This window comes from Silene latifolia, chromosome 7 (genome assembly GCF_048544455.1).
Source record: "Silene latifolia isolate original U9 population chromosome 7, ASM4854445v1, whole genome shotgun sequence".
In the NCBI taxonomy this organism is placed as follows: domain Eukaryota; kingdom Viridiplantae; phylum Streptophyta; class Magnoliopsida; order Caryophyllales; family Caryophyllaceae; genus Silene; species Silene latifolia.
The window spans coordinates 125,218,911-125,362,202 of NC_133532.1; the positions used below are offsets into that span (position 1 = coordinate 125,218,911).

Here is a 143,292-nt window from a genome sequence, read left to right on the forward strand (position 1 = left end):
TCAATTTCAGCCGTTCGGGAGGTCGTACCGAACCCTGTTTCTTTTTCTCCCGATTTTTCTATCACGCATTCGAGGCTATTTCAGGAGTTAGCCCATTCAATTTCAGCCTCGGATAACAAGTGTTAATACATTTTTCACGATTATCCGAGGTTCGGCGAATGCTGGTTTATGGCATACCAGCACCCCCAAATGTCGTCCGTTGCTACTAAAATTTTGCGTGGCCGCTTTATCTGACCTGAGGAACTTTCTGTGTGATTTCCGGAGAATTTTGTTCCGGAAACTTGAAATCCCGAAAAACCGTGTATTATACACTTCAATTTCAGCCGTTCGGGAGGTCGTACCGGACCCTGTTTCTTTTTCTCCCGGTTTTTCTATCACGTGTCCGAGGTCATTTCAAGAGTTAACCAATTCGATTTCAGCCTCCAATAACGATTATAAATACATTTTTCACGATTAACCAAGTTTCGACGAATGTTGGTTTATGGCATACCGGCACCCCCAAATGTCTTCCGTTGCTACTCAAATTTTGACGTGGCCGCTTTATCTGACCCGAGGAACTTTCTGCGTGATTTTCGAGATTTTTGTTCCGGGACCCTGGAATCCCGAAAAACCGTGTATTACACTTCACTTTTAGCCGTTCGGGAGGTCGTACCGGACCCTGTTTCTTTTTCTCTCGGTTTTTTTATCACGTGTCCGAGGTCATTTCAGGAGTTAACGTATTCGGTTTTCGGCCTCGGATAACGAGTATTAATACATTTTTCACGATTATCCGAGATTCGGCGAATCTTTGGTTTATGGCATACCGGCACCCCCAAATGTCGTCCGTTGCTACTCAAATTTTGCGTGGCCGCTTTGTATCGACCCAAGGAACATTCCGTCTCGATTTAGGAGAATTTTGATCCGGGACCCCGGAATCCCAAAACCCGTGTATTATACACTTCAATTTGCCGTTCGGGAGGTCGATCTTGGACCCTGTTTCTTTTTCTCCCGGTTTTTCTATCACGCGTCCGAGGTCATTTCAGGAGTTAACCTATTCGATTTCACCTCGGATAACGATTATAAATACATTTTTCACGATTATCCGATGTACGACGAATCTTTGGTTTATGGCATACCGCACCCCAAATGTCTTCTGTTTTTGCTCAAATTTTGCGTGGTCGCTTTATCTAACCCAAGGAACTTTCTGTCGATTTCCGGAGAATTTTGTTCCGGAACCCTGGAATCCCGAAAAACTGTGTATTATACACTTCAATTTCAGCCGTTCGGGAGGTCGTACCGAACCCTCTTTCTTTTTCTCCCGATTTTTTTATCACGCGTCCGAGGTCATTTCAGGAGTTAGCCCATTCAATTTCAGCCTCGGATAACAAGTGTTAGTACATTTTTCACGATTATCCGAGTTTCGGCGAATGCTGGTTTATGGCATACCGGCACCCCCAAATGTCGTCCGTTGCTACTAAAATTTTGCGTGCCCGCTTTATCTGACCCGAGAAACATTTTGTGTGATTTCCAGAGAATTTTGATCCGGGACCCTGGAATCCCGAAAAACCGTGTATTATACACTTCAATTTCAGCCGTTCGGGAGGTCGTACCGGACCCTGTATCTTTTTCTCCTGGTTTTTCTATCAGACGTCCGAGGTCATTTCAGGAGTTAACCTATTCGATTTCAGCCTCGAATAACGGGTATTAATACATTTTTCACGATTATCCGAGGGTTGGCGAATGCTGGTTTATGGCATACCGGCACCCCCAAATGTCTTCCGTTGCTACTCAAATTTTCCGTGGCCGCTCTGTCTGATCCAAGGAACATTCCGTCTGATTTCCGGAGAATTTTGATCCGGGACCCTGGAATCCCAAAAACCCCTGTATTATACACTTCAATTTGTAGTTCGGGAGGTAAATCTTTGGACCCTGTTTCTTTTTCTCCCGGTTTTTCTATCACGCGTCTGAGGTCATTTCAGGAGTTAACCTATTCGATTTCAGCCTCGGATAACGATTATAAATACATTTTTCACGATTATCCGATGTACGACGAATGCTGGTTTATGGCATACCGATTTTTTTTTTTCGGGAGGTCGTATTGGACCACGTTTCTTTTTCTCCCGATTTTTAAACCACGTGTCCGAGGTCATTTGTGGAGTTACCTAATTCGATTTCAGGTCCAAACAACGAGAATTATTCCATTTTTCACGATTATCCAAGGTTCGACGAATGCTGGTTTATCGCATACCAGCACCCCCAAATTTCCACCGTTTCTCCTCAAATTTTGTGTGGTCGCTTTATCTGATATGAGGATCCTTCTGTGTGATATTCGAAGACTTTTGTTCCGGGACTCTGAAATCCCGAAAACCGTGTATTATACACTTTAGTTTGAGCCGTTCGGGAGGTCGTACTGGACCACGTTTCTTTTTCTCACGAATTTTTAACCACGTGTCCGAGGTCATTTCACGAGTTACCTTATTCGATTTCAGGTCCAAATAACGAGTATTAATCTATTTTTCAATATTGTCCATGGTTCGAAAAATGTTGGTTTATGGTATATATCGGCACCCCCTAATGTCCTCCACTGCTCCTTAAATTTAGTGTGGCCACTTTATTTGATCCGAGGAACGTTCTGTGTGATTTCCGGAGAATTTTTTTTCCGGGACTCTGGAATCCCGAAAATCGTGTCTTATACACTTCAATTTGAGCCGTTTGGAAGGTCGTAACGGACCACGTTTTTTTTCTCCCGGATTTTCAATCACCTATTCGAGGTTATTTCTGGGGTTACCCAATTCGATTTCAGGTCCAAATAACGAGTATTAATCCATTTTTCACGATTATCCGATGTTCATTGAATGCTGGTTAATTGCATATCGGCACCCCCAAATATCTTTCGTTGCTCCTCAAAATTTGTGTGGCCGGTTTACCTTATCTAGGGATCATTCTGTGTGATTTTCGGAGAATTTTGTTCTGTGACTCTGAAATCCCGAAAACCGTGTATTTATATACACTTCAATTTGATCCGTTCGAGAGGTCGTGTCTGGGGTAGCTTCAGGAGTTACATTATTCATTTTCATCTCCAAATAAATAAGATTAAATGATTTTTAACGAGTATCTGATTTCCGTCTCTCACTTAATTATCAGACACCGACAACCTCAAATGTCATCCGTTATTTCTTAAAATTTGGGAGACCGCTTTAACTAACCCTATAAACCGTCTGTGCGATTTACAGAAATAAATAAGATTAAATGATTTTTAACGAGGCCATATCAGGCATGTTAATTGTAATAACGGGTATTTCTAATAATTTTATGATTATCCGACAATTTCATTAATGTAATAATAGTTCATGAAACATTATCACGTTTTTATTTTGTTTATTGTAAAGCGATGTAAATTTATTATTTAGATGAATAATTAATTGTATATAAATTAATAAAGTTGAAATTAGTAGTTTTCATGTATTATTAGTAGTATAATAGTAATAAATGAATTTTTGTCGAGATTTTAGTGAAAAATAAAAATCGGGATTAAATTTCACTTTTTGTTTAAGTTAATTGAGGGGCTTCATTGCAACTGTTGAAATTTAAGGGGGCTACTCGATTCCGGTCTAGTTTCTAGTCCAACACTTTTAGTGATTCCGGTTCCGGTCTGATCCTAATCGGTGTGCAGCCCTATTTGGTAGGACTTCACCTTAGACGAATATCTCTAGCGAATCCCAAAATACATTAGGGTAAATTTTATCTAGGATATATATTCTATGGTGTAACCTCGAGTTTATTTACCCTAATTTGCAAACAAGTAGCATGCATCTTCCAGAGGATCTTATTATAGAGATCTTATCATGGCTGCCTGACAAAATTAAAAATTAATGTCGTCTCGATTTAATAAATAATACATTATATACCATGCGCGGATCTATACTAGTTCATAATTAAACCCTAATTTGACAGGTTTCCTTTAGAATTATAGTTTTGCAAGTATGAAGCAAACAAGAAGTAATCGGTCTCTTCCAGAGGAGATTATCATGGAGATCCTATCATGGCTGCCGGTTAAGACTCTTCTACGCTTTAAGTCCGCTTCCAAGTCATTGCTCAACCTGATTATCAGTTCCAGGTTTGTCAAACTCCATCTACGTCGATCCCGTAACCGAAACTCCAACATAATTCTCCTCCGTTTGGGTAAGTCCTTCCTCGCTTCTTTTGATGTTGACCACCCTGAACGTCCCATTGTTCAACTTGATATACATCTAGACGCCATCAAGCTTCTTGAGCCATTACATAGCTGTAACGAACTTCGTATCCCGAGAATTATAGGTATATGCAATGGAGTGATCTGTTTTAGGACAACAGAAAATATTACTCTGTACAACCCTGCCACCCGGGTCTATAGACAAGTACCAAGACGGCTATCTCACGCATGGCGCCGTGATGAGCTAATTGTGTACGATTGCGTTAGTGACGATTTTAAGATTTTCAGTATTATACAGTACGCTAAGGAAACAGAGCTGAAGGATTCCGAAATTTATTTGCACAAACTGAAAAATAATTCATGGTCGAAGATTGAGTGTCCACCTCGCCTTTTTCATAGTGAACTATCTAGCAGTAATATTGCTAATAACTCTTTATATTGGATTACTTTTAATTACGACTCAAAAAACGAAATGCTTATGCGTTTTGATGTATCGAGTCACAGGTTTGAAGAGATACCATTACCTATACAAATTATACGTTTTCGGAGTTGGATTATAGGAATGGGGGTTTTAAAGGGACGTCTACATATGATGATGTTTGAAAACGGTTTTAATATATGGATACTAAAGGACGACAATTGTTGGACTCGAGTGTTCTACTGCTCCGATTGGGAATATAAGCTATCTTCTCATTCGTTGAAAGGGTTTTCCCCCTCGCTTTACGGTTATTCAAAAGATGGACGCAAAATTATCATAGGGCCTGAGCGCCTGCAAAAGTTTAAGAAAGTCATTTGCTGTGATCTCGAGTCTCAAACTATCAGCGTGGTTCAAGTACTTGGTTTGCCGGAAGGCGGTACCTTCACAGCAGTACCATGGGCGGAATCCCTTGTTCCGCTTTCATAGTAACTTAATTACTCGAGCGCTCTTCCATTTTTTTTTTTTTTTTGAGTCTTAACAGACCTACCTTTACTTGATATTATCGGTTAGACCTATCTATGGTCTTTACTAAACCGTCACAGCAATACCTTGGGCGGAATCCCTTGTTTCGCTTGCTTAGTAACTTAATTACTCGAGCTCTCTTCTTTTTTCTTTGAGTCTTAAGAGACCTACCTTTACTTGATATTATCGGTTAGACATATCTGTAGGCACTGAAAATTTATTAAAGTGCCGAATTTTGCGATACAAAATTTGCTGTTGTTGTCAAGCGGGATAAGTTCAATTAGTCGTGCTGCTCTCCTTCGCCTTAAACTGGGACGTTTTTGTTTCCTGATCGACATAGTAAAATACTCCCTCTGTCCCGGTCAATTGTTGTCCTTTCGTTTTGGCACAAAGACCAAAGAATGAGGAAAAGGCCAATAACTAAATGACAAGTGGAACAAATTGAATGAGAATGATCAAATTGCTCATCAAGTTCATTCTTAAAATAGAAAGGACAACAAATGACTGAGACACCCAAATATGGAAAAGGACAACAAATGACCGGGACAGAGGGAGTATAAGCCTGTGTTTATTTTTACGATAATGCAAAGGCCTGACTCCCAAACCCCTCCCAAACCCATACCTCACTTGTTCGTGCCACATTGAAGCCGATTTGTCTCGCTAGATAGTCTTAATTTGATCGTTCTACATATGCTCTCTGTGGACATTCGGTTCAGGTAGCATCAGATATAAAACAAGAAAAACGAAGTTCTAAAATAAATCGATAATAAGCCTGAAAATCCGAAACATAAATTGTTCTATAGCAGCATTTTTAGTAAAAGACTAGCCCAATAGTACAAAGCCCAACTAAATAAGATTAAAGCCCAATAGTACAACCCAATACTAGACTCAAAATATTAAAGCCCATATGGAGACATACCATTGCTGATCAAGCCTAAATGGAGGCGATTTTATAAGGAGTAACCAATTAGCTAGCGCGTCCCGATGACTCGATGAGCCGTAAGATCACCCTGGCGAGGGTGTGAGTGCTCCGGCGTGAGCACGGGAAAGGAGCCCCAACGGGGGCGTTATGCCTCAACGTACGCATTAGACTCCGACGTGTCTCATTGTTTGAGCTGGACTGGTATCGGCAATCATAGTGTGACTATGGTGGATCATGGATGGCTCAGTTGACTGGAAGTTGCTCGAATGCTCGTAGATCCGATTGTCCAAGTCAAGGTGAAAATTGTTAAAATATAACTCGTTCGAAGTGTTTTCAGTTTAGATATGTGAGAGTGAGATTTATAGATGGAGCAAAAAATAAACTAAGCGAAAGACAAAGAAGAACTCTAGGAGACGGACAATGCATGCGTGGCGAGTCTCCTTATTCACAAACAGTAGTGCCAACATGGATTTGGAATCGTTGTATTTCCTAATTAGTTTAGGTATCTAGTTTTAGGTGGAATAATATTATATAATGGTCCGATTATATTCTAGATTAATTAAGAGAGAAAGACAAATTTGAAATATTTGTAATTTGTAATTCTCTCCCTACTTCCCTTGAATAGCTATCATATTGATTATTGAACCACCTAAATTCTTGTACAGTGTCCTTTATTTTGCTATTGTTTTTGTAATAATTGACTGGGACGGAGGAGTAATTCATAATTAAACAATAATTTAACAGGTTTCCTTTACAATTATTATAAAGATGAAGCAAACAAGAAGTAATATGTCTTTTCCAGAGGAGATTATAGAGGAGATCTTATCATGGCTTCCTGTTAAGACTCTTCTACGCTTTAAGTCCGCTTCCAAGTCATTCCTCAACCTGATTATCCATCCCGAGTTTGTCAAACTCCATCTACGTCGATCCCCACTAGTCCAAAACTCTAGCAAACTTCTACTCTATTCCGGTAAGCCCTTCTTCGCTTGTTTTGATGTCGACCACCCTCAACGTCCCCTTGTTAAACTTGATATACATCCCGACGTCATCAACCTTCTTGAGCCATTTTTCTATGATAACCGTAGTAAACTTCGTATCCTCGAGATTATAGGTATATCCAATGGAGTTGTCTGTTTTAGGACAGAAAAAGAGTTCTTGCTGTACAACCCTGCCACCCGGGGCTATAAACTAGTACCAAGACTTCTACTGTCTCACGCAATACGCTATGACGATTTAATTGCGTATGATTGCGTTAGTGACGATTTTAGGATTAGTTTGGAACTTTTAGAATTATTTATCATGTCTCACGCAATACTGTCTCACGCAATACGTTGTCACTCTCTGGTTGGTTGTTCAATTTTTTTTTTTTTTTTTGCTTTTCTTTTTATTATGTAGAATTAGTTTGGAACTTTTAGAATTATTTATTTTCATGTTTTTTTTATCTTATGTATGCGCTTTTTTTTTTAATTATATTTGCGGGTTTTTTTGTTGTCAATAAAATCGCCTTTTCAATTTTTAAATTTTAACAATGTTATTTAATAATTTTTTTCCAGTAGTGTATCCCATTAAATTAATATTTAACATATTGGACTACTTTTATTTTATGAAAAATACAAAAATAACTTGTATATATTTAGTTAGTAAATAATGATGGAAAAAGTAAGAGAGAGGTTTTAGTGAGGTAGAGAATGTGGGAAATGATAAAAGTGAAAAATAATTGAATTAATTGACCCAGGTCGTGACCTTCTGCTTGGGAGGGTGAAATGAGTCAAGTTAATAAGGGGTGATTAAGAGTAAAAATTCTGATTGACCCGATTAAGTCGATCTTTTGCTTGGGATGGTCTCAGTATTATCCAATACTTTGGGGAAAGAGGCAGAGGGGGGACTGATTCCGAATTTTATTTGTACAAACTGAAAGATAATTCATGGTCGAGGATTGAGACCCCAACTCGCAGTTTTCATGGTGAACTATATTACAGTAATATTAGTAAGAACTCTTTGTATTGGATTACTTTTAATTATAACTTAAAAAACGTAATGCTTATGCAATTTGATGTATCGAGTCACAGGTTTGAAGAGATGTCATTACCTATACAAGTTAACCTTCGGAATTGCTTCGTGAAATTGGTGGTTTTAAAGGGACGTCTACATACGATGACGTTTAAAAATGGTTTTGAAATATGGATGCTAAAGGAGGAGGATAATTGTTGGACTCGAGTGTTCAAAAGACGGACGCAAAATAATCATAGGGGACCTGCAAAAGTTTACGAAAGTCATATGTTTTGATCTCGAGTCTCTAACTATCAGCGTGGTTCAAGTACTTGGTTTGCCGGAAGGTGGTACCAGCTTTAAAGCAATACCTTGGGCAGAATCCCTTGTTTCGCTTGCATAGTAACTTAATTACTCGAGCGCTCCTCTTTACTCTGATAGGCAATGTTGCCATTTTATCTTTTAATCCATTGTTAATGTTGTTCTGCTCTCTTTTATCTATTGTCGACATAGTTCTTCGTTTTATTGTTGCCATTCCTTTCGAGCCTTGTAAAACAACTAAACCAATTCTTAATGTCAAGCCAAAGTTTTCGCTTGAAGTTGTTGTTGGAAAGCAGGATAGTTCAATTGGTCGTTCCTTCAGAATGAATTGCCTGTTATTGATGATGTTCACAGGTAAATGGGTCAATCGGAACGGTTAGGGTCAGTCTAGTTATGGCCGGGTTAGTTCAAGTCTCTCGAGCTAATTTGGGTCGGGTCATTTCGAGTAGGGGTTGCTTCGGGTTGGTTGGTTAGGTCCATTTCGACTCAAGCGGGTCGAGTTATTTCGGGTTACATCATTTTCGGGTCAATGGAAAAGAGAGGCCATTTCAAGTCTTTTCAGTTCAATAAAAGTTATGTTTTGTTGGGACATTTTCGGGTTAGGTGTTTTCTGGTCGGGTCAGTTACGGGTCAAGAAAACTCGGGTCATATTCGAGACAGGTCGGGTCAATTCGGGTTTTGGGTCACATTCAGGTGATGTAGCTCGTGTGAATTTCAGTTCTCGCGTCAGCCTTTTGGGGTTGGATGAATCGGGTCCGATTGCTTTTGTCAGGTCTAATGACTCTAATTACAAGAGAGTTAGTCACTTAAGTCAACAAATGGGGTATCATTAATAGTTGAAGGATCTTCTACCTTATGGATTTCGTAGTCAAAAGGCCGAACTATTGGGCTTTGTTCATCAGCAGGTGCCTCTAATTAACAACCCAAAGTTTAGCCTTGTAGCGGAAACGTGCACATTAAGTAACTAAGGTTCTTCATTTTCCATACCGTATTTCAACTAATATTCAGTCGTTGCTGCCCTCCTTCCTTAAACATAGTAAACCAAGCCTATATATATATATATATATGTACGATAATACAAAGACCCGACTCACAAACACGTCCCTCACTTGTTCGCTGCCACATTGAAGCCGATTCACCTCACTAGTATGAATTTGATCATTTTACACATCATATACGCTGTATATGGACACCGTCATTCCTAGAGATCATTATGCCATTCTAGGCCGAGTAGTTAAAAACAATTTCTCTTTCGGAAACAATGATCATACTTTTCTTTCAGAATCAATCATAAAGTTCCAAAGGATTCTCCGTCTAAAATAGCGCAGAGTGGCTAGTGTAGACCATGTAGGCATTGTACTCCAAGTAGACGATTCAACTCATTACTCATCTAGCAAAGCATATTAGTTCCAGTAATGCAACAAATAGATTCCCATTTTCAGAAAGAAGAGCAATTACTGAAACACTTGATACCTGTTAAGGGCCAAAACACAACTAATACGAAAGAAAGAAAGAAAGCAGAAATCAAGCAAACCAGGTATAAATCATCAAAATGAAGTTCTAATAAGTCGGCAAAAGACTGATAATCCGAAAACATCAAGAGTTATTGGGACAACCCAATACTAGACTCAAAATATTAAAACCCAAATAAAGACGTCCCATCGTCGATCAAGCACCCAATTCTGAGAACAGATGCCTGAAGACGGTGAAGACAAGAGTACGATAACAACCAAAACAACAAAACAGCATAACGAAGCCCTACTGATAAAAACCATGCCAGGTGATGAGACGGACAGACAGAATCATTTCTTCTTAAGAGCAGCCTTGGTGACCTTGGCTCCAGTGGGGTCTTTCTTCTCAACACTCTTGATGACTCCAACAGCAACGGTCTGCCTCATGTCCCTCACGGCGAAACGGCCAAGGGGTGGGTACGCAGAGAAGGTCTCGACAACCATGGGCTTGGTGGGAATCATCTTAACCATACCAGCATCTCCGTTCTTCAAGAACTTGGGTTCCTTCTCAAGCTCCTTACCTGATCGCCTGTCGATCTTGGTGACAAGCTCAGCAAACTTAACAGCAATGTGGGAGGTGTGGCAATCGAGAACTGGGGCATAACCGTTACCGATCTGACCAGGGTGGTTCATGATAATGACCTGGGAAGTGAAGTTAGCAGCTTCCTTGGCAGGGTCATTCTTTGAGTCAGAAGCAACGTACCCACGCTTGATATCCTTGACAGCAACATTCTTCACATTGAATCCAACATTGTCACCTGGAAGAGCCTCGGGCATCGACTCGTGGTGCATCTCAACTGACTTAACCTCAGTGGTCAACCCAGTTGGGCCAAAAGTCACTAGCATACCAGGTCTGATGATACCAGTCTCAACACGACCGACAGGCACCGTTCCAATACCACCAATCTTGTACACATCCTGGAGTGGAAGACGGAGGGGCTTGTCTGAGGGCCTCTTGGGCTCTGACACCTGGTCAAGAGCCTCAAGAAGAGTTGGTCCCTTGTACCAGTCAAGGTTGGTGGACCTCTCAATCATATTGTCACCCTCGAATCCGGAGATGGGAACGAATGGGACCTTGTCGGGGTTGTAACCAACCTTCTTCAAGTAAGAACTGACTTCCTTCACGATTTCTTCATAACGGGACTTTGAGTACTTGGGAGTGGTGGCATCCATCTGTCACAAGAAAACCCGAGTGTCAGAATCAAGTAAACAAAAAAAACGAAAATGCGGAAAAATTAACATTACGAGGAAAGAAAGAAAATAGACCTTGTTAAGACAACAGATCATTTGCTTGACACCAAGGGTGAAAGCAAGAAGAGCATGCTCACGGGTCTGACCATCCTTAGAGATACCAGCTTCAAAACCACCAGTGGTGGAGTCGATAATGAGGACAGCACAATCAGCCTGGGAAGTACCGGTGATCATATTCTTGATGAAATCACGATGACCAGGGGCATCAATGACTGTGCAGTAGTACTTGGTGGTCTCAAACTTCCACAAGGCAATATCGATGGTGATACCACGTTCACGTTCAGCCTTAAGCTTGTCAAGAACCCAGGCATACTTGAAAGACCTCTTGTTCATCTCAGCAGCTTCCTTCTCGAACCTCTCAATAACACGCTTGTCAATACCTCCTAGCTTGTAGATCAAATGACCAGTAGTGGTGGACTTGCCAGAGTCGACATGTCCAATGACGACGATACTGATATGAATCTTTTCCTTACCCATGGTAAATTCTTACAAAAGCTGAACAACAAAAACAAAAAAAAATCAGTCAATAACAATACTAAGGTATTAACTACATATCAACACATGGAGGACAAAGTAAAATACAACATCAGACCATTGTCAATGTTTCAAGGTTACGAATTGAAGGGAACATTCCAGATACCAAAACAAAAAGATGGATAAGCAACTATAACATGAATCAGAGCTATAACATGAATCAGAAACAAAAAAGATGCAAAGAAACGGAAATATAATTAGTCGTTTTTGATTATTCTGTGCAGGTATACCAAGCAAAAAAACACAGAAAAATAATTTCACAATATAGAAGCTGAACAGACCTGAACCGACAAACGGAAGTTTGAGAAATTTAGCACAAACAACACACAAGATAGAACAAACAAAGAAACACCAATGTCAAAGTATCGAGGTTAGGGACTGAATGAATAACATGAATCAACTATCATTCGAGATAACAAACACAGCATTCATTGAAATTACTAACTTCGTAGCTAAGATGCATAGAAACAGAGACATTATTAATTGTTCTTGATTATTCAGTGCAAGAATATCAAACAAAAATCATACAGAAACAACTTTACAAGACACATATAGGAACTGGTCGGATTTGAACCAACAAATGGAAGTTTTGTAAACTCCTGCCTTCGAAATTTGGCTACAGTTCCCAATTCATTGAATTTTTTCCGTCATGTCCTAAAAACACATGCAGCAGCTCACTTAATAGTGAGAACAACGCATGTATTTCAGTACATCAGGTTAACAAAACTTTTAATGAGTCATGAAGTTTTGGAAATATGCGAATATTTACTGAAGAGCTTCAAATTACAACACTCACAACGATTCTACATTTCTCAACAATACGAAACGAAACATGCAACAGCGCACTTAATGATGAAAGCATGTACTCAAGAATATCAATCAACTAAACAAACAACACACGATTTTACTTGAGCTACCAATCGACGAAAAACATTACATCTTTATGTAAAGAATTTGGACTAAAAGTTTTCTTAGTGTGAAATCATCTTAAATATTATCAATAGTTCGAAATTCATTTCTATGAACGAAAAATATTAAATAAAAAGTAAAAGATCTGGAAAATAAATCGATTGAAAACAACAAACATCGTAAGGTTACAAATCAACGAAAACTAAACATTAAATTAAATCAAATTAATCAACTAAATCGAAAGTATACGATTATTTGACTAAAATATTACACAATCTATAATAATCTTAAAAGTATAATAAACAAATTAAAAATAAATTCTGTCAATGAAAAGTATGAATCAAAAGTAACAGATCTGGAATAATCGATTGAAAACAGCAGAAATCGTAAGATTACAGATCAGAACAAGGCGATTAAACATTCAAACATGCGATTGAAAACACATATATGAGACGAACATCACATAATCGATTGAAAACAGAAGAAATCGTAAATAAACAAATCAACAAACAATAAATCTCGAAATGAAATCAATTGAATCAACAATCGGAAGGATAAATCAAGATTTAACAAGCAATGAATCGCAAGATGAATCAAAATAAGGCGATTAAACATTCAAAGTAAACGATTAAAGAAAAGTAATTAAGAAATGAATTGAATTGAGAGGATTAAAGAGATAGACCTGAAGAAGAATAGACGGAAACCCTAGAAATTGATGAGAGAGAAGTATGTGAAATGGAGGCAGCGAAGAGTAGGGTTTTTCGCATATGAGGATGCTCGCATTTTATAGGGAGAGTGTGAGACTCTTGGTGATATTTTGGGGTTGGGGCTTTGGGCCATGGACTTTGAGTTAGTGGGTTTAGGGTTTTCAATACGATACATCCCTCTTTACGGATATATGGGTACGCTTAAGACAAAATGGGTCAAATAGCATATTATTTGTGTAGTTAAGACAAGTTTATTGTTTTTCAATTCAATGTGCTACTCTCTTTTTTTTTTAAGGGTTTTGATATATACAACTCATTGGATTGTATTTAAAGAATTAAATATGGAAGATATTAAATAATTAAATACGATCCAATCGGTTGTATATATCAAAAAACCCTAAAATGGGGAATTAGTATTGATCCGCGTGTTACATGTCTAGTATATAAAATTTTTATTTTTAGGGTATTCCTCATAAATTTTAATGAATATATTTCCTTTACCATAATTAAGACTAAGGATTTGTGGAATCGAGACCGGTCACCATGTTTTTGTGGGTCGGGAAATCAGGCCTGATTGTATTATTTGGTTCAGACCAGACCGGTTATAAACAACCCTAGCTGTAACGTTGAAGTTCGGATCCAACCGGCCGGTCCGGGTCAGTCCGGTCTTATACAGTTCAATGTGAGCTCTTCGAGAAGCCGTAACATGTTGTTTCTATCTCTCCCGGTTTTTCTACCACGTGTCTAGAGTCGTTTCGGGAGTTACTCTATTCAATTTCAGCACAAAAATAACAACTACTAGTTTTCTTGCCCGTGCGTTGCACGGATATTAAAATAATGTGCGATAAATTTCACAATAAAATGGAATATAGACATATAGTCCATCTAACTAACAGAAAACTAACCGCTACTTTCTGACTTCATCATTTTTACATCCTGTAAAGATTAAGTTGAACATGACAAAAAAAAATGCAGAAACTTAGGTTTTGTTTGATAACGGCAGATTGAACATTTTTTTTAGCATTTTGAGAGTTTTTTACACTATTTAAATAACTAATGTGCTATTTTGAGTGTTGATCATCGACATATTGAAATAGTAGATTGTGGTGTAATTTCCTGTTTTACATTATTACCTTTAATTAGTATATTATAAGAAAATAAAAATTGAGTTTTTTTTATCTCTGAGAAAATTAAAGATCAAACTTTATCTTTATCATATTTATAATTAATATTCTTCACTTAAAATATATTAATTTAAGCAAGTTCAAATAAGTTAGCTAAAAGTTATAAATCACAAATTGTATGAAGCAGTATAATCATTTTTTTTATTAGTATGAAATAAATGTCATAAACTTCATGAGAATATTAATGCGGTGGAGAACTATAGAAGATTTGGCAAGTACGTGGCCCCCTTTTAGGTTAAATTATTTTCTTTTTTTTTTACCTAAAGGTGGTTAAAACATCGTATTATGCATGACGAATATGTCTTATCCTTCCCTAATTCGTATCTCTACCTAAATTATAGTGATTATGTGCTCAATTTACACACACAAAAAAAAAATATATAGCATCAACAATAATTAGTTTGCTCCATATAATTGAATAGTACCGTTTTTTACGCATGTAAATTTGTCAGAAGAAAAGCTTGAGAGAGACGGTCTTCATTATGTTAGGAAAAGACTACTCTTACCCTTTTATGTGTTTTTCATGACTTTTTTTTAATGTTGATCGTTGCTTGAAATGAATCTTAACCTTATACATATTTCTATAATAAGTGTATCTAATTTACCTTCAAGCCTCATTCATATCTATTTTATTACTCGTGGTACCATTTTTACTTTAAATTGTAAAACAATCGCACAATAAAGTTTTTCAAAACATTTACTCATTTGTCGTAATATTATATTTCGATTCGCAAAATAGCAGCAACTTTCTTTATTTTTTAATACTCCTTCAAAAATAGATATCAAACTTTATACTTATCAATAATTTGTAAATATCTTATTTAAATTTTGGTTAATATACTTTTATATAATGACAAATGAATGTAAATAATATAATAATAAATTATCAATAGAAGTTGAAGTGTATTGTGAGGGAAGTAACTTTAAAATTAGTAGGAGAAATACATATGACATTTGAAAAATAAACTTCATATTATGTATAATTAAATATGACATTAGCAATAACAAAAGACGTAGGGGCATATTTCAGCGTCCATTTTACTCTTTACATGTGTAAATTCCATGTAGTACGTATTATGCATGCACATTTGTCACAACCAGTTCGGCGTAGGGCCTTTTAGCCTCATAATACCTCATTTTTTAATCGGAAGTGAACAAATACTGATGAATAATTTTTTAATATTAATAACTTGTACATAATTAATTTATTAATTATCATTTCTAATTATAATAAAATTGTAAAATAATTAATTAATTCTCATTTATAATAGGAAAATCATATTCCTAATTGTAATAGAAAAATTTTAAATAACTATTTAATCCTAATTCTAATAGTAAAATTAGGAAAAAAAAAGCCTTAATAAATTGTTAATTTATTTCCTATTTCTAATAGGAAAATTGTAAAATAATTAATTAATTCTCATTTCTAATAGGAAAATTATATTTCTAATTATAATAGAAAAATTATAAATAATTAATTATCTCCTAATTCTAATGCTAATAGTATAATTAGAAAAAAAAACCTCCTTTAGTTATATATATTGATTAAATCAATTTCAACGAGTATCCGATTTTCGCACGGAATTGGTTTATCCCACACTAGGAGTCTTAAATGTCTTCTGTTGCTCCTCAAATTATGTAAGCTCATTTATCTGACGCGAAAAACCATTCGTGTGATTTATGAATATTTTTGTTCCTAAACCTTAGAATCCGAAAAACGTGTATTATACACTTCAATTTGACCTATTCGAGAGGTCGTTCTGAGAAGTGTTTCTTTTTTACCTGGTTTTTTTACCATGTTCCCGGGATCGATTCACGAGCTACATTATTCATTTTCATCTCAAAAAAAATAGTATATAAACATTACTAACGAGTATCTGATTTACGTCTCATTTAATTAATTAGTGCACACTGGCAACATTAAAGGTCAACTGTTATTCCTCAAAATTTGTGAGGCTGGTTTATCTAACCGGGTCATGTTTCTTCCTCTCCTGGTTCAATGTGAGTCGCTCGATAGGTCGTACCAAGTCTTGTTTCTACTTCTTCCGGTCCTTCTATCACGTGTTTAGGGTCGCTTCATGAGTTACCCTAAATCCTAATCAATTCCAACATCAAATAACAAGTATTAAACAAATTTCAACGAATATCTGCTTTTCGCACGAGACTAGTTTATCGCACAACGGCAACTTCAATTCAAATGTGTTATGTTGGTTTTCAAATTTTGTGAGGCTCCTTTGACTAACTCAAATAATCATCTGTGTGAAACAAACACTTTTGTTCCGGAACAGTTATCTTGTGAACTTACAATCCATTAAGTTGCATAGACTTGATGTATCTCTTGTGAACTTACATTCCATTAAGTTTCTCAAGTTAGTATTGAATAGTTTTTTCTTGTGTTAATTTCTAACCAAGTAACGGAGAAAATTTTTAAAGGTACAACTAATTCACCTCTCCCCCTTTTAAGTGTTTATTGTTCTTAACTCTTCAACCAAGCTACCAACAACAATTCAATTCACCAAATTACTCAAAAAATCAACTCAATAACTCAAAAATACACCTGTTTGACCATATAGAATGATGATCATATACGAAACGAAACACTCGTTTCGGATTTGAGAAGAGAGAGAATTAAATTATGATCTTCGCTTAGGATTGCCGATTATCAACAGTAAATTCTGAGTTGAAAGAGTGTTCTTGATTGAAATTTGGTGAAGATTTGGGGGGAAATGAGGGTTTTGAAGAGGGTTTATGATTTCTGACTTGTTACGTGATCACAACAAAACACATGACAAGTTTTACCTAGCAAATGCCAAAAGTTTGTTTTAAGGGTAGGTCTCTTAAGAGTCGGGTCTCTCAATAAGCTTATTGAGAGATTATTTTACAATTTTAAGAAAACTAGGTTTGGTGTCCGGCTTCGCCCAGGCTACCTCTATTTACCGTTAAATTTTATTTTCAATGAAATAAACTATGTTGGAGTTGTTTAACTCACACGTTTACTATTAGTAATATATTTTTCTATGCGTTTTTTTGTTATTATGATTAAATGTAAAATTTATTTTCAAATTATGAGACACGTTCACTACCCCACTATTAATATTATCAGCTAGTCTTGCTATAGACGGATATATCCGTCTATAGCTAAAGACGGGTCAAATAGCTTGAAAGTGGTGACATTTGTGTCCCCCATCACCCCACTTGTTGTTTGTCCTATTAGGAATGTGGTATTGTATTTGGCTCGTCTTTAGTTATAGACGGATATGTGCCGTCTGTAATGAGATTAAAACATTCTTTGTTAATATCATTACGTTCACTACTCCCGTGGTTACTATTGTTTCTTTTAGTAATTCCTCTATTTTTTTTTTAATTAATTATTCTAGTTAATTTTATCCGGCTTATATTTAAATAAATAAAATATTTTATTGAGTCGATTGGTTATTTAATTGTTCATACTTTTTCTCATTGTTACCACCGTTACTTTCACTACATTCGTTGTTACCTTCACTACTCCCGCTGTCATTATTATAACTATCACTACTCCCACATTAATACCGTTAATTTTATTAATCTCGTTACTGCTACTATTACTTTTACTACATTTAATTTAATTTATAATTCTATAATGATACTAATTAATTCCATAAGTGGGGCATGTTAATTTTAAGGAAAATCACTATATTATTGTGTTTTCTAAATTTAATTACTTTAATTTAATGTAGTTTCCATAAATATTCTTCATCAAGACATCTTTATATTATACTTTTAACCAAAACTATATAATATTTACATTGAGGTCCCTTTATCAGGTTCATCACACGGTGCTATCGATTTAAAACTATATAGTATATTTAATTTGTATTACTTTCTTTAATTACATTGAAGTTTCTTGGTTTCTGAAATTAATATATAGTATTGAAGTGATACTAAAAGTGTTATGCCTCATAACTTACATAATAAGTGAAATTAAACCCATTATCAAAATCTCACGAGAAATTCAATTTACCATATCACAAAAGTAAAAATAGTTATGTTTTTTTATGAAAAAAAAAAGTTTAAAAAAAATAACAAAAGAAAAGGGCATAAATTAGATAAAAAAATTAATTTTTTTTACGAAAATCAAACAGTTTATATTTTTATATAGAGTACACATATTTCAACTTTTTTGTACAATTTTTTAAAAAAAAATTCAATTGCAAAATATTTTGTTAAGTTGTTGTGTTAAAATCAGAAGTCGGAATAAAAGATTTTCATGATAAAAATATAAAAAATATAATAAAAGGGTAAAAAAAAATATTCAAATATTTATATTTTTCAACATTTCAAAATAGTTCACATAATATTTTTAATTGTTTTTTTTTTTTTTCAAAAAATCATACCGAATTACATACGTATGTACAAAAATGGGTTTAGTATGTAATACGTTTGATTTTAGTATGTTATACGTATACGTGTTGTGTGTAGCTGTTGGTATATAACAATATTTTGGTGAGATTTTGTATTCAGTTTGATTGCATCTTATGTAAAACTTATGGGACCAAATTACTCCAAATTAAAGTTCTGGGACTTTCTTTCACAATTGCACAAAGTTATGGGGGTCAATCACCACATCCCCCATAACTTTGTAAGACAAAGAATAAAGATAAGAGAAAGTTTATATTATAAGAAAAGAATATATTTAACGAGAAAGGTTACTATAGCTCTGTTTGGCCATGCATTTCAGGTATCTTATTTGGTCAAAATAGCTTATTTGACCAAAATTTAAGGTTACTTATTTTTTTTGTAAGCGTTTGACAACAAGCTTATTTAACCAAATAAGCAATCTGAAATGAAATGATACCTGGAATAACATTTGATCAAGTGCCTGATTTGCTTTTATTTTACTTTTTGCCTCTTAAATTTATACTATTAAATAATTATCATATATCCTTTTACGTCATTTACCAAAATCAGTTACCTTTGCCAAACAATTTTTTATATAACCAGTTACCTTATTGCCACCTAATTTCCAGCTACCTTATCAGTTCACTTTTTAGGTTTCAGTTAACTTTTCAATTTTTAGTTATCTTTTCAGGTTTAAGCTACATTTTCAGTTAGTTTACCAAACAGAAAGTTTTAAAGCTTTTATTATACACCATTCTTTATTTAGGTTACTATTTAAACTAGTGTAGATCCCCGTGCTACAGCACGGTATTTTTTAGTTCTGTTTTATAAAGAGATAATCTCATTAAATTAATTATATAAATTAATTGTACCTTTAATGTTATAATGTACTAATATAATTTTAGTAAGAGGTAGAAAAAGAAAGTTTATTACCATCAAAATACACTTTAAGTTAAGGTATTCTTGTCTTAAACCATTTTTACTTTACTATAAAAATTAACTCTATAATGTTATATCATTGCATGAAACTAATTTATGACATTAAATTACCATCAAAAGACACTTTAAGTTAAGGTATTAGTAACTAATGAAGAATAATATAAGAAACAGATTTACGTAATTTTAGGGTGTAAGTGATGACAATAATTATGTTAAATACTGCATAAGAAGTATGTTTGCATAATTTTAGAGTGTAATTGATGAAGAATAATATATATGAAAATGGAAATGATTGCATAATAAATTATGGATTTAATGAAAAAGTCATAAATGTGAATTTTAATTAAAAAGATTAGAGTTTAATTATAAGAATATAATAATTGAAAAGATAATAATGAAATGATTTTTTTTTAATTGTTACCTTATTTAGCTAGATGCATTTTGGAGGGAAAACTAAGAGAATTTTTATTCTCTTAGTAATAGGGGGGATTTTACTTCATGTCTCTACGTTTATCTTTTCCCCTTTTATCCAAAGAGAAGGATGTTTCTCCAGGATCATCATCATCACCAGGTCATTACTTAGGATTTCTATTTGCTCGTTAGAACTGATTTTGAATCTTCTTGTTCTATAATGTGTTGTATAGTTTTTTTTATTATCCAAATAATTGTGAAATCGAAAAATACTATGATAGCTAAAAGATTATTTATTTCATAATATACATAATTGTTTTTTACTTAATTTATTCAATTCAGCTCAAATCAGTTCTCTCAATTTCACTTTAATCCCATTCAACTCACTTCAATTCAGTTCAGCTCAATTCAGCTTATTTCAGTTCAGTTCAGCTCACTCTAGTTCCAATAAGTCTATTTAAGCTCTACTCAGCCGAAAAGAACAGAACCTTAGTACGATTTTTCCCCAATTATTATTATGAAATGAGTGATCGTGTTTGAACAATTAGAATTGAAATTGAACTATAAGTTGTAACTGAAAATTTGAAATAAATATGGGAAATCTATTCGGTCTATCTGAGGGAGGAGGTAGTAAAAGCGAGGGAAGTGGAAGCGATGACGATGCTCAAGGCATACACATGAGACGAGAACATTGACCGAGGAATCCTATGTTTTTATTTATATAAATATATAATCCTCTTAAAATTGCATGCGTAAGTAGTAAAAGTAATTTCGTCAGTAAAGAAAAGAATTGTAGTAACATTGGATATAGTTATATGATAGTAATCACTAATTTTAATATTAAAAGTAACAACATTATCAGCGAGATTAGTGAAAGTGGTAGAAACAACAACGGAAGTAGTGAAATAATCAATATTAATGCGGCAATAGTGAAAGTAACAATAAGTACGACGGAAGTAGTGAAATTATCAATATTAATGCGGCAGTTGTGATAGTAACAATAATTACGGTGGGAGTAGTGAAAGTAACAATAATTACGTGCAAGTAGTGAAATGTTATTACTATTGTTTCATTAATAAAAGTAAAATATTAATAGCGGGAGTAGTGAATTTGTCTCAAAATTTATTTCATCGTAATTTTAGGATATATCATTGAAAAATATATTAATGATAAATTTATGGGTTATGCAACTTTAAGTAATTTATTTAATAAAAAAAATTAATGGTAAGTAGAGGTAGCCCGGGCGAAGCCGGGTACCAATACTAGTTAAATTAAATGTAGTAAAAGTAATAGTAACAGCAACTATATTAATAAAAGGGTAAATTAATTATTACAACCTTATAAATTACACTTTTCAAAACTTACTACCTTATAAAAAAAACTTCTAAACTTACTACCTTACTAAACATTTTTACAAAAAACTGCTACCATTTCTAGTCTCCGGCCATTTAAAAAGAAATATTCCGACGATATTTCAAATTTACGTCTAAAACTTGTAATTTCTGTCCAAAATGCCCCTCTTCTTATTTCTATTTCTCTTATCCATATCCCTCCCCTCATGTCCTTATTTGACCTTCTTCTACCTAGTTTCTTCCTCTGGTTGTTCGTTTGTTTCCAAATTCCATCATTACCCAACAACAATTAACTACAGCAACATCAACTACAACAACTGCAACAATAACTTGAAATATCGACAACAAGAATAACAATAAAAAAATGGATTAGGGTTCTAATTTTGAAGGAAATGTCAATGTAGCACGAAAAATTGGGATAACTAATTCATATGCTAAATACAAACGAAATTACAGTCTTCAACATCATTCATATTGAACAAAAAGAGGATTAATTAGCAACAAATTAAGGATTACATAATTTGTCAGGAGCTCAAATGCGAAATCCAATCATCGATTGAATTAATTGGTAAAGATGAACAACTTAAAAGTGTTCAAAGAGGAGAGACAAGTAAAGGAACAATGGAAGGGAGTGTGTTTACTGAAAATTTGAACTTTCTAATCTGTTTTAGTAAGGGGTATTTTCGTCCGTTAACATAGAAACTCACCGGAAAGGGGCAATGGCAGCAATTTTATGCAAAACTGCTCAATAAGGTAGTAAGTTTAAAAGTTTTTTTTATAAGGTAGTAAGTTTTAAAAAGTGTAATTTATAAGGTTGTAATAATTAATTTACCCTTAATAAAATTAACGGTATTAATGTGAGAGTAGTTACAGTTATAATAATGACAGTGGGAGACTGTGAGTAGTGAAAGTAACAACGAATGTAGTGAAAGTAACACTGATAACAATGAGAAAAAGTATGAACAATTAAATACCAATTGACTCAAGGAAATATTTTATTTACTCAAATATACGCCGGATAAAATTAACCCCGAATAATGAATTTAACAAAAAAAAATAGAGGAATTAGTAAAAGAAACAATAGTAACCACGGGAGTAGTGAACGTAATGATATTAACAAAGAATGTCGTGAAAGTAATAATATTGATAGCGGGGTAGTAAACGTGTCTCATAATTTGAAAATAAGTTTTATATTTCATCATAATTATAAGATATGCCGTAGAAAAATATATTACACATAGTAAACATGTGAGTTAGACAACTCCAATATTGTTTATTTCGTTAAAATGGAATTTAACGGTAAATAGAGGTAGCCCGGGCGAAGCCGGGCACCAAACCTAGTTTGTGTAGAAAAAAATAACCACTTACCAAAGGCCAAAACTTGGGCCACGCCCTTGTCCCAAAACTAGCCCTAAAATACTTTGGGCTTTTTTGGGCTGGGCCATGGATTTTTTTGGGCTGAAAAAACTGAAACCCTTCAAAAAAGCGGACCGGGCTTTTGGGCTTGGCCCATTTGATCATCTCTACTTCACGAGTTACCTTATTCAATTTCAGCATCAAATAACAAGTATTAAACCCTTCAAAAAAGCGGGCCGGGCTTTTGAGCTTGGGCTTTTTTCTCTCTTACTTGAGCCGAAAATGACCCGACCCAAAATTACCCGACCCAAAATTACCCGAAACAGACCTGACCAACAAACCCGTAACCCGAAATCACCCGATCCGAACTAATCCAAAAATTTGAGAAACCCGAAATAACCCATCCCGAATCGGTCCGACTCAAACCCGACTCGTTAACCCGAATTGCCAGGTCTAGACTCCGTATATGTTACTCCGTAGAATTAGGGAAAACAGAAGTCCATATAAAAGCTGAAAGGTAATTTTCAATTAAGCCGTAACAAGAATTATAGTTCCACAAGGATGCCGCAAACCACATGGAGTATGCCTCTTCCAGAGGATCTTATCATGGAGATCCTTTCATGGCTGCCGGTTATGACTCTTCTACGCTTTAAGTCCGCTTCTAAGTCATTCCTCAACCTAATTATCAGTCCAGAGTTTGTCAAACTCCATCTACGTCGATCCCTTATCCGAAACGCTAGCGTAACTCTCCTCCAATGGCGTGGGTTCTATCTCGCGCCTTTTGATTTCGACCACCCTCAACGTCCCGTTGTTCAACTTAATGTACATCCCGACGTCATAAAGCTCCTTGAGCCATATCAGTATGAGAACAGTTCCAAGTTGTATCTTCCCACGATTATAGGTATATGCAATGGAGTGGTATGTTTTGGGAAAGCAAAGGAGTTTGTCCTTTACAACCCCGCCACTCGGGATTATAGACAAATTCCGAGACTGAAGATGAGAGAAAATCCCTCATTAATGTTCAAAGACATGTTTGTCTACGATTGTAATGCCGACGATTTAAAGATTTTCAGTTCTGTCAACCACGGTACGACTCGAAATCAAAATGATTTCGAGTTTTATATGTACAGTTTGAAAGATAATTCATGGTTGAAGATCGAGAGTTCACCTCTGGGTCTTCGTGTCAATCCATCTCGTACTCATATTGCTAACAACTCTTTGTATTGGGTCACATTAAAGGATAATGGCTTACAACCCAAAGCCATAATGCGTTTTGATCTTTCGAGTCACAGGTATGAAGAGATGTCGATACCTAAGCAAATTAATCCCGCTCTAATATTATCAGTCAAGGTTCTAAAGGGGCGTCCCCATGTATTGATGGTCGGATCCAATTATGATATATGGATGATAACGGAAGACAATTGCTGGATTAAAGTGTTTCGCAACACAAAGAAATATCACTGGATGTATGAGAATGACTCGCCTTACTGGCAGAAACAGATTCTCTATACGGGTTATGCTTACTCAAGAGACGGACACAAAATCCTCATAGGGCCTCTGAAAAATAGTAAACGCTTCTATTGTTGTGATCTCGAGTCTCAAACCACCAGCATCGTTCAACCTCTTGGTTTGCCGGAAGATGCTATCACATATGGATGGTCATGGGTAGAATCCCTTGTTCCTATTGCATAGTAACACAATTACTTAAGCATTCTTCGTGTTCTTTGAATACTATCGACATTTTGTTTACATGGTAAATTCAATCACTTGTTTAGACATATATATGTTTAGATTATTGATCATTTGTTCTTATATACTCTATCGAGTAGATATAATATAAATCATTTTCGCATTTTGGGAAACCAGGTCGACAAAAAACATCAAATGGAAATGAATTTAAAGAAAGTTGGCTCATTCAAAATGAACCATGGGAAACAGAAACCTATTTCCGTAGCCCTAACCTGTTTTACACACTCTTTTAATTCCCTGCATACCAGTGTCGAGTGGCCGTGTCTGACACTCGACACTGTGACATGGGTATGACTTTGATACGACCAAAACAAAACAATTTGTTGATATCAAATGGTAGATTAAGTTGTTACCAAAGTCTGTCAACTGCGCAAACTCTTCAACGCCAGCTTCTCCGCATTTCAGCAGCAAAGTCTTCAACCATCTAAAAAGCAAACATATAGCAGCAAACACCATAGGACTTGAAGTGCTCACGCCTCTAAGTCCTGCCCAAATTCTGGAATAAAACCGTCTTAATATCCAAGTACTTAGCTTCAACAAAATAGATCCCGAAAAAAAAGCTCTATTTCACAAGTACAAGCAAAAGTTCCATCATATTCCTTTGATAATTCCGGTGCCAGTAGAGTGATCAGTGATAAGAATGCGAATCAAATCAAACAACTTGAGTTTATATTACTCGTTCCGTTCCAATCATTTATTTACCTTTGATTATAATAATCCTCATAAAAAAAAGGTAACCAAATGATTGAGACGGAGGAAATACTTATTAACACTAAATAAATCAGCTTTGAGCTAGCAATTTCTTTAATTTGTTATTGGTGGCTCTATCCATGACTCTGAATGCCATATTTTGGTTTTGGCTCAAAAATAAAATGTCGAAACATTGTATCGTCTTGACATGCATCTTAATTCCAATAAAGTCTTGAACCGAGAATCCAATGCTAAGCTTCATCTGTCTTATAGCCATTTCCCATTTCATACTATTACAAATTACAAAATTTACCATCTTGCTGCATCAAGTTCAAATCTTTACGTGATTTTAGTTTTAGTTACTTCATCTCGACACGGTCATATCTTTCTTGTCATCAATTTCATGAATTTCAGACCTTCTGATTGCAGAAACAATATTAACAACATGATATCACATTGCAACAAATAATTCAATAACCCGATAAATGAACCAAATCACTCACACCACCCACTGAAACGAAATGAAACATAATTTCACTTTACTCGATCAACCATTCTTATTTCTAAAACACTATGAACAGCGCGCTTTCACATTGCTGCCAAATTACTCACACCACCAACTGAATCACTATGACATTTACATTAATCAAACTACCAACAACCACCCGATTAAGCAAAGTACTTTATTAAACCTTTTGCAATCAGTGGCGGAGCCAGGATTTGAGCTTAGGGGGGCAGATAACTAAATAATATAAGGTACACTCGAAAGAAATTCGAAAAATTTAACCAAAAAATTCGAAATCTTAACAACAGGATTTCGCAATGCTAGCTACAATAACCACAACAAAATGCACATTAATCAAACCACCAACAAAAACTTAATTCACCAAACTACTTCATCAATCATTCTGATAAACTATCAATCAAACAATTCACAACGAAATTTCATAAATGAACATTAACCAAGCTATTAAGAACAACCCAATTCACCAAATTACTCAAAAAACTAACTCACTAGTTTAAAAATATACCTGCTTGACCATATAGAATTATCGAATGCGAAACGAAACGCTCGTTGCGGATTTGAGTGAGAGAGTATTAATTTGGGATATTCGCGTAGGATTGAAAATGATCAGTATTAAATTCTGAGTTTTTTTTTTTTGAGGGAAAAAAACAACTCGGAATTTACTGCTGAGCATCTTCAATCCTACAATTGAAAATGTTTGGTGAAGAACGCCATTTTTGGGGAAAAATTGGAGAAAATTAGGGTTTTGTCGGGTTTATGATTTCTGGCTGTGACAATACTTTTGGTCCGAGATAGGGCTGTATTAGACATGGCAAATTGGTTAATCGGGTTAGATTCAGGTCTGGTCAATTTCTTTATTTTGGGTTTGTATTTTGGGCTCGAATCATTTTTCGGGTCGATTATTATCAAGTTATTTATGGATATAATCAGTTTTTAATAAAAAAAACAAAAATATTCGGGTTGGTTCAATTTGGGTTCGGGTCAACTTTGGGCCGGATCAACTTTGCCAGGTCTAGCTGTAAATGATCTGAGCCCTGCTCGTAGAGCTCTCAAAGTCAACTCGGTCAAAACTCGGCTTGAAATTGGTCAAATTGATTGAATGATCTGGTTTGGTAACCTACAATTGAAATTGAATTATAAAGCGGTATTAAAAATTTCAAGCGAAATGCGGGTGGGATATCTAAGGGGGGACGATTTCGAAGGCGTACAAGACGCATGAAAACACGCTTATTAAAGCGTTAAAGCAAAAGAAGCGGAATCTTAGTAATTTATTTCCTTATTATTGATGACTTTTTAGCTAAAATTCTGTTAAAACCATTATTTCGTAAGATATTACATAAAATAAATAAATATTTTATTAATCTTTAATTAAGTTATTTTATGAAAATTAAGTTGGTCATGGTGGAATTTACCTAGGATTCCGTTTTCACTATTATCTCGGCCATAACTTACCACTCACAATTTAGGAAACCGTGCAGTTGACTCTTTGATGACAAAAGTCTATATAAGGGGATCATATTTATTCAGATTAAGAATTTAGGAAACTGTTCAGTTGACTCTTTGATGACAAAAGTCTATATAAGGAGATCATATTTATTCAGATTAAGGTTTACCAAGCCTACTTCATTAAGAAAATACACCCTCTAAATTGTGAGGCTGAGGGTTTGGAAGCCAAGTCAGATTTAGGGCATAAGAATTTATCAATTATTTCAAGCTGACCGGAGGTAATCGATCTCTTTTATCGTTTCCGCATTCAGTTTATACATGTTCATTATGAAACTAGAAGACGTATTTTAGACTATAAGAACTTACATATTTGGTATACGTCTTGATGTAATATACTCCATGTCTAATGAATATGGATTATAGACGGCAGTAAAGTTTATCCCTTCGTATTCAATCCTAATTATTAAACACTAATATTGGATTTGACAAATCTCCAAAGAAGAATAAGAGTAGATCAAGTGGTTAGAGCTCTTTTAAGTTGGTGTACGATTTTCACCCGCTATATATTGCGCTCATCTGAACGAAAGGTAAAAATTAAAAACATCACAGAGCGTATTTTAAAAATATTTTGTACCGGTGCAAAAATCATCAGTCCGTCTCGGGTGTCCAGTTATTACCAGTTATTAAATTCTATTAAATTGCGGTAAGTACATAATATAATTTCCGTAACAAGCCAAGTTTGTTAAAGAATTGTAGATTCACAAGTATGCCGCAGACAACATGGAGTAGGTCTCTTCCAGATGATCTTATCATGGAGATCCTTTCATGGCTGCCGGTTATGACTCTTCTACGCTTCAAGTCGGCTTCTAAGTCATTATTAAACCTAATTATCAGTCCAGAGTTTGTCAAACTCCATCTACAACGATCCCTTATTCGAAACTCTAGCGTAACTCTCCTCCATTGTGGTGAGGCCAGCCTTGCGTATTTTGATTTTGACCACCCTCAACGTCCCGTTGTTCAACTTGATGTACATCCCGATGTCATTAAGCTCCTTGAGTCGTTTCGCTTTGAGAACAGTTCCCAGTTGTATTTTCCCATATTGTACTATCCTATGATTACAGGCATATGCAATGGAGTGGTATGTTTTGGGAAAGCAAAGGAGTTTGTCCTTGTTGGTGTATGAGGGAGTATAAGAAGTAGAGTGGAGATTAGTTGTTTGTTTAGTTGATTAGTTGAAGGTTGATTAGTTGGAGTTTAGTTTAAAGAAATTAGTTTGTGTATTGATTTGTTGTGAATTTGTTGGGATACACTTGGTTACACTTAGGTTCATTGAAATGGGAGGAGAGGTCCTCTTTTTATAGAGCTCCTCCTCCTTCTCCTACATCCTAAGAACACTCTAGAATAGGACATTCTAGAGTGGCCTAGACACGGAACTCTCTAGAGTTCCTTACCACTTATACACATATCTAGAAGGTTCTAGGTTGTTCTAGATAAATCTAGAACATACATGACTCTTTTAGATTCTTCTAGACGCTTCTAGACTATTCTAGATATTTCTACATTATTCTAGCACATTGCGGATAAATCTAGAATACACTAAAAGTCTCATACTTCAACACTCCTCCTTGAGACTTTTGGTGTAACACTTAGTTTGATTATCATTCCTCTTCTTTTTCTTTTTTCTTTTGTAACGCCAAACTCGGAGGTTGCTCGATGTACGTCTCCTCCTCGAGCTGGTAGCATGACGAACAACTAGAGCAAATGTATCTTCATAGTGATTTCCATCTTGTTGGGAATATCCTTTGCCGATCATTCTTACTTTGTGCTTGTTGATAGAGTCATTAGAATTCAACTTAGTTTTATAAACCCATTTTACACCAATTACCTTTCGATCTCTTGGCTTGTCAACCAACTCCTTTATCATATTTATCTCCTTCTCCATAGGTTCTTGCCACTCCTTCTGTTTGGAAGCCTCATCAAAGTCTTTTGACTCCTCAAAAGTGAAGTAGCATCTTTCGCACTCTTCTGTATCTTGAATGGAGAGACATTCTACATAAATTTCAGATATATTTTTCTTACCTTGTGCTCCCGTAGCATTCTCTGAATTGTCATTTGAGGATAGAGAAAGTGTATTAGGAGTTGATGGAGGTGTAAGAGGATCATTGTTGTTGGTTGTGCCAACATCGCCGTCTAAATGTTGTGGATGATCAGGGATTAGGGTCACATTTCTTTCTACCCTCTTTTCTTCCCAATTCCAGATTGCATCTTCGTAAGAAGATTCTCGAGTCTTCATCAATTTCTGATCATCATGGGAAGAAGATGTATCCTCGGAAGAAGATTCTTGAGTCTTGAACTCTGATCATGGGCGTGTAAAGATCCAACTAGCTCTGTCACGGTGAGCTTTGATAGATCTCTTGATTCTTCAATAACATTGACAATCATGTCGAACTTTTTTGGCAAAGTTACGAGAATTTTCTGCACAATCCTCGTATCGGCGACATCTTCACCATATATTTTCATTTGGTTAACTGTCTCCATTACTCTCCAAGTGTAGGTTTTTATGTCTTCATTCTCCCCCATTTTCAAATTTTCGAAATGTTTTCTTAAGGCAATAAGACGTAATGCCCTTATCCTTTCATCACCATAGAATTCTTTTTGGAGTAAATCCCATGCTTCTTTTGCGGTAGAAGCCCACATTATTTTTGGAAAAATGATCTCCGAAACGGTATCAAAGATGAAACACAGGGCTTTGGCGTCATTTATTTCATCCTCTTTTATTTTCTTTAAGGTTGCTTCGGTGGTTGGAACACCTTCTTGTTGTTTTTGGGGACCATTTTCCACTATCTCCCATAATGCATTTGCTCTTAAGAAGAGCTTCATTTTAATGCACCAATGGTCATAATTTTCTCCTCTAAATAAATCTAGAAAATCTAGAGGAGCGGGCAATGGAGTGTTTGATGCGGAAGCCATAGTTTTATTTTGTTGCCCTAAGATCTTTAGAGCTCTGATACCACTTGTTGGTGTATGGGGGAGTATAAGAAGTAGAGTGGAGATTAGTTGTTTGTTTAGTTGATTAGTTGAAGGTTGATTAGTTGGAGTTTAGTTTAAAGGAATTAGTTTGTGTATTGATTTGTTGTGAATTTGTTGGGATACACTTGGTTACACTTAGGTTCATTGAAATGGGAGGAGAGGTCCTCTTTTTATAGAGCTCCTCCTCCTTCTCCTACATCCTAAGAACACTCTAGAATAGGACATTCTAGAGTGGCCTAGACACGGAACTCTCTAGAGTTCCTTACCACTTATACACATATCTAGAAGGTTCTAGGTTGTTCTAGATAAATCTAGAACATACATGACTCTTTTAGATTCTTCTAGACGCTTCTAGACTATTCTAGATATTTCTACATTATTCTAGCACATTGCGGATAAATCTAGAATACACTAAAAGTCTCATACTTCAACAGTCCTTTACAACCCGGCAACCCGGGATTATAGACAAATTCCGAGACTGAAGATGAGAGAAAATCGCACAATGATGTTTAGTGACGTGTTTTTCTATGATTGTATTGGTGACGATTTTAAGATATTCAGTTCTGTCCACCACAGTTCGGCTCCAAATCAAAATGATTTCGAGTTTTATCTGTATAGTTTGAAAGGTAATTCATGGTTGAAGATCGGGAGTCCACCTCAGGGTGTTCATGTTGATCCATCTCGTACTCATATTGCTAACAACTCTTTGTATTGGGTCACATTAAAGGATAATGGCTTACAAACCAAAGTGATTATGCGTTATGATCTTTGGAGTCAGAGGTACGAAGAGATGTCGATACCTAAGCAAATTAATCCCGCTCATATACTATCAGTGCGGGTTCTAAAGGGGCGACCCCATGTACTAATCCACGGATCAATTTTTGATATATGGATGATATCGGAAGACAATTGTTGGACTTCAGTGTTTCGCTGGTCAACAGAGAAATATCGCTGGAATTATGAGTATGACTCGCCTTATTGGCGGGATTATATTAGCCCTTTGGATTATGCTTACTCAAGAGACGGACGCAAAATCCTCATAGGGCCTCTGAGCAACCGTGCACACTTGGTTTGCTGTGATCTCGAGTCTCAAACCACCAGCGTGTTTCACCCTCTTGGATTGCCGGATGATGTTACCTTATTTGGAATGTCATGGGTAGAATCGCTTTTTCCACTTGCATAGTAACGCAATTACTGGTTTAGACATATATAATAAAAGTTTAGATTATTCATGGCTGTTCTTCAATTGTCGTTTTTACTTTATTATTATTATTATTATCAGGACTCGACTCTACATTATTCTCTATCAAGTGGTAATATAAGTCATTTACGTGTTTCAGTAACGCAGGTCCGTATATATGCTTATCATTGTGAAATAATAAGACTAAGTTTTCTGTTTTCTCCAGCTAAATTTCCGCAGAATGCTCCTGAAAGACGGTTTTTTCGAGTTTATGCTGGTACAAAACGACATCATCTAGGAAGAAAACATGATTGTTCATTCTAGTTAAACGAAACAATTGTGGTAAACCAACATATCTCAACAATGGAACACCAGTTTTCTAAAGAAAGTCAGAAGAGCATAAACAAAACTAATGCAGAAATTACGAATTTACATTTAAAGAAGCATACTTTTAAAGCAAAAGAAGCGGGGTCGCAGTGATGCTTTTCGTTATAATCGATGACGTTTTTAGTTAAAGTTCTTTTTAAGATCATTACTTGATACAAGTTTTTTTTTTTTTTTTTTTTTTTTTTTTTTCATAAGGTGACTTACATTATTGTAACCAATACAAAGTAAACTACTCGACTAAATAGCATCAGATACTCGACAATTAAATTTAGCACTACAGAGTCATAATATACATAGAGTTTACATAAACATTATTATTTAAAAGTAAAGTTACAATATTAAGATAAAATATCACATGGGGCCATGGGGGTATTTTAAAAATATTTTGTATTGTTCGTAAGGTTGAAGTCTAGTGATTAAAACTTAATTGGATGAAATTTTGAAGGGACCTAGGTTCAAGACTCCTCAAGAGAAATCTTGTGGAGTATTTATGGGTCAAGTCCATGTGATTTGCAGCGATTGTGGATTTTCTCGTTACCAAAAAAAAAAAAAAAAAATAAATTCCATACAAAAATCCTCAGTCCATCTCTGGTATCCAATTATTAAACCCGTAAGTCCGTAATATAATTTGGGTTTTAGGTAAAAGGTAATTAAGCCGTAGGTTTGGTAAGCAAGAATTATAGTTTCACAAGGATGCCGCAAACAACATGGAGCATACTCAACCCAATCCTTGAACGCCTTGACCGTGTCTGGATTAATCAACCCTGGCTTGACGCCTACCCCAACTCGCACAATAATCACCTTACTCGTCTGTCCTCTGACCACTGTCCCATCATCCTTAAAACGTCCCTCCCCACCCATAATCACACCAAAACCTTTAAATTTGAGACTGTCTGGACTACGGACCCAAACTTCCTCCCCTTTGTTGAATCCGCCTGATTGTCCTCCCCTGGTGATGTCCCCACAAAACTTCTCTCCCTTAGCCGTACTCTCTCTGCCTGGGCCGAAACCGTCTTTGGCAACATTAGCAAAAACAAAAGAATTCTTAATGCTAGACTCCTAGGTACCCAACGTGACCTCTGCCTCTCGCCTGACTCTGAGTATCTTCACAATCTCCATGCCTCTCTTACCCTCGACCTTAATAGAGTCCTTGACCAGGAGCATCACTACTGGCGTGATCGTGCTCGGATCAACTGGCTCATGGATGGTGACCGAAACACCCCCTTCTTTCAGAAATCCGTCGCTATGAGACGTAGTTTCAACCGCATCATTTCTCTCGAAGATGACGTGGGCCAAACCATCTCTGGTCATGATAACCTCTCTAGCCATATCACCAACTACTTCGCCAAACTCTATTCCACTGAGAAGCTCTCGAATACTTGGGTCACTCGCAATCCTTGCCCTCCAATCACCTCTTACATGATCCCACCCGAGGATGAAATTCGCCTTGCTTTGTTCGCTCTTGGATCCAAAAAGGCCCCTGGACCGGATGGTTTCCACGCCGGTTTCTTCAAATCATGCTGGCATGTCATCAAACAAGACATCATTCCTTTCATTCAAAACATTTATCGCACCAAACGAATCCCTGAAAGCACAAACCAAACTGCCATTTCCCTCATCCCAAAGATTCCATCCCCCCAAACCATTAAAAACTTCCGACCCATAAGCCTCTGTAATACCTCCTACAAGATCATCACAAAAATCATTGTCAACCGTCTCAAACCCCATATGCACAACATTATCTCCCCTAACCAAGGCAGCTCGATCCCTGGGCGAGGCCCTGAAAATAACTATATCATAGCTTCTGAAATTCTCCATTCCATGCATACCTCCAAGTGTAAAACCGGGTGGTTCGCTCTCAAGCTTGATTTAGAAAAGGCTTTTGATCGTCTTGAATGGGACTTCATTCACCTTTGTCTCTCCAGAGCAAATATCGACAAGGATACCATCTCTCTTATCATGGAGTGTATTTCCTCTTCCACCACTAGAGTAGCCCTAAATGGAACCCTCCTCCAATGCTTCTCTCCCTCTAGAGGCATCCGGCAAGGCAATCCGCTCTCCCCTTACCTTTTTATCATTTGTATGGAAGCCCTCTCCACCCTCATCCATCAGTCCTGCCTTGACTTTGATTGGGTCCCCTTCCCGTTGGGTAAAGGTGGTGCGTCTTTTTCCCATCTCCTTTTTGCCGATGACATCCTTCTTTTTGGGCGCGCAACCGAACGAAACCTTTGCGCCCTCCAAGACATTCTTTTTAACTTTTGTTCATCCTCGGGACAAAAAATTAACTTCTCTAAAAGCAAGATCTCTTTCTCCAAATACACTTCTTCTGAGAATACCCTTATGTTTGAAAATGCTCTCAGCATTAAAGCTACCCCCAGCCTTGGCACCTACCTTGGTTTCCCCCTTAAAGGAACAAAACCCAAGAAAGCTGACCTCCGTCACATAATAGATGCCCTTCATTCCAAATTGTCCAGCTGGAAATCCAAATTCTTGTCGATGGCAGGAAGACTCTGCCTCATTAAATCCACTCTCAATGCCATCCCTCTCCATTCTATGCAATGCATCCGCCTGCCTTCTTCTATCCTCGACGAAATTGATAAGACTACCAGATCCTTTTTGTGGTCAGGCACCTCTTCAAAAAAACTCCACCTCTCCAACTGGGACCTGGCCACTAAACCGTTGTCCCTCGGTGGCCTGGGCATTAAAGCTGCCCGCCCGCTCAACGATGCCTATTCTACCAAGTTGAGTTGGAATATTACCCTTAACAAGAATACTCCTGCCTCTCGTGCAATCCTAAGCAAGTACCCAACCCCTAGTCCCTCCTCCTTCCGCAAGGGCTCCCACATTTGGAAAAATGTTGGAATAGGCCTTCCTTTGCTTCAACCTCATTTGATCTGGTCCATTGGTGACGGCACCTCCATCCGGCTCTAGACCGACAGTTGGACCACCCTTGGCCCACTCAGGAATCTTATTTGTGGACCTCTCAATGCGATCTCCCACAATGCCAAACTCAGCTCTATTATTTCCAATGGTTGCTGGAATTTTGATAACCTTGATTTTGTTCTCCCTGACGATGTCCTATCCTCTATCCTGACCATTCCGCTCCCTTCTTCCTGTCCCCCTGATATCCTTTCTACCTCCCTTGCCCCCAAAAACAAATTCTCGATTGGCTCAGCCTACTCCTCCCTCCTTGACTCTTCTACCCGGCCCCCGTCCCTCACCCCCTCCCTCGACTGGCTCTGGGATCTCTCTACACCCCCAAAAATCAAAACCTTCCTCTGGCTCACTTGGTGGGACAAGCTACCCCATAACCTTACTCTCTTCAAAAGATCTATCCTCCCCTCCCCCTCCTGCCTCCTTTGCTTAAACCCCTCTCTCCCTGAATCCGCCCTTCACATTCTTCGTGACTGTGGCTTTGCCACTGACGTCTGGAATTTCTTAGGCGTAGATATTTCTTTCTTCAACCTCGAACTCCAACCTTGGATTCATGAGAACTGCTCCTCCCCCACACCTTCTTGGCCCACCCTGTTTACCTTCACTCTGTGGCGTCTGTGGACTCATCGGTGTGATACAATCTTCACCACAGTTGCTCCCATTTCTTGCCCCACTTTCTGCGACTCCTCTTCCTCCCAAGCCTCCTCCTGGGTCTCTGCCAACTCCCCTAACCCCCTGCCTCTTTTCCCGTTGCCCCCGGGTGCTCTCCCTCCCTCTGCCTCTTACTACCTCGGTAGTTGGGCTTTACCCCCGCTTGGTTGGCTCAAAGCCAACGTTGACGCGGCTTTCTCCCCCTCCTCTTCTCTCGCTAGTTCTGGGTGTGTGGTTAGGAATGACATGGGCTCTTGGGTTCGGGGTTGGTCTCGTCGCTTTCTCGCCCCTAATCCCTTTATTAGTGAGGTCATTGCTATAAGGGATTGTCTTTTGAGTTGTAATGAGTCCATGGATTTCTTTATTGTTGCCTCTGATTGTTTACATGCGGTCACCTCTATTTTGAGCACGGCCCCTCCGTGTGGCCAATTTGCTAACCTTTTCCTTGAGTGTAGGCACCTTTTGGAGACCTCCCCCCGGGTGAAGCTTCAATTTGAGAAGAGATCTGCAAATGGAGTAGCCGATGCCCTGGCTAAAGCTGCACTAGCGGATACTACTCATTGTAATGGTTGTTTTAATTGGGACTTTGCTCCTTCTTTTGTAATTCATCTCTGTACTAGTGACTTTGTGACGGCCATTGAGCCGCTCCCCCCCGGCCCCCCCCTTGATGTAATCGAACCTCCTTTTTCTAATTTTATGCACTTCTTTCCAAAAAAAAAAAAAAAACAACATGGAGCATGTCTCTCCCAGAGGATCTTATCGTGGAGATCCTTTCATGGGTGCCGGTTACGACTCTTCTACGGTTTAAGTCCGCTTCTAAGTCATTCCTCAACCTAATTATCTGTCCCGGGTTTGTCAAACTCCATTTACGCCGATCCCTTATCCGAAACGCTAGTGTAACTCTCCTCCGTTGGCGTGGGGTGTTCCTCGCATCTTTTGATTCCGACCACCCTCAACGTCCTGTTGTTCAGCTTGATGTACATCCCGACGTCATAAAGTTTTTTGAGCCGTTTCGGTTTGAGGACAATCCCAAATTGTACTATCCTATGATTACAGGTATATGCAATGGAGTGGTATGTTTTGGGAAAGCAAAGGAGTTTGTCCTTTACAACCCGGCCACTCGGGATTATAGACAAATTCCGAGACTGAAGATGAGAGAAAATCCCACAATGATGTTCAGTGACGTGTTTTTCTATGATTGCATTGGTGACGATTTTAAGATTTTCAGTTTTGTCAACAACAGTACTGCTCCAAATCAAAATGAATTTGAGTTTTATATGTACAGTTTGAAAGATAATTCATGGTTGAAGATCGAGAGTCCGCCTCAGGGTCTTCGTGTTGATCCATCTCGTACTCATATTGCTAACAACTCTCTGTATTGGGTCACTTTAAAAAAACATGTTTTAGTAACAAAAGTGATTTTGCGTTTTGATCTTTCGAGTCACAGGTATGAAGAGATGTCGACACCTAAGCAAATTAATCCAGCTCATATATTAACAGTCAGAGTTCTAAAGGGGCGTCCCCATGTACTAGTCCTCGGATCCGTTTTTGATATATGGATGATAACGGAAGACAATTGTTGGACTCCAGTGTTTCGTTGTTTAACAAAGCAATATCGCTGGCATCATGAGCATGACTCGCCTTACTGGCGGGATTATATTAGCCCTTTGGATTATGCTTACTCAAGAGACGGACGCAAAATCCTCATAGGGCCTCTGATAAAGTTTAGACACTTCATTTGCTGTGATCTCGTGTCTCAAACCATCAGTGAGGTTCAACCCCTTGGTTTGCCGGAAGATGCCAGCTTATTTGCAAGGTCATGGGCAGAATCGCTTGTTCCACTTGCATTGTAACGCAATTAATTACTCTCGACCATTCTTCTTGTTCTTTTAATACTACAGACATTTTATATTCTTCATAAGTTTTAGATTATTGATCATTGTTCTTATATAAGGACACTATAAGTTTTCTGCACTTAAATATCCACAAGTTCAGCAGAATGCTCCTGTAAGAACTACCATGATTATCAGAACAAAATAGAAAGACACAAGAAAGAGTATTTTCATAACAGAGGAAAATTGACAGTAAAGTGGAATCCCGGACAGAACCATTTATATTACTCCTTCCGAGTTCCGTCTCAATCATTTGTTTAACTTAGATTAAAATAGTCCATTAGTCCTCATCAGTGATAACAGAGGAAAATTGACAGTAAAGTGGAATCAATAGAAACTCTGATCATATGGTACAAAATTGACGAGTTACGGCATCAACACGAGCGTTGGCTTAGACGGAGCTAGTTTATTGCAGGATCTATTTTATTCAATTGTGTCTGTCACTCTCAAATAGCTTATCAAGTATACGTGATTTGCAAACGATTACGTTTACGTATACCTAGATTTAATAAAAAAAGACCAGAGTGTAATTTTTGGTATGACTCCTCGTCATTAAAAAAAAAATTATCATGGAGAAAATTTACGAGTGTAATTTTTTGGTAGGACTCCTCGTCATAAAAAAAATTATCATTGGAGAAAAAATATTTAATAAAAAAAGATCACGAGTGTAATTTTTTGGTAGGACTCCTCGTCATAAAAAAAATTATCATGGAGAAAAAAATTTACTTTTCATGGGTCTCCTCGTCATAAAAAATAAATAAATTAATAAATAAATAAGATCAGAGTGTAATTTTTGGTAGGACTCCTCCTCTCTATAAAGTTAGCTTTGTGTTTTGCCAAATCTATTTATTAAACGAATATATGTAGCAAATCAAAAAATAATAGATTTAGGTAAATTTGATTTACTATAATAAACGTGATTAGTTCATAACGAAAGCCGACAGTTTTGCTTTAGAATAATCATGGAGATATTATCATGGCTGCCGGTTAAGACTCTTCCAAATGACATTATCATGGAGATCTTATCACGGCTGCCTGTTAAGACTCTTTTACGCTTTAAATCCGGTTCCAAGTCATTGTTCAACCTGATTATAAGCCCAGAGTTTGTCAAACTCCATCTACGTCGATCCCTCGTCCAAAACTCTAGCGTAACTCTCCTTCATTGGGGTAAGGCCTTCTTCGCTTATTTTGATTTCGACCATCCTCAACGTCCCGTTGTTCCACTTGATGTACATCCCGACGTCATAAAGCTCCTTGAGCTGTTTCGCTTTGAGAACAATCCCAAATTGTACTATCCTATGATTACAGGCATATGCAATGGAGTGGTATGTTTTTGGAAAGCAAAGGAGTTTGTCCTTTACAACCCGGCCACTCGGGCTTACAAACAAATACCGAGACTGAGGATGAGAGAATTGTGCCGCTCAATAATGCCCGATAACGAGTTGTATCGCTCAATAGAGTTCCAAGATGTGTTTGTCTATGATTACAATGCTGACGATTTTAAGATTTTCAGTTCTGTCCACCACATTACGACTCCAAATCAAAATGATTTCGAGTTTTATCTGTACAGTTTGAAAGATAATTCATGGTTGAAGATCGAGAGTCCGCCTCAGGGTCTTCGCTTTCATCCATCTCATACTCATGTTGCTAACAACTCTTTGTATTGGCTCACTTTAAAGGATGGCTTACAACCTAAAGCGATTATGCGTTTTGATCTTTCGAGTCACAGGTATGAAGAGATGTCGATACCTAAGCAAATTAATCCCGCTCATATACTATCAGTGCGGGTTCTAAAGGGGCGACCCCATGTACTGATCCTCGGATCCCCTTTTGATATATGGATGATAACAGAAGACAATTGTTGGACTTTAGTGTTTCGCTGCTCAACAAAGCAATGTAGCTGGAAGTATGCGTATGACTCGCCTTTGTGGCGAAATCATATTAGCCCTACGGGTTATGCTTACTCAATCGACGGACGCAAAATCCTCGTAGGGCCTCTGAAAACACCTAAAAGCTCCTTCATTTGCTGTGATCTCGAGTCTCAAACCCCCAGCATGGTTCAACCTCTTGGTTTGCCAGAAGATGCTACACCATTTGCATTGTCATGGGCAGAATCAATTGTTCCACTTGCATAATAACTCAATTACTCGAGCATTCTTCGTGTTCTTTGAATACTATCGACATTTTTTTTGCATGGTAAGTTCAATCACTCGTTTAATTTAGACATATATAAGGTTTAGATTATTGATCATTTGTTCTTATATACTCTATCGAGTAGATATAATATTAAGTCATTTTCGCATTTTGGGAAACCAGGTCGACAAAAAACATCAAATGGAAACATTAGTTTTCTAAAGAAAGTTGGCTCATTCAAAATGAACCATGGGAAACAGAAACCTATTTCCGTAGCCCTAACCTGTTTTACACACTCTTTTAATTCCCTGCATACCAGTGTCGAGTGGTCGTGTTTGACACTCGACACTGTGACATAGGTATGACTTTGATACGACCAAAACAAAACAATTTGTTGATATCAAATGGTAGATTAAGTTGTTACCAAAGTCTGTCAACTGCGCAAACTCTTCAACGCCAGCTTCTCCGCATTTCAGCAGCAAAGTCTTCAACCATCTAAAAAGCAAACATATAGCAGCAAACACCATAGGACTTGAAGTGCTCACGCCTCTAAGTCCTGCCCAAATTCTGGAATAAAACCGTCTTAATATCAAGTACGTAGCTTCAACAAAATAGATACCCCAAAAAAAGCTCTATTTCACAAGTACCAGCAAAAGTTCCATCATGCTCCTTTGATAATTCCGGTGCCAATAGAGTGATCAGTGATAAGAATGCAAATCAAATCAAACAACTTGAGTTTATATTACTCGTTCCGTTCCAATCATTTATTTACCTTGATTATAATAATCCTTAATTAAAAAAGGTAGCCAAATGATTGAGACGGAGGAAATACTTATTAACACTAAATAAATCAGCTTTGAGCTAGCAATTTCTTTAATTTGTTATTGGTGGCTCTATCCATGACTCTGAATGCCATATTTTGGTTTTGGCTCAAAAATAAAATGTCGAAACATTGTATCGTCTTGACATGCATCTTAATTCCAACATCTTCAAACTTCTCTTCTTCACAAAACCAGCAAATCAGCAATCAAGTTATCAAAAGTTGTTGCATTTGCTTGCACTTCCTACCAATCTCAGCAATGATCGACTACCCTGAGATTGACTCACCAGCTTCGCTTAAAGCCTTGATTCCGGATTCAATGATGAACATTGTAAGTAAATCTCTAAAAAAACAGAGCATTGAATGATTTCACTGTCTTACGAATACCCATTTGATCCATTTACTCAAACGTGGTAATGCCATAGTTGAACATACCTGCAAAATGTATTATCAAACACTTTTCTAGCTAAAGCAAAGCTATCGTATTACCACATTTATAGCGAAACAACCGAGATCAGGCCACAATGACCGATTCTGAAATCAAGTCTTGAACCGAGAGTCCTAATGCTAAGCTTCATCTGTCTTATAGCCATTTCCCATTTCATACTATTACAAATTACAAAATTTACCCTCTTACTGCATCAAGTTCAAATCTTTACGTGATTTTAGTTTTAGTTACTTCATCTCGCCAAGGTCGTATCTTTCTTGTCATCAATTTCATGAATTTCAGACCTTCTGATTGCAGAAACAATATTAACCCGATAATTCAAACCACTCACACCAATAATTCAATAACCCGATAAACCAAACCACTCACACCACCCACTGAATCGAAATGAAACATAATGTCACTTTACTCGATCAACCATTCTTATAACTAAAACACTATGAACAGCGCGCTTTCACATTGCTGCCAAATTACTCATAACTGAATCACTATGACATTTACATTAATCAAACTACCAACAACCACCTGATTAAGCAAAGTACTCCGTACTTTATTTAACCTTTTGCAACCAGTGGCGGAGCCAGGATTTGAGCTTAGGGGTGCGGATAATTAATAACATAAGATACACTCGAAAAAGATTGGAAAAATTTAACCAAAAAATTCGAAAATTTCAAGCGCTCTTGCTAGTCCCCTAGCTCCCTTGCAACTTTATTAACAACAGGATTTCACAACAAAATGCACATTAATCAAACTACCAACAAAAACTTAATTCACCAAAGTACTTCATCAATCATTCTGAAAAAACTATCAATCAAAGAATTCACAATGGAATTTCATAAATGAACATTAACCAAGCTATTAAGAACAACCCAATTCACCAAATTACTCAAAAAACTAACTCACTAGACACTAGTTAAAAAATTTACCTGCTTGACCATATAGAATTATCGAATGCGAAACGAAACACGTAGGATTGAAAATGATCAGCCGTAAATTCTGAGTTTTTTTTGGAGGAAAAAAAAAAAACAACTCAGAATTTACTGCTGAGCATCTTCAATCCTACAATTGAAATTGAATTAGGAAGCGATATTAAAAATTTGGTGAAGAACGCCATTTTTGGGGAAAAATTGGAGAAAATTAGGGTTTTGTCGGCTTTATGATTTCTGGCTGTGACAATACTTTTGGTCCGAGATGGGGCGTGTCGGGTTTATGATTTCTGGCTGTGACAATACTTTTGGTCCGAGATGGGGCTGTAATAGACATGGCAAACTGGTTAATCGGGTTGGGTTTAGGTCTGGTTAATTTTAGACGAGTTTATTTCGGCTTTGTATTTCGGACTCGAATTATTTTCGGTCGATTATTATCAAGTTATTTATGGATAATAATCAGTTTTTAATAAAAGAATATTCGGGTTGGGTCAATTTGGGTTCGGGCCAACTTTGGGTCGGGTCAATTTTGCCAGGTCTAGTTGTAAATGATCTGAGCCCTATTTGTAAAGCCCTCAGAATCAACTGGTCAAAACTCGACTTGGAATTGGTCAAAATTGATTGAATGATCTGGTTTGGTAACCTACAATTGAAATTGAATTATAAAGCGGTATTAAAAATTTCAAGCGAAACGCGGGCGGGATATCTAAGGTGGCGACGAAAGCGTACAAGACGCAGAAAAACACGGCCGTTGAAGAATCGTGGTATAAAGTGATTGTCTCACGGTTATTAAAGCGGTAAAGCAAAAGAAGCGGAATCGTAGTAATAAGAGATTATTAAACAATAATATTGGATTTGACAAATCTCCAAAGAAGAGAATAAGAGTAGCTCAAATGATTAGAGGTCTCTTAAATTGGCGTACAATTTTCACCCGCGAGTCCGCAACTACGTTCATTTGAACGGAAAAAAAAAACAAATATCTAAAATTGGTTAGAGTAAATGGTAAGGACTCTCAAACCCAAAAATAAAAAACATCACAAGAGCGTATTTTAAAAATATTTTGTACCGGTGCAAAAATCCTCGGTCCGTCTCTGGTGTCCAATTATTAAACTCCGAAAGTCCGTAATATAATTTGGATTTGAGTTCAAAGGTGATTAAGCCGTAGGTTTTTGGTAAGCAAGAATTATAGTTTCACAAGGATGCCGCAAACATGGAATAGCTCTCTTCCAGAGGATCTTATAATGGAGATCCTTTCATGGCTGCCGGTTAAGACTCTTCTACGCTTCAAGTCCGCTTCTAAGTCATTACTCAACCTAATTATCAGTCCAGAGTTTGTCAAACTCCATCTACGACGATCCCTTATCCGAAACTCTAGCGTAACTCTCCTCCATTGGGATCCTTTCATGGCGTTCCTTGCGTATTTTGATTTTGACCACCCTCAACGTCCCGTTGTTCAATTTGATGTACATCCCGACGTCATAAAGCTCCTTGAGCCGTATCGCTTTGAGAACAGTCTCACGTTTTACCTTCCTATGATAAGAGGTATATGCAATGGAGTGGTCTGTTTTGGGAAAGCAAACGAGTTTGTCCTTTACAACCCGGCCACCCAGGATTATAGACAAATTCCGAGACTGAAGAGAGAAAATCGCAAAATAATGTTCAGTGACGTGTTTGTCTACGATTGCAATGCTGACGATTTTATGATTTTCAGTTCTGTCAACCACAGTACTACTCCAAATCAAAATGATTTCGAGTTTTATCTGTATAGTTTGAAAGATAATTCATGGTTGAAGATCGAGAGTCCGCCTCAGGGTCTTCGTGTTGATCCATCTCGTACTCATATTGTTAACAACTCTTTGTATTGGGTCACTTTAAAGGATGGCTTACAAACCAAAACGATTATGCGTTTTGATCTTTCGAGTCACAGGTATGAAGAGATGTCGACACCTAAGCAAATTAATCCCGCTCATATATTATCAGTCAGGGTTCTAAAGGGGCGTCCCCATGTACTGATCCTCGGATCCCATTTTGATATATGGATGATAAAGGAAGACAATTTTTGGACTCCAGTGTTTCGCTGCTTAACAAAGCAATGTCCCTGGATGTATGAGTATGACTCGCCTTTCTGGCGAAATCATATTAGCGGTTTCGGCTATGGTTACTCAAGGGACGGACGCAAAATCCTTATAGGGCCTATGGAAAATCCTCAACGTTTCATTTGCTGTGATCTCGTGTCTCAAACCACCAGCGACGTTCAACTTCTTGGTTTGCCGGAAGATGCTAGCGCATTTGCATGGTCATGGGTAGAATCGCTTGTTCCACTAGCATAGTAACGCAATACTTGAGCATTCTTCGTGTTGTTTGAATACTATCCACTTCGTGTTCTTCTTTCTCTTGTGAAGTAGTGGTCCTTCGATGCAGTTCTCGACGCAATTTTCATCTTGGGTCATTCGGAAACAGCCTCTTTGTATTGCTAACACAAGGGTAAGGCTGCGTACATCCGACCCCCCCTTACCCCGCAATTTGCGGGAGCCATTGAGGCACTGGGGTAATGTTGTTGTTGTTGTTGTTGGTAAGTTTAATCACGCGTTTAGACATATATAAGGTTTAGATTATTGATCGTTATTTATTGTTCTTATATAAGGACACTATATACTCTATCGAGTAGATATAATATACGTCATTTTCGCATTTTGGGAAACAAGTTTGACAAAAAAACATCAGAAACAAATAGAAAGACTCAAGTATTTTCATAACAGAGGAAAATTGACAGTAAAGTGGAATCCCGTACAGAACCATTTATATTAGGAAAATGATTTGGCGACACCGGGTGTTACTCAAAGTGAGCGACACCTGGGGTATTATTGTAATTTACTCATGTAATTTGTGTTCCCTCCATCAACATTCAAATTTTAAACTTATTGGTGGTAAAGGGTAATTTAGGAAACTAACATTAATTAATTAATTTAAGATAATAATTAAAAAAAAAAAATTGACAACCGATTAAGCCTTATTTGCGGCCATTATTAGTGGAGGTGCGGAACATATGGAATACATGTTCATTATCTATCACGTGCATAATTAGTTTCCTGGCCTTTGGCAAGATCATAATTTAACTTACACTTAGCAATAGATGATTCAATTAAGAGCATATAAAACACATTGTCATTGTGCTACTAGCTTATGTTAGGTAGTGAGTAGTGAGTAGTTGGAGGTTGAAGATTTATTAACATAATATTTTGTCCTTTTTTAAAAAAAAAAAAAGATTTGTTAAATTTTTGATATTAATATGGCTTTACGTATTTAAGTAACGGAAACTGATATTTATATTAGAGTGACTTATTGTTTTACAGAAGGAGTCCAAAAAATAAAAGATTTAAAGTATACTTTATCTTATACACTCTTTGTGTGGTCATTTGTTTACGTATTACTCCCTCCGTGTCGATCACTTTGTATACCTTTGTAAGGGGCTAATTAGTAGATGACAAGTGGACAAAATTGACCACGTATCTTCAAATTGTTCACCAAAAACATTCCCAAAATAGAAAGTTAAACAATTCATTAAGACACCCAAAAGTGAAGTAGGTAAACAAATGACCGGTATGAAGGGAGTATATTCTATGAGAGAGATATTTTAATCATAGATAAACACATGTGCGAAACTGAAAGATTATATATCATATGCTAAACTTTTATTTTGAAAATTTTTTATTTTATAGTTTATAGTGATGGCAAAATTATATGTTGAAATATATTTTTAATGTATTGTTTTTTAAAATATATAGCGATAATATATAAATTTGAGTGAATTAAATCGAAATAAGAAAATAAAGGTGAGCTATATTGAATTGAGCCGAACAAAACCGCACTAAACTGAATTGAGCTAAGTTAAGTTAAACTCGGTTTTGAAAAGTGCTCAACTAAGTTGTTATTCATAACTAAATTCAACTGAACTGGACGAAAATGAGCTACGTGCCTACACATAGACAGGGCAAACTGATCGGGTTTATGTCGGGTTCGTGCTTGTATCACGTGTAAACAATAGAGGTGATCAAGTGCGGGTTTGGGCTGGACATGGGTGGGCTAACGTTAATTTTTGGCTCATGGACAAACGGGTTTGCGGATTTGGGACGGGTTAGTGGGTTGGGCCTTTGTGATTTTCTTAAAATGCCTTGTCCGTACTCACTTATTTGGCGGCCCGGATGAGCCGGGTTCAAGAGACGAGACGACCCATGAATAACTCTACTAAACAGGTCACGAACCCCTTCAACCCAAACCCGACCCAACTATATATCATGCTGTGTTAGTGTCGATCCACTTAGAGATCGTGTCGTGTGCAGTTTGTGTTCGTGTCACATGCAAACGGGTCACGAACCCAACTATATATCGTGTCGTGTTAAACTCAGTTTTGAAAAGTGCTCAACTAAGTTGTTATTCTTAACTAAATTCAACTGAACTGGACGAAAATGAGCTACGTGCGTACACATATAGACAGGGCAAACTAATCGAGTTTGTGTCGGGTTCGTGCTTGTATCACGTGTAAATAATAGAGGTGATCAAGTGCGAGTTTGGGTCGGACATGAGCAGGCTATATATCGTGCCGTGTTAGTGTCGACCCACTTAGAGATCGTGTCGTGTGCAGTTTGTGTTCGTGTCACATGCAAACGGGTCACGAACCCTTTCAACCTAAACCCGACCCAGTTAAATCTTGTAACTTGTTAGTGTCTACCCACTTACAGATCGGGGTCTTGTCACATTCAAATGGGTGACGAACCCCTTCAACCAAAACCAACCAAATAAATTAATTCTCGTGTCGTGGTTGTGCCGAATCACTTACATAAATGAGTTATCAAGCCTTAACCCTAACCCGTTAATTTCGTGTCGGATTCCGAGCGTAGCTTAGCTAAGTTGAGCTAAATAAATTGAATTGAACCTAATTAATTTGAATTGAGCTACACATAATTGAAGTAAGCGGAGGTGAATTGGATTATTGAATTAAAAATGAACAAAGTTTAAACTGAATTGAACTATATTAAACTGAATTATAACTACATTATTATTATTATTATTATTGTTATTGTTATTGTTATTGTTCTTGTTCTTGTTATTATTACTATTATTGTTATTATTACTAGTTTTAAACCCGTGCAAAATTGCACGGATATGTATTTGGGCCGGTATTAATGTTTTTTGGATGTATTTTTTTTTTTGCATTTCATTGTAATTATCTAATTGGTCTAAATCAACGACTAAATTGCACGAGTATGTATTTGGGCCGGTATTAATGTTTTTGGATGCATTTTTTTTTTTGCATTTTTATTGTAATTATCTATTTGGTCTAAATTTATTTCATTTATTCCGAATGTAAAATTATTTCATAGTATTTTTGCTAAGACGGAAATTGTTGCATGTTTGTATTGACGGACGATTTGAAGAAATTAATTCTTTGCACACCAACAGGTCCCACCACAACCTCAATTTCCAAAAAAAAAAAAAAAAAAAAAATGTCAAAATGACGTGGCGCATCCTGCATTCAGCATTGTCTTCTGAATTAATAAAGATAAGATTGTTATTGTTATTATTATTATTATTATTTGTTGTCATTGGTATTATAATTATTATTGTTCATTTTATTTCTCGTTAATTTGAATTTGGGTCCCATTATTCGGCAGATCATCATGTCGCGTAAGTTTTGCCGGGTCTAACTAAAGTGTCCCAAGTTAATTAATCTTATCCTTTCTCTTGCATTTTTTAATGTTATCTTGGTAATTGAGTCTATCACTCTTTCGTCTCTTGCGGTAACAAACAAGATGCAGTATGATTTTGGCGCCAAAATCATCTACCGTAAAGTTGGGGAAGAAAATCTTGTATAACCTAGATATAGTAGCTACCAAGTTCTATATAAACACTAGTTATATACTCCAATGCTCCATATACATTCAAGCTACATATTCAAAGTACCCAATCCGTCAATACTGATCAACTACCATGAATTCGACCAGAAATAATTGATCTTACAAAAGACGAACCAGAAGTAATTAATCTTACGGTCGACAACCGTAGCAAGAAGAAAGGCAAAGCGGTCGAGATTATCGATCTGACAAGTGATGACGGAATCGAGGTCATTGACCTAACGGGAGAATAAAGATTGATATTCTTTTAGTTTAAAACAATAAGATTATTGTTAAAACCTTTAGGCTGGAAATCAAGTTTTTGATTTATTTTTCTATAATTGTTAGATGTTTATTTCTTAAAAATAAAATTTAAACCTTATGAACTTACATCACATCTTCCAGGGATTTTCGTGTCATCATTCTCATAATAATTGTTAGACCGCTTATACAGTTAGATCGTCTAAAAATTACTCTGAAATTGGCCATACTGTAAACAATTTCATACGATGAACCGTAAAAAAGGCTGGAAATCTGAAATTATAGAGGCAGGAGGAAGTGAGACGTAACTACTACATTACTTCACACATTTTGTGCAAGATTTAGCTCATGTTACAATTGCCTAATTCCTTATACAAACAAACAAAACAATCTATGAGTGATATCGACTATATCATTGCCCAAACCACGACATTCATTAGAAAGCTAAAGAGGTTAGCTATCATCCCCAAGAAAAATCACCTACAAATGTTCAGCAGAACTCCAGATACTCAATTTTGAGTAGCATCAGGTCTGTTCTAAAATGTTCAGCATTCACCCCTTGTAGGAGCAACTTTGACGCTTTGTATCTCTTAGCTCGGGTTGAGTTATCCAGTCCATGATGCACCATATGAAAGCTAGAAGAGTTGGCTTTCATTTCCAATTCGAATTTTACAAAAACATTGCCTGGTTTATGAGTTATAAAGCTGTAAGTGAGTTCAGGTCAATTCTGAAAGTTCATCATTCCCTAGTGCAACAGCAGCGACTTTCAGACCACATATCTCTTAGCTTAGATCAAATAAAAATGCTCAAGATATATCAAATGAAAGCTAATGATGTTAGATTTCATATCCAAAAAGAATCACTTGAAATAGACCTCTGGTTTGTGAGTTGTTTACCATCAGACATCAATGGACATATAACCTAATCACACCTGCAATTATAACCCCTAATTTGATCTTGGGCACCATCCATATAATCAAGTATCAAAAATAGGTTGAAGATCAATTGAAACCCTAATGTATACTACAATGAACATTGATTCAAGCAAAAAAAAAAATGCGTGATGTAGCCATACCTACAAGATTTTTGACTTTTGTTGTCTACACAATTCAAAAAGGGAAAAAGAAAGATCCGTGGATAGGAAGATGAAGAGATAGGTCAGACAATTGGAAATACAGGTTCCCAAACAGTCTAAATCCAAGTCTTGTGAAAAAGACGGGGAAACGGTAATGATACGACGGAGCATTCACAAATTAAATCAGAAGTCAATAGTTAGTTTACAGTGGTGTAATCAGTCTTGTAAAATTGGAGCATGTTAAACAACCAATGTAATCTACAGAGTATTGGCTATTTGTTCTTCCATGTGAATTAAACATAACAAATTCAATGAACAAATTATATTTCATCTTTCGTTCCTACAATTGAACTACCTTAACAACTATGGATCCAGTGGCGGAAATTTCAGTAAGGTTTTTGTCGTTTCAGGTTTGACAGTAGAATTCTCTCTTTTTCTTTTGATAATTGGTAACCGTATGATGATAGGAAGAAGATGAATATGTGTTTGTTATGATATGTAAATATTAGATATAGTTTAGTTTTAATTATTAATTATTAATTTTTATTTTATTAATATGATAAATTTGTGAATTACGGTTCTATCCTTTCGATATTGGCGCAAAAACGAAAATTACTTTTATATTTTTTATTTTTCTTAATTTTTTTATTAGGGTGTTACCGAAACTCAGTAACACCCGGTGTCGCCCTAGCACTCCCCTTTATATTACTCCTTCCGTCTCAATCATTTGTTTAACTTAGATTAAAATAGTCCTCATTAGTGATAAGGAAAAAATGGTAAACATATAATACGGTTCCGTTTATAGCGTTGACATGCAGTCAAATTAGACTGTCAAAAGTAACATAACTCAACACAGAACATATAACAGAGTTTCTGGAAAGGAAAACATACAGTAATGAAATTTCTATAAAATCAATAGAAACTCTCATATGGTACAAAATTGACGAGTTACGGCATCAGCACGAGCGTTGGCTTAGACGGAGCTAGTTTATTGCAGGATCTATTTCATTCAATTGTTTCCGTCACTCTCCAATAGCTTATCAAGTATACATGGTTTGCAGACGATTACGGGATGGCAATAATGGCTCAAACCGAACCGAAACCGAACCGAACCGAAGGAAAAAGTTCGATCCAAATCCAACTTTTGAAAACCCATAACCGATCCACTATTTAAAAACCCATATCCAAACCCACCATTGGAAAACCCGAACCAAATCCAAACCCGATCCATTCATACCTGAACCCGATCCATTCAAATATTTTTGAAAATTTTGGCTTTATTAAGCTTGAAATTTCAAATTTGCCATATAAGATGAATTTTTTATATGGTCAAAGGAAGTTTTGGATCGGATTTTGGATTATATAGTGGATCGGGTATGGATTTGGAGCGGATATGGATTTGAAAAAGGTATAATGGATCGGGTATGGATTTCAAAATTTTGGATATGGATCGGGTTTGGATATGAATCGGTGATCCATTAAGTAAGTGGATCGGGTTTGGATCTCGCAAAATCCAATCCAACCCGATCCATTGCCATCCCTAAATTACGTATACCTGGATTTAATAAAAAAAGATCAGAGTGTAATTTTTGTACGACTCCTCGTCATAAAAAAAAAAAATATCATGGAGAAAATTTACGAGTGTAATTTTAATTTTTTGGTAGGACTCCTCGTCATAAAAAAATTATCATGGAGAAAAAATTTTACGTTTACGTGGGTCTCCTCGTCATAATTTTTTTTTTAATAAATAAATAAATAAGATCAGAGTTTAATTTTTGGTAGGACTCCTCCTCTCTATAAAGTTAGCTTTGTGTTTTGCCAAATCTATTTATTAAACGTATATGTAGCAAATCAAAAAATAATAGATTTAGGTAAATTTGATTTACTATAATAAACGTGATTAGTTCATAACGAAAGCCGACAGTTTTGCTTTAGAATAATCATGGAGATATTATCATGGCTGCCGGTTAAGACTCTTCCAAATGACATTATCATGGAGATCTTATCACGGCTGCCTGTTAAGACTCTTTTACGCTTTAAATCCGCTTCCAAGTCATTGTTCAACCTGATTATAAGCCCAGAGTTTGTCAAACTCCATCTACGACGATCCCTTATCCGAAACTCTAGCATAACTCTCCTCCATTGGGGTGGGGCCGGCCTTGCGTATTTTGATTTCGACTACCCTCAACGTCCCGTTGTTCAGTTTGATGTACATCCCGACGTCATAAAGCTCCTTGAGCTGTTTCGCTTTGAGAACAATCCCAAATTGTACTATCCTATGATTACAGGCATATGCAATGGAGTGGTATGTTTTTGGAAAGCAAAGGAGTTTGTCCTTTACAATCCGGCCACTCGGGCTTACAAACAAATACCGAGACTGAGGATGAGAGAATTGTGTCGCTCAATAATGCCCGATAATGAGTTGTATCGCTCAATAGAGTTCCAAGACGTGTTTGTCTATGATTACAATGTTGACGATTTTAAGATTTTCAGTTCTGTCCACCATATTACGACTCCAAATCAAAATAATTTCGAGTTTTATCTGTATAGTTTGAAAGATAATTCATGGTTGAAGATCGAGAGTCCGGCTCAGGGTCTTCGTGTTGATCCATATCGTACCCATATTGCTAACAACTCTTTGTATTGGGTCACATTAAAAGATGGCACACAACCCAAAGCCATAATGCGTTTTGATCTTTCGAGTCACAGGTATGAAGAGATGTCGATACCTAAGCAAATTAATCCCGCTCTAATATTATCAGTCAGGGTTCTAAAGGGGCGTCCCCATGTATTGATGGTCGGATCCCATTATGATATATGGATGATAACGGAAGACAATTGCTGGACTCCAGTGTTTCGCTACACAAATAAATATTGCTGGGAATATGAGAATAACTCCCCCTACTGGCACAAACTTATTAGCCCTACGGGTTTTGCTTACTCAAGAGATGGACGCAAAATCCTCATAGGGCCTATGAAAAATAGTAAACGCTTCTATTGTTGTGATCTCGAGTCTCACACCTTCACCAAGGTTCAATCTCTTGGTTTGCCGGAAGATGCTAGCGCATTTGCATGGTCATGGGTAGAATCGCTTGTTCAACTAGCATAGTAACGCAATACTTGAGCGTTCTTCGTGTATTTTGAATACTATCGACTTTTTTTTTTGCATGGTAAGTTTAATCACGCGTTTAGACATATATAAGGTTTAGATTATTGATCATTATTGTTCTTATATAAGGACACTATAAATATACTCTATCGAGTAGATATAATATAAGTCATTTTCGCATTTTGGGAAACCAGTTTGACAAAAAACATCATAGGATCACTCGAAGAACAGCAAGTTTTCTGTTACACCAACATATCTCAACAATGGAACACCAGTTTTCTAAAGAAAGTTGGTTAAGAACTACTATGATTATCAGATCAAAATAGAAAGACTGAAGAAATTAAAAGAGTATTTTCATAACAGAGGAAAATTGACAGTAAAGTGGAATCCCGTACAGAACCATTTATATTACTCTTCCGTCCCAATCATTTGTTTAACTTAGATTAAAATAGTCCTCATCAGTGATAAAGAGAAAATGGTAAACAAATAATACGGTCGGAGGCAGTATAAGAGCATCCACAATCAGTGGCGGAGCCAGGAATATAAGTCAGCGGGGGCGAAAATTTTCAGCGGGGGCGAAACAATAATATTATAAGGGGGCTTCATAAAAATTCGAAAATTTTAACTAAAAATTTCGAAATTTTCGAACGCCAGCGGGGGCGACCGCCCCTGCTAGCCCCTCCCTGGCTCCACCACTGTCCACAATAGAGAGGAGGTTACATTCCTCTTATTTTTTCACTCACCCTTTATTTTTATGACACCTCAACATCTTTTCATTTACCTTATTTTTCATTATTATCATCCTCTTCCTTTATCTCCTATAGTTTTCTTACCACAATAGAGAGGATCCTCTTAAATTGTTAATCTTACTTTAAATAATCTCATATTTGATAAATAAATAAATAATAAAACACAAAGAAAATAATGGTTGGTTAATGGACACTAGGGCCAATGTTTACTTGCCTCTACTTTCCTCTAAAAGTAGAGGAAGTAACCATCTTCCTCTTGCTAAGAGGACTTGTAATATATGCCTCACAATAGAGAGGATGTCCTCTTAGAAGAGAGAGAGGGTTAAGAGGATGCACAATCCTCTCTATTGTGGGTGCTCTAAAGTACTTATATGAATCTGCCTAAATCGACCTGTCCTGTAAACCCGATTTAGTCCAAACTTGGTTTCTAGGGTTCTAAAGGGGCGTCCGCATGTACTAGTCCTCGGACCCCCTTATGATATATGGATGATAACGGAAGACAATTGTTGGACTCGAGTATTTCACTGCTCAAGAAAGCAATATCGCTTGGAGTATGAGCATGACTCGCCTTACTGGCAGTATCTTATTAGCCCTTTGGATTATGCTTACTCAAGAGACGGACGCAAAATCCTCATGGGGCCTCCGGAAAATAGTGAATGCTTATATTGCTGTGATCTCGAGTCTCAAATCATTAGCGAGGTTCAACCTCTTGGTTTGCCAGAAGTTGCTCCCTTATATACAAGGTCATGGGCAGAATCGCTTGTTCCACTTGCATAGTAACGCAATTACTTAAAGCATTTTTCGTGTTCTTTGAATACTATCGACATTTTTTTTTGCATGGCAAGTTCAATCACTCGTTTAGACATATTTAAGGTTTAGATGAGAAAAGCAATTACTTAAGCATTCTTCGTATTCTTTGAAAGGCTTAATTAATTACGTCAAATGATATTGTCCATAATCTAAATTTGAAAGCCAGTAATGGAGCGAATGCCAACAATAGATTAAATAACGAAGAACAATAGATTTGTTCCAGGGTGGAATTAAGCAAATGCCAACAATAGATTAAATAATACGGAGTACTAACAGACCTACCTTACCATGTATAAAAAGGTAGGTCTGTTAAGACTTAAAAGAAAAAATAAAAAAGGGATATTTGTATCTCAAAGACTATCTCAGCTCGTGTTTTCATATGAAGGACCTAGGAGCACTTAAATACTTCTTAGGTCTCGAAATTGCTCGAAACAAAACAGGGATATTTGTATCTCAAAGAAAGTACGCCCTCGACATCCTTACTGAAGCCGGTTTACTTGGGTCCAAACCCGCATCTATCCCCATGGAGCCCAATCATCGCCTCGCCTTATCCACTGCTGCTCCTCTTCATGACCCACAACCCTACCGTCGTCTTGTGGGCCGCCTGGTATACTTATCTATTACGCGACCGGAACTTATCTACTCGGTCCATATTTTGGCACAATTTATGCACGCTCCTACCAAAGACCATTGGAATGCCGTTCTTCAAGTCGTTAAATATCTCAAGAATTCCCCGGGTCAAGGTATTCTACTTCGGTCCGATTGTGACCTCCGTCTTCACGCATACTGTGATGCCGACTACGCCAGCTGTCCCACCAGTAGGCGTTCTATATCAGCATATATTGTCTTTCTCGGGTCCTCTCCCATATCGTGGAAAACCAAAAAGCAAACAACGGTCTCAACATCTTCCGCTGAAGCTGAATATCGAGCCATGGCATATACAACGCGCGAACTTAAATGGCTCAAAGGATTACTTACATCCCTCGGCATATCACACGACACTCCCATTGAGCTACATTGTGACAGTCAATCAGCTATGCATATCGCTCGCAATCCCGTTTTTCATGAACGGACGAAACATATTGAAGTTGATTGTCATTTTATAAGGGATGAAATACAAAAAGGGGTCATTACTACAAAGTACGTCCATACCAAAGCTCAACTCGCTGATATTTTTACAAAGGCACTTGGACGCACTACCTTCGATGAGCTCCTATCCAAGTTGGGCGTTTCGAACCTCCACGCTCCAACTTGAGGGGGGGTATTAGACGCTCTCCAGCCAGTTGCACAATCATGACTAGCCGTTGGCTAGAATCCTCAATCATGGCTCACAATATTTCCCTTCCATAGTTGTAAATTATAGCTGTTGTGAATAATAATTTCCGTAAATATCGAGATACACCTCATGTATAAATATAGCTACCCATAATGTACGTACTACACACAATTGATCTGAATAATAGTCATATAATTTCCCATATCTTGATATTCATAATATTTATGATCATTAATTCGTTAGCATTGCAAATTTGATGACAAAATAATTAATTTTTGATGGATCACTTACCTTGATAAATATATTACTCCATAATGGAGTTGGAGTTTGCTTAAATTGCTTCGTTAGAAGAAGATCTGGGATGATGGGGTTAGTGAATTAGTGGGTTAAATTGCTTCGTTGGAAGGAGATTGGGATGATGGGGTTAGTGAATTAGTGGGTTATGGGTTATGGGTTATGGGTAGGGTCTTTCACTATTACGCAAGGGATTAATGGTCCTTTAATGGCTTTTGATTATCAATCTATTTACTCGTATTAAAAAATTTACCAAGTATTATCGTAGGATCGTCATTTAGTCATCTAGTTATAAGGGTAAAATCCTACAATAATTGAGCTTTTCAAGAGAGAAAATGGTGAAATTTCGACAAATGAAGCTAACTAATCATCAAAAATACACACGGAGAAGAAATAATACTTAATTATATAACAAAAATTTTATAGTTGAGATAACAAAAATTTCGGCCCTGGGTAAAATTAGACCCGAGCTTCGTCCCTGCATACCCGTGACTCGATACATCAAAACGCACAACACGTAAATTTACCAAGCCACGATCATAAGTTAACCAATACAAAGAGTCGTTAGAATTACAACAGACGCCGGGTTCAATATAATGAAAACCCCGAGGTGGACTCTTAATCTTCGACCATGAATTACCCTTCAAATTATACAAATAAGTTTCGCACTTATAAGGCTCCCCTCTTTTCCCAACGTACTGGATAATACTGAGAATCTTAAAATCGTTACTAACACAATCGTACACAATTAACTCATCACTGCAATTTGAGTGAATTCGTACTTTTCGATAGGCACGGGTGTGCGTTGAGGGTGGTCGACATCAAAAAAAGCGAGGAACGGCTTACCCGAACAGAGGAGAATTATGCTAGAGTATCGACGTAGATGGAGTTTTACAAACTCCGAACTGATAATCAGGTTGAACAATAACTTCGAGACGGACTTGAAGCGTAGAAGAGTTTTGACAGAAAGCCTTGATAAGATCTCTATATGTATCACGTTTATAGAAAATCAAATTTACCCTAATATGGAGTATCTTTGAATTTGGCAAAACTCAAAGGTAACTTTGTAGAGTGGCAGAGTCCTACCAAAAATTACAAACTTACTCCTATTAAATAATGATAGCCGCAAAGACGGAGTCTAGTGGTTGAAAAATTGGGTAAATTCACAGGACACCTAGGTTCAAGCCCCACCAACAACAATTTTGTGGAATATTTATGGTCCGAGTCCATGTCTTATAATCCTATAAACTTCGAGTCTGTCACCTTCGGATGACTGCTGATTCCCTCGTCACAAGAGAATACTTATTTTTTTTTCGTAAATTGATTTAGTTATCGAACAAAGATTTACATAACTATTTTTTCACATTCGTGGAAAAAATTATTTAGTCGGATTTGGTGTATTAGATGTAACTACAAATTGTATATGTTTGAACTAAACTAATAAACTTTTGTAATCTCAGTCTACTGCAAGAATAATCTTACTAAGTACCAATCCCCTAACTCCACCATTGGCTAGAAGTAGGGGATGTTAACGAGCCGAGCCGAGGCCGAGCTTGGCCTTGCTCGGCTTGTGCTCAAGAACCAAAACTCGAGCTCGAGCCGATCTCGAGCTTACCCGAGCCTGAAAAAAATGCGCTCGTTATAAAGCTTGCAAGCTTTAACGCGAGCTCGAGCCAAACTCGAGCCCAAACCGAGCCTATATAAAATTGATTATTTTTCTATTTTTTTGTTCCGAATTTTCAATAATAAAGTTCGAAAGTTATATGTAAAAATGTTTGGCAAATCAGCAAGACATTTGATACGTGTGATACAAAGATATAATCATGATAAAATATTTTTATAAAATATGACCAATATCTTATGTAATCACATAAGTTCGAGCCGATTGCGAGCTTTTCGAGTCGAGCCAGCCTGAGCCGAGCTCGCACGGGCCGAGCTTTGACCGAATAGCTCGCGAGTTGTCTCGTCTCATTAACACCCCTAGCTAGAAGGGTAAAACTTGGTACGATAGATAAATCTTGTATGAGACACTATGATGTTAAAATATTTTTAAAAAAATTTAGTACCCATATTATCTTTATCTTTATGAAATCTTTATTTCATAAAGTGTAAGCTAAGTTTTGGTAGGACTCCTCCTTTTAGAGTTAGCTTTGAGTTTTGCCAAATCTATTTCAACCAATATATCTAACAAATCAAAAAAAAATATATATATTAAGGTAAATTTGATTTACTATAAATAAACGTGATTAATTCATAACTAAGCCCTAATTTCATTCACAGTTTTGCTTTAGAATAATCATGGAGATATATTAAGGTAAATTTGATTTACTTTAAACGTGATTTAGAAAATCAACTTGGTAAATCATAATTAAGCCCTAATTTTTCTGGTTTGCTTTAGAATTATAGCGTCATAAGAATGAAGCAAAAAAGAAAGTGTAGACGGAGACGGAGACGTAGACGGAGTCACAGACGTAGATCTCTTCCAGATGACATTATCATGGAAATATTATCACGGCTGCCTGTTAAGACTCTTCTACGCTTTAAGTCCGCCTCGAAGTCATTGCTCAACCTGATTATCAGTCTCGAGTTTGTCAAACTCCATCTACGTCAATCCATCGTCCGAAACTCTAACATAACCCTCCTCCATTGGGGTGAGGCCTCCCTTGCATATTTTGATTTTGACCACCCTCAACGTCCCGTTGTTCAATTTGATGTACATCCCGATGTCATTAAGCTCCTTGAGTCGTATCGCTTTGAGAACAGTTCCAAGTTGTATTTTCCCATATTTATAGGTATATGCAATGGAGTGGTATGTTTTGGGAAAGCAAAGGAGTTTGTCCTGTACAACCCGGCCACTCGGGATTATAGACAAATTCCAAGACTCAGGATGAGAGAATTGAATCTCGCAATAATAATGCCCAATGACGAGTTGTATCGCAAAATAAGGTTCAGTGACGTGTTTTTCTATGATTGCAATAGTGATGATTTTAAGATTTTCAGTTCTGTCCACCACATTACGACTCCAAATCAAAATGATTTCGAGTTTTATCTGTACAGTTTGAAAAATAATTCATGGTTGAAGATCGAGAGTCCACCTCAGGGTCTTCGTGTTGATCCATCTCGTACTCATATTGCTAACAACTCTTTGTATTGGGTCACTTTAAAGGATAATGGCTTACAACCCAAAGTGATTATGCGTTTTGATCTTTCGAGTCACAGGTATGGAGAGATGTCGACACCTAAGCAAATTAATCCCGCTCATATATTAAGAGTCAGGGTTCTAAAGGGTCGTCCCCATGTACTGATCCTCGGATCCCATTTTGATATATGGATGATAACGGAAGACAATTTTTGGACTCCAGTGTTTCGCTGCTTAACAAAGCAATGTCCCTGGATGTATGAGTATGACTCGCCTTTCTGGCGAAATCATATTAGCGCTTTCGGCTATGGTTACTCAAGGGACGGACGCAAAATCCTTATAGGGCCTGTGAAAAATCCTCAACGTTTCATTTGCTGTGATCTCGTGTCTCAAACCACTAGCGACGTTCAACTTCTTGGTTTGCCGGAAGATGTTTCATCATATGCAATGTCATGGGCAGAATCGCTTGTTCTACTTGCATAATAACTCTTACACATGCATTATCCATATATAAGGTTAAGTTTAATCACTCTTTCACATGCATTATGCATATATAAGGTTTAGAATTAGATTTAGATTACTGATCATTGTTCTTCAATTTTCGCTTTTTGAGTTGATTTCTCATTACGACTCTACATACTCTATCGAGTGTATATTAATATAAGATTTTCGCGTTTTGAGACACTAGTTCGTTTTAGGGCCAAAAACAGGAACGTAGTGAATCAATGACATCAGTAGCATTATCGACTACGTCTTCTTTTTCCGAGTTTATTCAGAAATATCATGTTTGTCGATCATTCTAGTAAGCAAACGTATTTCAACACAAATCGATACACCAGTGTTGTAGATATATCTTCGAAAACTTCTACAGGTAGTAGTCCTAAGATCCCTTCATCCCGTCATATTCTATACTATACACAATACTCCTACGTCGGTTATTATTATTTTTAATCTCTTATATATAATATATACTCCGTATAAGTTGAATTAAAGTAATAACAGAGTAAATTTGAGTACCATACACAAAAAAATATTTGGGTTAGTTGTTATGAAGTTACTTGAGAATAATGGTCATTATGCGATAAAAATTACTAATTTAAGTTTCTCCGAAAGATAAACGTCGCAAAATTCAAACATATACAATGAGTAGGGTACATCTAAAATACCACATTCAACTACATAAATTTTTTTGGCAAAAATGAGATGATAGAAGCAGGGGCGGAGCCAGGATTTGAACTTTGAGAAAGGGTAAACGACTAATTATATAAGATACACTCGAAAAAATTTCAAAAAATTTAACTAAAAACATCAAAAATTCCATCCACCTTGGGGCTTGAGGCGAGAACCCTTACTGACCCCCTAACTCCACGATTGGATAGAAGTGTAAAACTTGGTACGATAAATAAATCTTGTATGAGACATTGAGACTCTATGGTGTTAAAATATTTTTTAAAAAATTACTACCCGTATTATCTTTATCTTTAGTTCATAAAGTGTAAGCTAAGTTTTGGTAGGACTCCTCCTTTTAAAGTTAGCTTTTGAGTTTTGCCAAATTTATTTAAACCAATATACCTAGCAAATAAATAAATAAATAAATAAAAATATTAAGGTAAATTTGATTTACTATAAATAAACGTGATTAATTCATAACTAAGCCCTAATTTCATTCACAGTTTTGCTTTAGAATAATCATGGAGATATATTAAGGTAAATTTGATTTACTTTAAACGTGATTTAGAAAATCAACTTGGTAAATCATAATTAAGCCCTAATTTGTCTGGTTTGCTTTATAATTATAGCGTCGGAAGAATGAAGCAAAAAGGAAATCGTAGACGGAGAATGAAGCAAAAAGGAAATCGGAGACGTAGACGGAGGCGTAGATCTCTTCCAGATGACATTATCATGGAGATCTTATCACGGCTGCCTGTTAAGACTCTTCTACGCTTTAAGTCCGCCTCGAAGTCATTGCTCAACCTGATTATCAGTCCCGAGTTTGTCAAACTCCATCTACGACGATCCCTTATCCGAAACTCTAGCTTTACTCTCCTCCATTGGGGTGAGGCCTCCCTTGCATATTTTGATTTTGACCACCCTCAACGTCCCGTCGTTCAATTTGATGTACATCCCGATGTCATTAAGCTCCTTGAGTCGTATCGCTATGAGAACAGTTCCAAGTTGTATTTTCCCATGATTATAGGTATATGCAATGGAGTGGTATGTTTTGGGAAAGCAAAGGAGCTTGTCCTTTACAACCCGGCCACTCGGGATTGTAGACAAATTCCGAGACTGAGGATGAGAGAATCGTGTCGCTCAATAGACTTCGAAGACGTGTTTGTCTATGATTACAATGCTGACGATTTTAAGATTTTCAGTTCTGTCCACCACATTACGACTCCAAATCAAAATAATTTCGAGTTTTATATGTACAGTTTGAAAGATAATTCATGGTTGAAGATCGAGAGTCCCGCTCAGGGTCTTCGTGTTGATACATCTCGTACCCATATTGCTAACAACTCTTTGTATTGGGTCACATTAAAAGATGGCACACAACCCAAAGCCATAATGCGTTTTGATCTTTCGAGTCACATGTATGAAGAGATGTCGACACCTAAGCAAATTAATCCCGCTCATATATTAGCAGTGCAAGTTCTAAAGGGGCGACCCCATGTACTAGTCCTCGGATCCTTTTTTGATATATGGATGATAACGGAAGACAATTTTTGGACTCCAGTGTTTCGCTGCTCAGCAAAGCATCGTCGCTGGAGGTATGAGTATGACTCGCCTTTCTGGCGAAATCATATTAGCGCTTTCTGCTATGATTACTCAAGAGACGGACGCAAAATCCTTATAGGGCCTATGGAAAAACCTCAACGTTTCATTTGCTGTGATCTCATGTCTCAAACCACCAGCGACGTTCAACTTCTTGGTTTGCCGGAAGATGCTAAATCATGTGGAATGTCATGGGCAGAATCGCTTGTTCTACTTACATAGTACTTCGGGACCTTTTTTTTTTTTTTTTTTTTTTTTTTTTTTATATTGCAATGTCAAGTTTAATACTCTTAGACATGCATATATATATAAGGTTTAGATTATTGATCATTGTTCTTCAACTGTCGTCTTGCCTTGATTTCTCATTAGGACTCTACATACTCTATCGAGTGTATATTAATATAAGATTTTCGCGTTTTGAGACACTAGTTCGTTTTGTTAGGGCCAAAAACAGGAAAACCAGTAGTGAATCAATGAACCAGAAAAACAAAGAGTTTGAATTATACGGAGTATTTAGCTAGACAGATCTGCTCATCAAAAATTATACCACGTTGAGTTTGTGTATGATTGCGTTAGTGACGATTTTAAGATTTTCAGTTTTATTGAGCGTGGGAAAATATTTCAGATTGATTATTCCGAAACTTATATGTATAGTTTGAAAAATAATTCATGGTCGAAAATCGATGATTCACCTCAGGGTTATCGTATTGATAAATCTTCTAATCATATCGTGAGCAATTATTTGTATTGGAATAATTGGATTAATGGTAGTTATTACTCAAAACCCGAGGTAATTGTGCATTTTGATGTATCGAGTCATAGGTATGAAGAGATATCATTCCCTACTCAAGTTATGACGGCATGTTGGTTGCGAAGATTGGGGGTTTTAAACGGACGACTACATATAATGACGCACGGAAACAGTTTTGATATTTGGATGCTCAAGGAAGACGATAGTTGGACTCAAGTTTTCCGTTATTGCTCGGAATGGAAAATACGTCCTAAGCATTGCCTGTTTTACTCAATAGACGGACGTAAAATCTTCTTAAGGCCGGAGAAAAAGCCGCGAAATCTCATTTGTTGTGATCTCGATTCTTAAACCACCCGCGTGGTTCAAATTCTTGGTTTACCGGAAGGTGATACCTTTAGGGCGATCCCATGGGTGGAATCCCTTGTTTCACTTGCGTAGTGATCTCTCGATCCATCCCAATCATTTACCTTTTAAAATCTCTCCCGCAAAGAGTAAAAAGTTAAAAGTAAAATAATTGGAACGAATGGAATAACTCAGAGATATATATTATATATAAGGTTTATATTATTATTGATCATTGTTTCTACAATTATGGTCTATTGTTGACATTTTCAATCAATTCTTTACATTGTTTTTCTTTAATCTAATGTTGGCATTCCCTAAATAAGCCTATTAACGAGGTTGGCATCACCATTCTCTTTGAATTCGATTATTGATAATTGTTCGTGCCTTTAACATCATAGTAATACAGTTTTTTTAACGTGTGCAATAAGCTCATCGCGTGCAATGACCAAGTCATCTATTACCATGAACACATAAAATGGTACCAAAATAAAAGCAGAACATTCTGTCTTATATTTTCAAAATAATAATAAAGTTTTCTCTTTAAAATAGGATACAAGCAAACCAACGGAATGGTTGGCAAAAATTTTGGTGACACATAAGATTATATATATTGGACCTAATACTCTTATATGTTTAGTAAAATTAATACCTGTCATCCTAAAGGATGTCTTACATGGCACACGTGGTTTGCAGGGTATTGCATGTGCCGGGGGGATTCAACCCCTCGTCACCAAAAAAAAAAAAATAATAATAATAATATATGATACACTTGGTGTTAACGAGCCGAATCGAGCCGAGCCCGAGGTTGGGCTTGCTCGGCTTGTGCTTGAGAACCAAGACTCGAGCTCGAGCTTATCGGAGCTTGAAAAAAATGTGCTCGTTATCAAGCTTGCGAGCTCAAGCCAAACTCGAGCTCAAATCAAGCTTATATATAATTGCTAATTTTTTGATTTTTTTTTTCTTCCAGTATTTTCAATAAGAAGAATTGAAGTTTATATGTAAAAATATTTGACAAATTAGTGAGACATTTGATATGGGTGATACAAATATATAATTATGACGATAGAATATTTTTATTATATATGGCAATATCTTATTTAATCACACAAGTTTGAGCCGCTCACGAGCTTTTCGAGTCGAGCCAGCGTTTGTTCGGCGTTACTCGTTAAGCTCTCGAGCCGAGCCCGAGTCCCAATGTTGAGCTCGCACGAGCCAGGCTTCAACCGAGCCGATTTCAAATTGCTCGTGAGCTGTCTCGTCTCATTAACACCTCTACTCGTATATCTTAAATTCCCTTCTAGAAAAACTAATAACAACAATAATAATAATATATCTTAAATTTAGGCCCAAAATTAGACTAAAAGGAGGTTTAAACGGAAAAATTTCTAGTTTATTTAACGTGTATCCTTAGGGCACATAACAGATTAACAGGAACCCTGCCGCATATTATATTAGCCGTAACTAGAAGGGTTTGCTAAACAAGAATTGTATCATCATCATCATGACTATAACGCAAACAACAAGCGGTAGGTCTCTTCCAGAGGATGTTATCATGGAGATCCTTTCACGTCTGCCTGGTAATACTCTTCTACGTTTTAAATCCGCTTCCAAGTCATTCCTCAACCTGATTATCTGTCCCGAGTTTGTCAAACTCTATCTACAACGATCACGTATCGGAAACTCTACACCCGTAGTTCTACTTCGTTCGGGTAACAACTTTGCTTTGGCTGATCTCGACCAACCTCAACGTCCCGCTGTTAAATTCGATATACATCCTGACGTCATAAATCTCTTTGAACCGATTCGCTTTACGAGCGGTCGAGAGTGTTATATTTCCAAAATAATAGGTATATGCAATGGTGTGGTTTGTTTTAGGAAAATAGATGAGTTTGTTTTGTACAACCTGGCAACCCGGGTTTATAAACAAGTACCAGTATCGAATCCGTTTCGTAGGGAATATTTCGTAATATTTAACGACGAGTTTGTGTATGATTCGATTAATGACGATTTTAAGATTTTTAGATTTATTGAACGGTATGAATTCGAACCCCATGGTGAAAAAAAACAGATTGATTCCGAAAGTTACACGTACAATTTGAAAGATAATTCATGGTCGAAGATTGGTAATCCACTTCGGAGTAAACGTCTTCATCGATCCTGTAATCATATTGCTAGCAATTATTTATATTGGATCGCTTTTAAATAAGGCTCAAATGCCAAATTACTACTTGTGCGTTTTGATGTATCGAGTAACAGGTATGAAGAGATGTCGATCCCTTCAAGAGTTATGCCCTCACGGCGTCCAATATTGGGGATTTTAAACGGACGTCTACATATAACAACAAACGAAATAAAACCCGAAATATGGATGCTAGAGGAGGACAAGTGTTGGACTCGAGTGTTTCGTTGCTCATCGAAATGGGAATATCCTGTGAAGCGTTGCCTGTTTTATTCAAAAGACGGACGTAAAATTTACTTAGGACTAAGGAATACGATTCCGAAATTCATGTGTTGTGATCTCGATTCTGAAACCACCACCATGGTTCAAATTCACGGTTTGCCGGAAAGTGCTAACTTTAAGGCAATGCCATGGGTGGAATCCCTTGTTCCACTTACACATAGTACTCCCTCTGTACCAATTAAAAGATAAAAAAATGATTGAGACGAAATTTTACTTTATTTAATCTATTGGTTTCATGTATTAATTTACTACTATGCTTGCCTCTCCGTGATTGTTTCTTAAGTAACTGTTGCTCACGTAATAGCCTGTAAACTATGTATAACAGGTAAGCCATCCGAGGGTAACTGACTCGAAGTCTAAGAATAGAGGAAAGTGCCAAGGATTGCAATGGCAGCTTCCTAGAGCATTAATGGGCTGAATTTATGGAAATCTTAAACTAGGAATATAAAAATGAAAATTTATTGAAATTGCTGGTGATTAAACTACATTATATTTTAAAAAGTTAACGGTAAAAATTATGATATAGGTAGTTGTTGGGTAAATGAGACGGGTACAAGTCTAGAGTTTCACCCGGTGGAGCAGGTAGGTGGCAATCGGGTCCTCGGGTCGGGTTAAAGCGGGATGGGTCATGTCGGTTTCGGGTTATGTCGGGTTCGGGTCGGTTCGGTTCATGTCGAGTAATCTTCGGGTCGGGTCATCAACGGGTGGTAAGTCGGGTCGGGTCATTAGCGGGTCAGTCTATCAACATATATATTATCTTATATACTTATTTAGTTTTAGATAATTTTTTGTTTAAATGATTGGTAGGTGTATTAATTATAGTTTTAAGTGAAAATAATTAAGATGAATGTCAATTTGGTGTTATTTAAACCATTATTAAGCTAGTTCATTATCGGGTTGTGAAAATATCGGGTCACAGGTCAGGTCAGGTCGGGTCGGGTTGGTTCAGGTTTGGGTTGGAAAAATAAGGCTGCTATCGGTTATCGGGTCGGGTAAGTTCGGTTTCGATTCACCCAATTTTCGGGTTGTATCTGGCCGGGCCAGCTTTTGTCAGCTCTAGTATGGAAATTGCTTGGTGGGTACGGATACAGGAAGCCTATATCCACCACCACGGATACATTTTTTCTAACGTATATTTTTAGGGTACACATTAATAACCTTCCTCATCCCATATATTAGCCGTAACTAGAAGGGTTTTCTAAACAAGAATTATATTGTCATCAAGAATATGACGCAAACAACAAGCGATACGTCTCTTCCCGAGGATCTTATCATGGAGATCCTTTCATGGCTACCTGGTAAGACTCTTCTACGTTTTAAGTCCGCTTCCAAGTCATTCCTCAACCTAATTATCCGTCCCGAGTTTGTCAAACTCTATCTACAACGATCACGTATCGGAAACTCTACTACCGTAATTCTACTTCGTTCAGGTAACAACTTTGCCTTAGCTGATCTCGACCAACCTCAACGTCCCGCTATTAAACTTGATTTTAATCCCGACGTTATTAATCTCGTTGCGCCTTTTCGCTATCGTCCAGGCTGTAAAGAAATAAATTCCAAACTAATCGGTATATGCAATGGAATGGTCTGTTTTAAGAAAACGGAAGAGTTTGTTTTGTACAACCTCGACACCCGGGTCTATAAACAAGTACCAAAACCGAATGCGCTTCAGCGTGTGTATAATAATTTTAACTGGGAGTCTCCTTTATTATATAATGACATGTTTGTGTATGATTCCATTAGTGACGATTTTAAGATTTTTAGATTTGTGTGGTTCGACTTGAAGAAGGATTTCGAAAGTTACGTGTATAATTTGAAAGATAATTCATGGTTGAAGATCGGTAATCCACCGAGTATGCGTCTTCGTCGAACTTGTAATGGTAATGATATTGCTAGCAATTATTTGTATTGGATCTCTTATAATACAGACATAAAGAAGAAAGTACTTGTGCGTTTTGATGTATCGAGTAATACGTATGAAGAGATATCGCTCCCTCCAAGAGTTCTGCCTTTTAGGTATTTCCCAAGATTAGGGGTTTTAAACGGACGTCTACATATAACAAGGAACGGAAAAAAACCTGAAATATGGATGCTAAACGAGGACAATTGTTGGACTCATGTGTTTCGTTGTTCAACGGAATGGGAATATCCTGTGAAGCGTTGCCTGTTTTACTCAATAGACGGACGCAAAATCTTCTTAGGGCTAAGGAAAAAGGTTCGAAAATTCATTTGTTGTGATCTCGATTCTCAAACCACCAGCGTGGTTGAAATTCTTGGTTTGCCGGAAGGTGCTACTTTTAAGGCATTGCCAGTTAAATAATACTCTCTCCGTACCAATTATTTATTTATTTTTAATTTGAATAAAAAAGATAAATAAATGATTGAGACGAAACTTTACTTTATTTAATCTATTGGTTTGATGTATTGATGAACTATTATGCTTGCGTTTCAGTGATTGTTTTTTAAGTTCGACTTTTGGCCTTGAAATTTCGTAATCCTTTCGCAAAACTTCAACCGTTCTTCAGCTAATATAACTGGTAAAGTCTTGAGAGTTGCGTTGTACTCATAACCTGAGTTCAATTCCCCGGAGCAACATATCTGTCATTGTGGCTCCCTTTACATTAAAAAAAAGAAAAACATGTTAGATGATTGTGAACATTAATAGGATAACGCCCAAAAGCCGTCGGTTGTAAACAATTTTTCAGCATCGGCATGCATTGGCGTTCATGGCATAGACGTATATAATTGGGACTATTGGCATGAACACATTAAATGCAACCAAAATAAAAGCAGCACATTCTTTCTACTTAGATTTAAAAAAAATTTTTGAGAGATACTTAGATTTAATTTTTGGTATGGCTAATATATCTACGCAATATTCAAGATATTATATTGTCATCATGAATATGAGTAAAATGAGAAGGGGTAAAATGGTATTTTTTCTCTCTAGTTTTCTCTCCCCCTTCTCTCTAAAAAACAAAACCCTAAATCCTCCCCCTTTGCTGCCGCCATTCTCCTCCTTCCTTCCACCGCCACCCATCAACTCCCTATCTTGTCGCCGGGGATGGGGTCTCTCAAGACCTTTCTCCGGCGACCCGTCTCCTCTCTTCCGATTAACCCTCCTCCCTTTTCTTACCCACACCCGGTTCCGGATAAACGGGTCCGCCGTTCCTCCTGGCCCTGCGTGGTGTATGTGGGCTGTTCGGGTCTTATCGGACGAGTTTGTTGAGGTGGTGTGGCAGGGTGGTGCTTGGATCTGGCGGTGTTGTGGGTTGGTAGGGAGGCGCTGGCTTCCGCTTTTTTTTTCTGTGTTCCGCTTTGTTTTCTTTATGTTTTTGTTTAATTTCCGCTTTCGTTTTTGTTTCGTCTCTCTTTCTGAGGGTTTCGTCCCCGTCTATCGGTGGTGTCCTTCTCTCAGTTTGAGAGCTTTCGTTTTCTGGTTCGTTTGTAGTTTTCTAATAAGTCAGCAGAAGATCAGCGTTGTTATAGATCGTTATATGGTTTTACATATTTTGTCCCATTTATGGCTACAATCAATCATGTCAGAAGAAATGGATACTCGTCAAGGAAGATTCGGAGACCCTCTTATGGATGAAAGCCTTTTGCGGCGAATCGATGATAGAGACTCTGTTGCAGTGTTTCATTCTTTGAACAAGAATTTATTTCCTATGGTGGTAATCGATTTGTATCCGATTGAACTTGGCATATGTTGTAGATGTCGTATGACTTTTTATTAATGATAATGATCTTTTCTCAAAAAAAAAAAAAAAAATGAGAAGAGGTAAAATGGTCAAAAGTATACTGTAATGAGTAAAATGTGTATTGCGAAAAGGGTAAATTAGATTTTACTCCCTTTTGAAATCAACTTTTTTTAAATTACTCCCTTTTAATTTTTTTTGCTAAAATTGCTCCAAACACCAATTTAATTGACTTATTTCGTCTGTTTTTGAACTTATTTCGTTTGTTTTTGAACTTATTCCGTTTGTGGCTTAGCCAATCTATATTTTAAAAGGTATAACTATGTATACAAACGTAGAAGGAGTTCAAAATTAGAGGAAATAAGTCACTTAAATTGTGAGTTTTGAAGCAATTTTAGGGAAAAAAATGCAACTTAAGAGAGTAATTTTAGCAAAAAAAATGCAACTTATGGGAGTAATTTAAAAAAAATAAAATCAACAATACCCCATATATGTTTAGAATAATATCTTAAAGGAAATTTCTAGTTTTCTTATTCTTACTAAAAAAATATATATATACACAGTTTTACTAAACAAGAATTATACTGTCATCATGAGTACGACGCAAGCAACAAGCGGTAGGTCTCTTCCAGAGGATCTTATCATGGAGATCCTACCACGGCTGCCTGTTAAGACTCTTTTACGCTTTAAGTCCGTTTCTAAGTCGTTGCACAACCTGATTATCAATCCCGACTTTGTCAAACTCCATCTTATTCGATCACGTATCCAAAACCCTACCGTAGCTTTACTTCGTTCAGGTCATAACTTTTTTGCCTCGATTGATCTCGACCAGCCTCAACGTCCCGTTGTTCAAGTTGATACACATCCCGACGTCATTAAGCTCCTTTATCCTCCCAAGATAATAGGTATATGCAATGGAGTGGTCTGTTTTAGGAAATTGGGAGAATTTGTTTTGTACAACCCGGCCACCCGCGCCTATAAACAAGTACCAAAACCGAATGTGTCTCCCGACAGGTATCGCTTTCACGACGAGTTTGTGTATGATTCTATTAGTGACGATTTTAAGATTTTTAGATTTATGGAGAGTTATGATGAAAAAACTCGGATGAATTCCGAAAGTTACATGTACAATTTGAAAGATAATTCATGGTCGGAGATTGCTGATCCACCTCCGAATTTCCATCCTCAGCGATCTTGTAATCATATTGCTAGCAATTATTTGTATTGGATCGCTTTTAATAGAGACTCAAAAAACGCCAAAGTACTACTTGTGCGTTTTGATGTATCGAGTAACACGTATGAAGAGATGTCGCTCCCTCCAAGCGTAGCTATGCACTCGTTGTGCTGGTGCCCAAGATTGGGGGTTTTAAACGGACGTCTACATATAACAAGAAACGGAAAAAAACCTGAAATATGGATGCTAAAGGAAGACAATTGTTGGACTCTAGTGTTTCGTTGCTCGGAATGGGAATATCCTGTGAAGCGTTGCCTGTTTTATTCAAAAGACGGACGCAAAATCTTCTTAGGGCTGAGGCACAAGGTTCGAAAATTCATTTGTTGTGATCTCGATTCTCAAACCACCAGCGTGGTTGAAATTCTCGGTTTGCCGGAAGGTCCTACCTTTAAGGCATTGCCATGGGCGGAATCCCTTGTTCCACTTATATAGTACTCCCTCCGTATCAATTAAAAGGTAAACAAATGATTGAGACGAAACTTTACTTTATTTAATTTATTATTGGTTTGATGTATTGATTTACTATTATGCTTGCCTTTCAGTGATTGTTTTTTAAGTTCGACTTTTGGTCGTGAAATTTTGTAATCCTTTCCCAAAACTTCAACCGTTCTTCACATTTAACTCGAAAAATGATAGAACTAACTCTTGTTCATTGATGTCGAACCACTTTAATTATCCTTACATGATACGAAGTACATTAGTAACAATGTCGAAGAAAAGATTTTGCAGACGTATGTGCAGTCACAGACTAAGCAAATTTTGAAACAAGAACGCTCTGTCGCTGCTACTCTGCTACTGATCTTCGTTCAACTCTCGATAACACAATTCACATTCTGCATTTGATGCTTCTTAATTGTTTCACACTTTAGCCTGTCATGACAGAATACGATCAATATCAGTAAGCTCGAGTTACAGTCATCGTCTTTGGATGAATTAAGGATGAATTGATTTTACCTGTGAATAGAGGAAAGTGCCAAGGATGGCAATGGCAGCTCCTAGAGCATTGATGGGTTGGATAGGGGTGTGGAAAATTATTATGGACGATACTATCACGGATATCCTCTTCATCGTGTTTCCGACACTGAATGTTAATGGAGAGATCTGATCCAGAGACATGTATGAAACCTGGTTATATAAATGGTAGAAAATGCTCTGTGCTGCTACCCACCTGCAACGGTTAAGAATTCCGTTAGCATCAATGCCCATTTGCGAAATTACTGAAATATCGAGAAAATTGGTATTTACCAAACGAAATTTGGTCCAATTTGAGAAACGGCTGTCTGCCAGCCTGCAGCCCACATTTGGGGTCCCTCGACAGCAATGGCGAAGGGTGTCAGGAGCAACAAAGACAGCATTGAGAGGCAAGCGTAGTAGTTCATCCCGCTAACAGACTTCCCACTCATTCCTTTCTTTGAGAAAATGTTTCGAAACACAAACGCTACATTTGATATCATAGCTCCCATAAACCCTGTTACCCAAGAAAAAACCGTAAAGCCTCAGCATACAGTCCCATACAAACAAGACTCATCGACTTTATATAACCAAAGATGTACGAGTAGCATTTACTCACCAGTCATGTTGAAATTAAGTTCAGTAACAGCAGCAAGAGCACAACCGCCAATGATCGGAAACAGTGACATGTAAACAGGCAGAGGAAAGCTTTCACCTAGTAGAAATCTTGAAACCAACACACTGAAAGCTGGTTCACCACTTTTGATAATATGGGTGAAAGAAACCGCAACCTTGGACATACTAACGGTTGCTGCTACATGCCCAATTGTATGAGCCACTGCCACCTACATAACCCCAAATCACCTAACCTTAGTACTTAAAAGTTAAAACCTCGGTAATCAATTAAAATTGAGTTGGTCTCCCTTCATTCAGACGGGTCAATTCTGTCTCAAACAATAAGACAGGGTTTTGAAACCATCTTATAGCCGAATTTGACCACTTTTGGAAAACAAAATTCCATAAGGTGTAACACTAATATGAGTGTGTTTGGATAGCCAAATTTGAGGGAAAGGGAGGGGAGGGGAAGGAGGGAAGGGAAAGGGAGAGAAGGGAAGGGGAGGGGGAATGGAGTGTGGTTGTTTAGATACAATTTCCCTCTAAATCTTGCCTATTACGGAGAGATTTTAATTATGCTTGGAGGAGGGAAAATGGATCCCTTCAAATCTCTCACCCTGCATTTCCCTCCACCCTCATTTGCTATCCAAACAAGGGATTTTAAATACCCTATTCTCCCTCCCTTTCTTTTCCCTCCAAATCACTCAATCCAAACAACCCCTTGATGAATCATTGTGGTTATACATTTGACTACAAAATAGTCACGAAATCTTGTCTTATTTATTTTAGACGAAATTGGTCGTCTGAAACAAGAATTTACCATTCAAATTACTCAAAACCCATCATAATTTGGTACTGAAATCACTAAGGGTGTGTTTGGATAACAAAAATGGAGGGAAATGGAGGGGAGGGGGAAAGAGGGAAGGGAAAGGGAGAGAAGGGAAGGGGAGGGAGAATGGGGTGTGGGTGTTTGGATACAATTTCCCTCCAAATCTTGTCTATTGTGCCTATTGTGGAGAGATTTGATTAGGCTTGGAGGAAGGAAATTTGATCCCTCCAAATCTCTCCCCTCCATTTCCCTCTCATCTCATTTGCTATCCAAACAAGGGATTTAGAATCCCTGCTCTCCCTCCCTTTCTTTTCCCTCCAAATCCTTCAATCCAAACACACCCTAAAGAACACGACTTTTCGAGTAAACGGTCATTCAAAAACAATCTAATTTGAACGAAAAAAACAGAGGAATACATAAGAAAAAAAAAAACATTACCCTAGTGCCCCAAGGCTCATGCAAATTGCAAGGTTAAGACGGTCTTAAACAAAAACTAATGTAAAAAACAGTCAAGCTCCCATAACACTAAACAAAACTCAACAACAACAACAACATTACACCAGTAACCCAATAGCTCCCGCAAATTACGAGGTAAATAAAAAACTTACAGGGAGCAAAGTTTTCCAAAACTCGAAATCGGTCTGAGGAGGATCAGCAACTCTAGTAGCCCAAGAAATCAACATCATAAGAGAACCAGCAGCAAGTGAAAGTGTAGAAGTTAACCAAGGATAAGGAAATGCATTCAAAACTTTTTTATTATAAATATTAAAAACAACATTTAAAGCCCACCATGTTGCAAAATAAATTCCAATTTTAACCTTTTGAGCAGCTTCAGATTTTACATTAGGTAATTCAATATTAATATCAAAATTTTGTGATTTATTTGCTTCATATGCATTACAAATAACAAAGGTTTGTCTGGGTTTTATAATTGATGTAATATGTAATGGTTTTGTAATTGAAATTATGGGTTTTTCTGGGATTTTTCCAAAGGGTAAATGTGGAATTTCTGGGGTAAAAATTGTTGGTTTTTGTAAGGAATTTGTGATTAGTGATTGGGTTTGTGTTGGTTGACGCATTGTAGCAAACATCTTGTGTGCAATGTTAATTTAATTAAAATTAAGAATTGAGGTTTAAGGTTTTGAAGTTTGAGAATTTGAGAGGTTTAAGTAAATGGGTTTTTGGTGATGATTTCAATGGTGGTTTGAGAAGAGCATTTGGAAGGGAAGTGGGTTTTATATAGAAGAGGATTGGAAAGTGTAGTAAAATTGAGTTTTATGGTTTTTGAAGTGTGTAAAGAGGGAGTAAAATTTAGCAAAATGGGTGTAAATAAAAACATGCAAGTTTTGTTTTGATGGAATGTCAGGTTAGTCTTGGGTAAGACGGTTTTATGGCTAGACTATGTAAATACCGAGTAGATTAAACAAATCATGCCCAAATATCTCTAAATAGTATTTATCATATCTTACATCTTAAAATGAAGTATTTATTTTATTTCTAACTCTTGGCATTTTCTAGGCAACTTGTTATATGATTTGATATCTATTTAGAGTAAATTAACAATTACTCCCTTTTGTATATCACTTTTCTAAAATAACTCCCTTATGAAAACTTTTTAATAATTTACTCCCATAAAATGTTCTCAGGTCAAAAATTGCACCCATTTGCACAATCTGATGACATATTCCGTCAATATTTGAATTTTCTGATTAGAAGCCTAATTTTATGACGAAAATGCCCTTCTCTATATTCATCTTCTTCATTTGTCATTCTCATTATTGATGATCTTCATCACCTTCCTCTTTATTATACTAAACTACCCAGAAAAATCAACATCAAATTACCAAAAATCAATCAAAAACACATAAAAATCCTAATTGACCTAATTGAATCTGACAATACAAACCCAGAATACCAAATCATAACAACTAATCGCTTCTCAAACACAACTCCACCGAATCGATACAGTATTCATTTCTTTCTCTTCATCATTTGTACTGTATTTAGCCGCAAAAACTTCTCTAAAACCCATCTTTCTTTCCTTATTTTAATGAGATTTTTGTCTTCTTCAAGTTTATACTCTCTTTAATTTCGGAAATTGCAGGCCCACTTCACAAATGTTTTATAAAATCAACATTGAAAAAAGTTTCGTTTTAATTGATGAATTCTTATCCTTTCGTATGTTATGAAAATCTCTGCAAATTAAACAAAGTGTTTCTGGAAATAACAAAATCATGCACATTCCAGTTATTGACAAGAAGGAATGATGGGAATAGTGTCGACCGGAGATGTGATTCGTGCTGTGGTCACTACCCAGATGACAAGAACACATCCATTCGACTCCGAAGTCGAATCCGAGTTCGGGTTAATAACATATATTTCTGGTATTTAGTGGTGGTTATGGGGGTAGTGTCGGGATTTTGAAGTGTGGGTTAGGAGGAAGAAGCAACGTAGAGTGGTGGTCCGGGAGAATCGCCGACGGTGGGCGACTAAACTAGTGGGGTGAGGGCGATGTTGGTTGTGATTTGTGTTGGGTATTGAAATTTATGTGAAACACAGAGTTTCAAACCCAGAAAGTTTAACAAATAGGGGGAATGGGGAAGAAGATAAGAATTTACATAGGGGCAAAACGGTCATAAAATCTCATTTTTCACCTGAAAGTGTAAATGGGTGTAATTTTTGACCTGAGAACATTTTATGGGAGTAAATTATTAAAAAGTTTTCATAAGGGAGTTATTTTAGAAAAGTGATATACAAAAGGGAGTAATTGTTAATTTACTCATCTATTTAACCTGTCTTATGGTTTAAGAATTAAGCCGAATACATTCATTTTAAACAAAAATTTGTGTTCATCATAAAACCGTTTTATAATGTAATAATTGTGTTTTCTTACGCTGATTAAGAACATCTCGGGTCAACAGTTGAGAATTGAGATAATCTTTTACAAATACTGAAGTTAAATTAATAGATAAATCTCTAAATTTGTTTTTTGACATAAGAGTTAGAAACCGCACTCTTTTTTCCTGACAGCTAAAAAAGAGCTAATTACACATGGCTTTTATAGCCATTGGTACATTTTTAATCCACTATCCACTTGTTTTAAGTATTTTTTTTATAGTGAAGTTAGAAACCGAACATTTAAACACTTGGTCTTTTCGTGTATAAAAGGAGTTACATAAGCAAATATAACGTCAACAGGATCCTGGATAAGATTATACTCTGATAATTTTACTAACCTAATTAAGCTAATTAAGTTAAGTTAATAACTTGTTTAAGAGATGAGTATTCTTACTAATGGAAATGGAGGTCAATTTTGGTAGTAAAAACATGCAAGTAGTGTAAGAAGAGTTTGCAACGTTTGTTAAGTAGAGGTTTAAGTTGGCTCAACGTAGATGGAAAGAACGTAATAGTATGGAGTATGGACGACGCACACACAGCTGTTGAGCCACATCTAAGGCCACATTCTTTACATGTTTTATAGTTTTTGTTATTTAGTGATGAAATATGAGTCATTTTTGTATGGGGTTTTTTCGTAGGATGCTTCGTAGATGATGATAAGAGTTTATTTTTTCAAGTAAACTAATTAGCTTTCTTTCTAATCAATGTTTTTTCCTAAATAAAAATAAAGCATATTCTAATTAGTGGAATATGATGACTTATATCCTAATTTGTATATCATTTTACAAAATCTAATACCGAGTATATAAAATTTACGAGTTATTTAGTTTTTGTTTGCTTATGTAATTTTTTAGATCGTAAATATTATATTTAAATGGCATATTTGAGATAAATATGTTGTTTTACAGCATACTGCTTAAGTGCTAATCCTAGGTTTTTGATTACAATGGTTAACATATTTTAAAATAGGAAAATTTACTTCATTTTACAGGGAAAACTTATAATAATCGGTTAATCTAATTAATCTGCTAATTATTAAAAACTTAAATTTATTCTGCTAATTAAAAATATGTTGTTCAAACTTTCTAAAAATATGTTATTTATTATAATTTGTTAATGCTAAAATTAATCCGGTGGTTATCAAACAAAGCCTATATATATTCGAGATATCTACCTACTAATGAGACATGTATATAGCATAATTAAAAGTAGAGTAAATTAAAAATTACTCCCTTTAAAATTCCTGTTTTCTAAAATTACTTCTTATATAATTTTTTCCTAAAATTACTCCCTTAATATGCACTTTTATCAAAAATTGCTTCAAAACTCCAATTTAAGTTACTTATTATGTCTGTTTTTTAACTTATTCTCCATTGTTATACGTTTTAAAGTATAAATTGGCTAAAACACAAACGAAATAAGTTCATAAAATGACGGAATAAATAACTTAAGTTGGTATTTTGAAGTAATTTTTGACAAAAGTGCATTTTAAGGGTGTAATTTTAGGAAAAAATTATATAAGGCAGTAATTTTAAAAAACTGGATTTTAAAAGGTAGTAATTTTTAATTTACTTTTAAAAGTATATAATGATCCGTACAACATTAATTCTTTTTTTTTTTTTTAGCTTGAACTCTTGAAGCATGATGTAATAAGTTCAACTAGAGGGAACATGTTTGAAAGGCGACTTTTGACCGTGGGCCTAATGACTAACCTAATCAAAATAATTGGGCATAATAAATACAAACTCTTAACACCAAAATTCAATATTGTTCTTTTGATTGATGGCTTTATATTCATGCAAATATTGACGGCTTAAAATTCGTTACGTACTATAGAACATGCAATTAGCTATTTTTTTTGGTGTTGACCAGGAGTATCCCCTACCGACAGCTGGGGCAATCTCCTTCGGGGTACTGAAGGCAATTTAATGGGTTGACCCCTCCCAAGTTTGGCTTTTTCATTCGCAAGAGTCAGGAATCGAACCCCTGACCACTTGTTTAAGAGATGAGAGCCCTTACCACTCACACCAGCCAACTTTGGTAGAACATGCAATAAGCTATACTTGTCGATTCTTACGAACTCGTAAAAGAACCGCTCACCGCCGCTGTTCCTATTTATCATTATCTTTAAACTATTGTGAGACGTCACAAGCTTGTAACAAGTCAAATTAAGTTGGTAAAAGAAATAAGCATCCTAAAAAAAATTCGGTTTTCATTAGTTGACAATCAATAGAAACCATAATAATCAACAATGATCATAAATCCAATGAATAAATAAGTAAAAAACAACATTGTTGATCATAAATCCAATGAATAAATAAGTAAAAAACAACATTTGCAAAAAGTCCTATGATTTGAAGCCAAATACACCGAACACGTAGCCAAATTCCATTCAAAATAGGCCAAACAAAAACCATACCATAAGTCAGAAAATTCCTCAAAAATCACATTATAATTCAAGTACATACGTAACATTGTGGATGAATTAAATTATGGCTACATTATTGCCATGCATATGTGCATAAGAAGCTAAATTGAACCCATGCAAGTTCAACACCGCATGTTTCATTTAATTTTTACAAAGATATTTAATTTAATTCAATTAAAGGGTGCAGAAATGTAGGGTTAATTCTCTTCTTTTCGAGTGATATCGACAAAACACAAAAACAATTTGGTGGATTCTTATTGCTCACCCCTACTCTTGCATGCACCGGTGCCACGTTTTGTTATTTCACACATTGATTTTTGTAAGGTTTTATAACAGTAAATTTATATGTATAAGACGATTTTATGCAAGTATTAATGTAAAACTATTACTAAATTGTCTTAAATATCTCTAAAGCAACTATTTCTAGTAACTTTTATGTATTGGATTATACATGAAAAAAATTCGATTTAGGTCATTTTGGAAATTTCTTAAATACCTAGTATTTTATAAATTATGGACATTAATTAATATACTTTTTATGTTATTGTCATATACTCTCTCGGAAATTGCCCTATAATTCCTTTGAAATTAACGAATATATAAATTAATTAATGATGTTTAATTTTTGTTAGTTAAAACTCTCGTAAATACCCTAAATCCGTTGGGTTGTCCTAAAGAGATTACTTAAAACAAAAAGAAGTAGAAATTTACAAGTAATTTTCATTTACCGAAATTAAAAAGCCTTAATTAAACTCCCAACTTTTTTAAGGACCTTTAGAATTTACTAAGAAGCTTACTTTTATAATGTCGATATCCTTAAATAGTTACATTTCATAAGGTTTTTAATTAAGCCAAACTTTATTTACGCAAAAATAAATAAATTACTCCATATGTCTTAACAGTCTCTCCAACTATTTAGTCGACACTTTGCAAATGTCAGCTAGTTTCGATGGTAATAAATAAAGTCACGAGGGATAATACACGTGATCTGGATTCTAATTAAACCCGCCAATATCATATTCACCCCTACCAAAAAACGAGTCGGTATTTAGTCGGGTCATTCCACGGACATAAACAAGTTAGGCTACATGTGAGCATAGGTAGCAACAACCAACAAGTAAGTACGTAGGGCAGCACAAAGATCATGTGAATGGGACCCTAATAATATACAAGTGACGGTCCAAGTTTCATATGATGGGCACGGTGTACGTACGGTCGTAATATAATGTTGCAGCTCCATGCATTTGTTGCATATGATGCCATTATTCATTCTTAGCCGTGAAATGTGTGCCCTTATGTATTTGGGACCCTTCCCTGAGATTTTTCCATAGAAAATGACTTGTGCTACTTTGGTGTTGTAGGTACAATTTGGGGTGTTATTGGTCACGTTACGATTATTATAAGTCATAACACACATCTATCATTGAAAAGTTCAGATGAATGTAACTTTCGATGGTCTTCGTTGATTAAGGTCTTGTGAATTGAACTTTTTTTTTTTGTGTTTTTCATCCGCCCATGTTTAGTTTGCGTTATTGTTGGCTAGGAAATCTCGTTTTGGCTTCTCCTAATTTCGGTAGGTAATTTCAAAAGATATGGAATTACCTCACTTGTTTCCACTTAAACTTGAGACAACATCAATTTATCTAACCAAGTGGTGTTAGTCCAGTGGTAGTCGTTTTAAACCTTACTTGATCACTATAGCCTCCCGAAGGGGGTGGCTTACATGGTCAATGTGGTGGTACGGAAAAGCATGGGCCCAGGGGATTCAACCCCTCGTCATAAAAAAAAAACAATTATTTATCTTTTTGCGTTGTAAAAAAAAAAATTATCTTCTCGCACGAAATTTTGGGTATGTCAAAAACTATACTTCAAATTATTTGAGATACATAAATTTAAAAACAAGATCTTTGCTTAATCCTATACTTGTTTCGACTGAGGAAAACAAATCCAATAAATATAAAATCGAATATCTTATCTAGCATCGTACAATGGCGGTACAATGTTACACAACCTAGCCAAAAAAAAAAAAAAAAAAAAAAAAGAATTCCGAAACACCTTTAGAGCTGCTATCCTTGTCACTCAGCATCTATAAACATCAAATAAGATGGCATTGCCTTTCAAGAAAATGGGGATACTTACTCGGCCTTTTCATCGCCACTGCTATCTCCGAACATGGCTGCCATTTTCATGGCGAGCTTAGCCGCCATTTCCCTCCTTTGAAAATCAGGCATCAACCTGGAGCTATTGCGAACATTTGTGATTTCTGACATTAGGTGGTCTAGATCCTCTAGATCCAGCTGCGGGCCTTTGTCCATGACGTCACCATGGTAAGGATCGTCCTCTTCACTTAACGCTGGTCCCACCACGTCTTCTTTATTTCCGGGACCCGCTGATGCAGACGATTCTGCCCTTTCTCCGATGTTTTCAGTGGGCTCAACAGAAGAGGTTGATGCTGATGGTTCTGCTGCCTCTATTTGAGAGACGGGGGCATGAGCCGATACCCAACCTTCCTCTGTTACATCCCAAAGCTCGGCCGAACCATTAGACAGTATCTCATAGTCGCCTTCGTAATCAGAGTCTTCCTCTGACGATTCTGAAGGATAGGAGAAACACAAATACTTATATGAGACGGTCTCATGATAAAACTACCATGAACCCTTTTGACTTAGGGACCTCTTTTTTGGAATACTGACTAAGGGACAATTTTAGTTGCAATTTGTAGTCGTATTGAAAGTTTTTATATCGTCTACGAGAACTTAATGGAGAAGAAATTGAAAGAGAGTTTCAAAGGCCTGTTTCAGAAGCAAAGCTGGAATGTAAATAATGAAGGGTATAGACTCGAACCTGATCTTTCGGGTAAAAATGGAGCAGGTACTTTGTTTCCAGATTTGAGGACCATCCCAGGCCACATGTGAGCGGATAGAGCACCCAGGAGCCGGTCAACACCTTGCGAGTCTCCATCGACAGACAGACCTAATAAAAACAAAACCATTAACCAAGTGGTGTTAGTCCAGTGGTTGCTGGGTTAAACCTTGAAGCTTGCAGAAATGCAGGAGGCGATGATCACTTGGCCACTGCAGCCCCCGAAGGGGGTGGCTTACATGGTCCATGTGGTGGTGCGGGAATGCATGGGCCCGGGGGGACTCAACCCCTTCGTCATCAAAAAAAAAAAAAAAAAAAAAAACCATTGTCCATTCATAAACCAGGCACCAGAAAAAAAGAATGTTCCAAACACGTTTCTCTTGAAACGACAGAGAAAGAAAACACGACAGGGCATATACTTACATTTGTCGAAATCAACATTAGAAGCACAGGCCTCGACATATTCAATGTTTCGTTCCGTGCACCATTCTAAGCATGATTTACTAATATCACATGATGACTCGTCATTGCTTAATAGACTGCTTCCTTCAGTTTCAGAAATACCATAGTCCACGAAATCTGCATCTGAACTGACAGAAGAATTTTTAGGCCTCCGCAAATGCCTGCTGTATTCTTCATGGACTGGATGTCCTGGAACAAGATCCACTTTGTTTCCAATGCACAACAAGATATCAAACCTTTGGATATCAGTTTGAGAGACCCACTTTTTAAGTGCAACTAAAGAAGACAACTGCAAATAAAGATGTGAATCCCTTCACTATTAGTACACTAGCATTACAATTAATGAAAAATTTGTCAAAACAAGGCATTTCGTATCACGAGACAAAGACTCAAATATGTGATACACATCTATGTTATTTGGACTTGTTTGGAAGTATATGACATGGGTGTGTGTGTGTAAGTGAGTATCTGACTCGGTGATATGTGCAGAATTTCATGCTTGTAATGAAAGTTTCCAAGTGTCGGACACTGGTATGTGATGAAATATGAAGATTCAAATTAACATAGATACGCTTAGTCAAGAACGTAAGGGAAGCAAGAATACCTCGCTCAAGTCAAAAACCATCACAAGTGCTGCAAGTTGGGTTAGACATGGCATGGAACCAATTGAGTATCCATCATGGAGATGAGCCATCCACACCGCAACATCAGCAGAGTAATATTTTGTATCAATTGTCCACCTATTTGACATAAACAATGAGCACACATTTACATCATTTATTAACTTGTTAATGAAAAATTGCATATTAATTTAGTGATACAACAACAACATCAGAGCCTTAATCCCAAAATGATTTGGGGTCGGCTGACATGAATCATCCTTTAAAACCGTCCATGAGTGAACGCACACCTCAAAATGCGAAAAAAAGAGCATATTAATTTAGTGATGCCGAGAAAAAAATATATAGTTCCTAAAAAGTTGTTTAAATCAATCATACCCTTGTACGAGTAGCTCAGAAGGTGAATCAAAGACATCTTCTAAATCAGCAGACAGTAATCCTGAAATGAGCAAGAAAGAAAGAATAAAGAAGTAAATAACCACTACAAGTCCATTAAAGATGACAATAACTACAGCAAGAATCCACTGATTCAACGATAGGAGTACAAGCCTGATTAACTATCTAAAAGTAAGATGCCATATGTGATTTTCCAAGTCTAGACGATATGATGGTCAGAATCACATCCATGTGCTTGTGCAATGAATACACAAACAGCAAAGAAATATTCCCCCTAATCCACACCGAAGTTCTCACCTTTTACTTTAGAGTAAACCTAGGCCGAAGTACTTGTTCTGAATAATGTAAGAAGCTTAATCTTACCGATGCCATATATAAACTATAAGTTCCGATGATTACAAATACAGAAGTTCATCGCAATATCATCTTTACCATTTATTATACATACAAGAACTTCAGCCCAAAATTACAGTTTCTCGATTCTCGCAAGTGACAAAAAAATGTCTCCAATCATTATATTCACAGCTCAAAAACAGTACGAAGAGCTTCATTTTTTGTAACCCTATAGCAAATGTTATCTGCACTTTGTATTACCTGCTGAAAAGAGTGATAATATACAAAGAGGAATGATCCAAGAACAAAAGCTTATGGCTCATCAGTTTCTAAATTCAGAACAAGCTAACGTATGTGGGTGTGTCGAAGATTCAAACTTTTCTCAATCAAAAACTCTAAACAACATGATGACAACAAAAAGAGCGACTCCATCAGAGAATGTTTTACACAAATCGCAAAGGTAAAAAGCTCTGAACTTTCAGAATTTAACACAATGTTAGTATAAGCACATAAAAGATTCCATCTTTATTATCCTAACCTTAATTTACATGTACAGCTCTGACACTGCAAAGACTAGTCAGTTTAAAGGGAAACCCTTAATCTCAGAACATCAGAATAAGAACAATCCTAAACTATGTAGGCTATGTGGGCACCTCATAAATTCATATATTCCCTATCAAACTGAAATTCACGTGTTGATTATAAGAAAAGGTAACACCACGAGCTCACAAACCAATGATCTATCCTAAGATGACGGCCTTGTTTGGATTCGAGGATTTGGAGGGAAGGGAGAGGAGGTACTAAGAGAGAAAAAGGGATACAAAATTCTCTGTTTTGCTAGTAAATACGATAGGAGGGAAATGGCTTTATCTATTTTCCCTCCTTAAATGTAAATCAAAATCTCTCCAACATAGGACATATATGGAGGGAAATTGTACCCAAGCACATCTACTCCATGACCCTTCCCTCTCCCTAAAATGGTACCCAAACAGTGGCAAACGCTCAAATCGTTGAAATTACTTCATCTTCAAATTATGTGAGCACATATCTGAATCATATAATTCCTATCATAAACTAAAATCTACAAGCCAATAATACCAAAAGACAGCACCCAAAATCAATAATCTATTCCAAGGCGAAACCTCAAGTTTTGCAACTTCTAAAATTCTCATTCTTTTTGTGGGCATATCAAGGATTCAAACTTTCATTAATCGTATCCAAAATGAGTGACATCACAAAGCAATGATGATCCCGAGATGAAAGCTCAAATTTTGGCATCTCAAACTCTACAAGTTACATGGGCACATACTAACCTCATATAATTTCCACCATAAACTAAAAAATCCACATGTTTATAACAAAAATATTATGAGTACACCACAAACCAATGATCTACCTACACAAAGATGAAATCTCAAAACTTTGCAACTTCTAAATGTTCATTATTTTTTTGCATCAAAGATACAAACTTTCATTCATTCAAACTAAATTAAATTGCAATTGAGTGACACCATAAAGCAATGATCTATCCCAAGATGAAAGCTCAAATCTTTGGACTTTCTAAATCTTCAAATCATGTGGGCACATACTAAAATCACATACTTTCCATCATAAACTAAAATCAACATTCTAATAACAAAAGATAACACCCACAAATCAATAATCTATCCCAAAATAAAAGCTCAAAGCTCTACAACTTCTAAATGTCCATTACTCCCTCCGTACAAATCATTTATTTACCTTTCATATTCTTTGTGAGACGTATTTTAATCAAAGGTAAACAAATGATCAGGACAAAGGGAGTATTTTATTGTGGTTACATCAAACTTTCATTCGTAATTAAAAAGAATTGCAATAATCTACCCAAAATGAAAGCTCAAAGCTCTACAACATCTAAACATTCATCATTTTTTTTGCGGGCACTACAAAGATTCAAACTTCTTTTTGGATGACGAGGGAACCCGGAATCGCTACCTCTGGTACACACTGGGGCAGTTATCCTAAAATGAAAGCTCAAAACTCTACAACATCTAGACATTCATATTTTTTTCTGGGTATCTCAAAAATTCAAACTTTTTATCATTCATAACTAAATTGAATTGCAATCGAGTGAACTAAGTATTGAAATTAAGAAGCAAAGAAAGAAGAGAGTAATTCATACTAGAGAGAAGGGTGCGTTTTCCAACGTTGGGAGATCCGATGATGAAGATGCCTGGTCTCTTCTCAATTGATTCATCACTGATTTTTGAATCCTCCATTTTTAGTTCCCTCAACTTTTCCGCTGGATCCTCACCTCCGGTTGTTTATTGTACCAGTCACTCGGTCAACTATTTTAGTTTCAATCAAGTTAATTGAGTTCGGATTTTGGGTTGTCCGGTCTCCGGGTTTTCTCGATCCGGTTTTGATCCGACTGACCGATGAAGATCTAAAAGTCTAATATTTGCCTTGTTAATACTGGTTCACTACCTATCTTCGGTTTATGATTCATACTCAAACTTAGAGCTGATCAAATGATTCAAACTCGCTAATCCGCCTGCCCAGCCTGATTTTAAAAAAAAGGCTCGGGCCATTGATTAGGTCCAAAAAGGTTTTTTGTCTTGCTCTAAAAAGGTGTGATTCTATATTTGGGCCGAGTATGGACCATGCATAGCACAACTTGGCTCAGCTCTATTTCTATGGTCCGTAAAAGGCCCAATTTTATAGTTGGCCCGGTATGGACCTAGCCGACCCACCGTGCTTGGAGGAGAAAATGGCACGGTCTGGGCACGAGAAGGTTTCTGTCATGCAAATGAAATGAAAATGACGGTCCATAGTGTGTAAATTCTTCCACTTTAGCCTTATTTCTTTGTATTTCAAATCTTTGATAATGCCAAAGCGTGATGTGCCTAAGTGGGGTCGTGCTATGTCCAGGTTAAGCCCAGTCTTCTTTTTCAAACTTTGGCCCAGGCACGACTCATGGCCCATGGCGTGTCATACCTTGCCGGGTCGTTCTAATCCCACACTCCCTACCCAAGTCATGCAAAAATGTTGGAGCATGTTAATTCAACTAGGGGTGAGCAAAACCGGATATCCGATACGGTTTTAGAAACCGTATTGGATATCCGGTTTTTTAAATCTCCTTTTTTAGTATCCTTATCCGATACGGTTTTTCCGTATATACGGAAACCGTATATCCAGTTTTTCCGTATATCCGGTTTTCAGCCTCACCTATGTAATTTAAAACATTTTTTTATCTTTTCTAAGTGTGATTGTTGGTTTTTTTAGTAACTTAAAAGTGTTTTAAAAAGTTATAAGAGTAAATAACTTATAAAGTTTAATACTAATAAAGTTTAATCACCAATATATTGGATATTTTGTGATTTATGTATATATTTTAATATTATATTCTAGAAAAAAGGCAACCGTATCCGATACCGTATATCCGGTTTCATATTTTGCCGATCCTTATCCGATACGGTTTTTAAAGAACCGTATCGGATATCCGGAAATCCGTATAATTAAATTCGTATAGCATATCAAATACGTATAATAAAGCCGTATCATATAATTTTGCTCAGCCCAAAATTCAACGGCCCGAGTGCCTACTTCTATCTCTAATAACCCACTTAAACTTTCCGGCACTACTCCAACTAAAGCGGATGCAAGGCAATACCCACTTATATGGCCCAATAGACGTTCTCAAGTACGAGTAAAACTCAATTAAACCGACTATGCTACAGCTATAAATAAAAACGCACACACACGAGATTTCCAATCAAATTTCCTCTAACACACCATTGTCTTCTTCATAACATAGTTGTCTCACAAATCAATCAATTGGAGGAGAAGAAAATCCACGAAGAACCCTAACCCCAGAAATCCCAAATTAGGGGTTCACTTCTCCGAATCATACCAATTCAATCCATCCAATCCCATCTCATGTCGAACGGCGTTTTCCCCAAATCGGCTCTTCCATCCCCAATTCTCGATCGATTCCGCCAACTATTGAAGCAAAGAGAAGATCAAATTAGGGTTTCCGGCAACGAATTCGACGATGTTGCGATTACTACCGAGGAATTCGTTCGGATTTATGAAGATGTTCTATCCGAGCTCACGATTAATTCGAAGCCTATAATTACGGATCTCACGATTATTGCTGGTGATTTTAGTCAACATGCTGAGGGTATTGCTCAATTGATTTGTTCTAGGGTTCTAGAGGTACGACCGATTGAAATCATCAATTGATTATCCCCAAAATCTGGGGAATTTTCAATTTTAGGGTTAGGGTTAGGTTTTTCTTATGTTGATCGAATTGTACGTTGTAATTTAATTTTGATCAATTTGTAAAGTTGTAATCCAATGTATGTATTAGTGGATAGTAGTGAGAATTTTGTTACTGTCTCTCGTCTTTTTCTCAATCTTTCAGTCTTTTCATTCAGCAATTCCGATTAATTACAGCAATCTATTTAATCGACATCGTAAATCATGGTGTAGATTTGATACTATGTAGTTTTACTTTCGTATACTCGCTCCGTTCATTTCATCTTCATACGTGTGAGCAAAATTCCGCTTACATATTTTGAACAAACGTATGGATATGAAATGAATGGAGTATACTCAGTTAAATTCCGGTTACACATGTATGCAGGTTCCGGTTGAGCAAAAGATGACATCTTTATATTTGTTGGATAGCATTGTCAAGAATATTGGACGCGATTATGTTGGGTATTTTGCTTCTCGTTTACCCAAGGTAAGTATTTGATTGCACTAACTCGCCCGAGAGTAGATGTACATAGGCACATAGGTGTTGTAAAATTTATAGCGTAGTTGAGTGAAGACATTATGTAGATTTAGCAGATTTTGCATTGGTGTTGTATATCCAATGTGATTATTGGCCATTTGTAGCGTAGTTGAGCGAGTACATTGACTGCCACTGGCTTAAAAGCGAGCGATTAGATATAAGCAAACCTGATCGCGTGTTTTTGACCCAGACAGGTGGTTTGTGAATGACCCTTGATGGAACTGTGTTAAGAATTGCAACGGATAATTGCTTGTTACTCGTATTATCTTATTTCGTTATATTGAAAACCAGAGACCAATGATGATGTACAGATTTTATTATTCTTGATTATAGCTGTTTTCATGTTCCACTTACTCTCCTGTCCCCTTTTCTGGCTTTAGGTATTCTGTGAAGTTTACAGACAAGTCCCTTCGAGCATGCATTCTTCAATGGACCGCCTGTTTGGAACCTGGTCGTCTGTTTTCTCATCATCAGTGCTTCGTCAGGTTGAGGATGAGTTGCAGCTTTCTTCTTGCGTGAATCAACCATCCTCCAGGGTAGCTAGTTTGAGGGCCTCTGAATCCCCTCGTCCCTCTCGCGGCATACATGTAATTAACTTTTAGCAGAGCTTTCAAAAGTTCTTTCTTGATTTGAAAAGATAGATATATACGGTGACCAATAAGCTTACTATGCTCGTTCTTTTGTTTTTGTTTCCTTTCAGGATGCCCAGCTTGAGAGAAGAGTGCCTAATTTAAAGGCTTATAAGGGATATGAAAATTTTGATTATGATCAAGACGGAGATTCTGATACTCAAAGAAGTTACGCAACGGGAATTGGAGGTCGTGGTTCTGGCAGACCCTTATCACCTTCAGTTGATGACTTTGCAGTCACCAACTCACCAGGCAGAATGTTTGGAAAAGAGCCTTTTCATTACGGACGCAGTAGGGTAAGAGGAAGAGATGAGGAGATTGTTGGCTGGCCTAAAAGACATCGTTTGGGTGATTTCAATCGTAGTCCTGAAAATGTTGCCTCCTGCAGTTCAAATAATGGGTTTGAGCGTGATAGTCCGAGGGCTTTAATCGATGCTTATGGTCATGATGATGGGCAAAGGTCTTTGAACAAAGAACCAATAGGACGTGGTCTCCCCATTGTAAATGGGGCAGTGACTAAAATTGCTGAGAACTCATGGCAAAATACAGAGGAGGAGGAGTTTGATTGGCAGGATATGAGCCCTACGTTGGCCGACAGAAAGACTAGTAACTTCACACAGTCTTCTATTCCTCGAGATGGGAACAGTTTTCGTGTTTCAATGAGCTCTCCTTTCCCCCAGGGGCCACCTGGCTTATTACAACAGACAACTGTGAACAGTGTAATACCTTCTCCACCTTTATATCTGAATTCTAGTTTTACCATTTTGAATCAAGTCCCTCCACAACAGCCTCAATCGAGATTTGGTCCCATTCATCATCAACCTCGTCAACCTGCCTCCTTGCCGCAACAAACTGCTGATCTTGGATATCCACAGCATGGCCAAATGACTGCTCCTAGTAATATTCGGAATAATCCTATGCCTGTTTTTCATACTCCCCCTTCATTCCTAAATACCTCTACTAGCTTGATGCAATTCCAAGGACCTGTGCCACCATTCGTTCCTGTTGCTCGTCCCAACTCTCACATCCTGCCTCTTCTCCCAAATTCTGGTTCTGTTGCTAACCAGCCAGCCCCTGTCAATATTTCTGGTTTGCTTAGCTCCGGCTTGCTCGATTCTCTTGTCGCTAATAGGCTCTTGCCATTAATGAAACAGTCCAGTGAAAAGGTAATAGAGTAGTGATGTCATTCCATGCTTAATGAAACAGCCTCTGTCCCAGTCATTTGTTGTCCTTTTCCATTTTGGGGTGTGCTAGTCAATTGTTGTCCTTTCTATTTTAAGAATGAACTTGATGAGCAATTTGATCATTTACACTGAATTTGGTCCACTTGTCATTTAGTAATTGGCCCCCTCTTTTTTCCTTGGTCTTTGTGCCAAAACCAAAGAACAACAATTGACCTGGACAGAGGGAGTAGTAAGCAAAATGGCTTACTAAATTGGATTCGCTTCCGTGTGAAATAGGACTCATTTGATGCAATTCTGTAAGCAATATTCATTATGGGTCAAGTGAAAACAACAGTGTTTCCACTCCTCTGACTCGATAGCATAGGGGTAAGGTTGCGTACGTCCACCCATCTTGCCCTGCCATTGGAAGGAGGGCAATGTTATTATTTTTGTTGTATATTCGGGGTACTGACTATAATCTTGTGTATTTCTATAGGATTTTATTGGAGTAGAGTTTGACCCGGACTTCCTCAAAGTGCGCCATGAGTCGGTCATAAGGGCTCTGTATGAAGATCTTCCTAGACAGTGTACTACATGCGGCCTACGATTCAAAACACAAGACGAACACAGCAAGCACATGGATTGGCATGTGACTAAGAATCGGATGTCCAAGAATCGAAAACATAATAACCCTTCTCGTAAGTGGTTTGTCAGTGTTAGTATGTGGCTCAGTAGCGCTGAAGCATTAGGGGTTGATGCAGCTCCCGGGTTTTTGTCTTCTGAGAGTAATGTTGAAAACAAGGATGATGTTGAGATGGCGGTTCCAGCTGATGAGGATCAAACAACATGTGCTTTGTGTTGGGAACCCTTTGAAGATTATTATAGTGACGAGACTGAAGAATGGATGTATAGAGGCGCTGTGTACTTGAACGCACCTTCTAGCGGTACAGCAGTTGGCATAGACAGATCACAATTAGGCCCTATTGTACATGCCAAATGTAGGTCTGAGTCCACTGCAGCTTCTACTTGAGATTTTGGCCCCGCGCTTCAAGGTGAGCCTCCGATTCAAGCCAAGTGTTTTCTATAATGTCTTTTTAAGATTTGATGTCATTCTCGATGCAATTTTCATTTTGGATCGTCTGGAAACAACCTCTCAGGTTACCCTAATTGTCCTTTATTTTGTGCTATGTTCAGGGAACGGAAGAAGTTAGAAGAAACCGAGGAGGTGTAAATTTATCGGCCTATATGTATGTCAATTTTGTAACATTAGCTTAAGCTCTTGTTATTATTGATAAAATCTCAACATTTTTCTCTGTTTGCCCTACATTTCAAAAGTTTATCACAACATCGATGGTTCAAGTCGAGATTTGATGTACATATTGTTGTAAGACATCGGTTATCCGATCCATAGCGCTTTGAATAATTTGCTCTTTGCAGCTAAATGATTTAGCAAAGATGATTTCATTACACTTGGGACTTTTTTTTTTTAATAATAATTTCTCTGCAACTAGAAAGGCTCAAGTACTGAACAGTAGGAAGCTTTCTGCATACTCCCTCCGTGTCAATCAATAGTTCACGTTTACTTTACACAGCGGAAGTATTTGGTTTTCTTACATGAACTGCTGGGAAGATTAGCATCAACAGCCTTGCAAGCACCGGAAGAAGTTGAGACTACATTGAAGTGAGAACTGAGGAGCCATCTGTTACCTATAGATAGATACAGAGGCCAAAGCGATTCATATATGTAATTTGTTAGTTCTCGAGTTTTATTTTTCCATGAAATTTGTTCATCGTTAATTCGTTGTACTTTTGGTTAATGTTAATGAAATACTCGGAATAATATTTGAAATGATATATCTTTCTTTTACGATTATTTGTTTACATATTTTTTTGAGTTTTATGGTACAAATTTAAGAAATGACAATCATAGTCCTAGGACAAGATATGTTGGATTGGTGCCCCTCCTCTCCCCCTTCGGATCCCGACACCCTTGTAAAGCCTCGAGCAACCATTGGCTACCACATTCTTGACCACCCGACCATTGGCTAACCCCCCTGACCACCCAATATCTCGATTCTAACTCTTACCCCACCTATTACGCACCAAACACCCACAACCTAACCCATGTCCCCTTGACCACTTCAGTATCACCAAACAAAATAGTCTCCACTTGATCCCCGCCTCCAAGACCGCCCAAACCACACCCTCACATACGCATGTTCATCGTCCAACCCTCGACAACTCCGACATTGGTATTAGTGTATGACACTCAAAAACCTCATTTTAACCCAAAATATGTACTAGTATAATTTTATGAACAGCCAAGTCCGACACTTGGACACGTACCCATATGATTTCCATGCGTACCCTGTTTCACACCCGCTAACTCAAACACTAGTATGACACTTAAAATTCTCATTTTAACCCAAAATACGTATATTTTCCACGAACAGCCGAATCCTACACTTGAACACATATCCATATGATTCTCACGAGTACCCTGTTTCACACTCGCTAACTCAAAACACTAGTATGACACTTGAAAACCTCATTTTAATCTAAACTACGCATATTTTCCATTAACGGCAGTCCGACACTTGAACACGTATCACTCAGATTCTTCTATTCCCCCTCATGCATGATTTATTTCATTAATGAAGATTCAATTTAAAGTGGTAGGCAGTCTATTTAATTAATGTACTATGTACCATTACAATCATTTAGTGAGGTGGTGTAAGTTGTCACCTGTGTCATCTGTTACTGCCTGCTGCTATTCATTTATGGTCACTCTCCTTTCAATTTTAGGGTAACGATTTATGTAACATGCTTCAATTTACACCTACTATAAATAACTTGTCTTCATGATAATTAATTAGTGATTTGACATTTTGATGTTTAAGTTTAGTACTACTTCTATTAATTTCTTTGCATCTCACATTCTCCGTATCAATCTCCTTTCGTGTTAACAAAGAGTATCCAGTACCGACAGCTGGAGCAATCTCTAAGATGACAGAGAATCAGAGATGACAGTCCTTACTGCTCACGCCAACTAATATTGGTCACATTCTTCGTATCTATACGTCTATGTAATTATGTGAACAAAGACACCGAAATTCTATAACACGTAGTAACTAGTAAAATCGTCTAATTAGGTTCAGTTCAACTTCATTCAGTTCAGTACAACTTTTCTCTTCAAAAATTAACTCTTTACCTCAGTTCAGTTTAGTTCAGTTCAAATCCATTCAGTTCAGTTCAGCTCAGCTCCATTATTAAATTCAGTTCAGTTCCGTTCTATTTCGTTTTTGTTTAATGTTACCTTTTCAGCACACCTCTCTTATTTCTTAAAGCATACCTCTCTTATTTCTTTGATCTTTGTGCCAACGAAAACATATATATATATATATGACTGGGGCGGAAAAAAATATATTTTATGTTTTCAATTTTAGATTTGTTAGCTCGGTATATATAACAGAAAATTCTACTCGACTTTCAAATACTTATAGTTCCTAGTAAAAAGCCGGAGTTTCATGCTTAGCTTGAAAGCTTAGTTAAGCTCGAACAACTCCTTATAACTCGATGAAGTTACTACCGAGCATATAAAATTATGACAATGACAATACAATAAAACAATAAAACGATGATATAATAACTTAACAAAGTCTTACATAAATTTCGAAACATAATGACACAAGAAACGAAAATACAATTGATGATACGAAAGAACTCGAAAACAAGATGTGCTGCCTGATAATAAACTAGAGATCACTAAACGACCTAAATAACTTGAAAATAACTGTCCTAATTTATCGGTTCGAAGTCAATACCCGAACCTATTTTCCATGCTAAATGGTTAATTTCTTCGCTTCAAGCCATTGCAAGGATTATAAAAGGTGCGTTCTTGACTTCCTCCGTTATACCATAAAATTTCGGAACCTGTAACGGTACATCCTTTAATTTCTGTGTTTTCAGGCCTTAGTCGCGTACCAATGTTTCTGCATCAGAACGAAAAAGTAAAGAGCAATGTAAGGATCGAATCACATAACGCGACATTAATATTGTACAAATCGGTCCATTCAATTATGCTGCAAAAATTAAAAATTACAACTACTAGAATTGATTCTTAAAATGATAAAGGTCCAAGATTTTATTTATTTCATATCACGACATTAATATAAAGTGGCCAAGATCATAAATAGTGTCGGGATAAGGTCACAAAGACGATTTTAATACTGTCGGGATTAAAACCTAGACATTTGAATACATGTTAATTAAAAAAAATTTCGATAATGATCAAGAAAATTGCAACCTAAAGTAAATAACACGGCGAGTAATTAGTTCGCAATAGCGATCAAGAATAATCTATGTTGTTACTCAGACTCGACAACAGAACAATTTTTCCTGTCCAAAGTAAAAATCAAGAATCTATGTTACTCAGACTCGGACTCGACAACACAACCGTAAGGCTAGCTAGATCAAAAATCCATGTTACTCAGACTCGACAACACAACTATTTTCCTCGTCCAAAGTAAAAATCAAGAATCTATGTTACTCAGACTCAGATTCGACAACACACCCGTAAGGCTAGCTAGATCAAGAATCCATGTTACTCAGACTCGACAACATAACTATTTTCCCTGTCCAAAGTCAAAATCAAGAATCTATGTTACTCAGACTCGGCAACACAACCGTAAGGCTAGCTAACTACTCAAAATTCGAATGGAGATAAATTAGATAAGCTGAAATTACCTTAGCTTATTCTCGACATGTCGTTAATTAAGCTCCGTCCCAACAACAGCGGTCTTAATCCTTTCGACAGTACACTTAATCAAGCTATTAACGGTAGCCACAGATCCAAGGGATAGTTTAGCAGTTGGGACCGAATCCACTAGTATTTGGAAGGCCACGGTTAGCAATGACCCTCCTGACACACCCTCCATTGTTGGACCAGATCCAGATCCAGATCCATCGGGTAATATTGCAAAACCCGATGGTAAGAGTGCCACATAGTCTGGATCACCTCCGTTTAGTACCACATTCATCGCCATTATATCTACTGGCGCGTAGATCACATATGAGCCCGTTGTATCCGTACAACTCTCTTGGAGTATTAGCATGTTGCTTTGGCTCGAGTTTGCACTCTACAAAATTTACGAGTAATTAATATTAATCGTGTTTGGTTAAGGTCAATTCAAGGTTATTGTGGCGAAGAACTAGAGTCGTTTACTTACGTTTACTCGTAGTAGTGAGACGCAATTCCCTGGATCTCTACCGTTAGCAATGTGAGCCATTTCTTGGACTAGACCGCCGTTTGATAGAATATCCCACTGTCACACCATACATCGAAAAACAGAGAAAATTAATTATCCGTCTGGAATCACCCGACTCGAAAATGTTAAAAACGGCCAAACTCCAAAATGACCATGATTAATTAACTACCCTACCTATGTATATTCAAAATGACCTGACTCAAACCGACTCTTACCCAAAACTAACTCCGTCTCACCCAAACAAATCGACTCATAATACAACAACAACATCAGAGCCTTAATCCCAACAGAGAAAATTAATTACCTGTCTGGAATCACCTGACTCTAAAATGTTAAAACGGCCAAACTCCAAAATGACCATGATTAATTGACTACCCTACCTACGTATATTCAAAATGACCTGACTCAAACCGACTCATAATACAACAACAACATCAGAGTCGTAGTCCCAAAATGATTTGGGGTCGGCTGATATTAATTTGGAAAAAAGAAATTGTACCTCGCTCCTAGAGTTCTCAGCACGGAGGAAATCAAAGACGCGTTTAGGAGGAACAGGCAACCAGAAGGAAGTAGCAGCACTAAGCACAATGCCAGGGGGACGACCGGGGTCATCCAAGCTCTTTCGAGTCATGACTCGGACATCATCACCACCGCTTCCAGATAAGGTAGTCCATGTATGAGCTGTAGAAGCTCCAACTCCTGAACAAAAGCTAGTCACCATCCTCTCCGCTAGCTTCATCATACTCTTTCTCCCTTCCGTAGTTGTAATTACTTCGATACATACAATCATCCAAACAAAAAAGCGTAAATTATTCAACTTTAATACGCAGTCTGAGACTGTCTCTATTTCAATATGACTTAATTAGAGAAAATAAATACAACAACAACATCAGAGCCTTAATCCCAAAATGATTTGGGGTCGGCTGAAGTAAATCGTACTTTAAAAATGTACAAATTAGAGAAAAAAAGCGTAAATTATTCAACTTTAATACGGAGTCTGAAACCGTCTCTATTTCTCTATGACTTAATTAGAGAAAATAAATACAACAACAACATCAGAGCCTTAATCCCAAAATGATTTGGGGTCGGCTGAAGTAAATCGTACTTTAAAAATGTACAAATTAGAGAAAAAAAGCGTAAATTATTCAACTTTAATACGGAGTCTGAAACCGTCTCTATTTCTCTATGACTTAATTAGAGAAAATAAATACAACAACATCAGAGCCTTAATCCCAAAATGATTTGGGGTCGGCTGAAGTAAATCGTACTTTAAAAATGTACAAATTAGAGAAAAAAAGCGTAAATTATTCAACTTTAATACGCAATCTGAGACCGTCTCTATTTCTGTAAGACTTAATTAGAGAAAATAAATAGATTAATGAAATGAAATTATAATTATTACCACCAGCTTCTCCAGGAGCAATGTTGCTAGCCATAACACTAGCGAGTCTTTCACATTGTCGATCCAAAGCGGAAACCCATCGTTTTGCTCCAAAGGCTAGCCCTGAGTTTACGAGTGCCCTGTATATGTTATGGACTTCCCGGTCATCCACTTCGACATGTTCTACCCATGTCACCTTCATCGTCAAAAAATTCATTCCAAAATGTAAGCTCGTAAATTAATAACAAGATGAAATAATCCGTCATTCAATTAAGTGTTATGCTACCTTAGAATAACCATTAGGTTGCTGTTGAATTAGACAACCGGATGGCCTTCTACGACCCCTTGGAACCGGACTAGGGCGTAAAACGTCTAAGCAAACATCGACGACTGCCCAAGTATCCTCCCCATGTTGTTTGCAATACCTTACAAAGTAGTTCTCACGCGTTGGGACGAGTGGTGAAGGTACTTGAAACTCCGCTACCATCTATTATATTTTTATATGAAACTCAGTACCATCGGATGACATAGGAAACCAAATGTAATATAAAGAAATCGAAATTTTGTCTTTGAAGCGAAGTTATTACCACTTGTAAAGCACCGTTGTAATTTCCGGCCACTCCGGTTGATAAGACTTCTAGTGTCATAGCTCTTGATACTATCCCAGAGAACACACTTGACCATTGGTTCTAATTATGCAAAAATTATTGTCAACATAAAACAACAAGAAGTCAACAACAACACCAACAAGAACAACAACATGAACAACATCAGAGCCTTAATCCCAAAATGATTTGGGATCGGCTTACATAATCATCCTTTAGAAATGTGAAAAAATAGAAAAGAAAAATTGAAAAAAATAGGGAATGAAACATAATACAAAAGCAGGTAAACTTAACACTCCCTCCTAGTCTGAGTGTTGGTTCCCCTTTCCATTTTCATGCTAGTTGGGTGTTGGTTCCGCTTTCCTTTTCTGGTAAGTTTTGTGTGGTCCAAATTCAATTCCATGTGGGGTAGGGTGTTTTTTGTGGTCCAAATTCATTTCCTTAATTTTAGTGCCAAAAAAAAGGGAACCAACACTCGGACTAGGAGGGAGTAGGTTTTAAGATCGAAGTCCGGATTTCTTTTATTAAAAAATTAGAATTTAAATCGATAATAAAGATTAAAATGAGTTTGAGAACCGAAAGTAAACCAAATATTAATATGAAAGAAAGTTGTTGGTAAAAAGTTGTAATAAATCCAAAAAAAACAAATAAATTTTAAAAATTAAATAAAAATATTAAAAATAAAAGCGAAAAAAAATCGAGTTTTTACAATTTATATTAACATAAAAGCGAAAAAAATCATACCACATCCATGAGTATCTCAACCAAGTTCATAGGATTCATAATCACAACCACGGATTCTCTAGAAGCTTCTGAGATCAACCCGAGAGGCATAGGTCCGATTCCACGAGGGAAAGTCCGAAAATACTCCTCTTTGTTAAGAATCTCAGCCGGGTTATGTGGGTCATGGACCCATAATGGGTCTCCTGCTTGAGCCATCCTAATAAGCTCCTCCATAGCTGCCACCGCGAGCTCAACAATCACGGGCTTGTCCGCCTCAGTGGGCAGAGCAATGGACCGTAGAAGATCCCCTTGTGGACCGTACATGTTGTCTACTACACCGGCTTGTGGCCCAAACCCGCCCATTTCGAGGGGTGACCTTGTTGATAAGGCTTGTGGGAGGTTAGGGTATGTTGTTAATGGCTTTCCGACGTACTTTGCTGCAATTCCTGATATCCTATCAATCTGTAGATTGTCATAAAATGGTGGTTATAAGATTAAATGTTCACGGCAATTGAAAAATAGTACTCGTAAGTGAGTCAAGGGTAAGACAAGGATCCGAACTTTGCAATTTTTTCCTGTTAAAGACTTAAAACGTTTAAATTTTACAGTTGAGGACTTAAACGTTTAAATTTAACAATTGCAAAGTTCGGGTCCTTAACTGTAAAATTTAAACTTTTAACTATGTTACTTAGACACTTCATATTGACTATGTATCGGTTTTTGATAGGATACTCCTCCTAGATTAAAAACATTAGGATATTTAATAAAACAGCCGAGTCTGAGTAACATAGGTAATATGTAATGTAAGTGTACCTCTTCTCTAAGACGGGCATTCTCAATCCTTAGTTGTTGTTCATCGAAGGACATCTCTCCAATGGCAGCCGGGCCACCACAACTAGGGCAGGACGCGTTACTCAGCGCTTCTTTGAACCTGATGTTGTCCCCTCTAAGCTTGTCGTTCTCAGACCGAAGTTGTTGGTTCTCAGTACGCTCTTGATGTGCCTACCATGGAATGAAGAAATTGTCAAAGGAAGAAATGTAGTTAGAAACAATAAAACTAAATCAGACCCGTTTACATGATTTAACACATTATGAATTTATGATATAGTATTAATTAAATTAAATTATCATCATGATAAATAGCGAAATAATTTATATCATGTCTTGTATAAGTCATGTTAGTTAATCGGTCTAAATATCGATTGCTAGTATTAGATTGAACAAATTAAAAGAACACTTATATTAAATAGCATGTCATGAACCATTATAGCGCTTTAACGCGCTTAATGTCACGATTTATCACAGATTATACAATTCAAGTTGGTCTAGTATCGACTGTACTAATCTTGTATCAGACCGTCTTAACGAATAATACCTTCATTTGAGTACGTTTGTTTTGAAACCAAAACTTGACTTGCAAAGGTGCCAAAGATAGCCTACGACTCAACTCCTTCCTTTGCTTATCATCTGGATGAGGACAGTCCTTGAAAAAACTTGTACACAAATAAAATTAAATAATATTAGTTAAATCGACTAAATTAAACGAAAATAAATTATTAAAGTAGTTAATTAATTAATAAACTAAATTAATAAGCTTATGAAATAATTAGTACTTTTCCATTTCTTGAATTTGGTGTTGAGTATGACGATGGTATTTTTTCTTCTTCTTTGTTGGCCTTTGATTTGGATCTTGATCATCACCTGAAAGTCCCTCCATATTCTCGGTAGCGGACCGACTACTTTCGAATTCATCATCCTTCATCATGTTTCCTAAATCCATGTCCTTATGACCAACCATGTCTAGCAATGAGTGGTGACTCTCAAACATATTTGGTTGATACATTTTCCTTTTGTTGTTGCTCATGTAACACAATTACACTATAACCTTTTTCTCGATATTGATCAGAAGTATCTCCTACCAGTAGACAATAAAATCGATAATTAGACCTTAGTCTCAAAATGATTTAGATTAATGTCGCCGGAGTTGGGTATCATTGATCTTACAACATTTGTGACAACAAAAAGGAATTTAATTTTTAAGTTGTAATTCAATCAAGATGAAACTTAGGTTTTGGAATAATGATCTCATATGGACAACAAAATATGGCACAAATAATCCCATTTATAGTAAGAAATGATTTAAGAAGCTAAAATCATGTATTATAAACCAGACCATCTAAATTTTGGTATGAATATTTACCAAAAAAAAAATTAATTAAAACCCAAAAACTAAAAAAATTAATTAAAACCCATAAATTAAATTAACTCATATAAAGACATCATGGATAATTACAAATAAACATAAATAAATAAATGAATTTATAAGTAAATTTTACCTGAAAAATTATATAAAAACATCCAAATTCTTCATCACTAATTCCATTAAACGATCTACCCAAATAATTAAGGTGGTAGCTAGAGAATTAATTATTTATTTTTGAGAGCATAAATAGTTGAATAATAGTACAAATAAAAACCCTAATTTTTTTCTTTCATATGTTATCTTGTGTGACTACTAGATTGACTCATGTGATAGATATTATCTGCTTTTGTAAGACTTCTTTTCTACACACTCTCTTTCTACTTTGACTATTGTCCTAGATAAGGGAATGTTTTTATCTTAAGTATATAGTCTAATTACATTGGCATTCTCAATAAAATAATTAATACGGAGTACATTGTTTATTATATATTCGCTCTGTCTTAGTCATTTGTAACTTTGTTAATTTAAAACCGATAGAAAAATCAAATATACAGATGAATGGAACAAAGGAAGTATGTCAGTTTCATATTTCAACATATCATTTTTAATCATGGATACCTCTAAAATTGTATGATTAAAATCATAAAACAATACATTTATGAAAATAATTTAACTATGCAAAATTAATGATATAATCTTTATGTTTTTTATGAGTACTTTTTTGTTGAAAAAATTTAATTAACTATAAAAAAATTAAATAATTAGATACACTCTCAATATTTTATGTTTTTTTTAGTGCATTTTTTTTTAATTTAATAAAGTGGAATATAATAATATATATAGTACATAAAAAGAAATAAATATTTGGCAGAAAATAAGAGTTGACAGTGTGAAAAGAGCCCTTTGACATACCATAATTTCAAAGCCTACTTTTTTATTTAATGTTATATTTTCTAGGACACAGATTATAACGCCAAAATCACGCCATTTTCAACTCCTATTTCTCGCTCTTTAGAAAAATAAACGTAACGGACGAAATAGTTATTACTATATATAATAAGTTTGTAACGTTTAAGTAAGAGCAAATGTATTAAAAAATTTACAAAAATGGTAAAATGGATTATAAGGAAATAAATAAGAAGAAAATGGGAACGAAATTCAACCTACTAAGTGTTAACTAAAAAAACAATTACTCAAAATTTAATAAACACAAGAAAATGATTTAATGCAATAAGGAAAAATAACATATATAAAGAATTATACCCCTCCGACTTAACAGATTGTTTACATTCGATCAAAATACTCAAGTTATAACTCACAAGAAAATAAAAGTGTAAACAATTTGTTGAGTCGGACGGAATATATGAACTATATAGAAAGGAAAATGACTTACAAGATAACGAGAAAGTGTTTGCAAAAGGTGGATCTAGATTCTTAGAGATGATTTTTGTAAGAGAATTAACAATAATTATATGAGACTTTTTGTTATTTTAATTCTTGCTTGTTTTTTAAGAGGAAAAAGAAAGATGGAAGGTAGAAGAAGATGATGAAGATGATGAAGGGAGGAGATGAAGAAGAGGAGTAAATGCAAAGAGCATATGGTTAGGAAGAGAGGATAGAAGAAGAAAAAAGGCTTGCAATTTGCATTTAATGGTGGTGGTGGGAGGGTATGTGTTATGGGATTTTAGTTTTTGTTGCTCTATTCTATTAGTCATGGGGTGCTTATATATCAATTTGAGATGGATAGATTGAGAAACATATTTTTATTTTCTCCACTTTTCTTATTTCTTTCTTTCTAGGATTTTTTTATGTATTTTTTTCAATTTTTATATATTTTTTGCATCAAAAGTTTGGTTGTAGGGTTGTATTTTGGGTGTTCGGAGGCACAAGGTCAGTACAATATAAAAACGACGGGGATTTGAATACGCAACCTATCATTCACGATACCTTAATCGATCAGATTAAGAGATGTCTCTAAGGAGGTGTTTGGTTGGAAGATTTGGAATGAAATGGATTCTAATTATTCTAGTGTTTGGTTAGGGTATTTTGGAATGAAGTTAGAACCTGACCCCTCCCCTCATAGCATCTCATTCCATTCCAGTCCATCCCGACCTATTGAACCAAACGCCCCTAATAAGTTTCATTAGTATAAGTGAAATAATGAAGGTGATACTCATTACTTGGGTTCGAACCTTGTCAATCATTGTTATTATTAGAATCCTGATTCAAGCCTACGATTTCATGATGTTACGATCCAACAGAGGTTGACTGATATTGATCCTACATTCACGGTTAGTGTAGAAACTTACGATCCTAATCATTTGACCATTCCGTCTAGAGGTAGCTATGATCATAATACGATCCTACGATCTGGTTCTATCGTATATATACTTGTATTTAATAGCATTATAAAGCCCAAATTTCGTGTAAGTTGTTCAAACTTGTTCATATAATGATATTAAGGATGGTTAGTTATCAATATTTTATGGATAAATATTAATAAATAAGTAATTATTTGATCGTCAAATATATGCTTTTACCTAATAAAAGAACTATATTTAGTAAGTTTTTAGGATTTTACGATCCTGCGATATAGTTTTGCCAATTCAATCTATCGTCCTCACTTCATCAATTCAAAGTAGAATCTCGTTCTTAATCATATTTTTATCAGCTGGCCTAACTAGTAAACATGAGCTGGTGATACTCACAACTCTCTAAATTTTAGAAAAAATTACGTCGATCTGTGTGTAAAAATGTTTCATATCTTTCCTTTTCTACTTATTTTTGAGGTTCATTTGCTGACGTATCTTTATTTTGTTCTATACTCGTCATTTCTACTTTTTGACTTAAAATTATAGATTTAGTTGAATTTTGAAATATAACTCTTACATCAATGCGTTTTACAAAAATATTACTTTCAATAAAATTATATAACTATAGTATTTTATTTTACATTTTCAGAGATACAAAAGGTCATTGTAAATATGGTCGTGGACTATAAATTAAAAGAACATATATATAATTATAAATGGCGCGAGTGTCATTTGAGTACCCTTTCCCTTACATAATGGCACATGGGTATTTTACATTTTCGGCGATCTACAATACAGTAGTTTGACATATGTCAGTTAGTATAGCTGATAGAGTCATAATGGGTGGTATTCGTGACTTGGGTTCAAATCTCATCAATAACAAATTCGCTTTTATGGCTCCCTCTAAACAAAAGAAAAACAATGCAATAGTGTTTTTATTAAGATATTTGACATTTATACATTTTTTTTCCTGTAGAAATCTTGAGTTTTACATAAGAATTGTAAATATAATATTATATCGTAATCATCATTATAGTTGTTACTATTTATAGTCAATGGTAAAACTGTTTGACTCCTAAAGCAATTTATATATAATGTGGCAGATTTTTGGAGTATATACTTAAATCATTTGGCAGCATGTTTTTCAGTTAATGAGTAGATTTTATCTCTATTGTGAATATTGTATGAACATGTTTTTATTAGAAATCAGCTCATCATATAATAAGACTTCTTATTGCCTTTGGGATACTTTAGGGTTGAATTGGGTCACTCACTTACTCACTTGTCTCAGAGTGTAGAAGCGTAAAACATGCTACATAGTACATACATTGGTTGAAACGTTTATGGGATTGACTTTTGAGATTTGACTGCATCCCCAACCCTCTCTTTTAATGCCCTATTCCCACCTTTTTCTATCCGTAAGACGGTTTTATATTAATATAGTAAATCACCTATAAAAGCTCAAAATTTTCCCTTTGTTCTAGACTTTCGGTGATTTGTTTACCCATTCTGTTTATAGATGTCGCAGTCATTTGTTTATCTTTCTATATTGAAAATATTTTCTAAGGGCATATACCTCATTGTCCATTTGTCATTCAATAACAACACATCCAAATGATTCCTCTCTTCTTCTTAATCTTTGTGCCAAATCCAAAGATAAACAAATGACGGAACGAATGGAGTAATTATTAGTGAGATTAGTTTTTTGTAGTCTCATTAAATTTTATCCTTTTAATCTGCAGTGTTGTTTCGACATGGAATTAAATTACCTGGAAGGTAATCTTTTGAGAGACACTCTTATAATAGGTTTATTGAAAAATCATTTCACAATTTAAAGTAAAATTGATACTAAAAGTAGCATAACGAGCACAAAACATATAAATTGTTTTACTTATAAAATGGCATGGTCATTTAACCATAAAATCGTTACACTAATTATGAAAATATGTACTTATTGAAGAGTCACTTTGGGTCACATTATTAATTAGGTTCATCTTACCATTAGACATATTGCACTAAATTTTGTGTACATGATATTCACTTCACTTTTAATCTAATAATAAAATAAAGTATTTAGAGAATAAACTTAAGAAGATTTTTAAATGACGTGGAAACACAACATAGATTGAGAGTATACATATTATAACTTATTGATCTTTATAAAAACAAGAAAAGAGATCGACTTCTACTATTATCGCTTTCTTGACATTTATAGAGTGATTCCGAACCTTTTTTAGTTCCACAATCGACCTTTATCGGATTTTATGATAGAGTTGACAATTACATATTTACATTAACTGGATAACTATATCAATTTTCCAAAAAAAATCTGCTCTCATCTAAGTTCAAATCCTAACACTTTTAAAGGAGTGAATTATTACAGATATCAACAAATTAATTGGTAAAGTGATAGTTGATTAGTTGTGATACTCATGACCCGGGTTTAAATATCGTCAACGTTAAAATCGCCATATAACTCCTTTGACTCACAAATAAAGGAGTAAATTATTAAATAGGAGTAAATAAATTCTTGTCATTGTACTATTGACTTTTGATTGAAAATTATAACCAGAAAAAAAATTAAAGAATTGAGTACTTTAATAACAAAGTTGAATGGTCCCTATCTAATCATTTATTATGAACTTGTTAGTGATTAGAGATTAAGTAACTACACTATAAGCTTAGTAACATTTCATTGGTGTCAAAACGACAAATGATATATGAGATTCATGGTATGGTTTTTTAAATGGAAAGAAAGTTAGGTGAAATTAGTTAATGGTGTGTTGCCCCTTGATCAACAGTAAAAGTGCAGAATTAATTAATATGCATGTGCCAAAAAAAAATACGGAGTACGTACTAAAGAATAGTACTCGACTACTCGTTGCGTCTAATTATTTATTTACTTTTGATTAAAATATATGGAGTATCTCATAAAGAATAAAAAAGATAAAATATATAATTAAGATAGAGGGAGTACATGTATCATAGTACAACGTATTTTATGTGTCTTAATCCAAAATAAATATCAACACAGTTTATTAATTACTAATTTCACCGATCATATTCGATATAGTCATAAAAAATGTTATAGTTATATCAAACATTAAACTTTATTCGGTATAACATTTTTCACACAAATTTTTATATATATAGTTGACGGTGTACATCTCCAATGTTCATTAGACAAGAAATTAAGAAATTATGTGAGGGAATATAATTTACAAATTAATTATTTAAATTAAATATATTAAAAACGAGTCCACAATTCAATTTATCGTGATAAAATTTTATAAAAATTTCTTTGTTTATATAAGTTTAAAACTAAAATGTGAGATATTAGGACACACATTAGAAAAACGCGGAAGTTTTCATAAAATAATTTTACATAGTTGAGCATCACATTACTAGAACGCCACCTCGTACGGTCCGAAAATGTTAGCCAGTAATATTAAAAATTGGTCGATACATTAGTTTATCGACCATATTTTGCATATTACCGTCTGCAGAAAATGGTCGGTAAAATAAATTACCGACCGATCACAACTCAAAATAGTTAGCAAATGAAAGGGGCACGCATAGAGTTTGGGAGATTGACATCATCATTAAAATGAATACAAATACAATGAGACAACGCATTAATGGTAATTTAATTAAGATAATTAACAACAAAATCAAGTCATTATTATATAGATTTATAGTGTTCCCGATCGATCGTTCTCTCTGGATTTTGCATACTGTGTAATTAAAGCAGAAAATAAGGCTGCCGTATGATTTAATTATGCAATGACAAAATTATTTATATGCATTAATTTATGATCTTATTTAAAGATCATGGCAATATGGCATAATCATTTGTATTTTGTACAGTATTTTCTACTGTTTCATTACCCTCATTATTGAGCATTTGAGCTCTTTGACAATTTATTGAAAAATAATGGTCTGACAAAATCAGGATTCAGTATTTTGTATAAATTCTTACATTTAAGTGAAATTTTAAAATATGAAAATATACTAATTAAAGTATTCATTTCATTTCCTGTAATATTTCTCGCATATATTAAACATATTATAAAAATGAAATGAATGCAGAAAGTACTTAATAGATACTAATTAACAGTCACCTTCAAACAATTCGACGCTATAATCCCTTAGTTAAAAAAGATCTTAAATACAAAAGTTAGAATAAAATTGTTGCATAATGTATGAGTTATGACGGTCCTTTTACTTGGTTAAACCTCATTTAATCAATAAGGCTCTATTTTTTTAGGTTGAATGTTGCTGAATTGAACTTAAATGAGTTGAAGTGTGCTGAAATAAACTGTTATGAGCTGAACTTAATAGAGGTGAAGTGAACTGAGATGAACTGAAGTAAGTGAGTTGAATTGGAGTTGAATTAAGCTGAACTGAGTTCAATAAGAGTTAAAATTAAGCTTAAAAAAACAGTACCTATCTGTTTTATTGAAAAGGACTTAGTCTAGTGGTTAAGATATAGGTATAGTGAATTATATGTTGGAAGTTCGAATCCTCTTACTCCTGTAATTGTAATGCCCTTGCGGCTCATATAACACCAAAAAATATAAGTGTTCTTATCAGTTATGCATAGGAGATCGTCTTACACTACGAAACAATCTATTACAATCATTATTCTTGACTCAAATATCGATAAGTAATAAACAAAAGCGTGACTAAGACATTAAACATTTTGTAAGTAGTTGGTGATGATAAGTGACAATTAAAACTATTGTGAGAGTACGTACATTGATAAATGATACTCTTAAAACACAACATAAATATTAATGGACAGTACAGAGTAAAATATAACGAAACATTCACTACACATAATGTGAATTATTCGTACAAATTTAATGGTGGGGAAATAATTAATGTAGTAAAAAAAGTACAATTATCAGAGTTTAATTAGTAGTATTCAATTTTATGAACTACCATAGTTTGTACATACTTATTTCTGAATTACGGAGTATAAAGTGATTAGGATTACACAAATTCTTTAAGGTTACGTACTCATGCAAATGAATTAATTTCTGCTTTTTGTTTTCTTTTGCTATAGCCTATATTCTTCTTGTTTTTGTTTGGGCAGCTAGTCTACAAACTCTGAAATATCATGGAGAACTTGAGAAATAAAATACAAGGAAAACGAAGTATAAAGTAACTTTTTCATTCTTTAAGGTGATATTTATTGTCAAAATTTCCCTTTAAAGAAAAATAATATATGCTCTTAGGACATACTCCGTAGTAGAAAAATTGGTGAAATTAAATCTATTATTCATAATTTCACTAGAAATTGGTCTCAACTAGCTCTCTCAAAACTTGATCTGGCCTATTTTTCAAAGCCAAATTAAACTCCCAAGTCTTGACGTGTGACTCGAGTCCGAAATAACCTGTTATTTTAGAGTTGACATTCGGCCGGCCTGTTGGATCAAAGGTAAATCTAAGTCTGATTAAAATATCAGTATTTATTTATATAATAAATTTGAAAAAAAAAAATTTATTTTAAATTTTAAAATTATTTTATACTTTGCAATAAAAAAATTATCAAAATAATTTATGTTTATAATTGTTTTAATATTAGAACGATAAGTAATGAATATAGTTATATTATTAATATTAAATGTGATTTAATTTTAAAAAATATGTTTATGGACTTTTAAACTGTAAATGTAAGACGTTAGAAACTTTTTCTGACCCTACTTTGTCTATAACCCGACCTGCATTCGAATTAACCTACCCGACCTGCTTAACAGATCTAGTCTTCACTATCACATCTCAATCAACCACCTATGGAATGTCAATGAAGGTAGTAACCCAACATGTTACAGCCCAATATGTCCTTGGTCACATTTTACCTCTCAGTAATTCACTGCTTAGCCCAATATTTTTCTTTGGACAAAGAGAGAGCCCAAAATATCTTTAAAGCCACACATTACATTATAAACTAGCCCAATTTAACTACAATTGGTCTCCCTTGTGACGGGTTACCATTTTTGGCGGATATTTTGTGAGATAAAATGGGTTAGTGGAGAAAGGGGACCACATGAATAGTGTTGCAGAGAGAGAAAAAGTGGGTACTTTGTGAGGTAAAATGGTATCCGTCACTCAAGAGTGACGGATATGTGCCGTCACAAACAAGAATTTGTGATTTAACTAACCTACATAAAATTTCATATGAACTAATCTTGGGATAAAATAATGAGTATATAATTCCACCAGCAACTCTCCTATAAGACCGTCCTATAGCATAGGACTGACTTAATAAGAGAATAGTCCATACTTAATAGTTAATTATATTTGCATTTTAATTTTATTTTGATAACTCAATATCTTAGGATGAACCCGGACATATTTAAATATGCAAGTTACCAAAATATAATATTAGGTTATTAAAATAAAATATTTATACAAATATATTAATTATTTTAGTTGGGCCTTTTATAAATGGACTAGTCTTATTCATAAAATGGTCATATAGAATAATGTGTGTAATTCCACATATGTTACTTGGTCACATTTCGTATGAGACTAGAGAAGGCAATGGGCCGTGTCGTGCAGCATGAGTCCCAGCCCATGGTGCCTATCCACAATTTTGGCCCGATCCAGGCAAGGTCAATCGTGCTTTCGGACCGTGATGTGTCGGTCCGGTTTTGCCACCCCCAACCGTGGCCCGCCTCTTGGTCTGGGCAAAGTCGTGTCGGACTCGTGATGTCCTTTTGTGTTTCGAGTATTTTTAATAGTTTTAAATTATTTACCCCTAAAACCGTTGTGTCTGTCGTGCTTGGCCTGTTCGATTTCAGGAATCAACCTGTTCGATTTCAGCCTCAAATAACGAGCTTTAACACATTTTTCACGATAATCCGAGTTTCGGCGAATGCTGGTTTGTGGCACACCGGCACCCCCAAATGTCTTCCGTTGGTGCTCAAATTTTGCGTGGCCGCTTTATCTGACCCGAGGAACTTTCTATATGATTTTCAGAGAATTTTGTTCAGGGACCAGGAATCCCGAAAAACCGTGTATTATACACTTCAATTTCAGTAGTTCGAAAGGTAAACAGGACCTGTTTCTTTTTCTCCCTTTTTTTCAATAAAGCATCCGAGCTCATTTTAGGAATCAACCTGTTCGATTTCAGCCTCAAATAACAAGCTTTAACACATTTTTCACGATAATCCGAATTTCGGCGAATGCTGGTTTGTGGCACACCGGCACCTCCAAATGTCTTCCGTTGGTGCTTAAACTTTGCGTGGCCGCTTTATCTGACCCGAGGAACTTTCTATGTGAATTCCGGAGAATTTTGTTCCGGGACCCCGGAATCCCGAAAAACCGTGTATTATACACTTCAAGTTCAGCCGTTCGTAAGGTCGTACCGGACCCTGTTTCTTTTTCTTCCTGTTTTTCAATCACGCGTCCGAAATCATTTCAGGAATCAACCTGTTCGATTTCAGGAATCAACTTGTTCGATTTCAGCCTCAAATAACGAGCTTTAACACATTTTTCACGACGAATGCTGGTTTGTGGCACACCGGCACCCCCAAATGTTTTCCGTTGGTGCTCAAATTTTGCGTGGCCGATTTATCTGACCCTGAGAACTTTCTATGTGATTTCCGGAGAATTTTGTTCCGGGACCCCGAAATCCCGAAAAACCGTGTATTATACACTTCAATTTCAGCCGTTCGGAAGGTAAATCGAACCCTGTTTCTTTTTCTCCCTGTTTTTCAATCATGCGACCGAGCTCATTTCAGGAATCAACCTGTTCGATTTCAGCCACAAATAACGAGCTTTAACACATTTTTCACGATAATCCGAGTTTCGACGAATGCTGGTTTGTGGCACACCGGAACCCCCAAATGTCTTCCGTTGGTGCTCAAACTTTGCGTGGCCGCTTTATCTGGCCCGAGGAACTTTCTATGTGATTTCCGGAGAATTTTGTTCCGGGACCCCGGAACCCCGAAAAACCGTGTATTATACACTTCAATTTCCACCGTTCGGAAGGTCGTACCGGACCCTGTTTCTTTTTTCTCCCTGTTTTTCAATTACGCGTCCGAGCTCATTTTAGGAATCAACCTGTTCGATTTCAGGAATAAACCTGATCGATTTCAGCCTCAAATAACGAGCTTTAACACATTTTTCACGATAATCCGAGTTTGGCGAATCTTTGGTTTTGGCACACCGGCACCCCCAAATGTCTTCCGTTGGTGCTCAAACTTTGCGTGGCCGCTTTATCTGACCCGAGGAACTTTCTATGTGATTTTCAGAGAATTTTGTTCCGGGACCCCGGAATCCCGAAAAACCGTGTATTATATACTTCAATTTCAGCCGTTCGGAAGGTCGTACCGGACCCTGTTTCTTTTTCTCCCTTTTTTTCAATCAAGCATCCGAGCTCATTTTAGGAATCAACCTGTTCGATTTCAGCCTCAAATAACAAGCTTTAACACATTTTTCACGATAATCCGAATTTCGGCGAATCTTTGGTTCAGGCACACCAAGCACCTCCAAATGTCTTCCGTTGGTGCTTAAACTTTGCGTGACCGCTTTATCTGACCCGAGGAACTTTCTATGTGATTTCCGGAGAATTTTGTTCCGGGACCCCGGAATCCCGAAAAACCGTGTATTATATACTTCAAGTTCAGCCGTTCGTAAGGACGTACCGGACCCTGTTTTTTTTCTCCCTGTTTTTCAATCATGCGTCCGAAATCATTTCTGGAATCAACATGTTCGATTTCAGGAGTCAACCTGTTCGATTTCAGCATCAAATAACGAGCTTTAACACATTTTTCACGACGAATGCTGGTTTGTGGCACACCGGCACCCCCAAATGTTTTCCGTTGGTGCTCAAACTTTGCGTGGCCGATTTATCTGACCCGGAGAACTTTCTATGTGATTTCCGGAGAATTTTGTTCCGGGACCCCGAAATCCCGAAAAACCGTGTATTATACACTTCAATATCAGCCGTTTGGAAGGTCGTACCGAACCCTGTTTCTTTTTCTCCCTGTTTTTCAATCATGCGACCGAGCTCATTTCAGGAATCAACCTGTTCGATTTCAGCCACAAATAACGAGCTTTAACACATTTTTCATGATAATCCGAGTTTCGACGAATGCTGGTTTGTGGCACACCGGAACCCCCAAATGTCTTCCGTTGGTGCTCAAACTTTGCGTGGCCGCTTTATCTGACCCGAGGAACTTTCTATGTGATTTCCGGAGAATTTTGTTCCGGGACCTCGGAACCCCGAAAAACCGTGTATTATACACTTCAATTTCCACCGTTCGGAAGGTCGTACCGGACCCTGTTTCTTTTTTCTCCCTGTTTTTCAATCACGCGTCCGAGCTCATTTTAGGAATCAACCTGTTCGATTTCAGGAATAAACCTTTTCGATTTCAGCCTCAAATAACGAGCTTTAACACATTTTTCACGATAATCCGAGTTTCGGCGAATGCTGGTTTGTGGCACACCGGCACCCCCAAATGTCTTCCGTTGGTGCTCAAAATTTGCGTGGCCGCTTTATCTGAACCGAAGAACTTTCTATGTGATTTCCGGCGAATTTTGTTCCGGGACCCGGAATCCCGAAAAACCGTGTATTATATACTTCAATTTCAGCCGTTCGGAAGGTCGTACCGGACCCTGTTTCGTTTTCTCCCTGTTTTTCAATCACGCGTCCGAGCTCATTTCAGGAATCAACCTGTTCGATTTCAGGAATCAACCTGTTCGATTTCAGGAATCAGCCTCTTCGATTTCAGCCTCAAATAAGGAGCTTTAACACATTTTTCACGATAATCCGAGTTTCGGCGAATGCTGGTTGGTGGCACACCGGCACCCCCAAATATCTTCCGTTGGTGCTCAAACTTTGCGTGGCCGCTTTATCTAACCCGAGAACTTTCTGTGTGATTTCAGGAGAATTTTGTTCCGGGACCCCGGAATCCCGAAAAACCATGTATTATACACTTCAATTTCAGCCGTTCGGAAGGTCATACCGGACCCTGTTTCTTTTTCTCCCTGTTTTTCAATCACGCGTCCGAGCTCATTTCACGAATCAACATGTTCGATTTCAGGATTCAACCTGTTCGATTTCAGCCTCAAATAACGAGCTGTAACACATATTTCACGATAATCCGAATTTCGGCGAATGCTGGTTTGTGGCACACCGGCACCCCCAAATGTCTTCCGTTGGTGCTCAAACTTTGCGTGGCCGCTTTATCTGACCCGAGGAACTTTCTATGTGATTTCCGGAGAATTTTTTTTCCGGGACCTCGGAATCCCGAAAAACCGTGTATTATACACTTCAATTTCAGCCGTTCGGAAGGTCGTACCGGACCCTGTTTCTTTTTCTCCTTGTTTTTCAATCACGCGTCCGATATCATTTCAGGAATCAACCTGTTCGATTTCAGGAATCAATCTGTTCGATTTCAACCTCAAATAACGAGCTTTAACACATTTTTCACGACGAATGCTAGTTTGTGGCACACCGGCACCCCCAAATGTCTTCCGTTGGTGCTCAAACTTTGCCTGTCCGCTTTATCTGACCCGAAAAACTTTCTATGTGATTTCCGGAGAATTTTGTTCCTGGACCCCGGACTCCCGAAAAACCGTGTATTAGACACTTCAATTTCAGCCGTTCGGAAGCTCGTGCCGAACCCTATTTCTTTTTCTCCCTGTTTTTCAATCACGCGTCCGAGCTCATTTCAGGAATCAACCTGTTCGATTTCAGGAATAAACCTGTTTGATTTCAGCCTCAAATAACGAGCTTTAACACATTTTTCACGATAATCCGAGTTTCGGCGAATGCTGGTTTGTGGCACACCGGCACCCCCAAATGTCTTCCGTTGGTGCTCAAAATTTGCTTGGCCGCTTTATCTGAACCGAAGAACTTTCTATGTGATTTCCGGAGAATTTTGTTCCGGGACCCGGAATCCCGAAAAACCGTGTATTATATATTTCAATTTCAGCCGTTCGGAAGGTCGTACCTGACCCTGTTTTTTTTTCTCCCTGTTTTTCAATCACGCGTCCGAGCTCATTTCAGGAATCAACCTGTTCGATTTCAAGAATCAACCTGTTCGATTTCAGGAATCAGCCTCTTCGATTTCAGCCTCAAATAACGAGCTTTAACACATTTTTCACGATAATCCGAGTTTCGGCGAATGCTGGTTTTTGGCACACCGGAACCCCCAAATGTCTTCCGTTGGTGCTCAAAATTTGCGTGGCCGCTTTATCTGTCCCGAGGAACTTTCTATGTGATTTCCGGAGAATTTAGTTCCGGGACCCCGGAATCCCGAAAAACCGTGAATTATACACTTCAATTTCAGCCGTTCGAAAGGTCGTACCGGACCCAGTTTCTTTTTTCTCCCAGTTTTTCAATCACGCGTCCGAGCTCATTTTAGGAATCAACCTGTTCGATTTCAGGAAGAAACCTGTTCGATTTCAGCCTCAAATAACAAGCTTTAACACATTTTTCACGATAATCCGAGTTTCGGCGAATGCTGGTTTGTGGCACACCGGCACCCCCAAATGTCTTCCGTTGGTGCTCAAAGTTTGCGTGGCCGCTTTATCTGAACCGAAGAACTTTTTATGTGATTTCCGTAGAATTTTGTTCCGGGACCCCGGAATCCCGAAAAACCGTGTATTATACACTTCAATTTGGTAGTTCGGAAGGTAAACCGGACCCTGTTTCTTTTTCTCCTGTTTTTCAATCACGCGTCCGAGCTCATTTCAGGAATCAACTGTTGGATTTGAGAAATCAACTTTGTTCGATTTCGGGAATCACTGTTCGATTTCGACCTCAAATAACGAGCTTTAACACATTTTTCACGATAATCCGAGTTTCAAATGAATCTTTGGTTTGTGGCACACCGGCATCCCCAAATGTCTTCCGTTGGTGCTCAAACTTTGTGTGGCCGCTTTATCTAACCCGAGAACTTTCTATGTGATTTCAGGAGAATTTTGTTCCAGGACCCCGGAATCCCGAAAAACCGTGTATTATACACTTCAATTTCAGCCATTCGGAAGGTCATACCGGTAACACATTTTTCACGATAATCCGAGTTTCAGCGAATGCTGGTTTGTGGCACACCGGCACCCCCAAATGTCTTCCGTTGGTGCTCAAACTTTGTGTGGCCGCTTTATCTAACCCGAGAACTTTCTATGTGATTTCAGGAGAATTTTGTTCCGGGACCCCGGAATCCTGAAAAACCGTGTATTATACACTTCAATTTCAGCCGTTCGGAAGGTCGTACCGAACCCTGTTTCTTTTTCGCCATGTTTTTCAATTACGCGTCCGAGCTCATTTCAGGAATCAACCTGTTCGATTTCAGCCTCAAATAACGAGTTTTAACACATTTTTCACGATAATCCGAGTTTCGGCGAATGCTGGTTTGTGGCACACCGGCACCCCCAAATGTCTTCCGTTGGTGCTCAAACTTTGCGTGGCCGCTTTATCTGACCCGAAAAACTTTCTATGTGATTTCCGGAGAATTTTTTTCCGGGACCCCGGAATCCCGAAAAACCGTGTATTATACACTTCAATTTCAGCCGTTCGGAAGGTCGTACCGAACCCTGTTTCTTTTTCGCCATGTTTTTCAATTACGCGTCCGAGCTCATTTCAGGAATCAACCTGTTCGATTTCAGCCTCAAATAACGAGTTTTAACACATTTTTCACGATAATCGAGTTTCGGCGAATCTTTTCGCCAGGCACACCGGCACCCCCAAATGTCTTCCGTTGGTGCTCAAACTTTGCGTGGCCGCTTTATCTGACCCGATGAACTTTCTATGTGATTTTCGGAGAATTTTGTTCCGGGACTCCGGAATCCCGAAAAATCGTGTATTATACACTTCAACTTCAACCGTTCGGAAGGTCGTACCGGACCCTGTTTCTTTTTTCTCCTTGTTTTTCAATCACGCGTCCGAGCTCATTTCAGGAATCAACCTGTTCGATTTCAGGAATAAACCTGTTCGATTTCAGCCTCAAATAACTAGCTTTAACACATTTTTCACGATAATCCGAGTTTCGGCGAATGCTGGTTTGTGGCACACCGGCACCCCCAAATGTCTTCCGTAGGTGCTCAAAGTTTGCGTGGCCGCTTTATCTGACCCGAAGAACTTACTATGTGATTTCCGGAGGATTTTTTTTCCAGGACCCCGGAATCCCGAAAAACCGTGTATTATACTTTTCAATTTCAGCCGTTCGGAAGGTCGTACCGAACCCTGTTTCTTTTTCGCCATGTTTTTCAATTACGCGTCCGAGCTCATTTCAGAAATCAACCTGTTCGATTTCAGCCTCAAATAACGAGTTTTAACACATTTTTCACGATAATCCGAGTTTCGGCGAATGCTGGTTTGTGGCACACCGGCACCCCCAAATGTCTTCCGTTGGTGCTCAAACTTTGCAGGGCCGCTTTATCTGGCCCGATGAACTTTCTATGTGATTTTCGGAGAATTTTGTTCCGGGACTCCGGAATCCCGAAAAACCGTGTATTATACACTTCAACTTCAACCGTTCGGAAGGTCGTACCGGACCCTGTTTCTTTTTTCTCCCTGTTTTTCAATCACGCGTCCGAGCTCATTTCAGGAATCAACCTGTTCGATTTCAGGAATAAACCTGTTCGATTTCAGCCTCAAATAACGAGCTTTAACACATTTTTCACGATAATCCGAGTTTCGGCGAATGCTGGTTTGTGGCACACCGGCACCCCCAAATGTCTTCCGTAGGTGCTCAAAGTTTGCGTGGCCGCTTTATCTGACCCGAAGAACTTACTATGTGATTTCCGGAGAATTTTTTTCCGGGACCCCGGAATCCCGAAAAACCGTGTATTATACACTTCAATTTCAGGCGTTCGGAAGGTCGTACCGGACCCTGTTTCTTTTTCTCCCTGTTTTTCAATCACGCGTCCGAGCTCATTTCAGGAATCAACCTGTTCGATTTCAGAAATCAACCTGTTCGATTTCAGGAATCAGCGTGTTCGATTTCAGCCTCAAATAACGAGCTTTAACATATTTTTCACGATAATCCGAGTTTCGGCGAATGTTGGTTTATGGCACACCGGCACCCCCAAATGTCTTCCGTTGGTGCTCAAACTTTGTGTGGCCGCTTTATCTAACCCGAGAATTTTCTATGTGATTTCAGCAGAATTTTGTTCCGAAACCCCGGAATCCCGAAAAACCGTGTAATATACACTTCAATTTCAGCCGTTCGGAAGGTCGTACCGGACCATGTTTCTTTTTCTCCCTGTTTTTCAATCACGCGTCCGAAATCATTTCAGGAATCAAGCTGTTCGATTTCAGGAATCAACCTGTTCGATTTCAGCCTCAAATAACGAGCTTTAACACGTTTTTCACGACGAATGCAGGTTTGTGGCACACCGGCACCCCCAAATGTCTTCCGTTGGTGCTCAAACTTTGCGTGGCCGCTTTATCTGACCCGAAGAACTTACTATGTGATTTCCGGAGAATTTTTTTCCGGGACCCCGGAATCCCGAAAAACCGTGTATTATACACTTCAATTTCAGCCGTTCGGAAGGTAAATCAGGACCCTGTTTCTTTTTCTCCCTGTTTTTCAATCACGCGTCCGAGCTCATTTCAGGAATCAACCTGTTCGATTTCAACCTCAAATAACGAGCTTTAACACATTTTTCACGATAATCCGAGTTTCGGAGAATACTGGTTTGTGGCACACCGGCACCCCCAAATATCTTCCGTTGGAGCTCAAACTTTGCATTGCCGCTTTATGTGACCCGGGGAACTTTCTATGTGATTTCCGGAGAATTTTGTTCCGGGACCCTGGAATCCCGAAAAACCGTGTATTATACACTTCAATTTCGGCCGTTCGGAAGGTTGTACCGGACCCTATTTCTTTTTCTCCCTATTTTTCAATCACGCGTCCGAGCTCATTTTAAGAATCAACCTGTTCGATTTCAGGAATCAACTTGTTCGATTTCAGCCTCAAATAACGAGCTTTAACACATTTTTCACGATAATCCGAGTTTCGGCGAATGCTGGTTTGTGGCACACCGACACCCCAAATGTCTTCCGTTGGTGCTCAAACTTTGCGTGGCTGCTTTATCTGACCCGAGGAACTTTCTATGTGATTTCCGGAGAGTTTTAATCCGGGGCCCCGTAATCCCGAAAAACCGTGTATTTATACACTTCAATTTCAGCCGTTCGGAAGGTCATACCGGACCCTGTTTCTTTTTCTCCCTGTTTTTCAATCACGCGTCCGAGCTCATTTCAGGAATCAACCTGTTCGATTTCAGCCTCAAATAACGAGCTTTAACACATTTTTCACGATAATCCGAGTTTCGGCGAATGCTGGTTTGTGGCACACCGGCACCCCCAAATGTCTTCCGTTGGTGCTCAAACTTTGCGTGGCCGCTTTATCTGACCCGAAGAACTTTCTATATGATTTCCAGAGAATTTTGTTTCGGGACCCCGGAATCCCGAAAAACCGTGTATTATACTCTTAAATTTCAGCCGTTCGGAAGGTCGTACCGGACCCTCTTTCTTTTTCTCCCTGTTTTTCAATCACGCGTCCGAGCTCATTTCACGAATCAACCTGTTCGATTTCAGCCTCAAATAACGAGTTTTAACACATTTTTCACGATCATGCGAGTTTCGGCGAATGCTGGTTTGTGGCACACCGGCACCCCCAACTGTCTTCCGTTGGTGCTCAAACTTTGCGTGGCCGCTTTATCTGACCCGAGGAACTTTCTATGTGATTTTCGGAGAATTTTTTTAGGGACCGGAATCCGGAAAATCGTGTATTATACACTTCAATTTCGGCCCGTTCGGAAGGTCGTAAATCGGACCTTGTTTCTTTTTCTCCCTGTTTTTCAATCACGCGTCCGAGCTCATTTCAGAAATCAACCTGTTCGATTTCAGCCTCAAATAACGAGCTTTAACATATTTTTCACGATAATCCGAGTTTCGGCGAATGTTGGTTTATGGCACACCGGCACCCCCAAATGTCTTCCGTTGGTGCTCAAACTTTGCGTGGCCGCTTTATCGACGGAGGAACTTTCTATATGATTTCCGGAGAATTTTGTTCGGGACCCCGAAAAACCGTGTATTATACACTTCAATTTCAGCCGTTCGGAAGGTCGTAGCGGACCCTGTTTCTTTTTCTCCCTGTTTTTCAATCACGCGTCTGAGCTCATTTCAGGAATCAACCTGTTCGATTTCAGCCGCAAATAACGAGCTTTAACACAATTTTCACGATAATCCGAGTTTCGGCGAATACTGGTTTATGGCACACCGACACCCCCAAATGTCTTCCGTTGGTGCTCAAACTTTGCGTGGCCGCTTTATCTGACCAGAGAACTTTCCATATGATTTCCGGAGAATTTTTTTCCGGGACCCCGGAATCCCGAAAAATCGTGTATTATACACTTCAATTTCAGCCGTTCAGAAAGTCGTACAGGACCTTGTTTCTTTTTCTCCCTGTTTTTCAATCACGCGTCCGAGCTCATTTCAGAAATCAACCTCTTCGATTTCAGCCTCAAATAATGAGCTTTAACACATTTTTCACGATAATCCGAGTTTGGCGAATGCTGGTTTGTGGCATACCGGCACCCCCAAATGTCTTCCGTTGGTGCTCAAACTCTGCGTGGCCGCTTTATCTGACACGAAAAACTTTCTATGTGATTTCCGGAGAATTTAGTTCCGGGACCCAGAAATCCCGAAAAACCGTGTATTATACACTGCAATTTCAGCCGTTCGGAAGGTCGTACCGGACCCTGTTTCTTTTTCTCCCTGTTTTTCAATCACGCGTCCGAGCTCATTTCAGGAATCAACGTGTTCAATTTCAGTCTCAAATAACGAGCTTTAACACATTTTTCACGATAATCCGAGTTTCGGCGAATGATGGTTTGTGGCACACCGACACCCCCAAATGTCTTCCGTTGGTGCTCAAACTTTGCGTGGCTGCTTTATCTGACCCGAGGAACTTTCTATGTGATTTCCGGAGAGTTTTAATCCGCGGCCCCGAAATCCCGAAAAACCGTGTATTTATACACTTCAATTTCAGCCGTTCGGAAGGTCGTACCGGATCCTGTTTCTTTTTCTCCCTGTTTTTCAATCACGCGTCCCAGCTCATTTCAGGAATCAACCTGTTCGATTTCAGGAATCAACCTGTTCGATTTCAGCCTCAAATAACGAGCTTTAACACATTTTTCACGATAATCCGAGTTTCGGTGAATGCTGGTTTGTGGCATACCGGCACCTCCAAATATCTTCCGTTGGTGCTCAAACTTTGCGTGGCCGCTTTATCTGACCCGAGGAACTTTCTATGTGATTTCAGGAGAATTTTGTTCCGGGACCCCGAAATCCCGAAAAACCGTGTATTATACACTTCAATTTCAGCCGTTCGGATGGTTGTATCAGACCCTGTTTCTTTTTTTCCCTGTTTTTCAATCACGCGTCCGAGCTCATTACAGGAATCAACCTGTTCGATTTCAGGAATCAACGTGTTCAATTTCAGCCTCAAATAACGAGCTTTAACACATTTTTCACGATAATCCGAGTTTCGGCGAATGATGGTTTGTGGCACACCGACAACCCCCAAATGTCTTCCGTTCGTGCTCAAACTTTGCGTGGCCGCTTTATCTGACCCGAGGAACTTTCTATATGATTTCCGGAGAATTTTGTTCCAGGACCCCGAAAAACCGTGTATTATACACTTCAATTTCAGCCGTTCGGAAGGTCGTACCGGACCCTGTTTCTTTTTCTCCCTGTTTTTCAATCACGCGTCTAAGCTCATTTCGGGAATCAACTTTGTTCGATTTCACCTCAAATAACGAACTTTAACACATTTTTCACGATAATCCGAGTTTGGCGAATCTTTGGTTTGTGGCACACCGACACCCCCAATTGTCTTCCGTTTGTGCTCAAACTCTGCGTGGCCGCTTTATCTGACACGAAAAACTTTCTATGTGATTTCCGGAGAATTTAGTTCCGGGACCCCGAAATCCCGAAAAACCGTGTATTATACACTTCAATTTCAATTAGTTCGGAAGGTCGATGCAGGACCTGTTTCTTTTTCTCCCTGTTTTTCAATCACGCGTCCGAGCTCATTTCAGGAATCAACGTGTTCAATTTCAGCCTCAAATAACGAGCTTTAACACATTTTTCACGATAATCCGAGTTTCGGCGAATGATGGTTTGTGGCACACCGACACCCCCAAATGTCCTCCGTTCGTGCTCAAACTTTGCGTGGCCGCTTTATCTGACCCGAGGAACTTTCTATATGATTTCCGGAAAATTTTGTTCCAGGACCCCGGAATCCCGAAAAACCGTGTATTATACACTTCAATTTCAACCGTTCGGAAGGTCGTACCGGACCCTGTTTCTTTTTCTCCCTGTTTTTCAATCACACGTCTGAGCTCATTTTAGGAATCGACCTGTTCGATTTTAGCCTCAAATAACGAGCTTTAACACATTTTTCACGATAATCCGAGTTTCGGCGAATGCTGGTTTGTGGCACACCGACACCCCCAATTGTCTTCCGTTTGTGCTCAAACTCTGCGTGCCCGCTTTATCTGACACGAAAAACTTTCTATGTGATTTTCGGAGAATTTAGTTCCGGGACCCCGAAATCCCGAAAAACCGTGTATTATACACTTCAATTTCAGCCGTTCGGAAGGTCGTACCGGACCCTGTTTCTTTTTCTCCCTGTTTTTCAATCACCCGTCCGAGCTCATTTCAGGAATCAACGTGTTCAATTTCAGCCTCAAATAACGAGCTTTAACACATTTTTCACGATAATCCGAGTTTCGGTGAATGCTGGTTTGTGGCACACCGACATCCCCAATTGTCTTCCGTTTGTGCTCAAACTCTGCGTGGCCGCTTTATCTGACACGAAAAACTTTCTATGTGATTTCCGGAGAATTTAGTTCCGGGACCCCGAAATCCCGAAAAACCGTGTATTATACACTTCAATTTCAGCCGTTCGGAAGGTCGTACCGGACCCTGTTTCTTTTTCTCCCTGTTTTTCAATCACGCGTCCGAGCTCATTTCAGGAATCAACGTGTTCAATTTCAGCCTCAAATAACGAGCTTTAACACATTTTTCACGATAATCCGAGTTTCGGCGAATGATGGTTTGTGGCACACCGACACCCCCAAATGTCTTCCGTTCGTGCTCAAACTTTGCGTGGCCGCTTTATCTGACCCGAGGAACTTTCTATATGATTTCCGGAGAATTTTGTTCCAGGACCCCGGAATCCCGAAAAACCGTGTATTATACACTTAAATTTTAACCGTTCGGAAGGTCGTACCGGACCCTGTTTCTTTTTCTCCCTGTTTTTCAATCACGCGTCTGAGCTCATTTCAGGAATCAACCTGTTCGATTTCAGCCTCAAATAACGAGCTTTAACACATTTTTCACGATAATCCGAGTTTCGGCGAATGCTGGTTTGTGGCACACCGACACCCCCAATTGTCTTCCGTTTGTGCTCAAACTCTGCGTGGCCGCTTTATCTGACACGAAAAACTTTCTATGTGATTTTCGGAGAATTTAGTTCCGGGACCCCGAAATCCCGAAAAACCGTGTATTATACACTTCAATTTCAGCCGTTCGAAAGGTCGTACCGGACCCTGTTTCTTTTTCTCCCTGTTTTTCAATCACGCGTCCGAGCTCATTTCAGGAATCAACGTGTTCAATTTCAGCCTCAAATAACGAGCTTTAACACATTTTTCACGATAATCCGAGTTTCGGCGAATGATGGTTTGTGGCACACCGACACCCCCAAATGTCTTCCGTTGGTGCTCAAACTTTGCGTGGCTGCTTTATCTGACCCGAGGAACTTTCTATGTGATTTCCGGAGAGTTTTAATCCGGGGCCCCGAAATCCCGAAAAACCGTGTATTTATACACTTCAATTTCAGCCGTTCGGAAGGTTGTATAAGACCCTGTTTCTTTTTCTCCCTGTTTTTCAATCATGCGTCCGAGCTCATTTCAGGAATCAACCTGTTCGATTTCAGGAATCAACCTGTTCGATTTCAGCCTCAAATAACGAGTTTTAACACATTTTTCACGATAATCCGAGTTTCGGCGAATATTGGTTTGTGGCACACCGACACCCCCAAATGTCTTCCGTTGGTGCTCAAACTTTGCGTGGCCGCTTTATCTGACCCGAGGAACTTTCTATGTGATTTTCGGAGAATTTTGTTCCGGGACCCCGAAATTCCGAAAAACCGTGTATTATACACTTCAAATTCAGCCGTTCGGAAGGTCGTACCGGACCCTGTTTCTTTTTCTCCCTGTTTTTCAATCACGCGTCTTAACTCATTTCAGGAATCAACCTGTTCGATTTCAGCCTCAAATAACGAGTTTTAACACATTTTTCACGATAATCCGAGTTTCGGCGAATGCTGGTTTGTGGCACACCGACACCCCCAAATGTCTTCCGTTGGTGCTCAAACTTTGCGGGGCCGCTTTATCTGACCCGAGGAACTTTATATGTGATTTCCGGAGAATTTCGTTCCGGGACCCCGGAATCCCGAAAAACCGTGTATTATACACTTCATTTTGAGCCGTTCGGAAGGTCGTACCGGACCCTGTTTCTTTTTCTCCCTGTTTTTCAATCACGCATCCGAGGTTATTTCAGGAATCAACCTGTTCGATTTCAGCCTCAAATAACTAGCTTTAACACATTTTTCACGATAATCCGAGTTTCGGCAAATGCTGGTTTGTGGCACACCGGCAACCCTAATTGTCTTCCGTTGGTGCTCAAACTTTGCGTGGCCGCTTTATCTGAAACGAGATACTTTCTATGTGATTTCCGGAGAATTTTATTTCGGGACCCCGGAATCCCGAAAAACCGTGTATTATACACTTCAATTTCAGCCGTTCGGAAGGTCGTACCGGACCCTGTTTATTTTTCTCCCTGTTTCTCAATCACGCGTCCGAGCTCATTTCAGGAATCAACCTGTTCGATTTCAGCCTCAAATAACTAGCTTTAACACATTTTTCACGATAATCCGACTTTCGGCAAATGCTGGTTTGTGGCACACCGGCAACCCTAATTGTCTTCCGTTGGTGCTCAAACTTTGCGTGGCCGCTTTATCTGACACGAGAATCTTTCTATGTGATTTCCGGAGAATTTTATTCCGGGACCCCGGAATCCCGAAAAACCGTCTATTATACACTTCAATTTCAGCCGTTCGGAAGGTCGTACCGGACCCTGTTTATTTTTCTCCCTGTTTCTCAATCACGCGTCCGAGCTCATTTCAGGAATCAACCTGTTCGATTTCAGCCTCAAATAACGAGTTTTAACACATTTTTCACGATAATCCGAGTTTCGGCGAATACTGGTTTGTGGCACACCGGCACCCCCAAATGTCTTCCGTTGGTTCACAAAATTTACGTGGCCGCTTTATTTGACCCGAGGAACTTTCTATGTGATTTCCGGAGAATTTTGTTCCGGGACCCCGTAATCCCGAAAAATCGTGTATTATACACTTCAATTTCAGCCGTTCAGAAGGTCGTACCGGACCTTGTTTCTTTTTCTCCCTGTTTTTCAATCACGCGTCCGAGATCATTTCAGGAATCAACCTGTTCGATTTCAGCCTCAAATAACGAGCTTTAACACATTTTTCACGATAATCCGAGTTTCGACGAATACTGGTTTGTGGCACACCGACACCCCCGAATGTCTTCTGTTGGTGCTTAAACTTTGCGTGGCCTCTTCATCTGACCAGAGGAACTTTCTATATGATTTCCAGAGAATTTTGTTCCGGGGCCCCGGAATCCCGAAAAACCGTGTATTATACACTTCAATTTCAGCCGTTCGGAAGGTCGTACCGGACCCTGTTTCTTTTTCTCCCTGTTTTTCAATCACGCTTCCGAGGTTATTTCAGGAATCAACCTGTTCGATTTCAGCCTCAAATAACTAGCTTTAACAGATTTTTCACGATAATCCGAGTTTCGGCGAATGCTGGTTTGTGGCACACCGGCAACCCCAATTGTCTTCCGTTGGTGCTCAAACTTTGCGTGGCCGCTTTATCTGACACGGGAATCTTTCTATGTGATTTCCGGAGAATTTTATTCCGGGATCCCGGAATCCCGAAAAACCGTGTATTATACACTTCAATTTCAGCCGTTCGGAAGGTCGTACCAGACCCTGTTTATTTTTCTCCCTGTTTCTCAATCACGCGTCCGAGCTCATTTCAGGAATCAACCTGTTCGATTTCAGCCTCAAATAACGGGTTTTAACACATTTTTCACGATAATTCGAGTTTCGGCGAATACTGGTTTGTGGCACACCGGCACCCCAAATGTCTTCCGTTGGTTCTCAAACTTTACGTGGCCGCTTTATTTGACCCGAGGAACTTTCTATGTGATTTCCGGAGAATTTTGTTCCGGGACCCCGGAATCCCGAAAAATCGTGTATTATACACTTCAATTTCAGCCGTTCAGAAGGTCGTACCGGACCTTATTTCTTTTTCTCCCTGTTTTTCAATCACGCGTCCGAGATCATTTCAGGAATCAACCTGTTCGATTTCAGCCTCAAATAAAGAGCTTTAACACATTTTTCACGATAATCCGAGTTTCGGCGAATGCTGGTTTGTGGCACACCGACACCCCCAATTGTCTTCCGTTTGTGCTCAAACTCTGCGTGGCCGCTTTATCTGACACGAAAAACTTTCTATGTGATTTCCGGAGAATTTAGTTCCGGGACCCCGAAATCCCGAAAAACCGTGTATTATACTCTTCAATTTCAGCCGTTCGGAAGGTCGTACCGGACCCTGTTTCATTTTATCCCTGTTTTTCAATCACGCGTCCGAGCTCATTTCAGGAATCATCTTGTTCGATTTCACCCTCAAATAACGAGCTTTAACACATTTTTCACGATAATCCGAGTTTCGGCGAATACTGGTTTGTGGCACACCGACACCCCCAAATGTCTTCCGTTGGTGCTCAAACTTTGTGTGGCCGCTTTATCTAACCCGAGAACTTTCTATGTGATTTCCGGAGAAATTTGTTCCGGGACCCCGGAATACCGAAAAACCGTGTATTATACACTTCAATTTCAGCCGTTCGGAAGATCATACCGGACCCTGTTTCTTTTTCTCCCTGTTTTTAAATCACGCATCCGAAATCATTTCAGGAATCAATCTGTTCGATTTCAGGAATCAACCTGTTCAATTTCAGCCTCAAATAACGAGCTTTAACACATTTTTCACGACGAATGCTGGTTTGTAGCACACCGGCACCCCCATATGTCTTCCGTTGGTGCTCAAACTTTGCATGGCCGCTTTATCTGACCCGAAGAACTTTCTATGTGATTTCCGAGAATTTTGTTCCGGGATCCCGGAATCCCGAAAAACCGTGTATTATACACTTCAATTTCAGCCGTTCGGAAGGTCATACCGAACCCTGTTTCTTTTTCTCCCTGTTTTTCAATCACGCGTCCGAGCTCATTTCAGGAATCAACCTGTTTGATTTAAGCCTCAAATAACGAGCTTTAACACATTTTTCACGATAATCCGAGTTTCGGCGAATGCTGGTTTGTGGCACACCGGAACCCCCAAATGTCTTCCGTTGGTGCTCAAACTTTGCGTGGCCGCTTTATCTGACCCGAGAAACTTTCTATGTGATTTCCGGAGAATTTTGTTCCGGGACTCCGGAATCCCGAAAAACCGTGTATTATACACTTCAACTTCAGCCGTTCGGAAGGTCGTACCGGACCCTGTTTCTTTTTCTCCCTGTTTTTCAATCACGCGTCCGAGCTCATTTCATGAATCAACCTGTTCGATTTCAGCCTCAAATAACGAGCTTTAACACATTTTCACGATAATCCGAGTTTCGGCGAATTTTGGTTTGTGGCACACCGGCACCCCCAAATATCTTCCGTTGGTGCTCAAACTTTGCATGGCCGCTTTATCTGACCCGGGGAACTTTCTATGTGATTTCCGGAGAATTTTGTTCCGGGACCCTGGAATCCCGAAAAACCGTGTATTATACACTTCAAGTTCAGCTGTTCGTAAGGTCGTACCGGACCCTGTTTCCTTTTCTCCCTGCTTTTCAATCACGCGTCCGAAATTATTTCGGGAATCAACCTGTTCGATTTCAGGAATCAACCTGTTCGATTTCAGCCTCAAATAACGAGCTTTAACACATTTTTCACGATAATCCGAGTTTCGGCGAATGCTGGTTTGTGGCACACCGACACCCCCAAATGTCTTCCGTTGGTGCTCAAACTTTGCGTGGCTGCTTTATCTAACCTGAGGAACTTACCATGAGATTTCCGGAGAGTTTTGTTCCGGGACCCCGAAATCCCGAAAAACCATATATTAAACACTTCAATTTCAGCCGTTCGGAAGGTCGTACCGGACCCTGTTTCTTTTACTCCCTGTTTCTCAATCACGCGTCCCAGCTCATTTCAGGAATCAACCTGTTCGATTTCAGGAATCAACCTGTTCGATTTCAGCCTCAAATAACGAGCTTTAACACATTTTTCACGATAATCCGAGTTTCGGCGAATGCTAGTTTGTGGCACACCGGCACCCCCAAATTTCTTCCGTTGGTGCTCAAACTTTGCGTGGCCGCTTTATCTGACTCTAGGAACTTTCTATGTGATTTCCGAAAATTTTTGTTCCGGGACCCTGGAATCCAGAAAAACCGTGTAATTTACACTTCAATTTAGTCGTTCGGAAAGTCGTCAGGACCTGTTTCTTTTTCTCCTGTTTTTCAATCACGCGTCCGAGCTCATTTCAGGAATCAACTGTTCGATTTGGGAATCAACCTGTTCGATTTGAGTCTCAAATAACGAGCTTTAACACATTTCTCACGATAATCGAGTTTGGCGAATGTTTGGTTTGTGGCAAACCGGCACTCTCAATTGTCTTCCGTTGGTGCTCAAACTTTGCGTGGCCGATTTATCTGACACGAGAAACTTTCGATGTGATTTCCGAAGAATTTTTTTCCGAGACCCCGGAATCTCGAAAAACCGTGTATTATACACTTCAATTTCAGCCGTTCGAAAGGTCGTACCGGACCCTGCTTTTTTTTTTCTCTGTTTCTCAATCACGCGTCCGAGCTCATTTCAGGAATCAACCTGTTCGATTTCAGCCTCAAATAACGAGCTTTAACACATTTTTCACGATAATCCGAGATTAGTCGAATGCTGGTTTGTTGCACACCGGAACCCGTAATTGTCTTCCGTTGGTGCTCAAACTTTGCGGGGCCGCTTTATCTGACACTAGAATCTTTCTATGTGATTTCCGGAGAATTTTATTCCGGGACCCCGGAATCCTGGAAAACCGTGTATTATACACTTCAATTTCAGCCGTTCGGAAGGTCGTACCAAACCCTGTTTCTTTTTCTCCCTGTTTTTCAATCACGCGTCCGAGCTCGTTTCAGGAATCAACCTGTTCGATTTCAGCCTCAAATAACGAGCTTTAACACATTTTTCACGATAATCCGAGTTTCGGCGAATGCTGGTTTGTGGCACACCGGAACCCCCAAATGTCTTCCGTTGGTGCTCAAACTTTGCGTGGCCGCTTTATCTGACCAGAGAAACTTTCTATGTGATTTCCGGAGAATTTTTGTTAGGGACTCAGGAATCCCGAAAAACCGTGTATTATACACTTCAATTTCGGCCGTTCGGAAGGTAAATCGGACCTGTTTCTTTTTCTCCCTGTTTTTCAATCACGCGTCCGAGCTCATTTCATGAATCAACCTGTTCGATTTCAGCCTCAAATAACGAGCTTTAACACATTTTTCACGATAATCTGAGTTTCGGCGAATGCTGGTTTGTGGCACATCGGCACCCCCAAATATCTGCCGTTGGTGCTCAAACTTTGCATGGCCGCTTTATCTGACCCGGGGAACTTTCTATGTGATTTCCGGAGAATTTTGTTCCGGGACCCTGGAATCCCGAAAAACCGTGTATTATACACTTCAAGTTCAGCCGTTCGTAAGGTCGTACCGGACCCTGTTTCCTTTTCTCCCTGCTTTTCAATCACGCGTCCGAAATTATTTCGGGAATCAACCTGTTCGATTTCAGGAATCAACCTGTTCGATTTCAGCCTCAAATAACGAGCTTTAACACATTTTTCACGATAATCCGAGTTTCGGCGAATGCTAGTTTGTGGCACACCGGCACCCCCAAATTTCTTCCGTTGGTGCTCAAACTTTGCGTGGCCGCTTTATCTGACTCTAGGAACTTTCTATGTGATTTCCGAAAATTTTTGTTCCGGGACCCTGGAATCCAGAAAAACCGTGTAATTTACACTTCAATTTAGTCGTTCGGAAAGTCGTACCGGACCCTGTTTCTTTTTCTCCCTGTTTTTCAATCACGCGTCCGAGCTCATTTCAGGAATCAACCTGTTCGATTTCAGGAATCAACCTGTTCGATTTGAGTCTCAAATAACGAGCTTTAACACATTTCTCACGATAATCCGAGTTTCGGCGAATGCTGGTTTGTGGCAAACCGGCACTCTCAATTGTCTTCCGTTGGTGCTCAAACTTTGCGTGGCCGATTTATCTGACACGAGAAACTTTCGATGTGATTTCCGAAGAATTTTTTTCCGAGACCCCGGAATCTCGAAAAACCGTGTATTATACACTTCAATTTCAGCCGTTCGAAAGGTCGTACCGGACCCTGCTTTTTTTTTTCTCTGTTTCTCAATCACGCGTCCGAGCTCATTTCAGGAATCAACCTGTTCGATTTCAGCCTCAAATAACGAGCTTTAACACATTTTTCACGATAATCCGAGATTAGTCGAATGCTGGTTTGTTGCACACCGGAACCCGTAATTGTCTTCCGTTGGTGCTCAAACTTTGCGGGGCCGCTTTATCTGACACTAGAATCTTTCTATGTGATTTCCGGAGAATTTTATTCCGGGACCCCGGAATCCTGGAAAACCGTGTATTATACACTTCAATTTCAGCCGTTCGGAAGGTCGTACCAAACCCTGTTTCTTTTTCTCCCTGTTTTTCAATCACGCGTCCGAGCTCGTTTCAGGAATCAACCTGTTCGATTTCAGCCTCAAATAACGAGCTTTAACACATTTTTCACGATAATCCGAGTTTCGGCGAATGCTGGTTTGTGGCACACCGACACCCCCAAATGTCTTCCGTTGGTGCTCAAACTTTGTGTGGCTGCTTCATCTGACGCGAGAAACTTTCTATGTGATTTCCGGAGAGTTTTGTTCCGGGACCCCGAAATCTCAAAAAACCGTGTATTATACACTTCAATTTCAGCCGTTCGGAATGTCGTACCGGACCCTGTTTGTTTTTCTCCCTCTTTTTCAATCACGGATCCGAGCTCATTTCAGGAATCAACCTGTTCGATTTAAGGAATCAACCTGTTCGATTTCAACCTCAAATAACGAGCTTTAACATATTTTTCACGATAATCCGAGTTTCGGTGACTGCTGGTTTGTGGCACACCAGCACCCCCAAATGTCTTTCGTTGGTGCTCAAACTTTGCGTGGCCGCTTTATCTGACCCGAGGAACTTTCTATGTGATTTCCGGAGAATTTTGTTCCGGGATCCCGGAATCCCGAAAAACCGTGTATTATACACTTCAATTTCAGCCGTTCGGAAGGTCGTACCAGACACTTTTTCTTTTTCTCCCTCTTTTTCAATCACGCGTCCGAGCTCATTTCAGGAATCAACCTGTTCGATTTCAGGATCAAATAACGAGCTTTAACACATTTTTCACGATAATCCGAGTTTCAGCGAATGCTGGTTTGTGGCACACCGGCACCCCCAAATGTCTTCCGTTGGTGCTCAAACTTTGCGTGGCCGCTTTATCTGACCCTAGGAACTTTCTATGTGATTTCCGAAAATTTTTGTTCCGGGACCCTGGAATCCAGGAAAACCGTGTAATTTACACTTCAATTTAGTCGTTCGGAAAGTCGTACCGGACCCTGATTCTTTTTCTCCCTGTTTTTCAATCACGCGTCCGAGCTCATTTCAGGAATCAACCTGTTCGATTTCAGGAATCAACCTGTTCGATTTCAGCCTCAATTAACAAGCTTTAACACATTTTTCACGATAATCCGAGTTTCGGCGAATGCTGGTTTGTGGCACACCGGCACCCCCAATTGTCTTCCGTTGGTGCTCAAACTTTGCGTGGCCGCTTTATCTGACACGAGAAACTTTCTATGTGATTTCCGGAGAATTTTGTTCCGAGACCCCGGAATCCCGAAAAACCGTGTATTATACACTTCAATTTCAGCCGTTCGAAAGGTCGTGCCGGACCCTTCTTCTTTTTCTCCCTGTTTCTCAATCACGCGTCCGAGCTCATTTCAGGAATCAACCTGTTCGATTTCAGCCTCAAATAATGAGTTTTAACACATTTTTCACGATAATCCGAGTTTCGTCGAATGCTGGTTTGTGGCACACCGGAACCCCTAATTGTCTTCCGTTGGTGCTCAAGCTTTGCGTGACCGCTTTATCTGACACGAGAAACTATCTATGTGATTTCCAGAGAATTTTGTTCCGGGACCCCGAAATCCCGAAAAACCGTGTATTATACACTTCAATTTCAGCCGTTCGGAAGGTCGTACCGGACCCTGTTTCTTTTTCTCCCTGTTTTTCAATCACGCGTCCGAGCTCATTTCAGGAATAAATCTGTTCGATTTCAGCATCAAATAACGAGCTTTAACACATTTTTCACGATAATTCGAGTTTCGGCGAATGCTGGTTTGTGGCACACCGACACCCCTAAATGTCTTTCGTTGGTGCTCAAACTTTGCGTGGCTGCTTTATCTGACCTGAGAAACTTTCTATGTGATTTCCGGAGAGTTTTGTTCCGGGACCCCGTAATCCCGAAAAACCGTGTATTATACACTTCAATTTCAGCCGTTCGGAAGGTCATACCGGACCCTGTTTCTTTTTCTCCCTGTTTTTCAATCACGCGTCCCAGCTCATTTCCGGAATCAACCTGTTCGATTTCAGCCTCAAATAACGAGCTTTAACACATTTTTCACGATAATCCGAGTTTCGGCGAATGGTGGTTTATGGCACACCGGCACCCCCAAATATCTTCCGTTGGTGCTCAAACTTTGCGTGGCCGCTTTATCTGACCAGAGGAACTTTCTATGTGATTTCCGGAAAATTTTGTTCCGGGACCCTGGAATCCCGAAAAACCGTGTATTTTACACTTCAATTTAGTAGTTCGGAAGGTCGTACCGGACCTTGTTTCTTTTTCTCCCTGTTTTTCAATCACGCGTCCGAGCTTATTTCAGGAATCAACTTGTTCGATTTCAGAAATCAACCTATTCAATTTCAGCCTCAAATAACGAGCTTTAACACATTTTTCACGATAATCCGAGTTTCGGCGAATGCTGGTTTGTGGCACACAGGCACCCCCAAATGTCTTCCGTTGGTGCTCAAATTTTGCGTGGCCACTTTATCTGAATCGAGGAACTTTTTATGTGATTTCCGGAGAATTTTGTTCTGGGACCCCGGAACCCCGAAAAACCGTGTATTATACACTTCAATTTGAGCCGTTCGGAAGGTTGTACCGGACCCTGTTTCTTTTTCTCTCTGTTTTTCAATCACGCGTCCGAGCTCATTTCAGGAATCAACCTGTTTGATTTCAGGACACAGCCTGTTCGATTTCAGCCTCTAATAACGAGCTTTAACACATTTTTCACGATAATCCGAGTTTCGGCGAATGCTGGTTTGTGGCACACCGGTACCCCCAAATGTCTTCCGTTGGTGCTCAAAATTTACGTGGCTGCTTTATCTGACCCGAGGAACTTTCTATGAGATTTCCGGAGAATTTTGTTCCGGGACCCCGGAATCCCGAAAAACCGTGTATTATACACTTCAATTTCAGCCGTTCGGAAGGTCGTACCGGACCCTTTTCTTTTTCTCCTGTTTTTCAATCACGCGTCCGAGCTCATTTCAGGAATCAACTTTGTTCGATTTCGGGAATCACTGTTCGATTTGACCTCTAATAACGAGCTTTAACACATTTTTCACGATAATCCGAGTTTTGGCGAATGCTGGTTTGTGGCACACCGGCACCCCCCAAATGTCTTCCGTTGGTGCTCAAACTTTGCGTGGCCGCTTTATCGACCCGAGTAACATTCTATGTGATTTCCGGAGAATTTTGTTCCGGGACCCCGGAATCCCGAAAAACCGTGTATTATTTATACACTTCAATTTCAGCCGTTCGAAAGGTCGTACCGAACCCTATTTTTTTTTCTCCTAGTTTTTCAATCACGCGTCCGAGCTCATTTCAGGAATCAACATGTTCGATTTCAGCCTCAAATAACGAGGTTTAACACATTTTTCACGATAATTCGAGTTTCGGCGAATGCTGGTTTGTGGCACACCGACACCCCCAAATGTCTTCCGTTGGTGCTCAAACTTTACGTGGCCGCTTTATCTGACACGAGAAACTTTCTATGTGATTTCCGGAGAATTTTGTTCCAGAACCCCGGAATTCCGAAAAACCGTGTATTATACACTTCAATTTCAGCCGCTCGGAAGGTCGTACAGGACCCTGTTTTTTTTTTCTCCCTGTTTTTCAATCACGCGTCTGAGCTCATTTTAGGAATAAACCTGTTTGATTTCAGGACACAGCCTGTTCGATTTCAGCCTCAAATAACGAGTTTTAACACATTTTTAACGATAATCCGAGTTTCGGCGAATGCTGGTTTGTGGCACACCGGCACCCCCAAATGTCTTCCGTTGGTGCTCAAACTTTACGTGGCTGCTTTATCTGACCCGAGGAACTTTCTATGAGATTTCCGGAGAATTTTGTTCCGGGGCCCCGGAATCCTGAAAAACCGTGTATTATACACTTCAATTTCAGCCGTTCGGAAGGTCGTGCCGGACCCTGTTACGTTTTCTCCCTGTTTTTCAATCACGCGTCCGAGCATATTTCAGGAATCAACCTGTTCGATTACAGGAATCAACCTTTTCGATTTCAGCCTCAAATAACGAGCTTTAACACATTTTTCACGATAATCCGAGTTTCGGCGAATGCTGGTTTGTGGCACACCCGCACCCCCAAATGTCTTCCGTTGGTGCTCAAACTTTGTGTGGCCGCTTTATCTGACCCGACGAACTTTCTATGTGATTTTCGGAGAATTTTGTTCCGGGACCCCGGAATTCCGAAAAACCGTGTATTATACACTTCAATTTTAGCCGTTCGGAAGGACGTACCGGACCCTGTTTCTTTTTCTCCCTGTTTTTCAGTCATGCATCCGAGCTCATTTCGGGAATCAACTTGTTCGATTTCAGCCTCAAATAACGAGTTATAACACATTTTTCACGATGATCCGAGTTTCGGTGAATGCTGGTTTGTGGCACACTGGCACCCCCAAATTTATTCCGTTAGTGCTCAAACTTTGCGTGGCCGCTTTATTTGACCCGATGAACTTTCTATGTGGTTTCCGGAGAATTTTGTTCCGGGACCTCGGAATCCCAAAAAACCGTGTATTAAATACTTCAATTTCAGCCGTTCGGAAGGTCGTACCGAACCCTGTTTCTTTTTCTCCCTGTTTTTCAATCACGCGTCCGAGCTCATTTTAGGAATCAACCTGTTCAATTTCTGGAATCAACCTGTTCTATTTCAGCCTCAAATAACGAGCTTTAACACATTTTTCACGATAATCCGAATTTCGGCGAATGCTAGTTTGTGGCACACCGGCACCACCAAATGTCTTCCGTTGGTGCTCAAACTTTGCGTGGCCACTTTATCTTACCCGAGGAACTTTCTATGTGATTTCCGGAGAATTTTGTTCCGGGACCCCGGAATCTTGAAAAACCGTGTATTATATACACTTCAATTTGTAGTTCGGAAAGTAAATCGGACCATGTTTCTTTTTCTCCTGTTTTTCAATCACGCGTTCGAGCTCATTTCAGGAATCAACCTATTCGATTTCGGGAATCAACTTTGTTCGATTTCGACCTCAAATAACGAGCTTTAACACATTTTTCACGATAATCCGAGTTTCGGCGAATGCTGGTTTGTGGCACATCAGCACCCCCAAATGTCTTCCGTTGGTGCTCATACTTTGCATGGCCGCTTTATCTGACCCGAGCAACTTTCTATGTGATTTCCGGAGAATTTTGATGCGGGACCGGAATCCCTAAAAACCGTGTATTATACACTTCAATTTCAGCCGTTCGGAAGGTCGTACGGACCTGTTTGTTTTTCTTCCTTTTTTCAATCACGTGTCCGAGCTCATTTCAGGAATCAACCTGTTCGATTTGAGCCTCAAATAATGAGTTTTAACACATTTTCACGATAATCGAGTTTCGGTGAATCTTTGGTTTGTGGCACACCGGCACCCCCATATGTCTTCCGTTGGTGCTCAAACTTTGCGTGGCCGCTTTATCTAACCCGATTAACTTTTTATGTAATTTCCGGAGAATTTTGTTTCGGGACCCCGGAATCCCGAAAAACCGTGTAATATACACTTCAATTTTAGCCGTTCGGAAGGTCGTACCGGACCCTGTTTCTTTTTCTCCTAGTTTTTCAATCACGCGTCCGAGCTCATTTCAGGAATCAACTGTTCGATTTCGGGAATCATCTGTTCGATTTGACCTTAAATAACGAGTTTTAACACATTTTTCACGATAATCCGAGTTTCGGCGAATGATGGTTGATGGCACACCGGCACCTCAAAATGTCTTCCGTTGCTGCTCAAACTTTTCGTGGCCGCTTTATCTGACTGGAGGAACTTTCTATGTTATTTCCGGAGAATTTTGTTCCGGGACCTCGGAATCCCGAAAAACCGTGTATTATACACTTCAATTTCAGCCATTCGGAAGGTCGTAGCGGACCCTGTTTCTTTTTCCCCTTGTTTTTCAATCACGCGTCTGAGCTCATTTCAGGAATCAACTTTGTTCGATTTCAGGAATCAAATAACGAGCTTTAACACATTTTTCACGATAATCCAAGTTTCGGCGAATGCTGGTTTGTGGCACACCGGCACACCCAAATGTCTTCCGTTGGTGCTCAAACTTTACGTGGCCGCTTTATCTGACCCGAGAAACTTCCTATGTGATTTCCGGAGAACTTTGTTCCGGGACCCCGGAATCCCGAAAACCGTGTATTACACTTCAATTTGAGCCGTTCGGAAGGTCGTACCGGACCCTGTTTCTTTTTCTCCCTGTTTTTCAATCACGCGTCCGAGCTCTTTCAGGAACCAACCTGTTCAATTTCAGAAATTAACCTGTTCGATTTCAGCCTCAAATAACGAGCTTTAACACATTTTTCACGATAATCCGAGTTTCGCGAATCTTTGGTTTGTGCCACACCGGCACCCCAAATGTCTTCGCTGGTGCTCCAACTTTGCGTGGCCGCTTTATCTGACCCGAGGAACTTTCTATGTGATTTTCGGAGAATTTTGTTCCTGGACCCCAGAATCCAGAAAAAACGTGTATTATACACTTCAATTTCAGCCGTTCGGAAGGTCGTCGGACCCTGTTTCTTTTTCTCCCTTTTTTTCAATCACGCGTCCGACCTCATTTCGGGAATCAACCTGTTCGATTTCAGCCTCAAATAACGAGTTTTAACACATTTTTCACGATAATCCGAGTTTCGGCGAATGCTGGTTTGTGGCACACCGGCACCCCCAAATTTCTTCCGTTGGTGCTCAAACTTTGCGTGGCCGCTTTATCTGAACCGGGGAACTTTCTATGAGATTTCCGGAGAATTTTGTTCCGGGACCCCGGAATCCCGAAAAACCGTGTATTATACACTTCAATTTCAGCCGTTCGGAAGGTCGTGCTTAGGACCTGTTTCGTTTTTCTCCTGTTTTTCAATCACGCGTCCGAGCTCATTTCAGGAATCAACCTGTTCGATTACAGGAATCAACCTGTTCGATTTCAGCCTCAAATAACGAGCTTTAACACATTTTTCACGATAATCTGAGTTTCAGCGAATGTTGGTTTGTGGCACACCCGCACCCCCAAATGTTTTCCGTTGGTGCTCAAACTTTGTGTGGCCGCTTTATCTGACCCGACGAACTTTCTATGTGATTTTCGGAGAATTTTGTTCCGGGACCCCGGAATCCCGAAAAACCGTGTATTATACACTTCAATTTCAGCCGTTCGGAAGGTCGTAGCGGACCCTGTTTCTTTTTCTCCCTGTTTTTCAGTCATGCATCCGAGCTCATTTCGGGAATCAACTTGTTCGATTTCAGCCTCAAATAACGAGTTTTAACACATTTTTCACGATGATCCGAGTTTCGGTGAATGCTGGTTTGTGGCACACTGGCACCCCCAAATTTATTCCGTTAGTGCTCAAACTTTGCGTGGCCGCTTTATTTGACCCGATGAACTTTCTATGAGATTTCCGAAGAATTTTGTTCCGGCACCTCGGAATCCCAAAAAACCGTGTATTAAATACTTCAATTTCAGCCGTTCGGAAGGTCGTACCGAACTGTAATACTCCGTATTTATGGTCTTGGGGGTACTCTATCGAGTAGCCCTTACTCTGTCGAGTAAGGGTATGTTGCAGAATAGAATAGTTTCTGACCTGTTAGGTACTCGATCGAGTAGCTGGGGTACTCGATCGAGTAAGGGGGTACTCGATCGAGTACCTTGGGTACTCGATCGAGTGTCCGGTTTTACGGGGGAGTTTTCTCGGGTTTTGTTAATTACGCGATTAAGGTATTTAAACCAATTCGTCTTTGTTCTAAATCACTTTTTACAAAACCTAAAACCTGTTTAAGAGAGAAAGCAACTTGTTCTTCTTCCTAATCGCGTTCTTGACAATTCCCGGAGTTCAGACGGTCGGTTTGCATCGTAGTTTGTGTCGTTGGATTCCTTGCGTCGAGGGTAAGCTTTTAATGTAATTTATATAATGTTTTGTTAAGATTAGTGAAACCCTAATTTAGGAATTGGGGGTTTTTATGAATAGTAATTGAATAGTAGTATCTATGTGTTGTATGATAGGAGGAGAGTTCATAGAAGAGGCGTTTTGAGACAGTTGTAGATACCGTCTGCGTGTTGTGCTTTCCAGGTAGGATTTCCTACTCAGTATTAGTCCCATAATGGGATATTGGTGATGTTCTGTAGTTAGTTGTTTGATATGATGATTGTGATTGTGATTGTGATTGTGGTTGTGTTTGTTGATGGTTCTCGAGATGAGTTCTCGGCTGAGTGGGGTCACTTGCGGGAGTGATCTCACACCCTAGTTTCGCCCTTCGTGGAACCCGCCACGAAAGGGGATGTGCACATTAATGGGACAGGGTTATCGCTCGTATGATGAGCGGGGCTTAGGTGGGAACGGCCGCGGTCCCCCACTGGCAGGGCTGGTCCAGTGGACAGTCGGTATTGAGACGATGGGAGTTGGTGGTGTGTGTGTGTGTGTGTGTGTGACAGTTCAGCTGTCTGTTTATCTTATTGTTGATATATGTATTGAATTGTGTGATTAGTACTGACCCCGTTTAAATGTTTTAAAAACTGTGGTGATCCATTCGGGGGTGGTGAGCGATTATTGAGCGGAGTGTGATATGACGCGTATGGATAGCCGGGATGAGTCATCACGTGGCGGTTAGAAGTCTTCATTTGTGTCGGACGAAGTCTAGTAGCTTTGATAGTTTAGTGTAGACCGTATGAGAACCTTGTAATTCCTTTAATTAGTTTTGGGTTTGAACATGTAATCACTTAATCTATAATTACTTTAAAAGTACGTTTCTTTATTGTCTTATGATATTCAGTACCTCGGGCAACCGAGATGGTAGTATCCTTATACCTGAGTGGTCCTGGTAAGGCACTTGGAGTATGGGGGTGTTACAAACCCTGTTTCTTTTTCTCCCTGTTTTTCAATCACGCGTCCGAGCTCATTTTAGGAATCAACCTGTTCGATTTCTTGAATCAACCTGTTCTATTTCAGCCTCAAATAACGAGCTTTAACACATTTTTCACGATAATCCGAATTTCGGCGAATGCTAGTTTGTGGCACACCGGCACCACCAAATGTCTTCCGTTGGTGCTCAAACTTTGCGTGGCCGCTTTATCTGACCCGAGGAACTTTCTATGTGATTTCCGGAGAATTTTGTTCCGAGACCCCGGAATCTTGAAAAACCGTGTATTATATACACTTCAATTTCAGCCGTTCGGAAAGTCGTACCGGACCATGTTTCTTTTTCTCCCTGTTTTTCAATCACGCGTTCGAGCTCATTTCAGGAATCAACCTATTCGATTTCAGGAATCAACCTGTTCGATTTCAGCCTCAAATAACGAGCTTTAACACATTTTTCACGATAATCCGAGTTTCGGCGAATGCTGGTTTGTGGCACATCAGCACCCCCAAATGTCTTCCGTTGGTGCTCATACTTTGCATGGCCGCTTTATCTGACCCGAGCAACTTTCTATGTGATTTCCGGAGAATTTTGATCCGGGACCCCGGAATCCCTAAAAACCGTGTATTATACACTTCAATTTCAGCCGTTCGGAAGGTCGTACCGGACCCTGTTTGTTTTTCTTCCTTTTTTCAATCACGTGTCCGAGCTCATTTCAGGAATCAACCTGTTCGATTTCAGCCTCAAATAATGAGTTTTAACACATTTTTCACGATAATCAGAGTTTCGGTGAATGCTGGTTTGTGGCACACCGGCACCCCCATATGTCTTCCGTTGGTGCTCAAACTTTGCGTGGCCGCTTTATCTAACCCGATTAACTTTTTATGTAATTTCCGGAGAATTTTGTTTCGGGACCCCGGAATCCCGAAAAACCGTGTAATATACACTTCAATTTTAGCCGTTCGGAAGGTCGTACCGGACCCTGTTTCTTTTTCTCCCTATTTTTCAATCACGCGTCCGAGCTCATTTCAGGAATCAACCTGTTCGATTTCAGGAATCATCCTGTTCGATTTCAGCCTTAAATAACGAGTTTTAACACATTTTTCACGATAATCCGAGTTTCGGCGAATGATGGTTGATGGCACACCGGCACCTCAAAATGTCTTCCGTTGCTGCTCAAACTTTGCGTGGCCGCTTTATCTGACTGGAGGAACTTTCTATGTGATTTCCGGAGAATTTTGTTCCGGGACCTCGGAATCCCGAAAAACCGTGTATTATACACTTCAATTTCAGTCATTCGGAAGGTCGTAGCGGACCCTGTTTATTTTTCCCCTTGTTTTTCAATCACGCGTCTGAGCTCATTTCAGGAATCAACCTGTTCGATTTCAGCCTCAAATAACGAGCTTTAACACATTTTTCACGATAATCCAAGTTTCGGCGAATGCTGGTTTGTGGCACACCGGCACACCCAAATGTCTTCCGTTGGTGCTCAAACTTTACGTGGCCGCTTTATCTGACCCGAGAAACTTCCTATGTGATTTCCGGAGAACTTTGTTCCGGGACCCCGGAATCCCGAAAACCGTGTATTACACTTCAATTTGAGCCGTTCGGAAGGTCGTACCGGACCCTGTTTCTTTTTCTCCCTGTTTTTCAATCACGCGTCCGAGCTCTTTCAGGAACCAACCTGTTCAATTTCAGAAATTAACCTGTTCGATTTCAGCCTCAAATAACGAGCTTTAACACATTTTTCACGATAATCCGAGTTTCGGCGAATGCTGGTTTGTGCCACACCGGCACCCCCAAATGTCTTCCGTTGGTGCTCAAACTTTGCGTGGCCGCTTTATCTGACCCGAGGAACTTTCTATGTGATTTTCGGAGAATTTTGTTCCTGGACCCCAGAATCCAGAAAAAACGTGTATTATACACTTCAATTTCAGCCGTTCGGAAGGTCGTCGGACCCTGTTTCTTTTTCTCCCTTTTTTTCAATCACGCGTCCGACCTCATTTCGGGAATCAACCTGTTCGATTTCAGCCTCAAATAACGAGTTTTAACACATTTTTCACGATAATCCGAGTTTCGGCGAATGCTGGTTTGTGGCACACCGGCACCCCCAAATTTCTTCCGTTGGTGCTCAAACTTTGCGTGGCCGCTTTATCTGAACCGGGGAACTTTCTATGAGATTTCCGGAGAATTTTGTTCGGGACCGGAATCCCGAAAAAACCGTGTATTATACACTTCAATTTCTGCCGTTCGGAAGGTCGTGCCGGACCCTGTTTCGTTTTCTCCCTGTTTTTCAATCACGCGTCCGAGCTCATTTCAGGAATCAACCTGTTCGATTACAGGAATCAACCTGTTCGATTTCAGCCTCAAATAACGAGCTTTAACACATTTTTCACGATAATCTGAGTTTCGGCGAATGTTGGTTTGTGGCACACCCGCACCACCAAATGTCTTCCGTTGGTGCTCAAACTTTGCGTGGCCGCTTTATCTGACCGGAGGAACTTTCTATGTGATTTCCGGAGAATTTTGTTCCGAGACCCCGGAATCTTGAAAAACCGTGTATTATATACACTTCAATTTCAGCCGTTCGGAAAGTCGTACCGGACCATGTTTCTTTTTCTCCCTGTTTTTCAATCACGCGTCCGAGCTCATTTCAGGAATCAACCTATTCGATTTCAGGAATCAACCTGTTCGATTTCAGGAATCAACCTGTTCGATTTCAGCCTCAAATAACGAGCTTTAACACATTTTTCACGATAATCCGAGTTTCGGCGAATGCTGGTTTGTGGCACATCGGCACCCCCAAATGTCTTCCGTTGGTGCTCATACTTTGCATGGCCGCTTTATCTGACCCGAGCAACTTTCTATGTGATTTCCGGAAAATTTTGATCCGGGACCCCGGAATCCCTAAAAACCGTGTATTATACACTTCAATTTCAGCCGTTCGGAAGGTCGTACCGGACCCTGTTTCTTTCTCTTCCTTTTTTTCAATCACGTGTCCGAGCTCATTTCAGGAATCAACCTATTCGATTTCAGCCTCAAATAATGAGTTTTAACACATTTTCACGATAATCGAGTTTCGGTGAATCTTTGGTTTCGGCACACCGGCACCCCCATATGTCTTCCGTTGGTGCTCAAACTTTGCGTGGCCGCTTTATCTGACCCGATTAACTTTTTATGTAATTTCCGGAGAATTTTGTTTCGGGACCCCGGAATCCCGAAAAACCGTGTAATATACACTTCAATTTTAGCCGTTCGGAAGGTCGTACCGGACCTTGTTTCTTTTTCTCCCTGTTTTTCAATCACGCGTCCGAGCTCATTTCAGGAATCAACCTGTTCGATTTCAGGAATCATCCTGTTCGATTTCAGCCTTAAATAACGAGTTTTAACACATTTTTCACGATAATCCGAGTTTCGGCGAATGATGGTTGATTGCACACCGGCACCCCAAAATGTCTTCCGTTGCTGCTCAAACTTTGCGTGGCCGCTTTATCTGACTGGAGGAACTTTCTATGTGATTTCCGGAGAATTTTGTTCCGGGACCTCGGAATCCCGAAAAACCGTGTTTTATACACTTCAATTTCAGCCATTCGGAAGGTCGTAGCGGCCCCTGTTTCTTTTTCCCCTTGTTTTTCAATCACGCGTCTGAGCTCATTTCAGGAATCAACCTGTTCGATTTCAGCCTCAAATAACGAGCTTTAACAAATTTTTCACGATAATCCAAGTTTCGGCGAATGCTGGTTTGTGGCACACCGGCACACCCAAATGTCTTCCGTTGGTGCTCAAACTTTACGTGGCCGCTTTATCTGACCCGAGAAACTTTCTATGTGATTTCCGGAGAACTTTGTTCCGGGACCCCGGAATCCCGAAAACCGTGTATTACACTTCAATTTGAGCCGTTCGGAAGGTCGTACCGGACCCTGTTTCTTTTTCTCCCTGTTTTTCAATCACGCGTCGGAGCTCTTTCAGGAACCAACCTATTCAATTTCAGAAATTAACCTGTTCGATTTCAGCCTCAAATAACGAGCTTTAACACATTTTTCACGATAATCCGAGTTTCGGCGAATGCTGGTTTGTGCCACACCGGCACCCCCAAATGTCTTCCGTTGGTGCTCAAACTTTGCGTGGCCGCTTTATCTGACCCGAGGAACTTTCTATGTGATTTCCGGAGAATTTTGTTCCTGGACCCCAGAATCAAGAAAAAACGTGTATTATACACTTCAATTTCAGCCGTTCGGAAGGTCGTCGGACCCTGTTTCTTTTTCTCCCTTTTTTTCAATCACGCGTCCGACCTCATTTCGGGAATCAACCTGTTCGATTTCAGCCTCAAATAACGAGTTTTAACACATTTTTCACGATAATCCGAGTTTCGGCGAATGCTGGTTTGTGGCACACCGGCACCCCCAAATTTCTTCCGTTGGTGCTCAAACTTTGCGTGGCCGCTTTATACGAACTGGGAACTTTCTATGAGATTTCCGGAGAATTTTGTTCGGGACCCGGAATCCCGAAAACCGTGTATTACACTTCAATTTTACCGTTCGGAAGGTCGTCTTAGGACCCTGTTTCGTTTTCTCCCTGTTTTTCAATCACGCGTCCGAGCTCATTTCAGGAATCAACCTGTTCGATTACAGGAATCAACCTGTTCGATTTCAGCCTCAAATAACGAGCTTTAACACATTTTTCACGATAATCCGAGTTTCGGCAAATGCTGGTTTGTGGCACACCTACACCCCCAAATGTCTTCCGTTGGTGCTCAAACTTTGTGTGGCCGCTTTATCTTACCCGACGAACTTTCTATGTGATTTTCGGAGAATTTTGTTCCGGGACCCCGGAATCCCGAAAAACCGTGTATTATACACTTCAATTTTAGCCGTTCGGAAGGACGTACCGGACCCTGTTTCTTTTTCTCCCTGTTTTTCAGTCATGCATCCGAGCTCATTTCGGGAATCAACTTGTTCGAATTCAGCCTCAAATAACGAGTTTTAACACATTTTTCACGATGATCCGAGTTTCGGTGAATGCTGGTTTGTGGCACACTGGCACCCCCAAATTTATTCCGTTAGTGCTCAAACTTTGCGTGGCCGCTTTATTTGACCCGATGAACTTTCTATGTGATTTCCGGAGAATTTTGTTCCGGGACCTCGGAATCCCAAAAAACCGTGTATTAAATACTTCAATTTCAGCCGTTCGGAAGGTCGTACCGAACCCTGTTTCTTTTTCTCCCTGTTTTTCAATCACGCGTCCGAGCTCATTTTAGGAATCAACCTGTTCGATTTCTGGAATCAACCTGTTCTATTTCAGCCTCAAATAACGAGCTTTAACACATTTTTCACGATAATCCGAATTTCGGCGAATGCTAGTTTGTGGCACACCGGCACCACCAAATGTCTTCCGTTGGTGCTCAAACTTTGCGTGGCCGCTTTATCTGACCCGAGGAACTTTCTATGTGATTTCCGGAGAATTTTGTTCCGGGACCCCGGAATCTTGAAAAACCGTGTATTATATACACTTCAATTTCAACCGTTCGGAAGGTAAACGGACCATGTTTCTTTTTCTCCCTGTTTTTCAATCACGCGTCCGAGCTCATTTCAGGAATCAACCTATTCGATTTCAGGAATCAACCTGTTCGATTTCAGGAATCAACCTGTTCGATTTCAGCCTCAAATAACGAGCTTTAACACATTTTTCACGATAATCCGAGTTTCGGCGATTGCTGGTTTGTGGCACATCGGCACCCCCAAATGTCTTCCGTTGGTGCTCATACTTTGCATGGCCGCTTTATCTGACCCGAGCAACTTTCTATGTGATTTCCGGAGAGTTTTGATCCGGGACCCCGGAATCCCTAAAAACCGTGTATTATACACTTCAATTTCAGCCGTTCGGAAGGTCGTACCGGACCCTGTTTCTTTTTCTTCCATTTTTTCAATCACGTGTCCGAGCTCATTTCAGGAATCAACCTGTTCGATTTCAGCCTCAAATAATGAGTTTTAACACATTTTTCACGATAATCAGAGTTTCGGTGAATGCTGGTTTGTGGCACACCGGCACCCCCATATGTCTTCCGTTGGTGCTCAAACTTTGCGTGGCCGCTTTATCTGACCCGATTAACTTTTTATGTAATTTCCGGAGAATTTTGTTTCGGGACCCCGGAATCCCGAAAAACCGTGTAATATACACTTCAATTTTAGCCGTTCGGAAGGTCGTACCGGACCCTGTTTCTTTTTCTCCCTGTTTTAAAATCATGCGTCCGAGCTCATTTCAGGAATCAACCTGTTCGATTTCAGGAATCATCCTGTTCGATTTAAGCCTTAAATAACGAGTTTTAACACATTTTTCACGATAATCCGAGTTTCGGCGAATGATGGTTGATGGCACACCGGCACCCCAAAATGTCTTCCGTTGCTGCTCAAACTTTGCGTGGCCGCTTTATCTGACTGGAGGAACTTTCTATGTGATTTCCGGAGAATTTTTTTCCGGGACCTCGGAATCCCGAAAAACCGTGTATTATACACTTCAATTTCAGCCATTCGGAAGGTCGTAGCGGACCCTGTTTCTTTTTCCCCTTGT

General features: G+C 38.3%; 17 protein-coding genes and 2 long non-coding RNA genes across 19 annotated transcripts; 12 read left to right on the top strand and 7 right to left on the bottom strand.

Annotated features, from left to right (window-relative positions):
• Positions 1-3,893: 3,893 nt before the first annotated feature.
• Positions 3,894-5,083, top strand: LOC141591366 (F-box protein CPR1-like). Its single transcript, XM_074411681.1, has one exon. The coding sequence runs from the start codon at positions 3,963-3,965 to the stop codon at positions 5,073-5,075; it is 1,113 nt and encodes a 370-aa protein (XP_074267782.1). The 5' UTR covers positions 3,894-3,962; the 3' UTR covers positions 5,076-5,083.
• Positions 5,084-9,883: 4,800 nt separating this feature from the next.
• Positions 9,884-13,386, bottom strand: LOC141593002 (elongation factor 1-alpha-like). The gene is made up of 3 exons (XM_074413923.1): positions 13,231-13,386; positions 11,121-11,600; positions 9,884-11,027 (listed from the first exon to the last, which is right to left on the bottom strand). The coding sequence occupies exons 2-3, from the start codon at positions 11,580-11,582 to the stop codon at positions 10,146-10,148; spliced, it is 1,344 nt and encodes a 447-aa protein (XP_074270024.1). The 5' UTR covers positions 11,583-11,600; positions 13,231-13,386; the 3' UTR covers positions 9,884-10,145.
• A 10,609-nt stretch (positions 13,387-23,995) lies between these two features.
• LOC141591367 (uncharacterized) lies at positions 23,996-26,604 on the bottom strand. The gene is made up of 3 exons (XR_012520822.1): positions 26,345-26,604; positions 24,977-25,119; positions 23,996-24,555 (listed from the first exon to the last, which is right to left on the bottom strand). It is a non-coding gene; the product is annotated as an uncharacterized LOC141591367 (long non-coding RNA).
• A 1,447-nt stretch (positions 26,605-28,051) lies between these two features.
• On the top strand, positions 28,052-28,468 carry LOC141590711 (uncharacterized). Its single transcript, XM_074411276.1, has one exon. It carries the CDS (start codon positions 28,052-28,054, stop codon positions 28,466-28,468), a length of 417 nt encoding a protein of 138 aa, XP_074267377.1.
• Positions 28,469-29,577: 1,109 nt separating this feature from the next.
• Positions 29,578-30,255, bottom strand: LOC141590713 (uncharacterized). The gene has a single exon (XM_074411277.1). It carries the CDS (start codon positions 30,253-30,255, stop codon positions 29,578-29,580), a length of 678 nt encoding a protein of 225 aa, XP_074267378.1.
• Positions 30,256-30,817: 562 nt separating this feature from the next.
• On the top strand, positions 30,818-31,498 carry LOC141590714 (uncharacterized). Its single transcript, XM_074411278.1, has one exon. It carries the CDS (start codon positions 30,818-30,820, stop codon positions 31,496-31,498), a length of 681 nt encoding a protein of 226 aa, XP_074267379.1.
• A 4,706-nt stretch (positions 31,499-36,204) lies between these two features.
• Positions 36,205-37,320, top strand: LOC141590715 (F-box protein CPR1-like). Its single transcript, XM_074411279.1, has one exon. It carries the CDS (start codon positions 36,205-36,207, stop codon positions 37,318-37,320), a length of 1,116 nt encoding a protein of 371 aa, XP_074267380.1.
• Positions 37,321-38,264: 944 nt separating this feature from the next.
• On the top strand, positions 38,265-39,494 carry LOC141590716 (F-box protein CPR1-like). Its single transcript, XM_074411281.1, has one exon. The coding sequence runs from the start codon at positions 38,322-38,324 to the stop codon at positions 39,492-39,494; it is 1,173 nt and encodes a 390-aa protein (XP_074267382.1). The 5' UTR covers positions 38,265-38,321.
• A 195-nt stretch (positions 39,495-39,689) lies between these two features.
• Positions 39,690-41,938, bottom strand: LOC141591368 (uncharacterized). Its single transcript, XR_012520823.1, has 2 exons — positions 41,687-41,938; positions 39,690-40,747 (listed from the first exon to the last, which is right to left on the bottom strand). It is a non-coding gene; the product is annotated as an uncharacterized LOC141591368 (long non-coding RNA).
• A 947-nt stretch (positions 41,939-42,885) lies between these two features.
• Positions 42,886-44,016, top strand: LOC141590717 (F-box protein At4g22390-like). Its single transcript, XM_074411282.1, has one exon. It carries the CDS (start codon positions 42,886-42,888, stop codon positions 44,014-44,016), a length of 1,131 nt encoding a protein of 376 aa, XP_074267383.1.
• A 6,839-nt stretch (positions 44,017-50,855) lies between these two features.
• Positions 50,856-52,022, top strand: LOC141590718 (F-box protein CPR1-like). Its single transcript, XM_074411283.1, has one exon. It carries the CDS (start codon positions 50,856-50,858, stop codon positions 52,020-52,022), a length of 1,167 nt encoding a protein of 388 aa, XP_074267384.1.
• Positions 52,023-57,567: 5,545 nt separating this feature from the next.
• LOC141590719 (F-box protein CPR1-like) lies at positions 57,568-58,773 on the top strand. The gene has a single exon (XM_074411284.1). The coding sequence runs from the start codon at positions 57,568-57,570 to the stop codon at positions 58,771-58,773; it is 1,206 nt and encodes a 401-aa protein (XP_074267385.1).
• Positions 58,774-60,099: 1,326 nt separating this feature from the next.
• On the top strand, positions 60,100-61,281 carry LOC141590720 (F-box protein CPR1-like). Its single transcript, XM_074411285.1, has one exon. It carries the CDS (start codon positions 60,100-60,102, stop codon positions 61,279-61,281), a length of 1,182 nt encoding a protein of 393 aa, XP_074267386.1.
• A 4,563-nt stretch (positions 61,282-65,844) lies between these two features.
• Positions 65,845-66,936, top strand: LOC141590721 (F-box protein CPR1-like). Its single transcript, XM_074411286.1, has one exon. The coding sequence runs from the start codon at positions 65,845-65,847 to the stop codon at positions 66,934-66,936; it is 1,092 nt and encodes a 363-aa protein (XP_074267387.1).
• A 1,970-nt stretch (positions 66,937-68,906) lies between these two features.
• On the top strand, positions 68,907-69,980 carry LOC141590723 (F-box protein CPR1-like). The gene has a single exon (XM_074411287.1). The coding sequence runs from the start codon at positions 68,907-68,909 to the stop codon at positions 69,978-69,980; it is 1,074 nt and encodes a 357-aa protein (XP_074267388.1).
• Positions 69,981-70,178: 198 nt separating this feature from the next.
• On the bottom strand, positions 70,179-73,275 carry LOC141593003 (glucose-6-phosphate/phosphate translocator 2, chloroplastic-like). The gene is made up of 5 exons (XM_074413924.1): positions 72,552-73,275; positions 71,119-71,344; positions 70,794-71,016; positions 70,503-70,716; positions 70,179-70,418 (listed from the first exon to the last, which is right to left on the bottom strand). Exons 1-5 carry the CDS (start codon positions 73,032-73,034, stop codon positions 70,407-70,409), a joined length of 1,158 nt encoding a protein of 385 aa, XP_074270025.1. The 5' UTR covers positions 73,035-73,275; the 3' UTR covers positions 70,179-70,406.
• Positions 73,276-79,112: 5,837 nt separating this feature from the next.
• Positions 79,113-84,284, bottom strand: LOC141593004 (uncharacterized). The gene is made up of 6 exons (XM_074413925.1): positions 84,104-84,284; positions 81,592-81,652; positions 81,198-81,333; positions 80,555-80,882; positions 80,114-80,242; positions 79,113-79,862 (listed from the first exon to the last, which is right to left on the bottom strand). The coding sequence occupies exons 1-6, from the start codon at positions 84,198-84,200 to the stop codon at positions 79,405-79,407; spliced, it is 1,209 nt and encodes a 402-aa protein (XP_074270026.1). The 5' UTR covers positions 84,201-84,284; the 3' UTR covers positions 79,113-79,404.
• A 1,470-nt stretch (positions 84,285-85,754) lies between these two features.
• Positions 85,755-89,800, top strand: LOC141593005 (polyadenylation and cleavage factor homolog 4-like). Its single transcript, XM_074413927.1, has 6 exons — positions 85,755-86,139; positions 86,570-86,671; positions 87,103-87,309; positions 87,423-88,517; positions 89,011-89,566; positions 89,709-89,800. The coding sequence occupies exons 1-5, from the start codon at positions 85,861-85,863 to the stop codon at positions 89,542-89,544; spliced, it is 2,217 nt and encodes a 738-aa protein (XP_074270028.1). The 5' UTR covers positions 85,755-85,860; the 3' UTR covers positions 89,545-89,566; positions 89,709-89,800.
• A 2,336-nt stretch (positions 89,801-92,136) lies between these two features.
• On the bottom strand, positions 92,137-100,393 carry LOC141593006 (homeobox-leucine zipper protein PROTODERMAL FACTOR 2-like). Its single transcript, XM_074413928.1, has 12 exons — positions 100,087-100,393; positions 98,104-98,405; positions 97,866-97,983; positions 97,304-97,492; positions 96,512-96,952; positions 95,750-95,851; positions 95,449-95,649; positions 95,184-95,358; positions 94,281-94,552; positions 93,743-93,838; positions 93,261-93,652; positions 92,137-92,506 (listed from the first exon to the last, which is right to left on the bottom strand). Exons 2-11 carry the CDS (start codon positions 98,352-98,354, stop codon positions 93,284-93,286), a joined length of 2,214 nt encoding a protein of 737 aa, XP_074270029.1. The 5' UTR covers positions 98,355-98,405; positions 100,087-100,393; the 3' UTR covers positions 92,137-92,506; positions 93,261-93,283.
• Between the last annotated feature and the right edge of the window lie 42,899 nt (positions 100,394-143,292).

Excerpts from the sequence above, each read along its gene's own strand:
- LOC141590723 (XM_074411287.1), top strand. The coding sequence starts at position 68,907 with ATGAGTACGACGCAAGCAACAAGCGGTAGGTCTCTTCCAGAGGATCTT.
- LOC141590719 (XM_074411284.1), top strand. The coding sequence starts at position 57,568 with ATGAAGCAAAAAAGAAAGTGTAGACGGAGACGGAGACGTAGACGGAGT.
- LOC141593003 (XM_074413924.1), bottom strand. The coding sequence starts at position 73,034 with ATGTTTGCTACAATGCGTCAACCAACACAAACCCAATCACTAATCACA. Across the intron at positions 71,017-71,118 it reads ACTTAATTTCAACATGACTG|GGTTTATGGGAGCTATGATA; the intron begins GTGAGTAAATGC and ends CTTGGGTAACAG. Across the intron at positions 70,717-70,793 it reads ATTGGACCAAATTTCGTTTG|GTGGGTAGCAGCACAGAGCA; the intron begins GTAAATACCAAT and ends TAACCGTTGCAG.
- LOC141590716 (XM_074411281.1), top strand. The coding sequence starts at position 38,322 with ATGGAGATATTATCATGGCTGCCGGTTAAGACTCTTCCAAATGACATT.
- LOC141590715 (XM_074411279.1), top strand. The coding sequence starts at position 36,205 with ATGTCTCTCCCAGAGGATCTTATCGTGGAGATCCTTTCATGGGTGCCG.
- LOC141593004 (XM_074413925.1), bottom strand. The coding sequence starts at position 84,200 with ATGGAGGATTCAAAAATCAGTGATGAATCAATTGAGAAGAGACCAGGC. Across the intron at positions 81,653-84,103 it reads AAAACGCACCCTTCTCTCTA|GATTACTGTCTGCTGATTTA; the intron begins GTATGAATTACT and ends TGCTCATTTCAG. Across the intron at positions 80,883-81,197 it reads TGGTTTTTGACTTGAGCGAG|TTGTCTTCTTTAGTTGCACT; the intron begins GTATTCTTGCTT and ends CTTTATTTGCAG.
- LOC141590718 (XM_074411283.1), top strand. The coding sequence starts at position 50,856 with ATGGAGATATTATCATGGCTGCCGGTTAAGACTCTTCCAAATGACATT.
- LOC141590713 (XM_074411277.1), bottom strand. The coding sequence starts at position 30,255 with ATGGCTTCCGCATCAAACACTCCATTGCCCGCTCCTCTAGATTTTCTA.
- LOC141591366 (XM_074411681.1), top strand. The coding sequence starts at position 3,963 with ATGAAGCAAACAAGAAGTAATCGGTCTCTTCCAGAGGAGATTATCATG.
- LOC141590717 (XM_074411282.1), top strand. The coding sequence starts at position 42,886 with ATGCCGCAAACATGGAATAGCTCTCTTCCAGAGGATCTTATAATGGAG.
- LOC141590711 (XM_074411276.1), top strand. The coding sequence starts at position 28,052 with ATGCCGCAGACAACATGGAGTAGGTCTCTTCCAGATGATCTTATCATG.
- LOC141593002 (XM_074413923.1), bottom strand. The coding sequence starts at position 11,582 with ATGGGTAAGGAAAAGATTCATATCAGTATCGTCGTCATTGGACATGTC. Across the intron at positions 11,028-11,120 it reads TGATCTGTTGTCTTAACAAG|ATGGATGCCACCACTCCCAA; the intron begins GTCTATTTTCTT and ends TTCTTGTGACAG.
- LOC141593005 (XM_074413927.1), top strand. The coding sequence starts at position 85,861 with ATGTCGAACGGCGTTTTCCCCAAATCGGCTCTTCCATCCCCAATTCTC. Across the intron at positions 86,140-86,569 it reads TTTGTTCTAGGGTTCTAGAG|GTTCCGGTTGAGCAAAAGAT; the intron begins GTACGACCGATT and ends ACATGTATGCAG. Across the intron at positions 88,518-89,010 it reads TGAAACAGTCCAGTGAAAAG|GATTTTATTGGAGTAGAGTT; the intron begins GTAATAGAGTAG and ends GTATTTCTATAG.
- LOC141590714 (XM_074411278.1), top strand. The coding sequence starts at position 30,818 with ATGATGTTTAGTGACGTGTTTTTCTATGATTGTATTGGTGACGATTTT.
- LOC141590720 (XM_074411285.1), top strand. The coding sequence starts at position 60,100 with ATGAAGCAAAAAGGAAATCGTAGACGGAGAATGAAGCAAAAAGGAAAT.
- LOC141590721 (XM_074411286.1), top strand. The coding sequence starts at position 65,845 with ATGACGCAAACAACAAGCGATACGTCTCTTCCCGAGGATCTTATCATG.
- LOC141593006 (XM_074413928.1), bottom strand. The coding sequence starts at position 98,354 with ATGAGCAACAACAAAAGGAAAATGTATCAACCAAATATGTTTGAGAGT. Across the intron at positions 94,553-95,183 it reads TGCTCCTGGAGAAGCTGGTG|TAATTACAACTACGGAAGGG; the intron begins GTAATAATTATA and ends TATGTATCGAAG. Across the intron at positions 93,653-93,742 it reads TCTCACTACTACGAGTAAAC|AGTGCAAACTCGAGCCAAAG; the intron begins GTAAGTAAACGA and ends TAAATTTTGTAG.